Source organism: Dermacentor andersoni, chromosome 1 (genome assembly GCF_023375885.2).
Source record: "Dermacentor andersoni chromosome 1, qqDerAnde1_hic_scaffold, whole genome shotgun sequence".
Classification (NCBI taxonomy): domain Eukaryota; kingdom Metazoa; phylum Arthropoda; class Arachnida; order Ixodida; family Ixodidae; genus Dermacentor; species Dermacentor andersoni.
Window position 1 is genome coordinate 300,283,716 of NC_092814.1, and position 144,179 is coordinate 300,427,894.

Sequence of the window (144,179 nt, forward strand, 5' to 3'; positions counted from 1 at the left end):
GCTGCATGTCATCTGAGGTATTTGGGGGAACTGTCGCGTGTGTATGCCGTTTATATATGTTGTCTGCGTCAATACAAGTCTGATGTGTGTTTGTGCTTCTGCCTGCTGCTTCTCCCTTTTTCTGGAGTGATCCGGCCCCAATAACATCACAGTCATCCTTTTCTTTTGTTGGTGCGAGACAAATTCATGTCAATTCATGTCAATAATTAATTGCAATTTAAGGCTGTGATGTTCTTTCAATTTTTAGGCAACTCTAGTTCTTCGGTCGATTTGTCCAAAACTGCACAAAAGAAGAGATGATGCCCCCTCACCCCATCGATAATCTCTGGAGGGGGGTGGCGGTTAAGCCATCCAGACACACCCACCCACCCACAGTTGGCGCCTATGTCTATGCCTACCTATGTCGGCTCCTCTCGGAGACTAGGATATGTACGTACGAGCACCGTACTTATAGTCTTTTCAAGCCGTCAGTAAAATAATATTAGATGCTGGAAGTACGCTTGTAATCAGCATAATAAATTCCATGCAGATTTCACTTCCAAGTGTTGAAATAATGGAAACAGGAATGGCTACCACTCACGAATGTTAGGTTTTACACTTTTGATGAATATTGTGCTTTCTTAAACCATTTACCTGCTGATATATTTATATGTTTAAAACCAACTTTATATAACATCATCGATACTCTAGCAGGAGTCGATATGCGTACGTATATGCACAAGTATGGGGCATTTGCTTGTGCATTTTCAGCTATGAAAGCATGGTCAGATTAACTTATTTGTGTTATCCAATTTCAGGACATAGATGGCCTTATTAACGACGTGCATTCTCGTAGGACTTTTTTTGGTCCTTATGTTGGTTATCTACATCGAAAAAAGGTATGTGTATGAAGCGCGGCTCTTAAGCAGCACGTTGGGTCATTAAAATGCATTCCGTAGGCAGGTAATACTTCTAAGACATATCGACTTGCAGTGACTCCTGATTGTGAAACATTAACAAAAAGAAGTTAAGGTTCCTACTAAAACAGCTTTCTACAAGAAAAATCAACTTTTATCATTCACGAACGCTCGCTAAGCCTCTCCATATACAGGTCGCACGCTTAATTTAAAGATATCGCAGCTGGTCACTGCAATGGCAAACAATTTGATGACATCTGTTTGGAGGCGTTTAATTTTATTACGATTGCAGTTGTAAGGCTGTAAGTGCCTTTGCTTCTGCTTTTCATTTAACTTGGTGAGCTTGCCTCTTTGTTCATTGACTGTGCCAGCCGAGCGTTTCTTTTTTTGTACTTTCGCTTTGTCCGCGTTGTGGTGTCTTTTTTTGTTTGTTTGCTTTGTTTTTATTGCTTACGCCTATTTTACAGCATTGAGCCGATGCTTTTGTTCGTAAGAGGGGATAATGCCACATGTAGATTAGATTACCTTATGGGGTTTTAACGTGCCAAAACCACTTTCTGATTATGAGGCACGCCGTAGTGGGGGACTCCGGAAATTTGAACCACCTGGGGTTCTTTAACGTGCACCTAAATCTAAGTGCACGGGTGTTTTCGCATTTCGCCCCCATCGAAACGCGGGCGCCGTGGCCGGGATTCGATCCCGCGACCTCGTGCTTAGTGGTAATAAAATTGGCACGTCGGTGCCACTTTTACTGAACCTTATTTGTCGTAGACAAAACGGGGCGACGCGCTCCTGATCGACAGTGTTTTAAATCGTGCTACACTGTCGGCGTCGTCTAGCTAGGGGCTCCCCCGATTGGTCATGATGAGCCATTGCGCAAACGGCTACTGTTTACAGCATAGCGATTACTTCCCTGCGCAAAAAGGGACTTAACATGTGGCACCATCCAGGCGCTATCAGGCTGCAATGACCCCTGCTCATATTTTTTTTCCTACCTGCACAACGTCTCTACAATTGCCGCCATTTTTGTTGAATGCTTAGTAGCCTAAGTCTCGTATCTTGTCTTGATGTGTTCTTTTGACACTAATAATAAAACAATGGGCTGCTATTACAATATCAATATTTCGCAAACAAAAGCTCGGATTTTTATTCATAGCAAACAGCAGCATTACAGACGCAGGCGGAATATATAAACTATGGCGACGCCACAGTGGCCCCAGTTTCGTACAGCACATGGGGGCAACTGTCACGGCAAGCTATGGCGAGGCAGTGAGACTCTCGGGTGTGCGTGTTTGTTTGATCAACGAGTTTTTATGAGGAACCTGGATGATCTTGCGCATGGAATAATTTCTTTTTGACAGTTTCATCTCAGGACCGCGTTATGAGTACAGGCAAGCGGATGTCAACGGTTTTTATTGCTGTACTTTGTGGTGTTCTGGATTCACCAGTGCGGATCGAACAGCACCGTTTTCTCCAGCCCCGATTCTACCATTTGGGGGTAATTATTTGACTTCTTTATGTTTTGAGCATATGTTAATGTTTATTGTTATCTAGAATGTTGGCATGCTTGAGCATGGTATGTTAGGTCCGTGCTGTACGTGATGTTCGTATACAGAGTGATAATTCTTATGTTTTACAAAATTTGTGGAAATCGCCTGTGGCAGATAGCGTAATTCTTATCGCTGAGCTGGATTATTCAAAGAGGCGGACACTATTAGCACGCCAAATCGAAACACATCTTCAAGTAATAAGCAAAAATTGAATAATTAACCTAACTAATTACCTTACTGGACGTATTGTAATTCATTGTAGCCTGTGAATTTGCAAGGGCGCTATAACGTAAAACTATTCCAAATTTTTCTATTCCAATTTTGCAATTAAGCCTTGCGCGATTGGTCAAAAACTTTTTGGACCACCCCCCTCTCACCTGTCTGTCACGCGACGTCACGAAAACCGTGATAGCTCCCCATCTGATATAACGTGTACACACGGATTATGCATGATTTGACCGAACAAAAGAAAAAATTGTTATTTCTGATTCGACGCCTCTTCGCCATTAGCACTCGGCCATTGGTCAAAAGTTTTCGGGCTGCGCCCACTTCACCTGCCTCTCACGCGACGTCACAAAACCGCAAAAACTCACCGCGTCAAAGTTACGTGTACGCGATAAAGATGCAATAATATGCCGAACAAAACTGAATTTTCTTCTGAATAGCCGCAGGCTGCCCCGTTCCGAAAGGAATAAAAGATGGCTGCCGCCGATCGCTCAGGCACTGGCTACTCGCACCTGTCGAAGAGCATGGGTTTATTTGCGTGTAATAAATCTTTCTACGTGGCCGTACAACATTTTCGAGCACTTTCGGCCCGTTTACGACCTCGTTCTGCCAACTCTCCTTTTCTGAGGATCTGTTTTAGCGTTATTCTTATGCTTCCTTTGCATGCCACCGCGATTGTCGACGAGCCACCACAAGTTAAGGGAAAGCGGACCAATCGCAGATGCCGTCACCACCCTCTTAATCCGGTTATCGATTTTCAGTGGAGTGGCTCGGCCCTATCGAATCCCTCTCCACTTGAGCGTGCTCCTCTCCTCTTGTGAGCCAATTAGATAAGACAAGCCGCTCAGTGTAGGCAATGTTATTCGTTTTTCAAGCAAACAAAAGTGACCTCCTATGAATGAGGAGAGCGTTTGATTGGTCTGTTCAGAGAAACCGGCGGGTGACCGCCCGACGCTTGCGTCGGCGGTTACGCAAATTTGACGTCAGGAGATTGGAATAAAAACACATTGGAATAGTTTTACGTTATAGGGCCCCAAGATGCATCCACTTTAAATAAATTTCCAGAGTTACACCAGTTTCGAGATATTATTTCCCAAAGTGGTGAGACGAGATACGTGGGCGTTCCAGATAATTTTGTGCTTCAATGCATAAACGAGTGTTTTGTCAAAAAAGTAAGTATACCAACAGTGCACTTTTACGGCGAATTTGGTGGCGCATATCTCCAACTGCTGTCATTCTGGAAATTGAGTCCAAGTGGATACGCCTGACAATCTTATCGGCCACAATTCATAAATTGCGATATATGCCGTAGTGTAATAAATTAGCAAGTTATAATTATTGAATTTTCGAATTAGTTGAATATGTGCTTCAATTTTTCGTGCAAGTAATCTCCGCCTTTCTAAGAATCCAGCTCAAGGACTAGAATTATGGTATCTTCAACAGGCGTTTTTAAAAATTGCATAAAATGTAAAAAATTATCACCCTGCATGTGCGAAGTGCTTGCCAGTTCGCGCAAGTCCCATTTGTCTTCCATAGCGCGCTTGGAAATAGTGTCGTGCAGTGTTTGTGCCCAATGTTGCACATACACCTATGAAATACTAGTGTGCATGCGTCAATCTGCCCAACGCAATACAAGCACATTTATGGCGTGCTTGCACTGCAAGTGCATGTTCGCAAACTCGTTGCCTCGAATGGCAGGCATTTGAGTTGGTGCAAAACAACGATAACATAAAAAGACTGGCCCTCAAGCTCCTGCATTATTCAGGAGAAAAATGCTTCTTTGGAGGTTGTCGAGTTACATCACACGCCTATTTCAATATACAAGTGAGTTCATTAGAACTCTATTTACACTAAAGCCATAGTCAATGGCGCAAAACAATTTTACAATTATTGCATGGTTTCTGCGCCTCAGGTTGAGAGCCTCTTGAGAGCTCAGGTTGAGACCTTGCGCCACATAAAGTGTAGAAAGGGTTGTGATGAAGGTACATTGTGTTACTGTTCAAAGGCTGTTGATACAATCTACGTGATTTTGTAGAAGGTCACTGTTTACTCGAACTGAGTGGATTAAAGTCATGATTCTTCTAAATTTCACTCACTACGTCTAACTATTTCTTTCAGATGGTGTACAAGAAGATCGGCAAGTGCATTCTACATCTTGAGGGAGACGCAAGATATGCTTGCACAGTCCCTGCTGCAAGTGTTCAAATAAATGATTTCAAGTTTCAGCACCGTGCTGCTCTGGCTGTGTTTATTTTCACTGGACCAGCTGGTCCTCCGGCCAATCACATAAGGAACCAACCGTGACTTGCGACAGCAGCGAGCTGAGATCTGTGCGAGTTCTGGTCAGTTTATATCCCGCTTGATGTGAACTGACACCCTGGGATTTCACCTGGGAATGGCTCAACACCAAAGCGGGTGGTCTGTGGTTTAAAGCTGGAAAAGTAGCAGGAACATTTTCTAGCTCCACCTGGAACCACTGAACTTTCCAGCTGGGAAAAGCTTCCATTTCCAGCGGGAATGTCTACTGGGCCCAGCTGGGAATACAGCATATTCTAGCTGGAAATTAATGGTTCCTAGCTGGAATTCGCATGCTTTCCAGTTGGGAATAAAATTTCTTCCAGCTGGAAATTGCGTCACTTCCAGCTGGAATTTTCTCAGCTGCGAAAAACTTCCCGTTTCATAATCAGGCTGGGACTGTAAATTATTTTCAACTGGGTACATTGGCAAAGTGCAACCCAATCCAATGCTGGCTCAGATGTAAAAGCCAACGTTCGTCAAATATTATGCCAATGCAGCAGCCATTGTGTTTCTATCCTAGTACCAGCGCTAAGCCATATTGTTGCTATTATTAATAAAAGCGTTGAGCAAATGCCCTTTGCATGATAAATATTGTAAATATGGTGGCTCTACAGTACGCATTAAAGTTTGCATAACAGCGCAAGGACAGCAGAGGGGACAGAAGAGAGGGCAGAATGCTATGTTAGCGCTCAGTTCTCTCTTCTGTCCCCTCTGCTGTCCTTATGGCTTTATTCAAACTTTAAAGCTTGTTTCATCCAATCCTACACGCTTCTTAATTACAGTACGGAGCCATTATTACTGCAAGCTTTTTACTAGCAGCATGTTTGACAGCAATTGTCCCCATAATGTCTGCGTTGATTGTAGCTAGGAAAACTCGACAGAAATATATTATGTCAAGAAGCAGAAGTCCTCTATACATACAAATAATAATACACGAATACTGATATTAAGACACTTTATAACAGTTTATTTACGAATAAATTAGCGCAAGCAGGCATTTTTGGTGGACATAAATGGGTAACGCTGGGTTCAAACAGTTTATTTACAAGCAAGCGCCAAAGAGCCAGCTGTCGCGAAGCTAGGGTGATGGTGGTGGTTTAGGCAGGTTCCTGAGGATAGGAATTACGAAGTAGGAATGAAGTCCTCGAACTCTCGCCGCTGAGCTCTCCGCCGACAGTCGGCAGATTGTCGGCGCCGGTACAGTGTGACAGAGGCGCCGACACAAAGATAAAAAACGACACGAAGTTAAAAAGACCGAAATCGGTGTTGGGTCGGCCTAGTGTGAGCTAGAGTTTAGCGCCGTAACCGTTGTTTTTAAGTCGTCAACCAACTAGCTCAGCAACAAGTTTTGTTAAGCTGAATAAAAGTTTTCAGGCCTTCGCCTGACAGGCCCTCCACCTTTCAATACAAACAAAGCCACGATGGACGTGCCCAACGAAGAAACGTCCAGCCAGGAGAGTTCGACATGCTGGAGTTGAAGCGTCTGTGCAGAAGGATACGTGCGGAAGGATGAACACAGTAGTGATGGCTAAAAGTTACGAAACAGTCCAGCAGCCTAAGTGACTTAAATTGTTCCTCTGCTTAATCGCAACAGGTGCATCCAGTTACAGCTCTCAACTTTCACTGCGTTACGCAGGGACGCGGGTTTTCTTTTATTGAGTCACATACTATACATTTATCAGTTCCACTTGAGCATCTTCAGCATAACTGCGATTGCGAACATAACACTTCTATGAATTAAATTAAATTAAATGATGGTGTTTTACGTGCCAAAACCACTTTCTGATTATGAGGCACGCCATAGTGGAGGATTCCGGAAATTTCGACCACCTGGGGTTCTTTACCGTGCACATAAATCTAAGTACACGGGTGTTTTCGCATTTCGCGCCCATCGAAATGCAACTGCCGTGGCCGGGATTTGATCACGCGACCTCGTGCTCAGCAGCCCAACACCATAGCCACTGAGCAACCACGGTGGTTCACTTCTATGAACGGATTACACTCAAGTGTCTTACTATAATGACGATTATTAATCTTTAAATTTATTATTCTGAAAATGACGAGTGAGACAAGAAGTGTCTCAGAATGTATAGACGGAGCTTGTTATGACAGAGGGTTTACTCGCAAATTTGATTACTTCCGGTAACTGTCTACTCATCAACAACAGCTGCATTTACAAAATAGTACAAGTAAACTGCGCTTTTCTTTCACTGTGTTTTGCTTTTCGTGTTCTGACTACGAATCTAGACTGTTTTCGTAACGCTTGTTGCGAGTGGACGCTCGTATGACGCCGATTCAGCGCGATGTTTATTGCATAGCAGGTACACTGGAGTTAGGTGATACTCTGTTCTTTCACTATTTTTCCTTACTGTTTCTTTTAAGGCAATGCCTTTATTAGCGAGTTACCCTCACTTTCACGTGTCAGGTATGTGTTTCTAGTCTCTTTCGTGGGCCGCTCACGGAGATTGTGCACTATAAAAATGTAGGCGAGTCCCAAAGGAATAGCGCAATCTCAAAATGTGGCCCTTTCCCGTCGGTATGTGCTGTCTAAAAATGGACGCCAATCCCGCAGACAGTGAAGCAAAATATTTAAGCAATCCGACACTCCTGCTACTCTCATGGCGAGATAGACTTACTCGCGAAGAAGCAACGCTGTTGTACAACATCAGAGCAGAGCCCGCGTACACCCCCGCTTGGTTATTCAAGACTGGACGATGCGCTACCCCGCTCTGCGCCTTCTGTGGTGACATCGGCGACATCGAACATTTCATTTGGCTATGCCCGCAATTCGACACAGAAAGAAAAGCACTGGTTGACAGCCTGCAAAATAACGGTCCTTCGCACAGGACCTTTGAAGGCGTCGTTTTCCTCGGAGGGCCTTCGGCAATCAGGAAGAGCGTACAACGTCTGTTGATTGCCTTCATGCGATACACGGGGCTCGTCGACACCTGATGATACACTTAGTGACACACATAGGAGGCAGAGACGGAATAATTGCCGGCTATGTATGCCAGGCTAACCCCGCCTGCTGCACCACCACCACCACCACCACTACCACCACCGCTTCATTCTCACAACCAACTAGCTCAGGACGGCATTGTCTTTCGCCGACGTCAACTACAGGTTGAACCACGTTCCCACTGTTTTTTTGCTTTCGATTTATTTTTTAACACATTCTTTATTCACTGGAGTTTTTTTTTATTGTTGGGTTTGCCGGCTGGCTCTTCGGTAGCTCATTTTGCCACTTGTTCATCATTTTTTAAACATCGATAGCTGATGCATTTCAGTGTATATAGGTTTTCCCCCAAAATAAACAGTCTATCATTTTGTCAAAGTTGCCTAAAGTTTATTCATGTTTAGTAGCGCTTGTGGAACAACACAGGCAGTCCTCCTTTGGCTTTAAGGACAATATCGAACGTCATCTCCACCTCTTGTAGTGGGCGCGTGGATTCGACAGTAAACTGGGACAATATCTTGGCAAGCACAACCTTGATCTCCATCATAACGAACTTTTGACCTGCAAGAGGTAAAAGACGCCTTCAGAGCATTTAGAGATAGGGGATCAAACGCAATACCTCTCGTGTTCTTAAGTTTAGGTTCCCGTTGCAAAGCTTCAGGCTCTTGAAGTCCTCTATTAAAATATATCTCTATTTCTCTCTCTGGGGACACACACGGAGGCCAGGGGTGCGATCTTCTACGCGTTCCAAAATAGAACGGAGGTGGTCCGTTCCACCGAGCCACACATGATTGGTCAAGTTAAACCGTGACGAATGCCATGACGTAAATTGTGGCGTGATATCTGCTGTCAATCATTCCGTGTCGTCGGCTATCGGATGAATGCAATGGAACGGACCGCCTCTTTCGCGACGTAAAGAACGGACCGCCTCCGTTCTATTTTGGAATGCGTACAAGATCGCACCCCTGGCAGCCGTCACTACGGGACATTAGACACCATCAGTTGACGTCTTCCCCTCTCCTTCCGTCACCTTTCTCCTGCCTTGAATTTTAGTAACCCTACAACACAAGCCAAAATATGAACATCGCCGACAAGGAGTGATTGTGTAACTGTTTAATTGAAAAACTCAGCGCCTGTGAAGAAGGATGACTCTGTGAAGAAGGATGACCAGCGAAGCTACGTATGTGGGCCCCTTAATGGCGAACTGCACCTCCGCCGCAGGTCGGCTCGGTATTGCACTATCTTCGGGATCGGCTCACGTATGGGCAGTTCTTAACGCCTGCTTCACCTCACCCGCAGGTCGGCCCGGCATTTCACTATCTTCGGGTTCGGCCCACGTATGGGGTGTGCTTAACGCCTGCTTCACCTCCGCCGCCGGTCGGCGCGGCATTGCGCAATCTTCGGGATCGGCCCAGGTATGGGGAGTTTTTTGCTTACAACAACGACACGAAAATTTGCTTGGGCGGCAAAGGTATACAGCTTCGCTGTAATTATGTTTGATACGGCGACACAATACTGGTGCTGGAAACACCGGAAATATTCCTTTATTCACAGACTATTTGTATTAAGGCGAAGCTGGCTATGCCTCGCTGATTCGTCCGTGAGCCCCCAGAAAGCACCGCAGGATAGCCAACTTACACATCTGCGCAGAACACTGCCCACGCCATACTGCCCAGACGAACTGTATTCAACCGAAGCTTGTATTACCTCACTCATGTCGGCCTCTATGTTGCTGTACGAAAGAAAGCCGCGCGTAAGTAAAAGTCGCTTTGCGGGTTACGACACCACCACGCTGATTCAGCCGCTGTCTATTCGTCATCCGCGCCCCTTAAAGTTTTAAAGCAGGGTTTTTTATGCATAAAGAAGCAGACGCAGCGCATGGTGCTAACCAATCACAGGCGTCCCCTCTCTTCGGAGGAGGATGACGGAAAGGGTGTTCTCGCGTGTTCGCTTGCCTCGCGCCCGGCGTTTTTCGCCAGTTCAGGCCCGGCAGTCACTTGATGAGGCCGCGTTTGGTTCGTTCTGTCGAAGAGCAGACTGCCTTGAAGGAACGCCAGCAGGAGCGGACCACGCGTGGTGCGTTCGGCTGAAGAACAGGCGGCGTTTCTTGAATGCCGCAGGGAACTCGCTCGAGAAAGGGCTCGTCGTCGACGTGCCGACCTCGCCGTGAGGGAGCGCGAAGCTAAGGCGTTACGACAACGAAGAGCCGCGGATCCCTATCTTCGCTTGCGCCCCTGTTCCCGGTAGGGAAAGGGTTATCATTTAGTTAGTTACCTATATAGTCTAATTACGTGAATTGACATTACTCACGTAAGTGACACTATAGCAAATTTGAAATTATCGACTGTCAACTCTCAAGACAAATCCACTAAACAAGTTCCTTGATATGTTTCCGAAATTCGTCCCGAAATACATTGGTGTTCCAGGCAGCATTGTCCCACACTGTGTATAAAACGAAGGTTCCTATGAAATTAATGCCTGGAAGGCCAATGAATTGCGCCGTACACTTAAGGCACTGCTATTTCAGAACTCGTTCATTCGCTCCAGCGTAGGTATTAAGTGGACGCACCTTCTGCACTGAGCGCCTTCAGTATTAAAGCTGCAGTATTTTTGTAAATTAATTGCAAGTTACTTCATTCGAATTCGAAAGTTAATCGGTCATTACTGCATAACTTCTGCGTCCGTATTCAAAAAAGCTTTTCGTTGGTACATGTTGTTTGCCGATGTCCAACCGCCTTCGCTAGGCCCGACATTACGACTGACTGGAGCCTCTTACGCACAGTTTTCACATATCAACTTTCTGTGAATATAGGTCATGATGTCAACAAGCAGGAATTTTGTGTCACCGAAACAATATGTCCTTGATACCTAACGCACTATCTTAACTAAGCATTTAAAATATTCGCTCAAATGCCGTTTACAAGAAGGAAGAAGGAAGTTTTAAATCAGCTGCAAGAAGTTTAGCTACATCTATGCACTGCCTATTATACAAGCTAGATGACCGTCATGCTGCCGCTGCGCGTGGACATTAGCGCCAGGCTTAGCTTAACTAATCATCACTGCATACAATGTATGAAAAAACCGATATTTACAGCCCCGTGTGAGATGCGTAAGTTGTAGTTCCGGTCCAACTAGCTAGCGAGGATTGGCAACCGCGGTGTTGACTGCTGATCCCACATTCAAGTATACATTGAATATAAAATTATGCGCATCTTACGCACTGTGGGAAACAAACGCAAGTGAAGCTGTTAAGAGCCGAGAAGACAAAACGGCGCAGCAAAATATAAGGCCTGATTTACGCAACCATCATCCGTCCCACCCCGTTCCGTCAGGTTTCATACCCTGTTACGCGTTCCTGCTTTGGAATTTTACTCAGCAATTGCATTTGAACGTGCTTTGCACATTTTTTTTTCATAGCGATTACCGTAATCTTCACATTTATTAGTTAGAAGTCAAATTAGCTCCTGCATGTTGCATCGATTAGTGAAGCGCTGGAAAATTGTAACGCTGCGCTCGCGGTTAGCATGATATTATGGCATAAACAGCAAATCCGAAGATCATTGCCTTAATTAAAGACCCTTATACATTACTAGCGTGAGGACCCTGGAGTGGGTCAGCTTGCTTACCTAAGCAATTCTTTGGCCCTGCAGAGAAGGGAACGTAGCTGAAGGGGTGGCGGTGGCTGTTTTCTTCCGACATGAACCTCTCCGGTACGTACTCTTCTGGTCTATCAAATTCGTTTGGATTTCGGTGCAGACTGTAGAAGTTGATAAAGCACGAAAGACCTTTCGGCAAGATGCACCCATCTGAAGAGAACAAAGTTTTAATGCAGTTTCAACTTCCAAATTGTCAATTCCCATGTCCTTTTATGCGTTTCTTTTAATCACCCGATTCATGGCCAATACCCCACTGTGGCTATGCGCCGTGACAACTCAGTTCAAAAACAATAGCGCAGGACACTTTTAACCGGTAACACTGATACCTCAAATTGGGGACACGCTAAATGAACTATCCAGAGGATGATGTATGTATCGCATTCATCACAGCCTTTGACACTACGATGTCGCTTTTGGCAGACAACACTGTAAAGAGATTTTGTAAGGGTGCTCTAAATCATTTTCTCAGAAGAAAAATATATATGAGCTGCACAATGCATTGCAATTATACCACTCGTTCTTAAACAACTTTTTTTTTTGTTAAGGTCAGGGAGTGCGTGTGTCCCATCAAAGCCATCATAAAAAAAAAAAAGCTTGGGCGTCTTTACCGTTCCCAACTTTTAATATTTACGCAACGGATATTTCGTCTTGTTCTTTTCCAGTATTCCTAATGCGAGGTTTATATGATTGATTTATTTGTTTGAAAACGGGAGTACTGGCAACTATTAGGTTACTGGCTTCTCCACAAGACATAGGCTGTTTAATGATTAACAAATGAGAACATCAGGAGACATCGTAACCTTTCGACAATAAAGCACTTTTCGCTTAATTAGAGATATCTTTAATTACGCTAATACGACCGCACAATGTCTAAAACTAGAATAGGTAGTCCGCTGCTCGTGAGTCAATAAAAAATAAATAGTGCAGTCATATTTCCGCAGGCGAAGAGTAGGTAAGTAGCAGCCAAGTCAGTAGCATCTAATCGTCAGAAGGCTGTAGGTGTGCAGGCTACGCATGCCCGTGTTGTGTCTGATGTTCCCGGTATGCAAGTTAGAGGTGACCTAAATGACCAAGTACGGGAGTTATATTCATTTAGTGCAAAAGCTACTTAGTTTCCTATATTGTTCCAGAGGTCAACTTCACAAGGTTTTTCGTTCCTGGACACTCTGTAATTGACCGGCCGTCTTGACTGATCACAAGTTCGCTAACAATATTGCCCGGTACTCGTTCTTACGAACCCCTCCGGCGTTATAAATGCCTCGTACATAGAGCAGATGACACCATATTTGGAGCTGTGTCTTTCCCTAACTGATAATTAAGCTGTGATGAAAGATCAGGTAAGCCATGAGGCGAAATTAGGCATCAGCTTTAGAATGCCCTGCTCATTCTTCAAACATTTAGCACCCCTCAGGTACACTCTTCAGGTTAGTTGGAATCATTCACCCAGAAGAAACGGCTGCATACATCGATGTTTCAAAGTCAAGAAGCATTGTGATCAGCACGTTGCTCACCGAGTGTCAACTCTTGGTCAAGGATCTTTCCGATGTAGGGAAATGGAGGAAACAGGCGCAAGGTCTCCTGAAAATGAATACAAGCAAGCTTCATAATCGCCGTCTAAGAGATTCAGAGTACAAGACTGTCTTTTTAAAGCGCCCTAAACCCGCAAATTCGTGAACTGTAAGATTCAGAGCCCCCAAATAATTTCATAGCATTATTTTCCGACGTGTCATACTGCCGTTATTCAAAATGTTGCTCAGACACCTAAAACAACAGCACGAAGTACAAACTTCAAGTTCCGCGTAAATAGGGAGGATTTTTCGTGTAAGGCGTTGCGGAACGATGACGTAATTGCTTTAAATGTAACGGTGTAAATAATTACTGCACCCTCGTTTTTCCCCATTTTTGTTCGTCATATGCGAGACTCTCAGTTTGTTTCTTTGTTGTTTTCGGTGAACTAAACAAGGCACCTTGTTCGTATTGGAAAAAAATTAGGGGCACAGTATGGGTAATGTGTAGGCAGCGTTCCAAGTAGCTGGGTTAAGTGTGCCTTTTTACAAGAGATTACGTATGCAAGTGGTCCAGAGCGCTATTAGTGTGGTTTACGACCAGCTCAATGCTTACACCGCTGCCCTAGCATAATTACAATTACAGACGAGGTAAAATTTTGCGAACATTGGGGGAATATTATGCCAAGTTTGTGTGCGATGTTAAGTGCGTGTTGATTAAACGCAGCTTTTGCAAGTTTCTTTTTGTATATATATTTTTAATCTTAAGCGAGCATTCGGAATTGTCGAGCTGTCGTTATGAGCTAGGTTTCCAAAATTTTCAAAAGAACTCTGCATTTGACAAACTTTATACTTAAAAGAAATGGTCGCAGCTTAAGGGCAATGTTTTGCGATGTTTTAACATTTCTGGCTTATTTAGAAGCGTTACTAATAATGATTAACCGCCGTGTTTTGTGGGCTTTTTATGCGTAATACGCACATGTATGTTGGGTTCGCCTGGTGTACTCAGTGAGCTAAACGAGGCAGCTTCCTTATGTTTCGTAATAGTCAGGCCGAGGTAATTGGTGATGTGTAGGCAAAGTTCAACATGGGTGGGTAATTAGGGATGGGGTAATAAATTACGTATGCAAGCACTCTAGAGCGGCATGAGTGTGTCTAACGAACGGGGCAGAATTCAGCCCGTTGCATTGGTTGAACTACAAATGCCAGGGAGATGAAATTCAGCAAAAATTCGAGGAACGCTATAAGAAAAATCTCTGTGCGAAGGTAAATGTGTTGGTCCAAACGCATCTTTTGTAATGAAAATATCTTCATGAAGTTTTAGAATGTGTGACATGGTCGCTGTCAGCGGCTTTCCGTTGTCCCAACATAGCTGTAGGTTACAACATGTTTATATTTCGTGGAAATCGGAGGAGTGATCATGCTGAGTGTGATGTGTGAGAAATTCTTTACGTTCCTGATCTGGTCAGAAGTTTTGCTAATAATTACGGAGACCTCGATCGTCCACGTCTCCCCTACAATAAGTGTTCGAAGGCCTTACATCGCAGGTATTCAGGGAAAACACGGGGAACGCGGGAGATGGAAATTCAAGACGATGAGCAAAACGAAAACAAGGCAAAAGCGGGAGCCAACGTTTCGACAAGTGAACTTGTCTTTTTCAAGGTGACATATGCTCTCCTCGGCACAGTGTATATAGGTACGGTTCTTTAAAGGGGAGAGATGGTAAGGCGGGCGGGCGACGCAACTACCGAGGGTGTGCTAGCGGTGATCGATGGTGTAGAATTGAAAAGAACGACACACACCTTTCTTTTCAATTCTACACCCTCGCCGATAACGTTGCCTCGTCCGCTCGCATTACCCCCTCCCCCCTTTAGGAGAAGCCTACTTATACAGGGTGTTTCAGGGAACCCTTTCAAAAATTCCTAAAGGTTGCCTGTGGCAGATATATAGCGCAATTCTAGTTCATAAGGTGGTCTACTCGAAGCGGCGCACACTACTTGCACGAAAAATTTAAATACGTAACCGACGCATTAAGAAAAATTTAATAATTAATATTTTATCTAATTACATTATGGCCCACATTGCAATTTACAAATTCTAGCCATGGTGTTCGCAAGGTGGATTCACTTGGAGCGAATTCTCAGGATGACACCAGTTTCGAGATATAAATTCCCGAACTTTACGGAGAAATGCATTGGCGTTCCAGTTGCTTCCGTACTTTAATGCATAAAACGATGTTTTGTTAAGAAAGTAACTGGAACACCGCGTCGCCTGAAAGCGGACGGCGATACAGAGACAAAAAAAAAAAAGAACGACGCAAGACAAGCGTCCAACAAACAAGCGCTGCAGTCATATGAACTTTAACCTACTGGCCCCAAGTTTGCACTTGACTGCACTCCAGTGCTTGACTGTTTAACAGGCAACAGAAAGAACCAGTTTGACAGACTATCTAAAATACCTAATATGTTCTACAATTGTGACTGTGAATGAAAAGGGAAAGCGACATCCTACTTTTATGCAGCACTCCATGTACTGTAGACGTTTCAGATCTTCCTGTGTGCATTCCGTGTTTGCACGGTCTCCGAAAACGAAGTCCAATTCTTCGTGCACCTTCCTTTGTATGTCCGCATGCAGCCCCAGGATATAGAGGCTCCAGCTGATCGCACACGAGCTAGAATCACTGCCCTGCAATAATTGTTTAGTACAAGCGATATCAGGGTCGGTCTGCCAAAACTATGACTACATTTTTCAGAGCAGAACGCAACGACGCCTTTTACAGGGAATGGTGCCTCCCTCAAAAAACAGGAGAGAAAAAAAAACCTACTGGTCTCCATCCATAACTAGTTTACCCGACTATTTTACTACTGCTTACAACTAGCGATTATACAGCACGCTTCATATGAGATCGCATACCAACTGCTTTTAAACCGAGTCAATACATTTATAAAACAGTCTCGCCAGCGTACTCTGTTTGAGGATTTCCAGTAATTTTACGGAAATTTACGTTATCTAAGGCAAAATTTTATCACGAAAAATATTAAGAAGTCTGTATGCAAAGAAGTGTCTGTTATGCAACCTAACAAGTGGCTAACGAGTACCTAGTAACAAGAGCCTAATAACATAGCAAAGGACATCGTTACTCTGCCACAGAATAATAGTAGAAACAGTTTTATTATTTGCATAGCCAATATTATGAGCTTAAATGTGTGCTTAAGTTGAGACGCAAGACAGGCATGAACAGCTCTTCCATCTGTACAGTAAATACGGCTATGATATATGAAGGATACAACATTCTAAATTAAACAAGGCTCTGGTCAAACGCCGTTTTCATTTCTTCCTTATTCCGAACTAGGCAAAAAAAAAAAAAAAAGCATCACCGCCCCTTTCAGTCTGTGAAGATGGTCGAACAGCGAAGCTGTGTTAGTTACATCGAGTGTTACACCATGCAAGTCAAACTTCGCAAGCAGTCTATATTGCAAATCTTTTGTTTCAGCATTCTTTCACCTCCCGGCGCTGCCATGGGTTTCCGCTAAGGTGCCTCGATGTAGCGCGCCGGCGGCGCGCTACATCGAGGCATTTTAGTTTTGGGTATCGGCCTCCCAGCCCTGCCGTTTAAACTCGGCATCTCTGGCGCGCAGCTCAGGGTCGGCCCTACGACGACGAACCCGTTCACGAGCCAACTCTCGCTTACGCTCGCGGTAGGCAGCTTCTTCCTCAGGAGTACGCACTACTCGTGGTCTTTCCATATATAGTTGCAGCTGGGGTGGAATGTGCGTAGCCACTACCCAAAGCTCTGTATATTGGGCGCAAGGGCCACCACAGGAGGTGCGCGCGCTGCTATCGTTTTGACGATTGGTTGGATTGGTTTGACGACTGACGTGGCTGCTGGCATTTCCTGCCGGCGCAAGAAGTGCCGGCAGCCACGCGCTCCTAGTTTCGCGTTTCGATCGCTGGCCACTGTTCGTTGGCCGCAAACCGCCAGCATAAATTTGTTTCTTTCGCAACGTGGTGGAATCAGTCGTCGATAAATTCGATCCCAGTCTGGCTCGATCGTCGAAAATGCACCGTGTGACAACCGCATAAGATTCGCGTAAAAGATAGCATTCTCACAGGGGGAAAGGGGTCACACCAACCCCTTTCACCCTGTTGAGCTCTTCCTTTTCTCTCCTGCTAAGTCACGTGGCCCCTTTTTAGCGAAGTCCGACAACGACGGCACAGAGTCCATATAAACAACTTCGCTGTAAAATAAACCCCGTTTAGCACTCCATATAACGTGCATTTCGTAAAAAGATAGTGAGAACCCATGCTGCATTATTATATTTCGAAAATGATAGCAAAGCATAAGCGACCGCTACACTAGTGAGATTTAATAATCCTCGTCTCATTGAATATAGCCGATTCCGCCACATTTTTCGCAGCATCTCTGCAGTACTTTGCAGTACTTCAACTGCTTAAACATACAACGTTCGCGCGAGCGTATCGGTGGATTCTCGTATCGGCTGTGCTAGCACACGACCATTTCGGTCTGTTCGTGCGTGCGAGCGCGTGCCACTGGTACATATTTGACGTTGTATGTATACTTCAATCGCTTTGAGCAACGTAGCATCGTAGTGTGTCATCTAGAACGTAGGTCGTCATCTGATGCGCTTGTTTGCGTCTTCAATTATTTTTACGGCAATATCTTATTCGGGTATACCTACAAGTGGCCTTAAACAGCGAATACAACTTTAGATATCACTTATAGTGTCCTGCATGGTCAATGCGAGAGACTAAGAGACTACTAAACGCAATGGCGCAAGGCGAGGATGAGAAGTGGACTAGCTCACTGCAAACATCATGAAGTCCGCATCTTTTCTGACGTCTTCCAGCCTATACGAAGAAGGTTCCTTCATGTGTGCCAACAGGAGGCTGTCCATGAACAACGAGCCGCTGCCGTCTCGATTCTTCTGAAGAGCTTCGCCGTCGGCGGTATGATTTGAGAGCTTCTGCAGTTCGTCCTTCCGTCTGTTCATTACCTTGAAAACAAGAACGCACATGTTGTCAAAGTAGTGCTTGTTTTTCTTTTTTCTTTCCTAAATTAAGGTAGCATTCCTTGATATACGTTCACGTCAGTAACTGAGCAGCACAAAGGCTGACCAGGACCTATAAACGGAAGGACGACGCCCTGTTTTTGTCATAGTCAGGCTAATTATAGCGCATTAGCAACGAGGACAAACAAGTTGACACACATAATAGCAATACTTGTTTACAACGTAGGGCGTCATTCGATGCGCTTGTTTGCTTCAATTATTTTTACGGCAATATCTTATTCGAGTATACCTACAAAGGGTCTTAAACAGCGAAAGCAACTTTACATATCATTTATAGTGTCCTGCATGGTCAATGCGAGAGACTCCACTTGCTTGTGCTCGTTGTCTGAATACGCTTAAACAATCCCAAGTATGTCTTACCAACAAGGCCGAACATCGACGCTTGTAAATTCTGTTTTTCACCCGGCCGTGGCGGCCGCATAGCGATGGGGGCGCAATCCAAAAACGCCAGTGTCCCGTGCATGGGGGACACGTTTAGGATCCCCAGGCGATCAAAATTAATCCGAAGTGCCCCACTACGGCGTGCCTCACGATCAAATGCTGAAAGCTGACCAGTCGCTATTTCGATACGAGTGCTGAAATAAAGCGCAAATCGCAGAAAGTGCTCGGCCTGTAGGAAAGAAGACTTCTGGGACATATTCTACAAGTACCCCTTGTACATTCTATTGCATATTGCCTTGAACCTTTCTTTCAAATTTATTTCGGAATAGATTACTCAACATATTCATCCCGAATATGAAGTCATATGCTTGTGCAACTGTAGGGAAGTGGTCTACTCATATTCTTATCATTCATTTTCGAGAAATCCGTCACTGAATTGATCTAGACCTCTGTGCTGTCACAGACGGCGGGAAGCAACCTTGAAGTGTGTTTTGAATTCCTAGATTTTGCGTGACAATCTATGCTGCAGCAGCAGCAATGCAATTTACTACACCACGTTCCAATTTCATTTCTCCGTTAAGCCTATGAAATACAGTTTTTACCATGTCAAACATGAGCAGACGGTTACCTCTTCCATGTACATGGGGATGCAACGTTTGTCACCAAACCATGGTATATAAATAAAAAAAATTCCTTTCACGTTCGCAACTAACCAGTAGACAATAAAAATTAGCTTGAAAGCGATAATGCCCCATAGCTGTATTCGGGTCACAGGAGGATGTTCACAAGGCGGCAGGAAAACTGCAAGTGCTGTGTTCATGTACAATGGAACCATTTCCAAGGTGACAGTGTTTGCATGCACATAAATAAATCTCTCACCAGAGCAGGATTGGCCACCCTGGTGCAGTACTTGGCCACAACCTCCTATATGAACACAACAATCAAACCACGGCGGCGGTCAGACCTGCGACGCTGCAGAGGGTGCTAAGAATCCCTGGCTCCGGACAGGCCGCCATTGGAATATGAACCTGGCAACGTTTAACGCTAGAACGTTATCGAGTGAGGCGAGTCTAGCAGTGCTATTGGAGGAATTAGAGGGCAGTAAATGGGATATAATAGGGCTCAGTGAAGTTAGGAGGCCAAAAGAAGCATATACAGTGCTAAAAAGCGGGCACGTCCGGCGCTACCGGGGCTTAGCAAAGAGACGAGAACTAGGAGTCGGATTCCTGATTAATAAGAACATAGCTGGTAACATACAGAAATTCTATAGCATTAACGAGAGGGTGGCATGTCTTGTTGTGAAACTTAATAAGAGGTATAAAGTGAAGGTTGTACAGGTCTACGCCCCTACATCTAGTCATGATGACCAGGAAGTCGAAAGCTTCTATGAAGACGTGGAATCGGCGATGGGTAAAGTCAAAACAAAATACAGAATACTGATGGGCGATTTCAATGCCAAGGTAGGCAAGACGCAGGCCGGAGACAAGTCAGTGGGGGAATATGGCATAGGCTCTAGGAATAGCAGAGGAGAGTTATTAGTAGAGTTTGCAGAACAGAATAATATGCGGATAATGAATACCTTTTTCCGCAAGCGGGTTAGCCGAAAGTGGACGTGGAGGAGCCCGAATGGTGAGACTAGAAATGAAATCGACTTCATACTCTGCGCGAACCCTGGCATCATACAAGATGTAGACGTGCTCGGCAAGGTGCGCTGCAGTGACCATAGGATGGTAAGAACTCGAATTAGCCTTGACTTGAGGAGAGAACGGAAGAAACTGGTACATAAGAAGCCAATCAATGAGTTAGCGGTAAGAGGGAAACTAGAGGAATTCCGGATCAAGCTACAGAACAGGCATTCGGCTTTAACCCAGGAAGAGGACCATAGTGTTGAAGCAATGAACGACAATCTTATGGGCATCATTAAGCAGTGCGCAATAGAAGTCGGTGGTAACGCCGTTAAACAGGAAACCAGTAAGCTATCGCAGGAGACGAAAGATCTGATCAAGAAACGCCAATGTATGAAAGCCTCTAACCCTACAACTAGTATAGAACTAGCAGAACTTTCTAAGTTAATCAACAAGCGCAAGACAGCGGACATAAGGAACTATAACATGGATAGAATTGAACAGGCTCTCAGGAACGGAGGAAGCCTAAAAGCAGTAAAGAAGAAACTAGGAATAGGCAAGACTCAGATGTGTGCGTTAAGAGACAAAGCCGGCATTATCGTTACTAATATGGATGAGATAGTTCAAGTGGCTGAAGAGTTTTATAGAGATTTATACAGTACCAGTAACACCCACGACGATAAGGTGAGAGAGAATAGTCTAGAGGAACTTGAAATCCCACAAGTAACACCGGAAGAGGTAAAGAACGCCTTGGGAGCTATGCAAAGGGGGAAGGCAGCTGGGGAGGATCAGGTAACAGCAGATTTGCTGAAGGATGGTGGGAACACTGTCCTAGAAAGATTGGCCGCCCTATATACACAATGCCTCATGACCTCGAACGTACCGGAATCTTGGAAGAACGCTAACATAATCCTAATCCATAAGAAAGGGTACGCCAAAGACTTGAAAAATTATAGACCGATCAGCTTACTGTCCGTTGCCTACAAAGTATTTACTAAGGTAATCGCAAACAAAATCCGGAATACCTTAGACTTCTGTCAACCAAAGGACCAGGCAGGATTCCGTAAAGGCTACTCAACAATAGACCATATTCACACTATCAATCAGGTGATAGAGAAATGTGCGGAATATAACCAACCCTTATATATAGCCTTCATTGATTACGAAAAAGCATTTGATTCAGTCGAAACCTCAGCAGTCATGAAGGCACTACGGAATCAGGGTGTAGATGAGTCATATGTAAAGATACTGGAAGATATATCTAGCGGTTCCACAGCCACCGTAATCCTCCACAAAGAAAGCAACAAAATCCCAATAAAGAAAGGCGTCAGACAGGGAGATACGATATCTCCAATGCTATTCACAGCATGTTTACAGGAGGTATTCAGAGACCTGGAGTGGGAAGAATTCGGGATAAAAGTTGATGGAGAATACCTTAGCAACTTGCGATTCGCTGATGATATTGCCTTGCTTAGTAACTCAGGAGACCAATTGCAATGCATGCTCACTGACCTGGAGAGGCAAGGCCGAAGGGTGGGTCTGAAAATTAATCTACAGAAAACTAAAGTAATGTTTAACAGTCTCGGAAGAGAACAGCAGTTTACGATAGGTAGCGAGGCACTGGAAGTGGTAAGGGAATACATCTACTTAGGGCAGGTAGTGACCACGGATCCGGATCATGAGACTGAAATAACCAGAAGAATAAGAATGGGCTGGGGTGCGTTTGGCAGGCATTCTCAAATCATGAATAGCAGGTTGCCACTATCCCTCAAGAGGAAAGTGTATAACAGCTGTGTCTTACCAGTACTCACCTACGGGGCAGAAACCTGGAGGCTTACGAAAAGGGTTCTGCTGAAATTGAGGACGACGCAACGAGCTATGGAAAGAAGAATGATAAGTGTAACGTTAAGGGATAAGAAAAGAGCAGATTGGGTGAGGGAACAAACGCGGGTAAATGACATCTTAGTTGAAATCAAGAAAAAGAAATGGGCATGGGCCGGACATGTAATGAGGAGGGAAGATAACCGATGGTCATTAAGGGTTACGGACTGGATTCCAACGGAAGGGAAGCGTAGTAGGGGGCGGCAGAAAGTTAGGTGGGCGGATGACATTAAGACGTTTGCAGGGACAACATGGCCACAATTAGTACATGACCGGGGTAGTTGGAGAAGTATGGGAGAGGCCTTTGCCCTGCAGTGGGCGTAACTAGGCTGATGATGGTGATGATGATGAAATAATTTACTGCCTTCAATCGAGAGCCAGTCTCGAAACATTTTGATCGTCCCACCTTACTTGCAGTTGCGCGAATTGCGCATGCGCGCACCAGTCGCGCGTGTTGCAATAATGTTTGCGCCCTTGAGGGTGCTGCTTTGTCTCGTGGCTAACACACTTACCCTGAAAGGGTAGCATTGAATGCAGACAAATGAAGTTTCCTTTTTTGGCGAACTGTTGTGGCAAGCAAGCATGAGGATGCGAAAAGATCCAATACAAAAACGGGGGCCACAAAAGCTGCATGAATTATAGCTTCCACTGTGCAGCTTCGTAGCTTCCTACGATCAGACTTTCGCGTCGAATATTTCGGTGCGCACCAGGCGATCGAAACTAGCACAGTATTCAACTACGGCTTCTCTGATCGCACATGTAATTTGTGCTCGCTGTCACCTACAATAATATTTTTTACAGCCTTAACTGTAAGAGTGTTAGTCATGAGAATAACCAACACTCATGAATGTGCAAACGTGTTTACTGCGATATGTCTATGCAGCTTGCACTCCAGACACTTTGAATATTAATCGCATGGCATTCCTTTGAGGTGCTGTCCAGCCGGTGGTTGCTATTCCCAGCGTCACGTTATGCGTCGTCGGGGCTTTACGCCTGTTGGCGCAATAGTGACACTCGGTATGCGGACATAGGTTCACGTATCTTTAATTTATCCTTAATCACCGCACAAGTCCGCTTCTGCGAATTCAAAACAAGCGGGCTAAATTTCATATAATTTCATTCATGTCATGTGGTGTTATTGTCCTCTACATGCAAAGCGGCAAATATATATTCCACCGGCACTTCATAAATAGGCTCGAGAAATCTCCAGAATAAAAGTAAAAACTGGACGTGTTTGTGCATAGAACGTTCATGAAATAGCGCGTCATCGCAGCCTCGCTGACACTTCTCCTTTATTATCTTAAAAATGCAGCAGAAACCATTGTTGGATTAATGTCAAAATTAAGCGACAGCTTCCAGGTAGATTGTTTTAATGTGTGTATATATATATATATATATATATATATATATATATATATATATATATATATATATATATATATATATATTATAATACCGAGACCGATCAAGTTGTCCAGCGCTGTTTATTCCACCAAAGGCAACGCCCCCAGCTCACGCGCGAAGAAGTCGAAGAACAGTGAAGATGATGATGGCTATGTACAAATGAAAACGACGAAGTACGTTAATAGTGCTTACACTAACTTCCCCCCGTCATGGAAGCGGCCAGCCTGGCCGCAGATTAGAGATTATCTAAACGGGGAGTGAAGGGCTTCATCCGCGAGACGTGAACAATTTCAGCATTCCGGCGGCGCCGGTCAGTGACGGAGTGTACTGGGCGAACGAGATAGTTCACTGCAGATGTTTGCTGCACAACGGTGTATGGGCCAATGTAGCGTGGAAGGAACTTCTCACAGAGGCCTGGGGTGCGGACTGGAGTCCAAAGCAGGACTTGGTCTCCAGAGTGAAAACGTAGGTCACGGCGTTTGTTGTCGCAGTAACGCTTGCGCTCAGCTTGGGTAGCTTCTGTGCTTTGCCGGGCGATTTGACGGCAATGTGCAACTCGGGCAGCGAAATCTTCCGGAAGCGACGCGTTAGGCGAAGAAGGTGCGAAAAATAGTTCTCTGTCGAATATGGTGGAAGGAGATCGTCCATACACAAGGAAGAAAGGGCTGTAGCCGGTAGTTCGTTGAATAGCAGTGTTATATGCGAATGTCACAAAAGGAAGAATTTTATCCCAGTCAGTGTGGTCAGGACGGATGTACATGGAAATCATGTCAGACAGCGTACGGTGGAAGCGCTCAGTAAGGCCATTGGTTTGCGGATGATAAGTGGACGTAGATTTGTGGACGGTATTAGTGGCTCGAAGAACTTCCTCGAGGACTTGTGAAATGAACGCCTTGCCACGGTCACTGAGAAGAACGCGAGGAGCCCCATGGCGCAAGACGATGGCGCGCAAGAAAAAGTCGGCGACCTCAGAAGCGGTGCCGGATCGCAGAGGGGCAGTCTCGGCATATCTTGTTAAATGGTCGACCGAAGTGACAATCCAACGGTGACCGGAGGGTGTCAACGGCAAGGGACCATATAAATCAATGCCAACAAATTCAAAAGGTGCGTCCGGGCAAGGGAGAGGTTGTAGTAAACCGGCAGGAGGGGATGTCGAGCGTTTGCGGTGCTGACATGACGCACAAGAGGCAATGTATTTGGCCACCGTTGAGGATAGGCCAGGCCAGAAGCAGCGGGTCTTTATGCGGTCGTATGTCTTGTGGAAGCCTAAGTGGCCAGCCGATACATCGTCATGAAGTGCCTCTAATACCCGCAAGCGAAGGCAGCGAGGTAGAACTGGGACCCACCGGTGACCTGTTGGGTGGTAAATGTAGCGGTGTAGCACGCCACCTTGAAGGCGGAATTGTCGAAGTTGGCGTCGCAAGCGGCTGTTGGGCGGTTCGGCGAACCCACTAAGGCGATCCATGAGAGCTCGACAGTAGGAGTCGGCCCGCTGAAGCGAGACGAAATCAGAGCGTGATGAAAGCGTAACTTGGTCCAGGGATGTTATCGAGAGTTGGTGAGAGGCAGGCGTAGCATCGGAACGACGTGGTTGGGAAGACGACGGCGCGTTACCTGGAGAGAGTGAGAGTGGGCAGCGAGACAATGCGTCTGCATCATGATGGTGTTTTCCAGACTTGTACGTTATAGTGAAGTCATATTCCTGCAAGCGGAGTATCCAGCGTCCTAAGCGTCCTGACATGTTTTTCATTGATGACAGCCAACACAGAGCATGATGGTCGGTGACGATGGTGAAGTGGCGGCCGTAAAGGTATGGGCGAAATTTCTGAATCGACCAAACGATAGCCAGGCACTCTTGCTCTGTAATGGTGTAGTTCCGCTCAGCTGGAGAAAGTGTTCGGCTGGCATATGCTATGACTTGCTCTTTAGATGCTGTATTACGTTGCAGAAGTACTGCGCCAATACCTTGTGCGCTTGCGTCAGTATGGAGTATGGTGGGGGCACGATTATCGAAGTGGCGAAGCACTGGTCCGGAAGTAAGATGCCGCTTAAGAGCTTGAAAAGCCGACTCGCAGTCGCTAGTCCACGTGAAAGAGGCACCGGTAACCAGTAGCTTGTGTAGAGGAGCTGCTATTGCTGCGAAGTTGCGTATAAACCTACGAAAATATGACGCCAAGCCGAGGAAACTACGTAGATCTTTCTGTTGCTGGGGGCGAGGAAACTGAAGAACGGCACTAATCTTGTCGGGGTCAGGCTGGATGCCATCTTTTGAGACGACGTGACCCAATACTTTTATTGTTTTGGTTGCAAATTTGCATTTTTTTGTATTGATCTGGAGACCAGCATTCGCAAGGCACTTGAGAACTTCGTCTAATCGTTGAAGATGTTGGCTGAAGTCAGACGAAAAGATGACAATATCGTCCAGATAACAGAGGCATGTCTTCCATTTTAGACCACGAAGTACGTTGTCTATCATGCGCTCAAATGTGGCAGGAGCATTGCAAAGGCCAAAAGGCATCACGTTAAATTCATAAAGGCCATCCGGTGTAGCGAATGCGGTCTTTTCTTTGTCAGTCTCGTTCATCGGAATTTGCCAATATCCTGATCGAAGATCAATGCTGGAGAAATACTCCGCCCCTTGTAGTGTGTCCAAAGCGTCGTCAATTCGAGGTATTGGATATACGTCCTTGCGTGTGATCTTATTGAGCGCTCGATAATCCACACAAAAGCGAACTGAGCCATCTTTCTTCTTTACCAGGACCACGGGAGACGCCCATGGGCTAGATGAAGGTCGTATTATCTTCCGCGCAAGCATGTCAGCGACCTGTTGTTCAATGACCTTTCGTTCGGACGGCGATACACGATAGGGGCGTCGTCGTATTATAGCGGAACCTTCGGTTTCGATACGGTGTGTAGCCGCAGGAGTTTGGCTCAACACAGAGGAACAGCTATCGAAACAGGCTTTGTGTTTTGCCAAGACCACCATTAAGGCTTCGGACTGCGCGGCTGTTAGGTCAGAACCAAGAACGGCTGGAGGAGGGAAAGAATCATCCAAACCTGAGGTTGGTGCTGGCGATGAAGAAGGGCAAAGCGTGACTAGAGAGATTGGTTGAGTGTCGGCGAGGGTTGCCACAGTCATCCCTTTGGGCAGCATCACAGGATCTGGGGTCGTGTTGCAAGCAGACAGAAGGGCGCGGCCGCGTGAAAACCGGACGAGACAGGTGGCGATGAGAATTCCGCGAGAAGTACAGCGGGAAGAAGGGGCGACTAGGGCGTCTCCGTCGGCGATCTGACTGGACGTTACGGCTACAACGTCTTCGTGACCAGGACGCAGGACGTAGTCTGAAGCGAGGACCAAGTTCACGCATGAAAGTGAAGAGTCCGCAACAGGTGCAAGCTCTGTATCTGTGATGTGGACAACTTCTTCTCTACATGAAATGACGGCTGAAGCAGAATGTAGGAAGTCCCAACCAAGTATAAGTTCATGGATACACGTTGGAAGGATGATAAACTCGATGTGGTGGCGTATGCCGTCGATGAGAACACGAGCAGTACACTGTCCGTCAGGGTGAATGAATGCATTATTAGCGCCACGCAAAATAGGTCCAAGATAAGGCGTTTTTACTTTACGGAGCCGGGAACACAGATCACTCCGAAGAACAGAAACGGCGGCACCGGTATCGATGAGAGCTGATGCGGGAACACCTTCGATAGTCACAGAAAGCATGTTGGCCGGGCGAACAGGAGGAATTTTTGAAGACCGATAAGAAGCAGTTTCCCCTCCAAAAACTGCAACAGTTAGTTTTCCGAGTGCTGGTCGACAAAATGGGAAGTGGGACGAAGTGGTGATGTAGAGCGCCGGTAAGGGGATGGAGAACGACGTCTGGCCGAACGGGAACTATGAGGCAGATTGGGAGCAGCTGGTGGAGACGCAGAACGCTGTTGAGGGAATGAGTGCGGTCCGGGATAGTAGTCGTCTGATCGGCGAGTGCGGTCTCTTTCGTGCTCAGCATAGCCTCGCCTTTCATCCTGCTGGCGCCGGCGGCAGAAGCGAGATATATGGCCGCGTATGCCACAGTAAAAACAAACCGGACGAGGTGGACGCCACTGAGGGTACGATGGCGCAGCAAGTGCTCTGGTTCCCATCGAAGCCAAATGGTCATAGGAAACGCCAGTAGGCACGGAAGTCACGGTAGGGGTGGGTAGCGAAACAACATCCGCGTAGGTAGGGGTGGAGCGCGCTACCGGAGCAAGATGCGTCGTGGGTGTAGTCATCGCTGTCAACTCCTGCTTTACGACCTCGCGCAAGTCGAAGGTGGGGGTTGGTGCGCAGGCAGCAGGGGGACGCTTTAGGTCTTGTAGTTGAAGCTCCTCGCGGATGATGGTGCGGATAAGAGCACGTAGATCTGGAGAATGAGCAACCTGAGGATCGCTGCTGTCATGTGGAAGACGAATAGACTGCAGCTCGTCGAGGCGTTGACACGTTGAAGTGATGTCTTGGACAGAAGCCGGATTTTGCACGATTAAGGCGTTGAACGCGACAGGCCCAATGCCTTTTAAGATGTGGCGAACGCGTTCGGCTTCCGTCATGCTAGGATTCGCACGGCGGCACAGAGCCAAGACATCCTCTATGTATGAGGTGTAAGACTCTTGGGGAAGTTGGCGGCGCGTTCCCAGCTTCTGTTTGGCGACTTCTGCACGGCCAGACGAGGAAGCGAAGATTTGCCGCAGCTTCGAGGTAAACGTGGTCCAATCCGCGATGTCGGTTTCGTGGTTGAAATACCACGTCTTTGCAACACCGGTCAAGTAGAAGGCGACGTGCCTCAATTTCTGGGTGTCGTTCCACTTGTTACAAGAACTCACGCGGTCGTAGTGGTCGATCCAATCGTCTACGTCATCACCGCGGAGTCCCGCAAAGACAGGGGGATCGCGCTGAGGGCTCGTCACAGTCCAAGAGGGCGCCGCAGGTGGGGTCGTCTGCGTGGTAGGGTTTGAGGCGCCGGAAGGGCCGGGGTCGGAAGTGTCCATTGTTGTAGGGGTAGTTGGGTGCAGGCGGCGACCGGAACGGAGCTCCAGGGAGGACGGGAACGCGAGAGGACGTCGGGATCTTGACGTACCTCCACCACTTTATAATACCGAGACCGATCAAGTTGTCCAGCGCTGTTTATTCCACCAAAGGCAACGCCCCCAGCTCACGCGCGAAGAAGTCGAAGAACAGTGAAGATGATGATGGCTATGTACAAATGAAAACGACGAAGTACGTTAATAGTGCTTACAATATATATATATATATATGCCTCTCAGACACTCTGTTGGGTTATAGCTCTTCTGGCTGATGCTATGGGGCATGTGCGGGCCGTGATGTACGGACACGTCGGAGTGCCCTCAGCAGGTGTAGTATTCATTCTCACTCCATTCGACGAGACGAGAGACATGACGATGTATTCATATTACCTGCACCAGAGGTCATTACATCAGCCCGTGCCGTGGCCAGTGTCACGTGAAGTATTCCTCGTTATGTGAATTACTCCAGCAAAAAAAAATAAAAAATCATAGGGTTTTACGTGCCAAAACCACTTTCTGATTATGAGGCACACCGTAGTGGGGAACTCGGCAAACTTTGAACACCTGGGGTTCTTTAACGTGCACCTAAATCTAAGTACACGGGCGTTCTCGCCCCCTTCGAAATGCGGCCGCCGTGGCCGGGATTCGATCCCGCGACCTCGTGCTTAGCAGCCCAACACCATAGCCGCTAAGGAACCACGGCGTATCCATTACTCCAGCAAAGCGCGTCGTGTTCGACAGATGAACGCGACGTTTACAGTGTACGCGGTACCATAGTTCTGGAGCTCTGTTTCGCTGCCAGAAAAAACGACACATTGTTAGGTACAGTTTTTTTTTTAGGAGCCGAAGGCCTCGTAGTCCTTCAGATCATAAGCCTAAGTTATTCGGTTAAACCTCTCGAACTTTATAGCCGCTATATTTAGTCTTACAAAGAGTTGATATCTGGAGAATTGCGAGTATTCGGCGCCTAAAGCAACGTGTAACAGAGCGCCGCTTCTCAGGTAAGGTGTACTCGCGTCAATGGAACATGGCAACAATGTCAATCTATATTAAGGGAACTTACGCCGTAGACGATGTCTTCTATTTTTCGCAGGCTTTCCCGAAATAGGCGGCCGTTGTGCGTCAAGAAGTAAAGCTCATCCAGCCAAGTCCAAGGTTGAAAGATTCTCATGCTCACCAGCACTGTAAGCCTGCGAGGTACTCAAAGAGACGCGGTGAGATCGTACTCAATCCGGACACTCTGTCCAATGGCTCTTCACTAAAATGTCTTGCTGGGCGAGTTCATTGAACACTAAGCAATGCATGATAATGCAATGAACACAAGAGACACGAACTGCGTTAGCGACACTTCTGGTTGTAGTTTTTGCGAATGAGCTGCTGATGTTTGACGCGTTGCTGTTCATTTTTTTTAAGTGATCATAGCCCGCATATACGCGATTACAATTATTTGACATGAATCTCTGAATAAAGAGTTGAAGCTTAGCGCCTGCTCGGTTTATATCTAGTCCCTCCTTTTTAAGTGTTTCTTTACTTTTAGCGCTAATATGCCTTCCTTCGCTAAGACGAGGTATGGAAATGCGGCAGGAATGAACGCTATGAAGCTGACAACGAACATCGGCGTAAGGGAACTTAGCCCATCATATCCTCTACTTAAGCATTAGTCCAGTCCACTGCTGATAGGAAAGCAAACACAGTTGACATTACCATGAGGTATCCTTTCCTTATTTTTTTAAGGAACCAATATTACGTTTTGCAAGTCTATGTCAACTCTGTAGAGTATCAGAGGAGCGACTTATGTCAGCAACTCGCACACATAAGCAATTCAAGTAGTGTTATTAGCGTTATGCACTGTTTTCTTCATCATTTCAGACGTACGTTAAAAGGAAGTTCCGCATCGTTTGAGAATAAAAGCTAACTCGATGCCTACGGCAAACCCTTTCGCACATATTGATATGTACTTAATTAATGGACACTGTTTGGCACCAAATAGCGCACCTGTAATACGAGAAAGTACGGGAAAACTAGCGATTGGATGTATTCAACCTTTGCAAAGGAGACTTGCTGCTGTACTTCCTGGGAAAAAATGCCATATTACAATCTTTCCACTCCGCAAGAAAAGCTTTTAAAAATGCACGAAATTTTAAGTGCCTGCAGAGTAAGCTCAGCATTTGAGCTTGCCACGCTTGGTACTACATACTGTACTTGCTGCTATCGCAGTGTGCCCTAAAGGTGTAGGGCCTAAAATCGCACGTAAAAAAAAAAAAAAACGGTGACGTAATGCAGCATAGATTAACAGAGCTTTCTTCTCGCAAAAATGGTTCACTCCAAATATGTTTCTCAATCATGGAGGCGAGTGCTTATTAAGTTTTCATAGCATCCGTCTTTAGAAAAGAGCTATCCTCGAGCAAGATTCGATATAAAGAAAAAATGCTGTTTCTTTCTTTCTTTTTCTTTATTTTACGATCAGCTACCTTTCATTTATATTTCAGTGAGGGTTTTTATCGGGGAATTCGGAACGGCAGAGCTTAATTTTTGGGCGTGTCTCCATAGCGATCAAACTGTTTAATGTATGCACGTATATGCGTTGTCCATTACTATTCATAATGAAGCTATACACCAGGAGAGTGAACAAAATAATAGCTCACAAATGAAAGAAGGTGCCGTAGTTTCCATGCTTCTCTCCCTGAACACCCAAGTCTACCCCAAGGGTAACACCTGCGAAAAAACAAAAAAAAAAGAAGGAAATAGGGAGCTCGGTGAGCTCTTTTAGGGGGTTTTCTTCTCCGTCGGGGACCGCATGTGGCGCGGCTGAGCGCCGGCCCCATCTTGAAAGCGACCTGCATGCAATGGATACAGAGTCTAGATGCGTCGAGGGATGATAGCTTCGTTTTCACTGTGTTCTCGCCGCTTAGTTCGGGTTGAAGAAAGAGGCAGTACGAAGGTCAACTTGCTCGCTGCTGCTGCTGTTTTTCCTCACTTCAGCGTTTTGACAGCGAGTGTCCGCACTCATCGAGTGAGATATGTCTGTGTTTGCCTGTGCGCACATGACATCATGCTTGTTAATTTAGTTAGCAAGCGAATGTTTACAAGTTTCTATGGCCGATAAAGCTACTGTCCTTCGTATAGCTATGGTGGCTAGCCACCATAGTATAGTTGTCGAATAATTGCTATCGCAGTCGATACTTCGCCTTTCGGCGGAACTGCTACTTGTGATGCTAACGCCTCAAAGGGCCCATTGAGCGAAAAAGGCAGCGCTGTAGCAGCGAAACGGCACCCAAATTCCCATTGGCTGCGAGGCCACGTCAGGTGCGCGCCTCGACATAGCAGAGTGAGCGAAAGGGAACACCTGCTGGCCCGCCACGTGTTGCATGAGGGGAGGGGACATCGCCGCGACGCAACATCACCCCTGCTCTCGGAAGTCCTGCGTTATTCGCGCGTTCCTTGTCCGCGCAAGCTCTCGCCTGCGTTCTAACTTGACCCCGATAATCGCTATAAAGAAATTAATGCATAAAAGACAGAATAAATTCGAAAGGAAAAGTTCACTGACGATTACGATACTCCCTAACGCGAAATTTGAGGGCAGCTGTATGCGTGTTTTCATTTCGCGATATATTTATTGGCTGGCGCGGACAATCTGTGTCGTGCGGCACATTGCAGACTGAGCGAAATGTGGCGCGACTGCCTCGCGCCATAACAGAGAGATCGTGTGAGGCAGCGCGTGGGTGAGGAGCGGGCGCGATTCACAGCAGCCGCCTCAGACAGATCTCCGCTCATGCCGCGCTTTTTAACGCGAAAGCGTTAAGGAGCCCGTGTCCCAGAAAATCCGGTGTCGGCGTCGGACGTCGTCTCGGCAAAAAGATTTTCGAGCAACCCATACCCAAGCACTCAATGTGACAAAAGGAATTTATTGAACTAATTGAATTTCTCAAGCTAAAATGCGTGGAAAAATCGTAAACCATGACTTACACACAACCTACAGACATGATAGCTCTCGGATTGTAATTCGACTGTACACCAGAACAAAGTAAAAAATTGAGTGGCGCCATTTTCAGAGCCCGGTGGCGCCACCTGCTGCTCCAACGGCTCCGAGCTGCCAAGCGAGGCGACCGCACGTAGACGCAGCGCTTACGCTGCTTGTGCTTTGACATTTCTTTGAAGTTTTCACGAAGGACTGGATGGTGCATTTTAGCTAGCGAATTTAGTTAGTGAACTTCAGCTTCTCGGCAAGATTGTGCTGCAAATCGGAATGGTTGTGGCAAGCGCAACGTCCGCAGCGGAGCGAATCATTCGGGTAAATCTGTGTTGCCTTTGCATCGGAAACATTGGTTCTGCGGCTATTCCACTTTGATTTGCATGTCTGACTATACGTCATGAACTAGTAAAAGCCTTGCAGTATGCGATATACTTTACCTCCGCGTGGTAGTGCCTGGAAAAATCTCGCGGTCCGCACCTTAAAAACAGCGGCATGCCGTAGGTTCGACTAAGCGTAGCGCACGTGCGCGGATGCCCAGAGGTGTCCGTTTTTTTGTCTCGGGATGGCGGAAAAATGAATTAACTTTACTTCAGCCGTGTCGGATCTACTGTGCAATGTATGCATACTTTTCTTAACAAACATCGCCGCTCTTTCCCTCTGGCCAGTAGTTACAGCTTTCACACGTAAAGGTTTCGAATAGTTGCTGAAAGGTATTGCGAAATTTCGTGGCCACTAACGCCAGAGAACAAAATTCAATTTGTTACGCATGAGTTCGATTGTCATGAGCGTCAGAACTTTGTAGTGGTGCGAACACTTTCGCGGCATTTACTTGTCAATCAGTTGCTTAGTTCTATGGCGAGAGCCGCTGTACGAAGCCCACCTCAGGCCTTTGCGTAACTGCGAGCCGTAGACATACACATACACATAGACACGCAAAGATACACACAAACAGAGACAAAAGGACATGCATGGCTGAATATGCCACAGCGGCACAGCTCTCGACGTACATCGTGTTCGTCGCAAGCGGTGCTCTGCAACCTGCTTCGTTTTCGCTGGTTATTTGCACATCCATATATGACATGTTCTGTACTTGGACGTTGCGGGCACAGACATATTTACACATCTAACACCCCGTAACACACACACGCTACATGCACGCGAATGCGTCTTGGCAGCTCAGGGAAGATGGCGGCCGGTCGCTGGGTTCCGGAGTATGCGCTCAGCCTATCCATTCGAGACTATCGTGTTCTGGTCTATAAGAGAAAACATAATTCTGTTTCGCGAAAGCTGAAAGAAACCCCTTTTCCAGCGTTTCTACCATTCACAAACCAGCCACGGCGCGCGCCATTTGCACGAGCCGGCGCGTCGGTTTCTCGGGGGCCATGGAGCGGCAGGCCCGGTTCCTTGCAATACCTCCAGCTGGCACTCGCCTCCTTCGCATCGCGGCCCACGCAAGAGGCCGCGTTTCTACTAGAAAGCCCGCCCTCATGCATAGCGTTCGCGACCAGCGTTTCCCGGTAAACAATACGGTTACATACGCTCCAGTTCGGGGAAGCGTAAGAAGCAGTCAGAGATATTTGAATGTTATCGCGTTCCACACTTAAAGGCGAAGCTTAACGTCCCTCCAAACGTTTTTTCGTATATGGTATCGGTGGCGTCATCGATGATCAGACGACGCGCGCTACTCTGGCACAATCTCGTAGCCATCGTCACCGTAGAGCAAGTCTTGCGCGGCACTACGCTTTTCTTCTCACGCTTTCGCTATGCCCTCCTGCTCCGCTTTCTTCCTCGCGCTCTCTACACTATCGCCGTCTTTCAAACGCGTTCGCTCTTTCATCCTTCGCTTTGCTCGTTCGCTCGGTTACGAGAACGCCGAGCGACGACGCCGACGCTCGCCGCAGGAACAAGTTCCTAACAACTGCGCTCTAAAACGTTGGTGGAAGTGAGTTTCGAGCCTACTTACTACCCCACGCTCAGAGCGCCTCCTAGACGGTAGGACTATGCTCTCTGCACTCTGCTAGCACTGTGCTCTATGACATCATCCTACTTGGTCTCAAATTTCCATTACCAAGCCCGGCGAGACGAAAGAGCTGACGTCAAAATTACCGCAGCTTATTCGGGGGCGTCCTTATTAGACTATATGGCAGTCGGGCAAGGTAGCATGACATCACAGATCGAAGTGCACCGGCCTTGTGCTGTCTAAGAGGCGTTGGCTAAGCGCCTCAACGCACTCGCTTTGCGGCGAGTAATGCGAAATCATTTATGTACAATTGAATGCAGCTTAACGGTCCTTCGAGTTTTTCACTCCAATTCAAGTTTTGCGGCTACATTGGTGTGGGTTGTTGTTATTATTATTATTATTATTATTATTATTATTATTTTACAGTTTCTACGTTCGCACCGTGCTACGTGGCCGAGTACGTTAAGCGCATCGAATTCCAACACAGGGGCAGTGCGCATGCACACGTTCTTCTATCGCTGATTGCACGGCCCGCACATGCAAGCCTCGACGAAGCAGAGAGGGCGAAACGGAACGCCTGCTGCCACGATAACGCGCCAGGTGTGACGTGAGGGAAAAGGGCAGCGCCGCGACGTGCCTCTGCCTCTTCGCTCATTTTGCTGCGTTCTTCTGCGCCCTTATTTCGTCTACGGTGTACTGGAATTCACGGCCACGTTTCGCTACTGCCAAGGTTGCGGCGTCCGACGATGTAGATGCTTCAGAATCCATAGCGGTACGTGCTGCTCGATCCAGCAAGCAGCAGCAACCCGCGGTGCTATCGTTGCATGCCACCAACGTCCTGCGCGACGAGAGATCGAGGAAGCAGCAGCACCCGCCAGCGTATATACAATTGCTCGTAGGTAAAGCGGGGCGTGTCACTTGCGGAGACGACGGACGTTTGCGCGCACGCGCAAGTAAGAGCGGGTGCGAGAGAGGAAATGTGGGGACTTTTCCTCCTTTAATATACAACTCTGCCTAGGCACTACGGAGGGGCTTCTTAGTGCGCGCGTTGTATGCGCTTGTCCCTAGGCGTGCCGGCAGAAGTCGCGGGGCACGGTAGTGCTGAACGTAGCATCGCAAGTCGGCGGCTCGACACAATTACATTTATTGAAGCGTGTTTTTTACTAATTAAAACAACGTGTCATTATTTCGCATTATTAGCGGCGACTCCAGGACACCAAAACGGCAACGGGGACATCAAAGCTAGATCCCGGACGGGTCTGTGGTAAATTGATCGCGCACAGCCAATTTTTTATGCGAACATCCCCTGGCCCGCTTCGGCCACCGCGGCGCCAACCCACGGGCCGCCCTGCTTCCAGCTTTGATCCCCCGCTATCGCTTGGGTGCCCCGGAGATGCTGCGCCGCCTGCTTTAATATAACCTCAGGTGCTCTCCTGGAGCCTCCATTTGCCGGTTAGATGTGCCCTCCTGGAACAGTGCTTGTAAAAAATGCAGTCTATCGTCGCGACTAAAAAAGCGACCCGTGACTTATACAACACCAGCCAGAACCTTGCCCCTTCAGACGCAGCGCTCACCAAATGGGGCGTCCATGCCCACTGCCTCACCGCGCGGGCAACCAGCGGCGGATCGTAAACAAACTGGACCGCACTCCTCATGCCGGCATGCCTAGGGGCCAAACGCATACAACACGCGTTAAGAAACATCCTCTGTTGTGCCTAGGCAGACTCACATATTCAAGGAGCAAAGGCCCCCAGATTTTCTCTCTCGCGCTCGTTCTTACTCGCGCCTGCACAGAAACCTCGAGCGCCGTGAAAAGTGCCACGCCCCGCTGTACCTACGAGCAATTGTAAAAACGCCACCCGCCAAGGCCGGCATACGCACGCAGTAACTAAGCCAACAGGGGGTGAGGGAGAGCCACGTCGTGTTGGTGCCCGCTCCCCTCACGCAACACCTGCCCAGCTATCGTGGCAGACGTTACATTTCACCGGCTCTGCTCCGTCGAGGCGTGCTCGCGACGTGGGATTGCAGCCAATGGAAATTTAGGGGCCGTTTCTCTGCTACAGACGTGGGATTTCTCGCTCAATGGGCCATTTAGTGCTTTCGCATCAGAAAAAGAAAACGGAAGAAAAAAAAAGAATGCTCGCAAATCGCCGTAAAAACGTCTCACGGGACTGGTAGTGATGCAGTCTCAGAGCGCAAGGAATCGCTGCAGGTTGCGGTGTCAGAGTTCGTGCGGAGCACCATTTACACCCCGAAACGTCTGGTTTGATGTTTGTGTCGCAAAAGAAAAATAGTTTGTTAACTGTTTGAAAGAAACTTTGTTTGGTTATAATGGGAGGTAATAAAGACACGCGTTCCAGCAATGATTTGAACAGAAATGTTATTTCCTTTTTATGTCTATTACTTTGACGTATCCGCTCAGTAGCGGTCTCTGGAATATAGTAGTTCAGGCCAAGCTCTCAGCCTTTTCTATTATAATAAATTTCTCTGTCTGTTTTTGTTATATCTCGTTTGATTATAACTAGGTTCAACTACCGCCTCCTGTCCCTCCTACCATCACTTTCCTTTTTGTACATTTATCACTTGTTCCATTGTTGTTTTATTTATTTCTCTTTTTGTTTTGTTTTTACATTAATGCCCTCCGCGCTAATTGATAAGAGTTGTAATAATGCCTCCGGGCAAATGTGGTGATGTAAATTAAGAAGTAAATAAACTAATTCCTTTTTCTTTGAAGAGCTGTTCTATATCCTCACTCGGGGCCCCCAGGGCATGCTCTTGGATCGACCAGTGTCCCATGCTCCTGATCACTGATATCTATTGGTCCATCGCCACCATTACACTCACAATTGGGATGACACGCATGAAGTGTCATTTCAATTCAAACAGCGCAAAGGTTAGCACAAAAACATGTTTCTAAAATTGTGACAGTTGCAAAGCGAAACGCAATGACAGCCAACAGAATTGGCGGATAATAACGTAAACAGACCACCTGAATAAGGAATCCGCTTAGGCTGCACATGCGTGCTTAAATACGGAGAGTGACCGCATTACGTGCTCACGTCCAATAATGTCCAAGGTGCACATTTGCACGTTGTCGAGGCATCGTATGGGCTCGTCAGGCGCCTCCTTCAGCATCTTCTCTATGCGCGCCACCAGACAGTCGGCGTTTTTCCCGATGAAGTGGCAGTAGTTTTCCATGGCATTTGCTTGGAAAGCTTGCATAAACACCTTGCGTTTGGACTTCCATGGATCACCGCCACTGCGTTGAAAGGTGAAGGAGATGTATGGTTCAAGTCAAGCCACAACAGCAGTCCTCCCTCTGCTTCCCTTTCACAATGACTATCTACGTGCTTTTTTGTTACCGTCTCCTAGCCCACTGTTCTGTAGACGAATTTGCGATACTGTGTCGTGGTTATCTTGCTTATCACCACACTCACCGTGATATTTTTCAGCGTAGGTGACGTCAGGACGGTTCACCTAGAACTTTGTGTACTGTGATCGAAACGGCACCTTCAGACTGGACTAGCCCGGCATTCAGCTAGTTCAACGTGTATTTTTTTGAAGGCTTAAGTTTCAATAACAACAGATACGCCAGCTTGCGAAAGCTGTTTTCGAGCAATTCAGTGACCGCTCAACAACATGAGACTGAGACCAGCAATATGAAGCGCCTTACTTTCATTTCACTGTGGCATTTATTTGTTGCGGTTAATAGCGTACCATGTGACGTTGCGAATGGTAATCTGAGCGAATAGCATTGAATTACGAGCACAAGCCACTGGCGGTGAAAGGAGTTAGTGCGATTGGCACTGCAAGTAGCCGTAAGTATAAGGGGGAAAAAGTGTGCTCGAAATTGCCATGGTGGTCAACGCATCTTTCCAGGTGCACGTGTGGTGCTACGATTAAGGTAGACTGGAGACTGAAACTAGCACTACAGCAATTTCAGCTGGAGCTTTGCAAGACATCGGTCAAGTACAGTGGGTGATTTTGGTTAGTAAGCTAATGTGTAGTATTTTTAGTGCACCATCCCACGTTTTTATCACCTTCCATTGCTTGCAATGACAAAAGAAAATTATAATGATGATTGCAGGAAGTCACTTACATCATCAAGAGGCTCTTATGACCAAGCCACGGCTTTAGGAACTTGTACAGGAAAGGCTTGTCAGACTTCAATTTGCCCGTGAGAACAGTCTGGCATAAACAAGAAAGGACAGAGAAGAGAAAACCCCGTGTAGACATTTAGTAAATGTATACCAGCAGAAAAAAAACACTAAGACGTCGTATACGTAAAGTGCAACCTCAATTTATTTCAGTGTATTACCAACTGGCCTGAATTCCCACCCACTTCTTTTTAATTTCAACATCACTGAGCTCTATCAGGGCCGCACTCGAGATGTAAATCTAGGGCTATTTTTAAAGCGATAGGTTGCTTTGGCTCTTGCTGACAATTTGCTGCTGGCTGGCCTAGTCGACAACTTGAGTCCCTCGGTATGTGCCACTGGGTGTGTGCCCGAACAGGCAACTCTGACTCTGCGTATGGGATATCGGTATGTGCCCGTCATTGGGCCAGTGCCCGAGAATGGGTGTACCAAGGTGAGACTTTCACTCACTTTGGATGTGCGTCGGCCGATCTCGCCCAATGAAAACCGCGAGGAGAGCAGGGAGACGATAGAGAGGGCGCAGTTGGAGAGAGGGAGGGGAGCAAAGCACTTGATTCTTTGGCGCGCATGCGGTTGACGCCGCGCACTAGGAGAGGAGGAGGTGATCATTGGGACGAAGTTTCAGCCGGAATACTACAGGGATAGTGGGTGTTGCTGCAGTTTCATCTGGGGTGCTGTGATGACAAAGTGTACTGGCTCTTGCTATCACATAGGCATCGCAATCACCCTCATCGGAAAGCTACTGTCGGGAATCGAGCCCGTGACGTCGCTCTCTACAGCACAGCGCTATAAGCATTGAGCCATCTTCAGATGCGATTTGTTCTATAACTGCTGACTCAATATATTGTCTCATTTTGGGATCCCTGAGAAGGGCGTAGGATTCTTGAATTGAGTGCCTGTATATCAGCAGTGTAGACTGTATAATAGAGTCTTCATATGAGGAAAAACAAAAGTAGAAAAATATTCACCTGCACAGCATCAGGCGTGTGTATTCCCACGACAGGAATGATGCCCAGGTACGCCTTGAATGTCTTGCCTTCGTACAGTTTGGACAGTTCAGTAATGACGCTGAAGATAACTGGAAGCGATGAAGGACAGTTGACGTTGCACACAGTTAAGTTGTAGTACAAATATAGTAAAGCATCAGACCCTGAACCACGGTACAGCAATGCTAATCCCGAATACACACAGTTGTCCAGCGATGGACATCTCTTGTCACGACCTTTCCATCTGACGAACTTTCCATCGAGTTTCCGACCATTCTGCTCAGCCGCCATCTTGCTCGAGCAGCAACGTCGCCTGCATGATTTTTTACTTTGATACTCTCTTCGCGAAGCTATCTCTTATGCCGGCTTCGTCAGAATTGGAACGATACTTAAGATGGCCGCTGACTGCTTAGCTGTCCATCTAGCCGCCTGACAGAAGTATGCGTAGCTACTAGTCGGAATTGTAAAGTTTACCTGAATAAATTGCAATCGTCATAAGGAGTAGCTGAATCTTGAAAAATCGCCAAAGTACTGGTTGAGGAGCTCTAGAGTGTGTCCGAAACATATTGTATTCTAGAGGAGCCAGACACTGAACTTGGCAAGTTTCGAAAACTTTTACTGCCGTGGCGAGTGCCGAGATACGAGAAAATGCTTGAAATTCATGACGTCACACTGGTATGCTCGCGCTGGTGTCTCAGCGCGAAGTTCAAGACACAAAAGTTGAGCTTTCATTTCCTGTTCGGTTAATGAAACTCTTGCCACGATACTAACGAAAATAGAGTTTTGAAAGGTTTGTTTATCGATCCAATCTGAGTGTCTCATTTTCATTAGACTGGTCAGAACTGGCCCTTTCGCCAATAAAGCCTATTAACTATTAGTTCAAGTCTCTTTAGTGTCCCTTTGAAAGTCGTTCTTGTTAAGGAATTCTGGCGCGTTTTTTTACTCACCGACGAGTAGCCGCAATGCATATCTGCTACAAGCCAGTCAAGCACGTGCATGTGGCCATTCGTTCGTTCGCAGTAGCTTTTCCGAAAGTGTGTTCGTCCCGTGTCTCAATGTCACTGCGACTCACACGCAGCGACAAATAACGAAGTTATTCGCGTTCACACCGGGTCTAGAAGTGCAGGCAGTATAGGCGTTTCCCTGTCGCCTTCACTGATAATATCTTCGCTACAACGACTAACCGGAGCTTGTGCTTACGAATCGGTCTAGCGTAGCAAACAATATGTGGGTTGTTTCCTGCGCTATAGCGGTGCGTGAGCACGAGGGAGAGAGTATTTATAACTTTACCGGTCATAATTTTATGGTGTTCACAATTTACAAGCTTTTTCGTTCGTAATAGAGTCGTTGGTCATTAGTCCTTCGCTAACAGCCGCGAGTGGCCGGCGCTTGTTCTTGCGAACCACTCTGCTGAAACGAATTAGTTGCTTCGCGAATTTGGCTTCTGATGCTGATCGTGCTCGTTCACGCAGCTGCAAAGTACTTAGCACCTATCCGTATCATTTGAACGACGTTAGCTGCAAAGATTTCATGTTAGGGTGTTGTGTCAACACAGTGTGCGTTGTGGCAAGTTTGAGGTTGAGATGTGCGATGCTTAACCGTTACCAAGAGAGAACGAAACAAGAAATCAGCGTGGAAGCTGCTGTAGTTTGACAGAAGTATGCGTAGCTACTAGTCGGAATTGTAAAGTTTACCTGAATAAATTGCAATCGTCATAAGGAGTAGCTGAATCTTCAAAAATCGCAAAAGTACAGTTTGAGGAGCTCTAGAGTGTGTCCGAAATTTCCAGATCACTGTGAGATAACGGCAGTAACTATCGGCTTGACACTTGTCTCTAGGACAAATAAATAATATTATTCAGCGGTTTGAGTAGACTAAGGCAGCGCGTCGAAGCAAGCGCAGGTGGATTTGCATGCGTCATAGTCGGAAGCGCAATTGCTGAGATTTAGTGAGCCTGACGATACGCCGACACGTGGGGACGGTTTTGTAGTGGAATGAGAAATGGTGGGACGCACGGAGTTGAGGAGAAGGGAGGAGGGGGAGAGACTGCGTGGAATTTTTTTGATAAACGGGGTAGTGATTTTAAGTTTTACAGAATTTTTAAAAATTGTCTGTATCAAATAGCATAATTCTCTTTGAGCTGGATTATTTGAAGACGCGCACACTCCTAGCACGAGAAATGGAGACACATATGTGACGAATTAACAAAAATACCTAATTAACTTCTTAAATGATTACATTACGGCACATGCTGCAACTTACGAATAGCAGTTGGTGAGTTTGCAAGATATATCCACTTGAAATGAATTTTCAGGAGACACCAGTACAAAATGCGGACAAAGAAGACGAAAACACACAATACTTTGTCAGCATCAGCTCCTGTTTTTGGGAAGTTTCTTACGGGATTTTTTGCTTGTGGGTGCCTAACTTAATCACCGACGGATCCGTGAAGTTTTGAGCTACAACTGGATACCAGGATGTTGCCAGTGAGCGGACGTTTTCAAATCTTACGGCTCATTTTCATTTCGACCGCGCCGCCGGTGGACCACAAGAGTTCGGGGCGGGAAACCGCTGCCGGCCTATTGGCCGCTCGGTGAGACATCTTCCTATGGAATACACTGTGCAAGGGGAGGAACTTCCCCCGACAATTTTGTAGAGGATTCCGGCTGGCAATTAACCAGCCAAAGACACCATTTGACGAAATCGTCGAAAGACAGGCCCAGCAATGGAGCTAGGCCTAGCGCGGTACCCAGGCAGAACGATCGTGGCAGGACCGGAGCTGGTGTCAAGAGCCGCATTATTCGTCGTGGAAGAATGCCGCCGCTTCCCGGGGATGTCATCAAAATTGAGATCAGAATGAGGGGTAGCCTGAATATATCCAGGATAGGTCCAACTGCGGTGGCTGATGCAATCAACCCCGCTGCTTGCGTCGATGATTCGAAGCATGAAGCGGACACGATCTGTCCTAACTGTCAAAAGAATATTGTCGTGGTCAACACCCCCGAAGAGGAGAATGCAACCAAGTATGTCAAGATCAAGAATATTTTGGTGGCGGGTCGTCTGCACAAGGTAGCGGCATACCGCACGGCACCGTTTGCTACGCGCAAAGGTGTAATACGAGACGTTGCCCGTTGTGACGGGCCAGAGGTGTTGCAGCGCAAAATTGTTAATGCAAGAAACCCCCTGGCGTTGGCAGCCAAGAGGATCAAGGATACCGACACCGTCATAATTGCCTTTGACGGATACCGGGTACCCAACTACGTCAGGTATGGCAATGCATTGGTCAGATGTACTTTATATCGTAAGCAGATCGACATCTGCTACGTTTGCGGAAGGCTCGGCCATCGTGCGGCCGTATGTCCGACGCCCAGCGAAGCCATATACAGAAGATTTGGAGCCTCGAACCTAGACGAGCAGCATCAGTGCATGCCTAAATGAAAGTTGCGCGGCGAGAGTCATCTCACGGCAGGGAAAGAATGCAGAGAACGCTATAAAATCCCATACGTCGTTCCACGTCGTCGAAAAGAACGAGCCAGAGCCGAAAGTAGCCGGATGAGAAGCCCTACCCCGGATTACCGCGGTGCCGAGCTCCAGTTCCCGGAGCTCGACCAGCATCACCCCCCGCAATTAGCCCACGAGGGAGGTCGCCGCCACTCCAGATCGCATTCCAGGGGTCCCCACCATTCCAGGAATTTATGCCCGAGCCGTTCCTGTGTTCGCTCCAGGGGACGATCTGCTTCTGTGGGTCGCTTCGAGCCCAGAAGCCGATCCAGGTCCAGATCCAGAATCAAGGGACACCATCAGCAGCAGCAGGTCGTCCACAAGGAGGGCCGCCTCACTTGGGTAGATCGGGTCCGTGAAGCACCATGGGAGGCGATGTTGAGGTCGCTGCCAGAGCGAGATGATAGTTTGGAAAAAATCACGAGATTAGAGTGCGAGAACGCGGCCATGAGAGAGAACATTCATAGGCTAATGGCTGAGATAGCAGAAATTAAGGGCGCTAGCAACTCGTAACCCACCGCTGCCGTCAACGCGGAAATTCTGGAAGTCCCGATGTCCGAAGGTAGCGACGGGTCACGACCCCCGAAGAAGGGGGCAGTAGCTTGCGATCAGGAGAACGTGCCGCGTAAAGCTAAATCACAGGTGCACGAGATGTTAACCGCTCTCAGCGAAAATATGAAACAGTTAGGTGATAGATCACTGAGATGCAAAGCAAGACGACGACGTTAGAAGCAAACACTAACCAGCGGTTGGGCAAAATGGAATCCTTTCTCGACTTTGTTGTGGGCCCGGTAGCGCCATCGAACCCACCGATACGTCTTTCTGACCCAGCAGCTAGCAATGTAGCAACAATTTTAGCCCCACCTAGGATCGGTGTCCAGCTCGTAAGAGATGGCTCCGCCCCTTGAGACGTTCCAAATTTGGCAGTGGAACTGTAGAAGCTTCTCTAAGAAGAAAGCTCCCCTACAGCAATATCTACGCAGTTCTGAAAGGATGTCCCAGGTTATCTTATTACAGAAAACCCTCTCGCCTGGCATCTCGATGACTGGGTTTTGCTCGGTCGCCTTGCAGTCAGAGGGGAGGGGGCTATGTACTCTCGTTAGTAAGAAACTCACTCATGTAGCACATGATCTCAGAATGACTGGTAGTAATATTGAGTATGACATGGTAGAGATGATACCTGGTCGGGTCAACCGAGGCAGCATATATGTTAACATCTACAGTAGTCCTAACGATAGAAGGCAGCGGTTTAAGAGACTGCTCCGCAAGGCAGTAGACCTGGCAGACTCAAGCCCTCTTATTGTCGCAGGGGACTTTAATGCCCCGCTTCATGTCTGGGGTTGTAAATATAATACCAGTAAGGGTGGGCACCTCTGGCAGAATGCCATGGATCTGGACCTGACGCTGATCACTGACCCTAACTTTCCGACCCGAATAGGGATATCCACGTGTAGAGACGCTATCTCCTGATCTCATCTTTGTGAAGAACGTGAGTGAGGCCAAATGGAATAACTTAGTTGAGAACCTTGGTAGTGACCATTATATTTGTGAGGCCCAGCTTCCCATCGTGGGTAAAAAACAGCGCCAATTCTCGTACACGGACTTGGATAAATTCCGCAATCTTCGGGAGGAGAGGCCTCCCTCAGATTCCCGACCTACCATAGAGCAATGGATGGGTCATGTCCAAGAGGACGTTCGGCGTGCAACTTCTAAGGTCTGCACTGACCTTCCTCTTGAGAAAATGGACAGTAGGTTAGCCCATCTGTTAGAGGACAAACAGTCCTTTCTCAACAGATGGAAGTGTCGACGACTTAATCGTAGGCTACGCAAAAGGATATCTGAGATTAACAAACACAGTGAGGTGCATTGTATCACCCTCTCTTAACAGCAGTGGGACGAGGCTTGCAATTCCATAGACGGCCAAATCCGTAATGGCCAAACTTGGAACTTGCTTAAACATCTGCGTAACGAGACCAATAATCAGAGGCATGTCATTCGTAGAACCATACATGAGACCGCACGAATGACCTCTGAGGAGGAGTTAATTCGCACGCTTGCTGACAAATATCTCCCAGTCGGATCAGGGTGGTCTCCTGCACATCTCGATTACCAGGGCCAGGCCAATTCCTACCTGGATGCAGAGTTTGGCGTTGAGGAGATTCGTAGGACTCTACATGGACTCAATGGTAGATCTGCACAAGGGCCGGATAGCATCTCCAACAAGACGTTGTGAAATCTGGACGACCTATCAAACGCATACCTCACAGATGAAATTAATGAAATTTGGAGGAATAGAACCGTGCCATTGCCTTGGAAGACTGCTCTCGCAGTACTCATCCCCAAACCTGGCAAGACACCTAGCGTTGGCAACTTGAGGCCCATCTCGCTTACATCCTGTGTGGGTAAGGTAGCGGGACATGCGGTCCTCAATCGACTTTCCCTGTTCTTGTAAAATAACTACATTTGCCCCCATAGTAGTACGATTCAGAGCAGGCCTATCCACCCAGGATACTATGAAACTGATTAAGCATCAAATCATAGACAACGACACTAGCGACACTCGGGGCCATTTTAGGACTTGATCTTGAGAAGGCCTTCGACAACGTTCTACGTTCGCATATCCTAGCATCGATACGTCGGCTCAATCTGGGTGAGAGGTTCTACAAGTATGTTAGATCGTTCCTCTCGGATAGGAAGGCTACCCTCCGCGTGGCCGATCTCGAATCCCAACTGCTGGAACTTGGCGAGAGGGGCACGCCACAGGGGGCAGTCATTTCCCCCTCTTTATTTAATATAGCCATGGTCCGCATTAGCAGAAAGCTTCTCGAGCTTGAAGGCATCAAACACAATATGTATGCTGATGTTATAACCATATGGCGCACAGGGGGCAATGATCGTCAGGTTGAGGGAGCCTTACAGGAGGTCATGGACACTATCGCAACCTATCCCGAACCCACTGGTCTCAGATGCTAGCCCTTGAAGCCGGAACTCTTAGTGTGTATTCCCAAGAAACGCGGCCCAAGGCCCAAGGGGTGGACATCGTTAGTAGGCAGAGACATTAACCTATATACAAGAAACGGTTGCCGCATAGCCAGAGTCGATTCAATCAAGGTCTTGGGCATGATCGTTGAGTCAGGGGGTACAAATGGCAAGACTATAGGCAAGCTAACTGCTAAAACTGAAAGTGCCATTAGTTTAGTTCGGAGGGTATCAAATCGGCATCATGGGCTCAAGGAGGATAACCTCATTCGACTAATGCATGCCTTCGTTCTGTGCCACTTTACATACGTGGCAGCCATGCATCGATGCAAACGCGCAGAGCGAGATAAATTGAATGCACAGCTTAGGAAGATTACTAAGCGGCTTCTCAGGTTACCCGTATACACTTGTACAGAACGCTTAATGCAGCTTGGGATTCATAATACTCTGGAAGACATTGCAGAGGCCCAGGAGCGCGCACAGCTAACTCGCCTCACTACAACGAAGGCAGGGAGATCCATCTTGCAGGAACTCGGATATCACCCCGATAGAGTAGCGAAGGAGTTCTCTAACCTTCCTCCGTCGATTCGTGAGAACATTACGGTGGCGCCCATGCCTAGGAACATGCTCCCCGATCATAATCATGGTAGAAGGAAGGGAAGGACGACCGATGTCCTTAGGCAAATACACGATGATCAGTGACAGGTCAGCTTTGTGGATGCCGCTTCTTGTAAGGGACGTCGGGCGTTCACCATCGTCGCTGTCGATGGTCGGAAAGGAATTACCAATGCTGCCTCGGTTCGGACGAGGGACTCCTAAATTGCTGAACAAATGGCTATTGCACTAGCCCTGCTGGATAGCTCACGGAATGTCATCTATAGTGATTCAAGGTCTCCAGTTAGAGCATTTGAGAAAGGCACCGTTTCCAAACAGGCCCTCGGACGTTTGGAGGGGCAAGGCAATTACGCACCACTTCATTTATTGGTTTGCCGCACATCAGGGTCAGATAAAGGGTGCTCCTCCCAACCTCAACGAGCAGGCTCACAGGGACGCGCGCGAACTTGCCCGCCGCGCTACCCACGAACAATCGGAAGCCGACTCCCCAGAGAACAGGGACACGCCCTGCACCTACAACGAAATTACTAAACACTACTACCTCAGCCGTAGAACATACTTCGTTCCTCATCCGCGGCTCAATAGAGCTCAAGCACTAACGCTCCGTCTACTACTACAAACGAATACGTATCCCAATCCCCGTCGATCTTACATAAAATGCATCCGGATACTTCCACTAATGGTACTTGCCGCAATTGTGGAAAAATAGCTACGTTAGAACACATGCTCTGGCGGTGTGCCCGGTCAGGCTCTACCATCGATGACAGCTCGGGAAGACGGGAGGCGGTTCTCCGCAGCCCTCTTCTTGCTGACCAACTCTGGGCTGTCCAGCAGGCCCACGATGCGGCCGAGAGGCTCGGCCTTCCGGTTCCCACGTGGGAGCAGCCCGCTTCGTGAAGACTCACGATCTGCAGGTCTTCAATAAAGTTTGACCAGACTATACCGTACCAGTTTCAAGATACTGTTTCCCAAAGTGTGGGAAGAAATATATGAGTGTTCCAGTTACTTTTGCTTTAGAATGAATAAAGAGACAGTTTGTGAAAAAAAAGAAAGTAAATGGAACGAGACTGCATTTGGTGCGGCGAGTTTGAGGGCCAATATTTCTTAACTGGTGTCATTTTGGAAATTAATTCCAAGTAGATACGACTAGAAAACTCATCGGCTGCAATTCGTAAATTGCAATACGTGCCTTATAGTAATCATTTAAGTAGATAATCACAGCTTTTTTGTTAATTAATTGAGCACATGTTTCCACTTTTCTAGCAAGTAATGCCCGCTTCTCTGAATAACCTAGCTTAACGACTAGAATTATGTTATCTGCAACAGGCAACTTTTTTTAATAATTCCCTAAAAGACAAAAGTGATCATCACATATGCTTACCAATGGTTGCATCAATATGCGAGAGTCTCTTTCCTATGTCTAATCAGATTGCCCCGAGAAGCAGCGACAGCGTAACGGACACATCTTGACGAAAATTCCTGTCCTCTGTGCAGATATCGCAACGAATCAATCTACCCAATGTGTCGACACGTGGAAGGCAACCAGGCGCCGCCAGAAGGAGCTACCTGTGATCCCGCGGTGTTCGCTCACTCCCCCAAATGCCATTTACAAAGCTACCGACTTCGGCAGGGATCCATTAGCCGCAGCGACAGCGCAACGGACTCACCTTGACGAAAATTCCTGTCCTCTGTGCAGGTATTATCTTCTGGTATTATTTTCTCAGTTATCCCTACTATACAGTTCGCTGTCGCTGCTGCTATCCCAGTGCAATTTTATCGGAGTGCTTACATTTGTGTCTGAGAGGGACCTGCTAGGATATGCCTACGAATGCCGCGCTCGCGAGAAAAGAATTGAGGAAATCGAAGGGAAACTCAGCAAGGAGACTGATCGCTTGGCTAACGGTGTCTTCGGCAAGGTTTTGTTAAGGATGCAGTTTTCAGGGATTGATGTTAAGGAGCTCAAAAACGAGATTGATGATTTCAAACAGAGTATGGAAATCTTGAATGGCTTTGTCGACACATTACGCTCTGAAAAGGCTGTGCTCGCTCCCCGACAACAAAAAACTGAAGTGTGACAAGCGCGCTCTTGAAGAAGGTCGAATAACTCAAACAGTACTCGAGAATTAACAACGTAGAAATTAAGGGCATTCCCTGCACGCAGGGAGAAAACTGCATAGCTATGTTGCAGAAAGTAGGGGAAAAAATTGAATGCCCTCTTACTTTTTCCGAACTTGGCATTGTGCACCGTGTTCCCACGAAAGTGAAGGGTTAAAAAAACGTAACTGCTCGGTTCTGCTCGTTTAAAGACAAACGAATTCATCAGTAAGGAACGTAAAGCTAAGCTATGTCTCAGCGTTCTTGTCATCACAGCCGCAATCAATAGCGCAGTCTACGTAAATAATCACCTGATGCCGAAAAACAAGTCACTATTCACCAAGCTTCTGGCTCAAAAGAAAGCCAACAATTGGGAGTTCCAGTAGAGTGACAATTGTCTTATGAAGGCCACGGAAACTTCCGATAGCCAAGTCTGCCGCATTGCCAGCGAATCCGACCTCTCTTTTATCATCTAGACACACCTTTTTTTCTTTCGTTTATTACTGATTTTGAACCAGTATGTCATCGTACATATCACCAACTGATTCATAACAATTTCTATCCAACAGTTCATGCTCGCTTATTCATTTCAACGCGTGCAGTATGCGAAATCATTATGATGCTATTCAGATTCTTCTTTCTACGTTGACCAAATCATTTTCCATCATTTGTGTCGCAGAAACTGGGCTCTTGACGATGACAAAGATGTATTCTGCTTCCCCAATTACACATGAGAATACACACAAAGGTAATCAAGTAGCCATGGCGGAGCAGCCATCCATGTTTCGGCAAACTTAGCATTCAAACGACGGCATGATCTCGCACTAAATTTATATAACTGTGAGACTGTTTGGGTAGAATTCGATCATTCGTTCTTTAACATTGACAGCAGGAATTTTATTTTTAGTTGCATTTATCATTCACCTTCCACTTCCATCAGCAATTTCTGTAGTGCTTTAGATAATGTATCAAAATCATTATCATCTGAAAACAAGAACGCGATAATTATGGGTGACATGGACGTAAATTTGAATGACACAACGTCCATTAACTGCACAACATATTCCAGCTGGTATCATAGTTTCGGGTATTAATGACTAATAACTTAACCAATACGTTACTCTCACGATGGTGGAAGCCTACTGATTGATCACGCATTATCTAACCTTTTAGTCCCGCCCGAAGCAGGCATTCTTACCAGTGACATCAGAGACCATTATCCCATACTTCTGAAGAATAATTCTATTCATTTTGCTCGCACCGTATTCTACTACAAACTTGTTCTCGACAAACAAAAAAAAAGATTAGAATCCGTAACAGAGGTAGACTGGTTCACAGTAGAAGAAACGAATGACCCGCAACACGCTTCCTCGCGCTTTTTGTCCATACTTTTAAAAAACTTCCATTTCTATTCCCACAAGAAAAAAATGCAAGAAGGTACTAGCGTCCCCGCAAAACCCGCGCATGGCTTACTGATAGATTGCTCAAAGCAATGTGAAGACGCGAGAATCTTAAAAACAAAAAAAACAAACAAAAAACAGCTGTTTAATGTTACATTGATATCCCGGTACAAGAAATACTGTAACTGTATCAGCGCACAGCTGAAAAAAGCAAAAAGAGGCTACTTTGAACAAAAAATGTTTGAGTGTGGGAACAACCCTATAGAAATTCGAAAATAGTAAATTATTTCCTGAATAGAAACAGCAACCACGAAAACCGTAACTAGAATAAACCACAGTGACAGTGAATATTCCAACCCTCGTGACCTTTCAGAAGTCTTCAGTCACTTCTTTTTCTCGAACTCAGCTTTGGACAAGGTTTTTGATTACCAATTGACACAGCTCCCGCATTCCTTTTACATGTTTCCTACTACTCCCGATGAAGTGATCTCTGTAATTAATAACATAAAAATCACAAGTGCCAGTATCGACGATATTAGGCCATGCCATGTAAAATTAATTGCCTATCTGATATCTCATATCCTTGCCCGTGTTAATAATTTAATATTTAAAATGCGGACATTTCCTCGTGAACTCAAGCGCGCCAAAGTTACGCCAGTTTTTAAAAAGGGAGGTCGTCCATTATTAACAATCTACGGACGCATCTGCGTGCTGCCATTCTTCAGTAAAGTAATCGAGAAACTAACTGCGAAACGCCTAACAAATTATCTCAACAAATTTAATATTCTTACGCGTTATCAGTTCGGTTTTTGATCAGGGTATTCTACAGATCTCGCTCTAATATTTATCAGATTATCTAAAGGAAGCTATTGATGATGGTAGCTATGCCCGCTCTAATTTTGTTGAGTTAACTGAAGCCTGACACTATAGATCGCCAGATACGCTTTCTAAAACTAGAAGCAATGGAAACATCTGGTCCTGCCTTGCTACTAATCCGCAGTTACCTCCATAATAGAAACCATGTGGTCAGCGGTTCCGGTACCTACTTAAAGCAAAAAATGTCTAATATGGGGGTACTACAAGGGTGCACTTTGGGCCACTGTTGTTTTTAATTTATATTAATGACGTGCCTAATTTCATCACGCACTGTAACTGTTTGCTGTATGCTGAGGATACTTCAATATTTAACTCTGATGAAAGCATGAACTGCCTAGTAGATAAACAGTGCGGACCTTCGCAACATATTAGACTGGAGTAAATTAGATTACAATTTATTCCAGCTCAAACTAAATTCATTATCTTTACGTCGCATCAACGATCATTAGTTCCTGTTCCTTCCATTTGTATGCCACAGTACTCCATCGAGGCTAGTGATGACTGCATGTATTTGGGTGTCAGACTAGATAAAAACTTAAAATTTCATCACCACATCTCATACGCAAAGAGGAAGATGTCCTATGGTGTACGCATCCTCATTCGAGCTTGTCCCTTTTTTCACGTTCTATTCTCCTATCACTGTATTATGCATTCATTCATTCATATATCAACTACTGTATAATTAGATGGGGTAATACATACAGTACTCAGCTTGCGCCATTACAAATCGTCCAGAATAGAGCAATCAAAACAATAAGTTTTAGCTTATGCCACACCAACGCCAAACAATTATTACAAGCCAATAATATCCTCACTATGTCCGACATAATTAACTATAATCAATGTATCTGCTTATGTAAGCATATCAACAATCGATTCCCCTTTTCTTTCATCCCGTGTTCTTCTCTAGATAACAATAACAGTACAAGATTTGCTCTTAAGAACCTCATCTTACCCATATTCCAAAGTAACTACGGCAAGAAAACTGTTTATTTCAGTGCTTTTTTATAATGGGGGGGGGGGGGGGGGGAACTCACTACCATTTGTGTGAAAATTAAGGACGATACACTAATTTATTGCAGAATTCAAAAGTTTCCTTTGAATCAACCCAGTCTTACATAACATTTTTATGTACATGCCACATAATGCATGCATTTTTGTTTCCATTGGTAAATTCCATAGTTTATTACATAATGCTTATTGATTACGTATGAACTGTTCAAACATGCCCAATTCGTTCATATTTAATAAGTTGCTTAATTATTTTAATTCATGCACTACTCTTTTTATACTTACTGCTTTTCTAATTTGCCTTTCTATACTTACTGCCTTTCTAATAAGAACCACAAAATGTTAATTATTGAAATTAATGTACCCGAAATTTCATGGATTGCTAATAGTGTCTGCCAGAATTCGTTTTACATTTCTTAGAAGTGTCCCTCCTTGCTTGCCTTTATCTCTTTTAATTCCGCGAAGCAGCTAAACTTAAATGAGAACTGCTGTGGCAACGTTCTACATCTCTGTCCTTTGTCTTAGCAATGTGGAAACTGTTGCCGTCATCCGTAGCAACGTTCACAGACCACCATCCTTTATTTCTTTATCTCTGGTCGCACACAAACGCAGCATCCTTTCCGATAACATAGCGCAGCTTCAACTTTTCCATTGGAGACTACGTTGGCTAGTACCATTATCTTGAAAACGCTAGCTTGTCGTTCATTCATGGTCCGGTTAATGTTGATTGAGGGGATAATTTGTTTACGAAAATCACTGAAGCTTGCATGCTCATATTCATAACTGCGAATCTGCTCTAAAAACCAAAGTTCCCTCATTGGTTTTCGAAAGAACTAAAGAAATGACAACCATTCCACTGACCACAGTCAAAGCTCTCAAACAAAAAGCAAAGTGCTTTCGCTGCCATTCCAGTTTCACAGATGGAATGGTTATCATTTTCGTTCAGCATCGCGGGGACGTTCTTCGTCGGTGGTCGTTTCGCGCCGGCTCCATTTACATTCTCATTGCTGTGCCCGCCGGTGCTCCTCGTACGCATGTTGTTCTTCTGGAGTACGAACGATACGTGTCCGCCCCATCGATAACGCAGATGTTTTTAGCGGCGATACCTCTCCTGCTTATATACTGCGATAACCTTGAGGTCACGCTATTTTTCACGGCGAGCGTTCTAAGCTGTTCCGAATTTTGACATCTGCGCCGTCTCACTGCACCCGTACATGATCACACACAAAGCAAACGAAACCCATTGTGTATGGGCTTGTTAGAAATCGCTAAGTCTGTTTTTGTTGCCGGACGCCGAAAAACTACAGAAGGTTAGTCATATACGGCTTTCGTTGTAAAATGACAATAAAACTGCAGAACCGTGTACACGGGAAAGTGAGGGAAACAGGCCTTGATAAGTGGAAACGTAAATCTAGGCACTGTCGTAGTCTTTGCAAATTTTGTTATGACGATGATCACTGCAACCACACTTAAGGTGTTGAAGGCAGCATGACACCTAATTCGAACTTTTTTCGTGCTACGTGCGCTTTTCATTCTTCTAAAGAGAGCGCTGAAGATGTATGTCTTGTTGATGAAAATGGCGATTTGTCTCGAACACTGCTGATGTCTTTGCAGAAGATTTCTGTACTGTATTTAGTGTAAAAGATGCTCCTACCTCAAGTAACCTTTATTCTCAGTCTGGCACGGCGTGTGTACGCTACCACTCAACGGAGACCTTGTTTTCAAGTGTATAAAACGCCTCAAAACTTCCTTTTCTTGTGGCTCTGATGGTATCGCGCCAGCGCTGCTTAAGGCGTACAGAAAAATATATGCTTGTCCCTATTCTCACAAGCATATTGAACAGGTCCCTAAAGTCTAGTACATTTTCAAGAGCTTGGAAGGGGGCAGGGTAATGCCTGTACACAAATCGGGTGCTATAAGTGCAATTACTAACTACCGGCCTATAGCTACCCTCCGCGCTGCGTCAAAAGCGTTTGATTCTGTATTGCATTCCCTGCATGCTGTTAGCGCTAAGACCATTTTGATAGATGATTGTGCAGAAAGGTGAGGCGTGCAGATAGGACACAAGAGAAGGGAAGTGGACAACACGAATGCCTAGATAGATGAACAGCATGGTTTTTGTATCAGGGCGCTCTACAACAACGAACTTGGTCGCATTTATGATCCATGCTTCCATTGTGGTAGATAATAGGGGCCCATTACACGCTCTTTACTTTTACCTGAGTAAAGCATTTGATGTAGTTTGCCATGAGCTCCTTATTTCATGTATAGTCCACGCTACGCTTATTACGACATACCTTCTTCTATCACTACCCTGCTATCGAATTACCTAAGCAATAGATCGAGCTTAGCAAGCATTAGTGGACAGAGTTCTATTAGCTATGAGGACAATAGCGGAGCTGCTCAAGGATCGGTTCTTGACCCTCTCCTCTTCTTTCTGTTCATAAATGACAATTCATCAACTATTCAACACTCATCAGTACTTTTACATGCTGACGACTTAAGGCTATTTAAGACTTTCGACAGTGTTCACGACTGCATGGACCTCTAAAAATATTTTTTTTTTACTCTCGAACTGGCGCAGAGACAAAAAGCTACTTTTAAATGCTTCAGAAACTGTGGTAATAAGTCAAATCCGGAAAACAAACCATGTGCGATTTCCATACGCCCTTCGGGAAGCTCCACTGCCCAGGGTCGATGAAATTAAAATACTCATGTGTATTTTAAAAAAAAAAAACGCTAAGCTTCTCTTCACGCGCTAAATATGCGAAACATCGAGCCCTTCGCGCTCTTGGGTATTGTTTGTCTTATCTCGCATAGCCTCCGCTTTCCTGTTGCCTTTGTGAAACTGTATCTACTCTGACTTCCACTACTAGAGCATGCCTCTGTAGATTGAGGCGGAACGTGCAAATCCAATTCTGACGTCATTGAAGGCGTACCAAATAAATTGATTTCTATTTCCAAGCACTGATTTTGCCGTTCTGGCGACTATAGTTCAGTCCTCTCAAATGTGCCTCGACTCACACCTCTAAAATCAAGACGTATTAAATCAGACCTTTAGTTGCTTAAAAATCAAGGTGGTCCATGGCATTATACATTGCCGAAAGCTTCTTAATCATGTGAAATTTTTTCGTGCCGCGAAAGTATACCAGACAACATTCCACATCTTCTGCCCGGCCTTGCTGCATTAGACACTGTCCTATGGCTCGACTTCAAAGAACATGCAATAAGTATTCTGCCTGTATTGACATATTTCAGAGTTCATTGCCTGTGTTTCGTATAAATGCCGATAATCATGTCGTATAGTTAACCCCTTTTACGCCCGCCTCCTAGTTTTCTGTTTCCCCATTTGTATCTGTATCTCAGATCATGCTGTCTACCGCATTTGTCTTCTATGTACATTTTGTCTCACGTATTACTTTTTAAGTGAACCAGTACGGTAGCTGTTCCTGGGCACTGTAATAAACATTTGATTGATTGATTCGTTGATTCATTCATTCACTGTATTATTAAGAAGAAAGACGCTTTAGCACGAGCAAATACTATCCCACATAAAAAAGAAAAAATAATAATACAGAGCATGAAGAACACACGCGAGTCATTTTGTTTGTCTTGCTTTGTATGCTATAATTTGTGGCCTGGGACTAATAGTGTTTGGCAAGAAGCTGCGATGCGAATGAGGCTAGAGGCACAGCGACTGCATAGCTGAAACAAGGCTCGCGTCATGTATGATTGCTTCTTACTTGAAGAGACAAATAATACGAAGAGATGAATGTTGGGAGACATAACCGGAGCAATGCCTTTTGGCTACGTTCGCTCCTCCACCCTACACACAAAGGGTGAAGTCTGACTACATATCGATGAACACGGGTTTCTGGAACATGTGTGTTCAAAAGAGCAATGTCACGTTGTGAAAGACGATCGCACAGGCCAGTCGATCTTAAAAACCGCATAACGCCTTTGGAATCTTGCGCGCCGTTGAAATGCGAAGTCTTTATTCACGCACCTTGTCTTATAGACGAAGGACACCCACCGTTGTCGCTTAGTGGTTGTGGCGTTGCGCTGCTAATCACGTTGTCGTGGGGTCGATTCCCAGCCGCGACGGCCGCGTAAATAAAAAAAAAGCTCGTGTACGTAGATTCAGGCGCACAAACCCCTTGATGGTAAAAATTAATCCGGAGTGCGCCCCTACGGTGTGCCTCGTAATCATCGTTGTTTTGACACGTAAAATCCCAGAGCTTAATTTTTTTCTAGACAGAGGCTTGTCGTTCAGTCGTGCGAATACGATGGACAGCGATTGTCACTGTGGAGCAAACTCACTGTGGAGCAAACGCTGCCTGTGGTCTCGACGAGACCACAGGCAGCGCACACAGTGATGCCCGTCATTTCGATGCGAGCAAAGCGTAACTCTTGTAAACGCAACTCCAAGCTACAGCCTGCAGGGTAGATATGTATCGCGATGAGAAAGTCCGGGCTGGAGGTCAAAGCTGTAGATCGATGTAGATGTGTATTACTCTCATAATATCACTCCCGTGTATTTACTTGTATTACACATGAGTTCTCGCCTTATATCTTTCTGTTACTTCCTGCCATGGCATGTCGGGGGCCGCAGACCTCGTCAAGCCTGAACACGGCTATTTGTATGCGTCCACCACAGCGTCCATTTTATATTGAAATAAAAGTTAATTAATTGATCGATAAACACGGGGGCAGAGGGTGCCATGTGTGGGCAAAACTTGGGAAATTCCACTACTCTAATAATAACGAACATACCTATCATATCCATTGCAGCCGCTGAGCCCAGAACGTTTTATTTTTTTGTTGATTGGTTGACTTTATTTTTTTCTTTTGCAACATAAAATTTGCACACACTAGGTGGACGCTTAGCCCTAGGCTAGTTTGGGTCCAAAAAGAGCTTTTTTTGTTACAATGGCTATTTAGCCATGGTAAACAACATTGAACAAAATCAAATATACAATCAACAAATATCAAATCATCAGGTTCATCAGCGATAAAGCAAACAATTTTGATGAAACATGAAATCGAACATGAGACCAATCAATTTTTATCAAATTTAGCATAAACTCTAAACTATATTTAGTATTTCTTTATGTTAACAGTTAGTCTGTTATCTGATAACCAATGGGCAATATTTTTTATTTCGGCGTTTGCTTTCACCTCAATATCATCTGGATTATTAGCAGTAATTATAACACACGTATCGTCAGCATACATCAGCAGGTTAGAAGATTCCAATATGTGCGGCAAGTCATTCACATATAAGGTAAAAAGCAACGGTCCGAGCACCGACCTATGAGGAACACCGGTGCGCAAGTATCGCATAGAAGGCGTGATGGAATTCATTGCCACTGCTTGTTGACGATCCTGAAAGTAATTTGAAGGTAGCTCGAACACACCCCCACGAAAACCGCAGTTTGTTAATTTGTCTGGTAGTACACTGTGATCAACGGTATCGGAAGCTTTTTTTGAGATCTAAGAAAACTCCTGCTGACTTATTGTAATTTAGCGCTGTGTTTATTATTTGAGTAAGGGTCGTAACGACAGTGGAGGCAGAACAATTTGGTCTGAAACCGTGTTGCTGTGGAGACAACGCGTTATGCTTTGCAATATGTTTATGAAAACGGTTGGCAAGAAATTTTTCAAAGATATTGTAATTACACTCAAAACGCAGATTGGCCTTTAATTTGCCGGGTGAGAGCGATCGTCATTTTTGTATATGGGAACAACCTTTCCCGTTTTCAAACAGGATGGATACGCTGCTATTTCTGCTGAATGGTTGATGAGGCGGCATACAACTTATCCGAGAACATCGATATTCTCCTTAAAGGGACACTTAAAGCAAATATTAAGTCAAGTTAAAGTGATAGAGGAGTGCTCTAGAATCTCTAAGGCGTCGATATTATCGCGAACAGGGCCTTAATAATCAAGAAAATGGTGTAAATGCCGCACATAAGTAGACTCTCTCGGAACATTCAAGTATTTGCCCGATGACGAAAGCACTCCTCAGTTAAATTATGTTACTAGTACTCAACCAATCGCTGCAAAAAGCATCCTTGTATTGTATAATAAGACTAAATAAAATATGACTTGTCCACTTCTATTTTATTTTGTGAAAGAAGAACTAAATGAAATTACCCGCGACAACGGCGCGGGCAGTCGAAAGGTTTCGTTTTCGCTCGACTTTGCGCCGTCCACGCTTTCGCGTTTCAGTAGTTTCGTTATCGCGTAGTGCTGCGATAGTCTTGCTGGATCGCGAAACTCGCACCAACTGCAAGTCGCAGAGAATTCTACTTCCATGAGATGTCGCGGGACGCCCGAACGGTCTATGTCACTTGGGCAAAAAGCAGTTGCAGCGGCGAATCCACCGCTCTCTCTTGGCTCGGTATCGCCGTCTTTCGGGCGCTGTTTTGCTCACCGACGGCACCAAAGGGTGGCGATGGCGCATTCAACGTCACCACTCGCCCGGTTGGGTGGCGGGAGATTTGAATTTCGAAAAAGGTATTCGTACCCTTCAGATGCAAGTTTCTCGTTAACTAAGTCTTTTCTCGGCACGAAATTGGCGTTGCCGGGTTTCTGATTTTATAAGTTCGATGTCGTATATTACAGAAGAATCGGTATTACAATTTGGAATACTACGCTGCTTAGTAGGCTCCATAAATTTTTCAGCTAAACTTCGGCCAATTGAAGAAATATAGGCGTTAAATATTTCAACCATGTTGCTATCAATCACATCAGGAAGTACTCTTGGTGCGTGAGAATCGCCCACGACTTCCTTCACAATTTTCCACCTTTTGTTTTTCGAATTACTGTTTGCCTGTTCTATTTTACATGCATAGAATCCTTTTTACTCGCTCTCATCATCGCAACAGATTTGTTACATATTGATTTGAATTGACGTAAATAAAATTCGTTATCTTTATGACGTGTCTATTATCATTCCAGTAATCCTTGCTCTTTATGACTTCCAGAATTCGTTTATTCCTCCAGCGACATAGTGGCGTGTCAGGAGAATGAATCGACCCTTTTCTACTGCTTCTTTCGACTACATCTTTAAGAACCGAAATCAAGTTTAGAATTTCTGTAATAATATCGTCATGGTATATATCACCTAAATTAGTAGTGAGCATAATATTTGTTAAAACCGCATAGACTATTTTTGTTACAAACCTCGGCCCATCACATGTTTTCTTCCGTACATTATCGAAAGAGACAAATATTGGCAAGTGATCTGTAATAGGCTTATCATAAACACCAGCAATAATGTTGTCATCAGAGTTTGTTAATGCAGGATCGATCGAAGTAGCAGAGGTGGTCGTTATTCGTGTGGGTATACTGTGATGAGATTGTGAAAGTGATGCGACTTTAGTAAGCACATATAGTCATCATGGGCTGAACTGCTGATATCACTGTTCATAGGGCCAACAACAACCAATTGTTTCATATTTTTTTTGCACATTAAACATCGTTTCAAGTATATCAAGAAAGGGGACAAAGCAAGCATTTCGGCGGACGATAAACTACAACTATTGTAAGTGAGCATTCCAGCCAGATGAATAAGAATTCAGTGGCACGTGTGCAGTATGAAAGCGACGGAAGCATTGTAGGAAGCATCATGCGGCTGCAGTAACATTGTGTCATCAGGAATGACAGTATTTTCGATCTTCCTTAGCCACGTTTCAGTGACAGCGATGACGTCAAATCGTTGGGGCTGCTGAGTTAAAAACGTGAGAAGAAGATTCAAATTTTCCCTTATGCTGCGAATGTTGCTATGGAATACTGACATACTTCTGTGAGTATGTATGTTGTCATCTTGTAATTTTGTATGAGACATAGTAGCACTTGGTGCTAAGATAGCGACACGAGAAAATTAATTATGCCACATTGCCGAGGGAGTCCTCACATGTCACATGAAAAATGCGCGAATGTTCATTTTTTTTTCACCCGAGAATCTTCTCATCAGCCACCCACACAAACTTCTATTTTTCTCCCGCTTTGTCTGTATAGCCTTTCCAAGTAGCACCTTGTTTTCAGGGCAGAGGTGTTCGTTCACGAGCATCGGCTCGTTTCCCTCAAAGCCAAGGGTTGACCTAATCGGTCTGTCTTTTTTAGCACCCTCCAAGACGCTGTCCCGTGTCGACCTAGAATAAATTTCATAACCACGTTCGGTGGTCTAGTGCCTCGAGTTTGTACACGATGAAAAGCACCGACAGCGTTCTCGCCAAGCTTTATGACAAACGACGTTGCAATTTTGTTGACAATCTGGGCAAGGTCTTTATCAGGTGTTTGTGGGATTCTCTTAAGTTCAATATTTTCCCTTCTACTATACTGTTTCAGCTCATTTAACTGCTTCTTAGTTTCTTTCAGTTCTTTACTTAGCTTGAGGTTGTCTCTTAGGCATTCTATGCTGAGATCCCTTACTTCCGAACGTAAGGTCTTCATTTCGGTTCTGAAGTTTCAAAACTATAATTAATGTGTCCTATTGACTTTGTCACAGCGATCAACTCAGTCTTGATAGCATTCGTGGTTGGGTCCTGATTCTTCATCGTGCTAGTCAGATCAGACATAGCTTTAACAAACTGCGTAGTGAATTCCATCAAAACCTTTGTGATTTCCTTGATGCTGCCAGGTGGTGTATCGGCCAGGCACTTAACAGAGTCAGACAAAGCATCTGGCGCACGTGACATGATTTTGCAGTAAAGTAGGCAAACTAATTAAAAACAGGTTCTTCAGAGCGGTCCTGCAGCCACAAAACTAACAAACGAAGCAATAGCATACGTGTTGTGCCCACCTGTAGTGTCGTAAAACGGCGGTTAACGCTTTTCCCGCAGCCCTTACAGACAAAATAGCTTCACAGAAGCTTATCTGAATGGTGCTGCACACCGTGTAAAGTGCATTAATAACTATTAAATAGTAAAATTGGATGCAATACTAAAAAACTAAGATTATGCCGTAAATCAAGAACAAAATAACTCCGAAATAAGCGTGGTTTCGAACCATTCTATCCTGGGCTAAAGCAGTGTGCGGCTTCACTGCGTTATAAAACAAACAGAAAGACGGCTTTTGGCTATGTTGGCATTCATGATTGGTACCGAGCCGCTTCATGCCGCAGAGCGGCACTGTAGCCGTTAGCTGCACTGAATATTCGTTGATAACCACGCATCTGGGCAACCGTGCTGCCTTCAACCCACCTGCGGTGTAGTCATCCGTCCCCAGCCGGTTCCGATTGGCCCAAACCACACGGACCGAAAACCACAACGGTATCCAATCCCAAGGTCCCGGTAGTGACCGCAATGCCAGCCATATCCGTAACCATTGCGGAGCGTACAGACTCGTCATAAGCCATGCTACAGTCAGCAGTGCCGCGGTCCATACGAGCGCTTTCAGAGTACCAAGTTCAATTAGAGACGTACTGATAGAGTCAGGGTCGAATAGCGCAGCCATCCCTACGTGCGGGTCCTGAGCGGCGTTGAAAACAACTCTTCGCATTCCTTTAGTTGGCGGCCTCCAGCTTTATAACGTCGCGATCCGGGTGGCAGCAGACACATGCAAGACGCCTTTCCTCTTGCGCAATCTTGTTTGTATAGCCACAGATGCGAAAGAAAAAAAAGGCGGCGGGGTGGGGTGTGGTGGGGGAAAACGCGTCGCCCACAAAGCCGTCAAGTCGTGCTGCGGAGAAGCTGGCCCCCGCCGTGAGCGCGTGCGCTCGAACCTTCCCTCTGGCACGTGCCAGAGAATGCCTTATGAAACGAGCCCACACAAGGAAAAAAATAATAAACAAAAGAAAAAAGGTTGTTTATAGAAGAGCCGGGATAACCACTCTCTTGAAGCTGACTCTTCTGTTCTCTCGTAACTGTTATTTTTGGTGGACAGAAATATGAATTAAAGCTTGTTATATCATTTGAATGGCAGGTCCTTATTCAAGGGTGTCGTAAGCGCCAACTTTTAGCACTGTCTTTCCTATTTTTTTCCTGGAACAGTGTTCAACTGGTGCGCGAGAACTAAGAAATAAAATCTAAATAATCTAAATCTAAGTGCTACCTCAACTGCACTTCTTGAAGAGGTGAACATTACAGGCACGACAAATCGGTGTGTGGTGCCTCCCAATCAACACCATTTTATTAATTAATCTCATGATTATTCACTTTAGAACACATTTAGTAATAAGGGAATTGAAGCAGAGCACTGAAGAAGTCAAAATCATTTCGCAGAAATCATGTGTTCAGGACCAGTTTTGAAAGATAGGCCCTGAACATCTGTGAAGAAATGCAGTGATGTTCTGGTTACAACTAATCAGCAAGTTAGTTTTATCCGAGAATTCAGCAAATCAACTGTCTGTCTGTCTGTCTGTCTGTCTGTCTGTCTGTCTGTCTGTCTGTCTGTCTGTCTGTCTGTCTGTCTGTCTGTCTGTCTGTCTGTCTGTCTGTCTGTCTGTCTGTCTGTCTGTCTGTCTGTCTGTCTGTCTGTCTGTCTGTCTGTCTGTCTGTCTGTCTGTCTGTCTGTCTGTCTGTCTGTCTGTCTGTCTGTCTGTCTGTCTGTCTGTCTGTCTGTCTGTCTGTCTGTCTGTCTGTCTGTCTGTCTGTCTGTCTGTCTGTCTGTCTGTCTGTCTGTCTGTCTGTCTGTCTGTCTGTCTGTCTGTCTGTCTGTCTGTCTGTCTGTCTGTCTGTCTGTCTGTCTGTCTGTCTGTCTGTCTGTCTGTCTGTCTGTCTGTCTGTCTGTCTGTCTGTCTGTCTGTCTGTCTGTCTGTCTGTCTGTCTGTCTGTCTGTCTGTCTGTCTGTCTGTCTGTCTGTCTGTCTGTCTGTCTGTCTGTCTGTCTGTCTGTCTGTCTGTCTGTCTGTCTGTCTGTCTGTCTGTCTGTCTGTCTGTCTGTCTGTCTGTCTGTCTGTCTGTCTGTCTGTCTGTCTGTCTGTCTGTCTGTCTGTCTGTCTGTCTGTCTGTCTGTCTGTCTGTCTGTCTGTCTGTCTGTCTGTCTGTCTGTCTGTCTGTCTGTCTGTCTGTCTGTCTGTCTGTCTGTCTGTCTGTCTGTCTGTCTGTCTGTCTGTCTGTCTGTCTGTCTGTCTGTCTGTCTGTCTGTCTGTCTGTCTGTCTGTCTGTCTGTCTGTCTGTCTGTCTGTCTGTCTGTCTGTCTGTCTGTCTGTCTGTCTGTCTGTCTGTCTGTCTGTCTGTCTGTCTGTCTGTCTGTCTGTCTGTCTGTCTGTCTGTCTGTCTGTCTGTCTGTCTGTCTGTCTGTCTGTCTGTCTGTCTGTCTGTCTGTCTGTCTGTCTGTCTGTCTGTCTGTCTGTCTGTCTGTCTGTCTGTCTGTCTGTCTGTCTGTCTGTCTGTCTGTCTGTCTGTCTGTCTGTCTGTCTGTCTGTCTGTCTGTCTGTCTGTCTGTCTGTCTGTCTGTCTGTCTGTCTGTCTGTCTGTCTGTCTGTCTGTCTGTCTGTCTGTCTGTCTGTCTGTCTGTCTGTCTGTCTGTCTGTCTGTCTGTCTGTCTGTCTGTCTGTCTGTCTGTCTGTCTGTCTGTCTGTCTGTCTGTCTGTCTGTCTGTCTGTCTGTCTGTCTGTCTGTCTGTCTGTCTGTCTGTCTGTCTGTCTGTCTGTCTGTCTGTCTGTCTGTCTGTCTGTCTGTCTGTCTGTCTGTCTGTCTGTCTGTCTGTCTGTCTGTCTGTCTGTCTGTCTGTCTGTCTGTCTGTCTGTCTGTCTGTCTGTCTGTCTGTCTGTCTGTCTGTCTGTCTGTCTGTCTGTCTGTCTGTCTGTCTGTCTGTCTGTCTGTCTGTCTGTCTGTCTGTCTGTCTGTCTGTCTGTCTGTCTGTCTGTCTGTCTGTCTGTCTGTCTGTCTGTCTGTCTGTCTGTCTGTCTGTCTGTCTGTCTGTCTGTCTGTCTGTCTGTCTGTCTGTCTGTCTGTCTGTCTGTCTGTCTGTCTGTCTGTCTGTCTGTCTGTCTGTCTGTCTGTCTGTCTGTCTGTCTGTCTGTCTGTCTGTCTGTCTGTCTGTCTGTCTGTCTGTCTGTCTGTCTGTCTGTCTGTCTGTCTGTCTGTCTGTCTGTCTGTCTGTCTGTCTGTCTGTCTGTCTGTCTGTCTGTCTGTCTGTCTGTCTGTCTGTCTGTCTGTCTGTCTGTCTGTCTGTCTGTCTGTCTGTCTGTCTGTCTGTCTGTCTGTCTGTCTGTCTGTCTGTCTGTCTGTCTGTCTGTCTGTCTGTCTGTCTGTCTGTCTGTCTGTCTGTCTGTCTGTCTGTGGGTTGCGCGTGCAGTTTTGCACCTGCATGGAATGCCGTTCGCAGCTCAATGTCCAGACAACTAAAGAGCTTGTACATGAGAAACTTACTTTCAGTTATCTAAAGCACCATAACAATGATACAAATGAAACAAGCGAACAGCACGTCACCGGATGCGTTGTGTTGTTTGAAGGAGAGAAGTCTGATACGACAGCGCCTCACATTGTTTTTAAGGTATGGAAGCACGGTAAGACTGACTAAATAACAAATTGCTTTGTCTAGATCAAGGCAACTTCGCATATAGGCTGTTTAAAAGTGGGGCCATTCTTATTGATTGACAACAAATTACTCAGCAGAAGCGATCGGTCCCGTACGTTCGCTCAGGAACCTATGCCTCTGCAAAACTACCGCGACCACGCTGCAGCAGAATAATTCGGAACAGCCATCACTTGCATTGGATGTGTTGTAATTCGTACATTCGAACAGAAACGAATATTCCAGAGTTTCTAATAGTGAATTTTCGCACCGAAAGCGGATCAAAAAGCCGACTATTCGATTCGTCTTGAAAATTTCGATCCGCCGTAGTGGCTTAAGCCGCTTTATTCTTGCGCTACTAAGCGCTAAGTCGTGGCATGGGGTATGATCGTAGTATATAGGGACGAAATGCAAAAACGCCCGTGTCCCGTGCATTGGGAGCACGTTAAAGAGCCCCTGATGATCAAAATAATTCCGCAGTCCCCCACTATATGACGTGCCTCATAATCAAATCATGCTTTTGGCACGTAATAACCCCAGAATTCGTTCTAAATGTCGAATATTCTCACACCTCTAATATTCTCTATGTATGTATATGTATGCATGCATGTATGTGTGGGCAACCACGCTAAGCCGCAACCAAGTCAGTGTTGTGCACAGCATTATGCGCTGCAGCAGAATAGTATGTTAACCAGTTGTTGTTTTTTTTTCGTGATCGTACACCTACGCAAACGTTCATACGGACGCAAACACAGTTTTCCCAAACTTATTTTGCATATTGCAGCACTTCCCAAGAGGCAGTGTCACCTAGGGCATGCCGTATCTAGCCGCATGCAGGTACGGCTCTACTTGCCACAGAGCTCCTACAAAAGGAGCGAGTGCCTCCGCCGCGCGTATGACGTTTCGAAAGCAGCTTCTCGTGTAAATACGCGACGGTGAATCTCGACATATGCCACAGGTAGCCGCACGCGGGAAGGAAAACGAGAGAGAGAGAAACCAAGGTCGTTAGTCGGTGGCAATACGCAAAGCGTGTCGTAGTGCAAGTCCGTCTGGGGTAAACACCCAGACGCGCCTAACTCGCGAGAAGGTCTGGCACGGCTTCGTAAGGGATTTGTAGACGAGGGCCACACTTGCAATACGTGGCCACAATATTCGACCCGTCTGCAGCGCACGGAATTAAAAAAAAAAGAAAAGGAAGTGCGAGCCAGCTCCTTAACGGAACCCCGCAACGCAATTGTATATGCACTGCCTTTTCAGACCATCGTAAAATTTTCTGTGCACACTTTTACACCCGATGGCGCAGAACTTCAAAAATCAAATAAAGTTATGTGGTCCAACATCCAAAAGCAAAACATGGCTATGAAGACGCCGTGGTGGAGGGCTTCGGGTTAACTTCGGCCACATTGGGTTCTTTAGCGTGCAACTAAATATAGGTACAGCACGTTTTTTATCCGTTTTTTTTTTCAATTCGCCTTTATGTAAATTCGACCGCCGTAGCCGGAGATCGAACCATGTAACCTCGTGCTTAGCAGCAGAACGCCACAGCCTCTGAGCCCACCGCGGCGGGTACAGTGTTTTCGCTTCATCCTGCCCCGGCCAGAGGTGTATAAGATCGGCTGTCCGCTATCGCGGACAGCCAATTTTTTATACCAACACCCCCTGGCACGCTTCGGCCACCGCGGCCCCAACCCACGGGCCGCCCTGCTTCCAGCTTTCATCCCCCCCGCTAACCCTTGGGTGTCCTGGGGGAGTCGCCAATCAAGCGAAATAATGACACGTTGTTTCAATTAGTAAAAAACACGATTGAATAAATATAATTACGTCCAGCCGCCAACTCGCGACGATAAGTTCAGCACTGACGCGCTGCGTGACTTCTGCGGGCACGCCTAGGGACAAACGCATACAACACGCGCTAAGAAACTCCTGAGTAGTGCCTAGGCAGAGTCATATATTCAAGGAGCAAAAGTCCCCACATTTCCTCTCTCGCACCCGCTCTTAATCGCTCATGCGCGCAAACGTCAAGCGTCTGCGCAAGTGGCACGCCCTGCTGCACCTACTAGCAATTGTAAATACGTCGTCGTGTCCATTCCTGACCGTCGTTCGTAGGGTGAGCCTTGTGCAAACCCATCTCCACAAGTCACAAACATGTCAGCAACGTAAACCGGTTTTACTGTCGGTGGGTCGAGTTGCAGACAGATGACATAGCAGCACCCAAGGCACAGGCCAACCAAAACGCAAATTAGATGACGTCATCTATAGCTCCTGCATCCAACACTGCGGCAGGGATACACTCTACCATAGATCTGCTATCAAGATAAATTTAAGCACGAGGAAGTAAAAAATGACTGGAATGCGTCGTTGCGTTTCCAGGTTCGCCTTCATTCTTAACAGTGACCTAACTCAGACTCCAAAACGACATTCTTGACTACACCACGCTATAGTAACAGCCCACACAGTGCTTGTACGTCGCATTCCACGTACTCGTAATTATATTTCCCTACTCGCCTTTGAAGAATTTGTGCTGACGTCACGCCAACAAGAGTATTATTGTGTCAGGAAACGTTGACCATGGGTTGTAGGTCAATGATTTTCTCCCTTTTCGAGTGTCTCAACCTCGTTACGAACGTTCTTGCTCATACTGCACAGTTCCATCTCATCATACCTGTTTTTTTTTTTTTTTTTTTTGCGGGAGCAATCGGCCAAATAGATGCAAAACCTGAGCGAATTGGGTTATCTTGTTTCGTTCTCTCCCTATTTTGTCTTAAACCCCGAGCGCAATATAGCAACTGTAATTATAACAAATTGTAACGCGACCACATTGCAGAACCAAGTTCACGAAAATATCATTGACAAAAAGCTATTCCGTCTTCTCCCACTCCTCTTCCTTGTTCCCCTCTCTCAACGTTACTCACTACGGCTCTATGATGGCCATAAAACGAATGAAATGTAGCACACCTTTTCTTCAGACAACTCTATCAAAATTTTGTTATGCTTGAGTCGTGCATTTCTCTTAATTTCGATTGTTTCTTTGTCCGTTCACTTAGTTCTTCGCTCCGTGTTTATTTAACTAGCTACAGCGTGGTCGATCCCCCTCTTATGAGCATTGCGTCGAGGCAACAACAACAAAACCGTGCTATGATGTCGCTAGGCCTGGCCTCCCAAGCTTACCTGCTGTGAAGTTCTCTTTGTCTAGCCGTCTCCTATTTCGCCACAACACACAGGCCAGGAACCAGAACGGTATCCAATCCCAGGGTCCCGGAACTGGCCTCAGCGTCAGCCATGTTCGAAGCCAAATCAGGGACCGCTTCTTGAAAAGCCATACTACAAGTAACGCTGCCGTCCATGCGAGCGCGCGTGACGTGGCCAGCGTGCATAAAGGCGCGACGACAGGCGAAAGATCCAGCAACCCGACCATCACCACGTGTGTAGTTCCTACGCAAGCGTACACAAAAGAAACATTTCTACCGCGCAACGCGCAAGTCTCTTGCTTTATAACGTTAGGGCGGCGGTGGTACTTGGAATATCTCCAAAAAGGCAGATCTCTTGCACTTTAACGCCTTGCGTACGGACAAATCGCTGGGCTAATTCCTACACTGTAAACACAAATGAGCCCATATGGGCGTTTTAACAGTTGATATGCCATTTTCCCCCCCTAGCTTAAAATGAGTACTCCCACGAGAAGATGTAAAATAAGCTAGAACCATTATTGTACCCCCGACCCCATTTGATGGGGCATTGCGGTTGTAAAATGGGGGTTTTCAAGGAATAACGGTGGCGTAGGGGAAATTGAGACGAGCCAAACAGAGAAAAGAATAACTCAGCCATGACCAACAAGGCAGTCAGCCGCAGCGACAATTTCAGTAGGATTATTTCTGCAGTCAGATTCGAAATATCCCGCGCAATGTGTGTCGGCGCTGTTTTTCTGTTCGGAGTAGCCGCGCCTTGGTGCTGCAGAGGACGCCGAAGTCGGAACTACGCGCGGAGGAACACCAGCCTTCGGAGCGCGCGCGCGCGCGCTGAAAGCTGCGATTGAGCAGCCATTTGCCAGCGACGGCACATTCTTCTACCGTGGTTGATGTTTCTCACTGCTTTGAACCCCCAAGACTCCACGGTAAGTGACTTTGAACGATTATTACATGTTCTATGAGTGTGCATGTGTTCTAAGTGAGGAGACGCGCTGATATGACTTATTGAAGGTCTCGGTACAACATGGCGCGACAGTTGGCCGTCCAGAACCATTTTGCACGATCACTGTGTTTCTTCGAGCTTTGTCGTAATCGAATCGACTTGAGTGCTCAGAGTCAAGCGAGTGTACTTAAAAATTAGGATTTTATATAATGAGGGACTTTGCCGCGTCTTTAATTAGGCGGATGTGAGCATTCGACATGATCCCCGAAGCGCAAGCCACTACCATAATAGTTACGTGCAGTGCGAGGTGAGCTAAGCTTCGCCGCCTAACCGCGGCCTGAAAATGTGGCGGCTCGTTAAGGGTTTACTGCGGTGCGCGTGTGTGAGTGTTTGTACAGCGATCATTTGAGCGAGAACCGGCGGCGCTTCTTTGTGCGCAGTATCTGCTAGCTGGCGCGTACGTGGCGCCAATCCCCTAGCTCGTGCTATTGTGTGCAGTAGGTCGCCCACTTAGCGCGCATTGTGCAGATTTGCCAGTACGCTCCTTTCTATCGTCTGTGTCTCTTCGCGCCCACGTCGTTGATTGTGCAGGCAGTGCGCGACTGCGGCACGTAGCATGTAGAGCCTGCGCCCGTCGACTTTGATCTACGGGCGTGAAATGTCGGCGGCGCGTTTGTGGTATTAAAAGCGTGTGGTGAGCTTCCAACGGCACTACGGGTCAACGCCGCATGAGCTGCCGGTCAGAGTATAAGAACCTCTTTATCTTTAGCGTACTGCTTGGCGGTAACAGGTGTCCTGCTTGGGTTCAGTTTACTGGATACGCCGTCACTTGAACCTCGGCGGCCGGAGCAGGTGAGTACATACCAGTGGCGCCGTTACGTCGGCGGGCAGAAAACGGTGCCCGTGCCGTGACGAGATATATCAATTTACGCGATAGCATTGCCGGTGATAGGTCATACGGGCGCGTCGCTCCATGCCTGTGTTCTTTGCTGAGGCCGCCACTACGCCTGCGGTGCACATACTACGCTATATCTATATAGTCGATGCTTGTGCAATGTTGTTATTCAACAGCTGGCGCTGTGCTCTGGATACCTGGACTTGTTTAATGTTTAATTACTTTGCTGCTGTGCCATTGCGTATTGGGTACAGATATTTAGTTTTGAATTCTAGGTGCCAAATTCACACAAAGAAGCTGCGCTTTTCAACTCAGGATCATATCACACATCACAGCGTCATCCTCTATTGCACGAGTATTAATAACAAAATTTCTGTTGCTGGTGAAAAAAAAAAGGCAGACCGATCAACCTGTAACCTGTATCTGTGAGAAAAATGTGCTTCAAGTCCGCCATTGTCTATAAAAAAAGGTACTACCTTGGTATTCAATGTCAGTAACACTCATAAGTTATGCATCCTTTTGTGTGAAATAATTTGTCTTAGAAGCCATTCATTGTAAGGGATCAGTAAACATCTCATAGCTTAAGTTGTGCATATGTGCATGAGTTGGGCAAAGGTATTGGTTTGTAAAGAGCAAAGCCATTAAGATATAAAATATTGGCAAGCTTAGTTTAACAATAAGCTGACGAATATACAAAGCCTAATGTAGCAGCAGATGTTCTCCAAGATAAGCTTGTGACCAGCTTTTTTGTGTTCTGTGTGATCATTGTAGTCTCAAATTTTTCATTTTTATTTCAGGACTGCGGCTGCGGTCGTTTCATTGCCAACTGTGACGATGAAGCAGCTTCATGGCCGGAGATCGGGCGCCTCCCATCAATTTCCCTTTTCAGCAATAGAGGCCTTGGTATGCTCTTACCTAGAGTTTGCTTTTTTACTCTGTATGTTTTGAGCGCAATGGCTAGTTTAGCGGCATTACTTAGAGTGATTGGTGTGACACCTGTTCCATAGGAGGTATGCATGTTATCCCACGTAACTTTAGCAAACTTTTAAAAATATGAATATGCCACCTAGCTGCACAGAACCTATGTAATGTTGTTTCCTGTCTCTTGGAAATACTTGGATTTGCTGCATTTTGCCTAATTACCTAATTAGTCTTAATCAATTAATCAACTTCTCAAATGTAATTAGATAAAAAGTCTCAATTATAAAATTGTAGAGCAGCGTGAAAATTTCCCAGTACAGCTATCTGTGGCTCAATATGTGCTACATAATGTGTTTTTAGAGCATGAAAGAACCCTGAGAATCTCGCAAAGTGCCTTGAGTATGTTTCTGTGTGACAGCGCCTGTGTTGTGTTCTTCCTTCAGTCCTCGTCTTTTGCGCTGTACTAACAGTCGACCTCGAGTGGCCATTCCCGTGGCAGTCTTGCATGTATTGAGTGCTTGCCCTGTATAGGCATGTGTGTTTCCAGTAAGAAAAAAATACTGAAGGAGCCCAACGTGATGTATTTCTGGACAAGTGTATGGTGTAAATTACTATGTGACAATAAAATAAACTGAAACAAGACTTCACAGTAGAGGTATGCAGGTGTGTGCATCAGCATAATGACGGAAACCTCATGCAAGTTTAGAAAAATATTCATTAAGTTAGTTTCTGTCATTCTTCTCTGTCACATTATTATTGCAAAAATGTGCTCTCTAGTATTGCACGATTAAAACACAGTTCAAATACATCATTTGCTGGTACCTTGACATTCATAGCAACATAGAGAGGAATGGTTAAAAATTTGCTTTGCTTCTCTGACCTTCATTTTAGGTCCTTCTCATGTTTGCTAGGCTTCTTAAGCTATCATAGACCCCTTCCAGGGTTTACAGGCAGCTTGAGCAGATTGTGCCAGATTGTGGAGAAGCTGCAGAGGTCGCAGTGTATATAGTAGTGTCCAGTAAATGCAAGTTTATTGCAAGATGCATTATGCTCAGTACCAATTATATTAAGTTATAATTTTAGCAAAAATCTGTTTTCCAGATATATATCAATGTGTCTCCAAAGAACTGCACTTTTTAAAAGAGTTGCTCATTCTCTGTCTACTGTTCGGTGCTGTTAAATGCATGTATGTTGGACAGCATAGTGCCTGGCTTTCAGCTGAAGGTAGTAGTGTAGAAAGTGGTAGCAGTAGTAGCTTTATGCATGTGCATAAAGCTGCAGTAAGCCAAATGTGAAAAGATAAGGGCTAATACGATACAGCCATGTAGCAAAATTTACACAAGCAAACTGTTTGATGCAATCCCTAGGAAAGTAAGCAAAAACATAAGAATGTGCTTATATGATAAACAGTACCTATGTTTCAGGCGCATGGCCTTCTACCGCCATATTCCATAACAGTTCATTATTTAACACTTTAAAACTACTTGCCCTGTTTATGTCTAACTGCTCTAAATTCGAAAATTTTCGTTGATTGCACTATGAAGGTTTTGGCCATGGCTTAAGTTACTGCCAGAATTAAATTTATAGTTGTGGCCGTCCTATGTGTGATAACAAAAAGCCATTTTGGAACCAGGTGACTGTTATGCAGTATGCTAAGTGTGCGTATTAGAACAGCCACTTATATTTTCATTGTAACCATGTATAAAGTATGTATGTACACATCTCGAAGCCATAGACTGTGTACTCTTAATTGGAGGTGTTATTGTGTGGAGTAGGTTTTTTTGTAAGCATTGTCTAGAATTTGCACTACATTAAGGTGTAGTGAAGCCAAGCGAAAAATATTGACAAAATGGCTAAAGTACATTCTTAAGAGTATTAAGTGCACTTAGATGACTTTACAGCATGTATTAAAACAAGAATGGGAACTGAAGTGCTTAACTTCTGTTCATTATTACCATATGGCACCAACATGCAATGAAGACAAAAGAGGAAGAGAAGTGAAGTGCACTAAAGGGCAACTCACTCCTGATGGGAGCTGCATTCACATCTACATGATGCATGCAATCTTTGAGTTATAGCAGCAGCTAACCACCCTGTTCACTTTGTTGCACATTTGTATTGTTTATGTACTAAGTCTGGCCCTGGAAGTGTTAAGCAGTGCCACTTGTGGCATTGGTGCTGCATGCAAGACATCCTTCTAACCACAGGTGTTATGTATTATGTAAACCTAAGTTCTTTTAAATTCATGTAACCCACAAAAGTTCCATTTGAAAGGATGTGCCATATTTGCCACCATTGCCATGAGTAGCATTGGCTGACAGTCACAGGGCGAGACGTTAACCTTGCTCAGCTATTATGCAAAACTATTTTACATACAAATGTGGTAATTAGTATACATGCCAAAGCCTCACAGAATAAAATTTTTTATTCGCATTTTACAACGATTGTTATTTTGCTTTAACTCAGGAGGCCTTTCTACCTGCGTTGCATCCTGTGGCTGGACCACTCCAACGATCTCGGCAGAATCGTTACACAGGTGTGTTCGTTTGTGATTCTCAGTACTGATATTTTCTAGTTTACGTTCAATGTAAATGCACAGATCAAATGAAAAACAGGTTAAAAGATGAGCTCACAGGCACTGTATCCAAATGTTTGTTAGGAAGGAAAATCTTTTTTACAAGTTGTCGTTATAGCAACACAAGAGAGTGTGCACATCACACCACCAGTACCTAGCAAGCAACAGCATTATACCGTAGAAGAAGCCAAAACATCAGGCGAAAACCTGTACTAAACTAGGGACTGTATTAAGACCTTTTCGAGGCTTAAACTATTTCTTGGGTTACTCTGTCTTAATTGCTTGAACTGAACTGACGTGTCCTGCAAAACAGTTTGCATTCGCATTTGATACAATCTGCAGCAAAATATGAACAAAGGGCTGCAATACTCTAAGGGCCTACTATTGAAGTTGCAACCAGTCTTCCCAGTGTACTGCAGCCTCAGGAACATGAAATGTGGTACACTGTACCACATGCACACACAACAAATTTTAATCCATGGGCATCTGTACACTGTGCTTGTGCAGGACTGCGCAACTGGCTGTTCATTCGTGACTGAAACAGCTACGTACATCAAGACTGTATTGGGAAGCCACCATTTTTTTCAGTCAGTGTAACAGTCCATAAACATATGGATTTCCATGAGCATTTTGTCAGCCACACTTTTCTTTGTCGTTTTTTTTTTGCACTCCAGCTTTGATGGCTGCAAGACACTTCAGGCTGGCTGAAGAGACAGTGGTAGCCTAGTAGGTGGCCTCACAAAGTTGTTATTTTGATTTTTAAGAGCCGACTTGCTTTGAACAATGCTGAATAACACATCAAAAGGCACGGGATTATTGACAAGGTTAGAATGACTTTGAAAGAAGTTTAAGGCTTCTTTTTAACTCTGATCTGTCTGCTGAGACCAAATCATGTCAGCTTTTAATGAAGCAATGTTCAGGTTGGAAAGCTGCAAGGCTGTGTGGGTACTCAAACACCATCATTGCTTCATATAGCTGAGGTTGCTGTGACATAAAGGCAGAAGCAAATGACATGGCAAAGGAAAGGTTGGTCGACAAAGGACTCATTGGCAATTATGTAGGTTCAAGGGCTATTGCACTGAGTAAGAAAATGTGTTCCTGATACAGCGTGAACAGTGTTAATGCTGAAGAACAAACTGGCACCATCTCCCCAGTCCTACACAAGCACGTGCATAGAAAGGGATGCCTGTTGGCCTTGGGGGCCACCACTGGAGGGATCACCTGCTATCGCTATGACATAGAATGTGACATCAGATGACTATAGTTCACACCTTTGCTGCAGCTCGCTGGCTGGGCAATTGAAGCCTTGATTGTAAGCATGAAAAGTTTCAATCACAAGGTGGCAATTAAGTTGCCAACTCTTACAACATGGTTCACTACTCAGTGCTGCAGTGCTGGACGTATTTGACCAAGCCTGGTGCGAGTTCTCATGAGTACCCATGTTCAAGCTGCCGCTAGATACTTAGTTGATAAAGTCACTGAAAATGAAATTTGGTCATCGAAAGAGTCATGAAAACGATGCACACAAGGCTTTTAGCGTGCTTACTTGGTATGACCTCAGTCAAGACACCCTGTGTAGAGATGCTGGCAAAAGTGCAGCAGAAGTGTGGATTGAGGAGACAAAAATATAAGCTGTTCAAGTTCCACATATAACAAACTGATAATAAATCGCCATTCAGCAAGAACTCCGGCAAAAGGGGCAAGCCGCACTCCCCACAACGAATGCTATAAAAACAATACTGTTATTGCAGCAAAATTGCCTATAGCTCTTTTGATAGCTTGATAGCTGGTAGCTGGTAGCTACTTGATGGTAGCACTTGATAGCTGGTATCACAAAATGTTTTCTATGCCACGGAAATATTCCAGCACGTGGGGGCCACAATTCTCCTAGAGGCCAATACAGACACAGGTTGCCAGCAAGCATGGACTAAAGATTTTTCCATTTGCATTGATGTAGTCTACCACATTTTGTTTTCTTGGGTGCACAGTCACACTGGGGTAACAATTTTCTGCCTGAATATTCATCGCAGGGAGCACTGCAGCCAGCTAAAGCGAGTTTTTTGTTCACACCTTGCCACAGACGCGGCAAGATGTAGACTTGACCCATTTTTCTAGGCACATTTGTTGGGTTCAAGAAAGAACACAGAGTAGCTTAAGAACTTTATTCCTTCTAGATTTAAGGCGTGGGGCCAGGTATTAACCATTGTTTTAAGAATTTTACCAAACCGGGAAAGATTCTTTCTTGAAAGTCTTCTCATATCAGCTTGATACAGTCCCTGGCTTAGTATGGGTGCATGTGCTGTGGCTTTTTTTTAGACTGTTTAAAAGGTCGTTTTTCTTTTGAGTGTTCCAGTCGCAAGGAAATCACAAATATATTTTGATTTCAGGAACCCTTGTGCCATTACACAATTCCTTTACATGTTGCAACCAAGCTTATTTTTTAAACACATGCCTTTCTTTCAGCATGAAAAAAACATCTTAGATGAAACAAGGCAAAAATGGCTGCTTATGCATTTGTACGATATTCCAACTGAGAGGGGTGAAAAGTAATAAAATGTTCTACTTTCATAATTTTTCTACCATGTGTACAACATTTCTTAATAGGCATGAAGCAAATTCACTTTTATCACTAGCCTATTACAGAAACAAAAAATGACAAACAGCTTTTAAGGGGGCCCTCAGAAGGGCCCAGTCCGTGCGTCTTCTTTTCTAGCGCCATGGCTGTGAGCGCAGCTGAGCACATCTGCAGCCTCCACACCCTGTTCTAGAGGTGATCTGCTGCGTGTGGAAAGACTAGACGTGCTGATATGGCGTGGTATTATGTGCACAGTCTTCCCACGTGTTTAGTACACGGGGTTGCATAATCTCTAGTTTCAGAGATGCATTGAAGTTTGAGACAGACAAAGCATTCGCCTCCACTGCCAGCACTTTTCATGATAGTGTCGTTCCACTGTGTGTGGCAGTATCAAAGAGGACAGGGTGGATGCGAAAGCAAGGCTGGGTTTTGCTTCATGCTACCTATGTGAAGGTATCGTTAACACACCGTGAAACCGTATCTTTGGTCGCTGACTCTCAAATTCAAAATTTTTTTCTCATTCAGATTTGTGTTTTCTGACTGCGGCCCTTTCCATGGGAAAACAATCCATTTGCAAATGTACTTATTTGACTAAACGGTCGAATCTGAGTACAACAAACCAAATTGCTGATTTTAGTGCATTCATTATGTTGGGGTTCCTTTGTATATGACTCCAGAAAAAGCCGACCATTGTCTGCTCATACTCCGCCGCGCCCGCCCATATAGGAATAAACTTAATTTTGGTTGGCCACGATGCTTATCGGTGTAGTAGCTGTCGTGTGTCCACCCATACTCATTTTGTTGGCTTCCCGAAAACCTGAAAGAACAGCTGTATTTTGCTTATGTGCATTCACTAATCAAATAAGTACATGTTTGCTAGAATCCCCATAATATTGAGTCAGCTGGTCTGCTTGAAAATGTTCAAAATATGGCAGTTAGATTTGTAATAGGAAGTCATACTAAAAGGCTTTGTATTACTGAGAGTAAGGGTAAGCTGCAATGGCAGGATTTAAAAGAGTGGGAAATCTCTTCAGTTAAAATTATTTCAAGCATATACTGTTCCAAACATGTAGAGATAGAGAAATTCATATCAGGCTATCATCATACCTCACAAGAAAGAGATTACACTAAAAAGGTTTATTAATTTCCTTTTACTTATAGGTGATGCCTCACATTGTTTTTTCCTTGGACCAAAGGGACTGCAAGGTTTTTCAGCCTGCAATTGTTTGCATAGTTTTCAAAGATAATTCCCTCCCTGCTTTGTGTGCTTGATTTGAATGTAAGTTACATTACACAGAATGTATACCCCCCCTGCAATGCCAGTACAGGCGAAGCAGGTACTAAATGAATAACCACAAAAGGATTTTGGAGCGAGCAAAAATGGCATGTGCAATAGATATGCGTAGATGTCCCGTTGGTGTTGCTGTCAAACAAGAAATTGGGATATCGAGGAACTGAGCAAAGTAACTACATGTGTGCTTGCCAAACTATAGCTGTCATTTACACCTTGATTGTGACTTAGCTACCAAAAGAAGTTTTTTTGTCTTGTTCTTTTTCTGTTAAAATGTACTTTTTTCTTTGTCTACTTTCATTTGGGTTTTTGTAGCTATATCGTGCACATGTGACCAATAATGCCGTGTGGAAGTTAGTGGTTGTGGGTATTCCATCCTGCCTGTCGTTTGTTCAGTGTGTGTACTAAAGTCAATAGAGCACCAACCAGTATAAACCAGTGTGTTGAATTTGTTTTCTAGTTTTAGTACGAATGATCTGACTGGTGATGTGCCCAAATAAACAATTAGATTATGAAAACAAAGTTCATCAGAACATGTCATGCATTTTACTTATAATGACCCTATTTCAACTGCAGAACCCACATATTAAGGCATGTAGATTTAAGTAGAACAAGTCTTTTTGCAATCCTTAGTTCTGAATAGGTGAGAGCAGTGCTAAGGACACAAAGTGAGTCCACATAGATAAATGGCATGGTGCACTGTGCACTGACTAATAATTGATGTGTTTTTGCAACAGACAAGCAAATAAATATCCAGTAATGCCTTGTCAAAGGCACGAAACCACATAAAGAGGCAGGGGGTGGTCAGGTACAAATGTGCCGTGGTTTCAGGTTTGTTAACAAGCATACCACTTTTCTGTAACTTCAGAGAACAGGTGCTGCGCTGACACATTAATCTTTTTTTTTTTTCTTGTTGTTATTTTGTGGGATTTGATTAGTTTCTGGGTTAATGGTTGCTGCTTTCGCTAACATGTTGCACTTATGAAATTTGGGCTGTCATCTGCACTGTATACAGTGTATGTACTCTTATGGTCACATTATAGTGGTGCTTAATCGTGAAGGCTCTCATTCAAATATAAGCTTGTCTGGTCTACATATGCTTTCCTTCATGCCAAAGGAATAAGATATACTATGTTTGTGTCAGAAGGAAAGAAACTGAGACTGGTGTCTATTATTGCACATAAATCTATGCTTAGTTGCGTTAACATTTTTGCATAATTTCAACAACTTATTTAGTGCATTTCTGTAACATTCACACTCTTTCTTATCCACTTAGGTGTAAGGAATAAAGGCAAAAAAGTAAAGCATTGCAGTGGATTTAACTTAATTCTCTTGATTCTTGTTACCTTCTTGATAGCTTTTCTATTTGGAAGAGCATATGTACAAAAGCATGTTTTGACCAAATAGGCTGCTGTTTGGGAGGCTTTGCAAGCACCACTATAACGTGACAAAAGCAGTTTGTGGCCATTTGGTTATATAAATTCTGGTGTAATGACACCACAAAAAGTAAACAAAGATATGTACACACATGACACAAGCACCGGATCTCACTTCAAGCTTTAAAATAAGGAAACAGGCAATATTTAATAACAGGTGGAGACATGATGTGATGATATCTGTTAAAAGAAATTCTTTATGCAGTGCAACTATTGGATCACTGATACATTCGTCATTCTTTTTAAATGTTGCATGTTGTCAGGTCGTAATACCTGGCTACAACGCAAGTTTTGTGGAACACAGGACCGCAGTCACATTCTTTGCAGTATTTAACATTGTGTGATGGAGGATAGTTTCACACGGACGACTCATACTCACTCAATTACCCTGATTTCGCATTAATAGAGCATCTCATCTGTCCAATGTAGGCACGGCCTTATGATGGCAGCAGACTACACAACGCTTGCGGCCTAGCTCACTAGATGCATATTGTGCTTCAACCACAACCAACCTTTTCCTTTTTTTTGGCTTCTGCATTTTATTACAGCACAAAACTCTCCTAACAAGGGCCTGAGAAAACAATGATTTGCGCAACTAAATTAGGCATGAATATGGAATATAATGAATGAGATGAAGTAAAAAAGGGTTGCAGTTGTTTCGTATGCATTTGTAATTTTCATGGGTAATTGTGTAGCTGGTCTCTACGGGCAAAAATTTTTTTTCTGTATGAAACATGTGATGAGATTTGCTCTGATGAGAAAAAGAGACAAGCCAGGAAAACAAATTAATTTGTTGCGTGCAGCACAATTTGCAGGCAGTGCACTGTGCAACGGAGGTTATGTACAGTCAGCCATTCCCATCCAGTCATGCTTGCATTGCATACACACATTGTATTAATTTGAGATTGCGGCTAATGAAGTTTGTGTGGAATAACTCTCATTCGCACATAGTGATGCACTGCAAAATAGATTGGTTCGTTCCTGTGTTCATCAAAACTCGTAGCCAGAAATTATGAGCAGATGTACATAAGATAATTAAGCTTTGGTAGATTAGCACGAAAAGGACAAATGCGTCAGTCATTCTCAGTTACATTGCACAAAGAATTTGTTTTTGAATTAATGACATCACTTCCTGTCACTATGTGTTGTATATGATGTCTGTTTTCTTGTTAAAGCGAGAGTTCAGGTTAGGCACTTATGTCCTGTATGTCTTTGTCTTCGTTTGCTTCTGTGGTGCCATTACACCAGAATAAGTCCATGACAGGAGCTGCCAGTCTATGCAGTTATACTACATTGGGCTCAGTACGCCTGGGGGCCTGAATGTGACGAGTGCGAAGTAGCAGTAAGAAATTCAGAAGGGTAGAATTTTGTGTCGGTGGTGCATATTACAGTATGGTGAAGCGCTATAGATGGAACAGTGTGAGGCAAGACAGATGGGGAAAGTGCTACAGACAACTGTGAATGTTTACTGGAAAGTTTCGCTGCAGCGGGACAATGCATGTATTATCCTGGTGCAGCAAAATTTGCCAATGTTCATAGTTGTCAGCACTTGCCCATCTACATTACACTTCACCGTACACTAGTAGTGGTAACAACAGCAACCAACTGACCCGAGCAATAATGAAAGCCCACAGAATTGCCAAATTGTAGGAGAAATGTTTCAGTGTAACACATGTTTTGTTAACTGACAAGCAAATGTCATACATGTCTGTGAACCGATGATCAGATGCATTTTTCATGCACATACATTATTTTGTACAACTGCTTCCTGCTTTGGTTTTTCATGGCTTTTAGGAAGCATTCCAAAGTACTTAACTGTTTGTCTGTTCTAAAATTGAATCTGTTCTCAGCCAGCACTATGTGGCACTACTGCATAAGCCCTTACTTCGTCAGTGTCCTTCGTACTGTTCCCAACTAAATATGAATAACCAAATAACCATGTTTTTAAATTTTCAGATTATGAAGAAAATACTCTTAATATGTATTTCATTAGAAAAATTTTCTCAATTTTAGGAAGTCTGGCTGGCCCCAAGCCTGGTGCAAAATGAAGAAATGGCACTCCACATCAATTCATGTTTACTTGTCGTCATAACCAGTCTGTTAGCTTAATTTTTGGTTCTTCCTATTGAATTCTCAAGAAAGGTACCAACTCTGTCATTCATTGAAAACAAATTTTTGCACTTGGGGATGCAGCCATGCACAAAGCCTTTGAGCTCATTAATATCTTTATTTTTTAAGGAAAGTGCAGCTCCTGCGTGGAGCAATAGGTTGAATAAGACGAGGGTAAATGAAAAGATGGCGAAATTAGTCATCAACAGTTGTCCAGCAAAGGAAGTCTCAAGCTGGAGGCAACATCTTTGCAAGAGAACCAAATGGCTCCAGCCTGGGACATTCGTTGTTCAACCTGGCAAGTCTCCTTCTCGAAATATTTCCTCTAGCCTGAGACCTATATCCATTCCACCACCCTTGACCAACAATACACCTATACATTTGGCAACCCATGGAAAGGTAGCAAATTCACATTCAAGGAAAGGGAATGTAGTGTGCACCCTGGAAGGTAGCATGAACAGTATTTTATTTACTTAATGAAATGCAGATTTGCTATCCAATTACTTTATTTTGATCCCTTTTTTATAATTGGACAGCATGGTTCCTCAGAGAGAATAATAATTCGAAGCTCACACAATTTTGCTCCTTTATGTCCGTTAAATCTGTCCTGGTTGCTACACTATCAGCCCTGTCTGCAATTGCATAGCAGTGTTTTGAGCATGCATCCAAATTCAAAAGAATAGTTAGGCTTCTACCTCAGAATGTTTGCTACTGTGTTGCAGCTCGAATTCTATGTCTAGGTGGTCACTGTGATGCCATGTGCTTTTTAAATAAGACCAATATGCTATTTGAAGGGCAATTAAATGCAATCTCAAATGACCTCAGCTCGGGGAATGACACTATTGGAGGTCAATGTGATAAGGAGGATTTTATTTCTGAAAACAAGGCACTTAAACGGGAGAAAGCATGACTAATTTCGTCTAAACATGCTGCTATTGGATATGATCAAGGAGGGTACTTGTTCGTGGCTGCATTCGCAACATGTTACATTGCTGGCTTTATATATTGCACTGGGTACAGTGAAATGTTGCTGCTTGCACAATATTCAACTAAACATGGTAGCCATGCTAATGTGTCCATGCAGAACACAACTCATCCACTATTATGGCCTACAGTGGAATCTCGATAAACGAAAATCGCTTCAATGCTGCCGCTTAAATAGGACACCATCCTGATAATTGGTTGGCTCTCTGCAATGTCTCTCAGTAGATATAATGCCTGGTAAATGGAACCAATTTCCCTGGCACCTTGAGGCTCCATTTAAAGAGCACCCACTGTAAAAATATAGGGGGGATCGTGTTTGGAACTTTCGTAAATGTAGTCTTAAACAAAACCGCATTTCAGTGGGAGCGAAATGCAAAAGCACCCGTGTACTTAGGTGCATGTTAAAGAACCCCAGGTTGTCCAAATTAATTCGGGGTTACTCGCTATGGCATGTGTCATAATCAGAAGGTGGGTTCTGGTTCGTAAAATACAATAATTTTTAATAGCTTGCTCAGAAATCCAGCACTAAATTATGTAGCTCGTTTGTGTGATGAGTCCCAATTTCTTAATTTAGTACTTTGACATTTATCATATTTGTGTGCTAGTCCATGCAAAATACCACTGATCGGCCTCATTATACCAGCCACTGTTAATTAGGAATGGCTTAGTCAAGCAACTTAAACTTGCAGCACAAACACCTAAGACGAACCACAAAAGGAAGATACGACACACACTGGTGCTAACAACTTCTTTATTTCTTCGTCGTCGATGCAATATAAACCCTAGGCCACACTACCGCGCAGGCACTCGGATTACATTACAGAGATCTGCCAAATTATCACATACGCAAGCGTAGGAAGTCAAATTCAGATGGATGCAGGAACAAACATATCTTACTAATGCAATTATCGCCCTGCCTTTCTTGTGGTAGGCCTCTAAGGCAAGCCGCACATGCTCATTCTTGCTTTTGCCAAGAATCGACGTCCCATCAAGTTGTGCCTCACAATTGTTGCAAGAGTTTATATGCGCACCAAGGTGCGCTCCTCTATCTACATTTTTGCTTACTTGTTGCGCATGTTCCCTGAGTCGCTCATTGACGCAATGCCCTATCTAGCCAAGCTATGTCTTACCACATGAGAGTGAATGGCATAAACCCCGCCGACTGTGCACAACACGTATGAAGCATCATGCCGAATTTGGCATCCTCCTCTGCCCTCTCCGCAGGTGCGGGAGCATAGCTTTAAAAGCTTGTTCGGTGCAGAAAACGCCAAAGGAACACTATGCCTGCAAGCAATTTTCTTGAGTTGATAGATGACCTTATGTGTTTAAGGGACCGCGCAGGGAACATGCACAAAAAGTAAACAAAAATGTAGATAGAAGAGTGCACATTGTTGCGCATATAAACTCTTGCAAAAATTGTGAGGCACGACTTGATGGGACGTCGATTCTTGGCAAAAGCATGAATGAGCTTGCGCGGCTTGCCTTAGAGGCCTACCACATAAAAAGGCAAAATGATAATTGTATCAGTGACATAGCTTTGTCCCTGCACCCATCTGAATTTGAGTTCCTACGTTTGCATATGTGATAATTTGGGAGATCTCTGTAATGTAATGTGTGCGCCTGTGCAGTTGTGTGGCCTAGGGCATATACCGGGTGTCCCAGCTAACTTGAACCAAGGGTTTAAAAATGAAATATTGGAGTCAGGAGAGTGAAACTAACTGCATATTGGTGATAGGCATTTGGCGCACCACGGGAAATTTTTTGTATCGCAATTACTTAACTAGTAATTAAGATAATTTTTTTAAATTTTTTAATATTGACTTTAGACACTAAATGTGATTCGCAAAGTTGGAGAGCACTTTCAGAAACCCGCATTCCATTATTCGCCATAAAGAAAACCTTACGTGTACCTCTTTTTCCGAGCTCGAAAGAAAGCCCGCGAAATACAAAAAAAATCACGTGACGAGCACATTTGCGCGTCGCGATCGTGCTGCTCTCAACCGTGCTTTCAGTGAACGAAATCAGCTCCGGCCTTTATTCGACGGCCCCGTTGCAGCGGCAGGCCGATATCTTGGCGGGGGTTTTTCGTCCGCGTCAGCTAGTTGGCACCCGGCGACGACGACTTAGTCCCAATCTGATAAGATACTGAGATGGCGAGTCTGCTTTGTCACTCAGAAGCAAAAGAGAAATACAGGGAATAATGTTTCGCCGCGAGGTGTTGGCGGCTGTGTGTTGCAGTTTCCTAATGAGGATTTTGAAAGCTGGAAGCAGCGGTGAAGCACAGTTTGTCGTGTGCTCTTCTTATGCCACTCTCATGCGAGACTGAATCTTTGGTGTAGTGATTACTAGCACTGCAGACATGCCGTTTACAAATGAAGAGAAAGCAGACATGGTTCTGGCTCTAGGTGCATGTCATGGGAACAGAAGGCGCGCTGCAGACCTTATGCAACAATGGCACCCAGGCAGGCGGCCAAGTTCAGTAACGATCCTGCGTGCCTTCGAGACGCTGCGACGGATGGGCAGTTTTACGTCCACACGACACAGAGCACCTGTTTTTGACGAGGACTTCGAGACGCATATTTTATCGCTGTTCGCTCTGGAACCCCAAGCAAGCGTGCGCAGCGTGAGCGAGGATACCGGAGTCTCCAGGTCATCAGTTTGGCGAATACTGCGCAAACACCGCCTGCATCCGTACCACGTACAGCTTCATCAAAATCTGTTGCCACGGGACTTCCAAAACAGGACCGATTTTGCTAATTGGATTCTGATAAAGATGCAGGACGACCCGGATTTTTTGAACAAAGTGATATGGAGTGACGAAGCTAGTTTTTCGCGCAATTCACAGGTGAACCTGCACAATGCTCATTACTGGAGCGATTCAAATCCCTACTGGGTTTTACAGACGCAGCACCAGTACCAGTGGTCATTTAGTGTTTGGTGTGGACTTTTCGACGGTAGTTTGATCGGGCCTGTGTTTTTCGACCAGACGCTGACAGCAGATCGCTACACCAATGATATCCTCAGAGGACCCGTTGACGACTTCCTTTCGGATCTACCGCTCGCCAGGGCCACAAATGTGTGGTTTCAACACGATGGCGCCCCCGCGCACAGCAGCGCCAAGGCTCGGACCTGGCTCGACGCAGCGTTCCCGCAGAAATGGATAGGACGACTAGGTCCCGTGAACTGGCCAGCCAGGTCTCCTGATATGACACCTCTGGACTACTTTTTGTGGGGTCATATCAAGGACAAGGTGTACAGCACACCAACTTCCACACCGCAAGACCTTAAAGACAAAATAACGGAAGTCTGTTTAAACATGCCTGAGGCTGTCATACGAAATGCAACGGCTGATTTGGTTACAAGATGCCATAGCTGTATCGTCGCACAAGGTGACCTATTCGAGCACTTTTTATAATTGGTAAGAAACCGAAATGAAATGGAGTCAGGACAACCGCATGCCACGGCTGTCATCGCCGCACAGCCAAGCCATAAACCGCCACTTTTATTTTCTTTGCAACTGGCAAATAAAACTCCTCTCATTTGAAAACTTCGAGCTTGGCAGTCTTTATCGCGACTGCAAAGCGCAGCGCACTCGCTGCAATTTACACCGTCACGCGCGAACTGGCTGACACGGCCGAAGAAACCACCACCAAGATATCGGCCTGCCTCTGAAACGGGGCCGCCGAATGAATACCGGAGCTGATTTCGTTCACTGAAAGCACGGTTGAGAGCAGCACGATCGCGGCGCGCGAATGCGCTCGTCACGTGGTTTTTTTTGTATTTCGCGGGCTTTCTTTCGAGCTCGAAAAAAGAGGTACACGTAAGGTTTTCTTTATGGCGAATAATGGAATGGGGGTTTCTGAAAGTGCTCTCCAACTTTGCGAATCACACTTAGTGTCTAAAGTCAATATTAAAAATTTTAAAAAAATTATTTTAATTACTAGTTAAGTAATTGCAATACAAAAAATTTCCTGTGGTGCGCCAAATGCCTGTCACCAATATGCAGGTAGTTTCACTCTCCTGACCCCAATATTTCATTTTTAAACCCTTGGTTCAAGTTAGCTGGGACACCCGGTATATGCATCGACGACGAAGAAATAAAGAAGTTGTCAGTTAGTGCCAGCGTGTGTCGTATCTGCCTTTTGCGGTTCGTCTTAGGTGTTTGCGCTGTAAGTTTTAAGTTCAGAATTATGTACCAACTAGGCCAAATGAAGTTTTACTCTTAGTCAAGCGAGCTCAATATATAGTCTGTGCAAAAGTGTGGAGTGTCAGTACAAAGTAACAGTTCAAACACATGGCTCTGTAGTTACAGTTCAGTATGAAAGGAGATAAGATTTCTTAGCATTTCTTTCATTTACTAATTTCATTGTGTTAGGACATGTAGAATACTAGCAACTGGCATGCTTACAATGTACAGTGCTCTTTTTTAAAATCCAGACAATTGTTTTACTGGGGCAGAAATGTGCTTTCTTTTGGGCCCGGAAGTGAACATATTATATTTCTTACATTTGGTGTAAAATAAATTTTCTTCACTGTCAGTGTGTCTCGTGCATTTTTCCTTTCAGCAAGTTGCAACTGCTCTCGAAGGCGTTTGCTGGCCTCGGAGGCACTGCCGATAAGCTAGGACGACTGTATAAAAGCTTTGCAAAGAGGGGCTCTGTGATCAGCGAAAGGGGAAAAAAATGAAGACGTGCGGTGACTGGTTCATTCGCCATTGGACCACGTGTGCGCGTGACTTGGTAGATTCAGCGGTGGCCCTGTGCCGTCGATTGGACCACGTGTGGCGAGCCCGCGGCGAAATGCTTCGTGGCGGTACGCCGCGCCTATGCAGCAGCAGACGGAACACCGCAGGCCAAGGTGTCGGACGCCGGCGTTCGCTCCGAGCAGGTGCGACGCCTGCTCGGGTGGCAGCTCACGGACGGCCGAGTTCCCTTGAGCCTTGATCGCCGGCGTTCGACATTTCGGCCTGCGGTGTTCCGTCTGGTACTGCGTAAGCGCGTGACCCGCGCCACCATGCATTTCGCTACGAGCTTGCCGCACCTAAACTAAAATGCCTTTAATTCCTTCACAATACTCCCATTGTACCTCCCAGTCAAATAGGGGGGGGGGGGGGGGGTGAAGTGGGCGTATTACGGTACCCCCGTTGTGCGCCCAATTAATGCCACGTCAATGGGAGTTTTATCGTACGCCCTTTCAATGGGAGCAAAAAGATGTACAAAAGGGAATGCGCTAGAGGACAAGCAAAAAACGCCCATCTGGGTGTTTTCTTGTTTACAGTGTAGTTATGTCGCAGCAGTCAAAAAGCGCAAGATCGGACTGCAAGAAGGCTCGTGCGACGGCGTTCCTTTCTTTTCCAGACTCATGTTAACTACTAACAAAGTGGAGTTAAAAAAGAAACGCTTATATGAGTCGTCAGTGCCTGGAGACGGTTCTGCTCAGCTATTGCAAATGGTTCTGTCACGTATTGCTTCACAACTCTCTTTACTGGTGGTATGCAGCGCTAAAGAAATATATGTAAAACCCTGTGAGCTTTACATTTCCCTCTTGCGTAATTCTTTACTTCTCTTCCTTTTTTTTTCTGCGCATTGCAATTGACTAAGCAAAAGTAAAACCCAAACTAGGGTGATTTTCTTGTTTCCTCTCTCTCTCTCTCTTTATTTTGTCTTACCGTGTCCCCGTTGCAGCGACTGTGTACGTGAGCCAAGTCAGCAAAGTTGTTGGCAAAGAGCTCCCCCCTCTACTTATCCCTTCTACATTAAAATGTTTTAATGTAGAAGACGTCACTATCACTGACATCCTTCATTTTTTCTAATGCACGGCCTTTAGTTTTTCGCTCTTTGTGGCCAACAACTGCGCAGAGTGTCTTTTTCGCGTTAATCTTCAGGCTTGAAGCGAGGCAACACTGTCCGCCCTCTTGCAAGAGTGGTATGTAAGCGCTGTTGTAGCCCCTATGTCTCCAACCATAGCTACTTACGAACGCTATACTACAAAGAAACGTGTTGGCGACAGCTGGGCTAACGTGTTTTGTTAACTATTTTTCAGCGTCACATCCTGCCAAAGCAGGCGGCCGCACACATTGCCCGGGTATCCGAGGGTGTTTTGCGAGATTCGACGGTCAAGCTCGGTGCTTGCCTCAAGAAACGTTTAAATGAATGTTACAAGAGTAGCGCATCTCTTTTATAGTTACCTACGTCTTCGAATAAGCACGATCCGTATACGATGACTGCAGGCTCAATGAGCTTGCTGTAGTGTGCTTGCTGATCGTAGTCCGCAATGAACTCGGAGCAGCGCCTTCCAAGTGGTCGGGCCGGTCCTCTCAACTGCGCTGAATATGCATTGTCGTGGGTAACCTGCCTGCACTGCGGTTCATGAACGGCCGGAGCGCCACTAGCATCTGTACCCGACTGACCCGATCGCCGTGATATCATTTGCGACAGGAACGCTAATAAGTGACCGCTGCTTTGAAAGCAACGCTGCGAACGGGTGCTGCATCGAGCACCACCGATGCTGCGTGCGAGTATTGCGTGCTTTTGCCTCGACATTATGTGCACAGACGTTATAGATCACCGAGTGTGCGTCGCGGACGCTGCAAAAACTCTGTGCTAACTGTGAAGGGGCAGAATTTAGTTTACTCGATAGTGTGTGAAGCTCAAACCTGTACGCGGCATTATTGAAGTGAGTTCGATACCCGCTGGAGGAAAAGTCTTGCTTTCATTTGTCGCCATATGCTGAGGCTGAGTTGGTGTCCACCAGCTGGTACGCAATGTCCCTCCTATCCTAGCATGTTTCCACCACACCAGCGGGTCGCTGCACTCTGTGGCGTGTTGCAATGGAGATTATGCGCGCGTGCGCTTTCTTAAGGAAAGCAAATACAATTTTGGAATTTCTAGATTTCGGCCCAGCAGCCTATCTTCTCTTTTCTCAGTTCCTTTTCTTTTTCTGAAAAGGGGGCAGGACTGTAGTTTCTTATCGTCCAGATTCTACAAAGCTAGGGCGCTATAACGTTAAGATATTCCAATCTCCTGACGTCAAATTTATGTAACCGCTGATGCAAGCACAAGTGGTGACCCGCAACGCTGTTTGAACAGCCCAATCAAACGCCCTCCTCGTTGATGGGAAGTCACATTTGTTTGCTTTCTAAGCGAACAACATTACTTACGATGACAAGGTAACCTCATCTAATTGGCTGGCTAGAGGCGACGAATACGTAGAAGTGGAGAAGGTTCGGTGCAGTCGTGCTAGCGCAGTGAAAGTAGGTAACCGGGTGCGGAAGGTGGCGCCGGCTTTTCCGATTGGTCCGCTTCCCCTTGCTTATCTTGCGATGGATCGTCCACGATCGCAGCGGCGTGCAACGGGGCGTTAGAAATGCTGCCAAGGTGGATCCTCAGTGAACAAGAGCTGCCAGAGCGATGCTGTAAATGTGCCGAAAAGGCTCGACAACGTTATACTGCCGTGCAAAAATTCCTATACGCAAAAGAATTCGTTCTCACCGGTATCTCCGAGTAGCCAGTTCCAGGGCGATCAATGACCAGAGTTCGCCTACAACTTTCGTAACGGGGCAATCTCCTGCTATTCCGAAAAAAAAATTAGTTTTTTTACAGACTGTTATTCCATCTTTAGGGTGTGCGCTCACTTTGTCGTGTTTAGTTTTCGCGGTTTTGTGACGTCGTCATACAGGCAGACGAAGTGGACATGAGCCGAAATATTTTTAGGATTGGCGGAGGCCTAGTGGCAACAGTTAGAAGAACTTGATGTTGGGCTAATTGGTAACTCATGCTCGTGAAAAAATTAGAGCTCAAGAAACACATCTGCGTTTAGGCCCCCAAGCACAGACCTCCCAGTCACAGACGCTCCTGGGGGGGGGGGGGGGGCTTTTGGAGTGATTGCGTGTGTGGGTGTGTGCGTGTATGCGCGTCTGTTTTTTTGTGCTCTAATTTGTTTTAACATAATTGCAACAAATGCGTAGTATAGAAAACAAACGTTTGTCTTTTGTTCGGCCTGATCGTGCATAATCAGTGCGTACACGTCATTTCGAAATTTTCTAGGCGTGGCGTAACAAACGGACAAAGTGGTTGCGGCCCGAGAATTTGTGACCAGTCATGATAGCCTGATGACGGCATTCTTTTTTTTATTTACTTATTTATTTAGGTACCTAACGGGCTCCAACTAGATTATTATGTGGGGGGCGGGGGGGGGGGGGGTTACAAATGAGGATGCGAGCAGAAGCAGTTCGAACATTGTTATTTGAACATCGTTACGCAATAGTAAAAATAATTAAACTGGAGAATAGAACGAAACAGAAACACTTCAAAACAAAATGCTGCATATTTTTTCTTTAAAGATAACGGAGTCAGAGACGTGAACGATGTTGTCCGGAAGACCATTCCAATAGATGATTGCACGTGGCAAGGCTGATGAGTTAAATGCGGCGGTTTTCCCCGAAAGTCGTTTGACACTGAGGGGATCATGCAGTCCGTACGATGGGCGATTCGGCTCTTTAAGAGGTAAGGTAAATGGATGATGGCTATAAACAAGTTTATGGAAGAGGCAAATAAGTGTGATTGTTCTGGGAGATTCTCATGACCGAAGGGTCAACGATGCCTTAAATTCTTTATGCTGGAATTCCAGTTGCAGTCTCGCACAATAAAACGAGCGGCACCATTTTCTACGCATTCAAGGGAATGAATGAGGTATTCTTGAAGAGCTGACCAAATGGAAGATGCATATTCAAATTGAGGGCAAACAAATGTTTGATGGGCGAGTTGCCGAGTCGATCTGGGCACGCCTCTGAGCTTGCGCTATAAATAACCTAATGTGCGGTTAGCTTTAACAGCGACTTTTTCTCTGTGGCTTGTTCATGAGAGATTAGGTAAAAAATGAACACCGAGGTACTTATATGATGACGCGAAGGTGACTGGACTGTTATTGAGTGAATAGGTATATAGAAAAGTGGATCGTTTGCGGCTAAATGTCATTAATTTATATTTATCAGTGTTAAGGGACACGTGTCATGCACCAGGTAGTAATGCGGTCAAGATCTTTCTGGAGAGCTATATGGTCGTTAACAGAGAGTATTTTGCGATAAATAATGCAGTCGTCGGCGAACAATCTGATTGTCGAGGAGATTTTTAATGGTAAGTCATTAATAAAAACGAGAAACAATAATGGGCCGATTACACTGCCTTGGGGTACGCCAGATGATACATCATTTAGGGAAGATGAAAAATTATTAAGTGAACTGTTTAAGAAATGATAGGTAGTTTCTTATCCAAGAAATTGTTAAGGAATCAAGGGGCAAGGAATATAGTTTTGCTATTAGACGGCAATGTGGAACGCGATCGAAAGCTTTGGCAAAGTCGAGGAATAAACAGTCTATTTGAAAACGTTCGTCTATTTCCAGAAGTAATTCGTTAGTAAATCCAAGTAGTTTTGTCTCACATGATAGCCCCTTCCTAAACCTATGCTGTTTTGAGAAAAAGAAACCGTTGCTTTCTAAATGTAGTGCCATGTTAGATGCAATTATATGTTCGAGAAGTTTGCAAGGTATGCATGTCAGTGATATTGGGCGATAGTCAGCAACGTTCGTTCGGTCACCAGACTTGAAAATTAGAATGACTTTTCCAATTTTTCACTCGTATGGTATCTCACCTATAGAAAAAGATTGCAGAAAAATATGACACAGTATGGTGCAAGAATGAATCACAGTATGTTTCAGAATTATTGAGTTAATGCCATCGACACCACATGAAGTAGTTATTTTTAAATTATTAATGAATGATGCAATGCCTGTAACACTAACGTCTATGGAGCTCGTGTAGGCAAAGTCATAATCAGGTACCGATAGAATATTAGAATAGTCTTCCTTCCTGAACATATTCATGAAAAAGTTGTTGAAAGCCTGAGGGCGTTTATCTTGCGCGATAGGGTCACCAGCCTCATCAACCAGCAAAAAATATGCAGTCGGTTGAGCAGGTGAGTAGTAGTAGTAGTAGTTTTATTCAGCCAAAAATTACAGGCCGAGCATATCGACCGCCTGAGTGGCCAGTCGACGCCGTTCTTCTTCACCTTCAGCGCCAAGCCAGTCGAGCCAGGTGGTGATGGAAAGCGAAGGGGGAGGATAGGAACTTGATTGCTGAGCAGCCGGACAGTAGAATAGGCAATGGGATAGGTCTGCATAAGTAGAGGGGCAGTTGGGACAGGAGGCGTCGGAGCGATAGCGATAGAGAAAGAGGCGGTAAGGGGTAATCAGTGCATTCATTTGGATGTGCCGCAGAAGGCGAGCCTCTGGCACAGTGAGTGATGGATGAGGGGGAGGGTAGAGGCGCTTGTTGAGACGGAGCTGGAGGTAAACTTCCATGATAGTGCGGCGCAGGGAGAGTCCCCCAGAATCCTCCGAGGGCCTCGACCAGGGGATCAACGGTGCCCGGTTAAAAACGTCACGGGCGAGCTGATGGGCCAGCTCATTGCCGTCAATCCCCGAATGTCCAGGGACCCAGCGGAGGAAAACGGTGGAAGGTTGCAGTGCGGAGACCGCTCGTTCGACCTCTTGTTGGAGTGAATGGGATAGGGTGCGGTTCTGTATGTGGCGAATGGCGGCTTGGGAGTCTGTGTATATCGTGTACTCTGGGAGCGAGGGCAGGGAGGGAAATGATTGTAGGGCATGTACAATGGCAAGGACCTCGAGGGAGAGTGCATCCGGAGGGTGTAGGTACGGCCCACTCGTGTGAGTTTCAGGTGCTGGGAGGTGGGGATGGTAGATAGCGTAGCCGCAGGAACCTCGAGGAGCTATGAAAGAGGCATTCGTGTAGGCTACTCCCTGGGTAGTAAAGAGGGGGGAATGATGCTGCGCGGCCGCGTGACGACGGCCGGCATGCAGGACAGGGGACATATTGGACGGGAGGGGGAGAATGCGAAGATTGGGCGCCGGAGTGGATTTTGGAGAGGTAAAGGAGGAAACGGGAATGGGAGAGATACCCACCTGGGCCAGTAACCACTGACCCTGACGGGTAAGAGAAAGCCGGGCAAGCTGGGAGTCACGGTGGAGAGAGAGAAGAGAACGAAGAGGATGGAAGAGGCCTGTGGCAAAGAGCTTAGCAGTGGAGGTGGTGATAGGGAGGTTGAGAGCTGCCTTGTAGAGGCCCACAAGGGCGGTCTCGAGGGTGTTAAGCTGAGTGTGGGTGAAGGAAACGTAAGGCACAAAGTACAGGAACTTGTTGAGGGCGAGCGCATGGGCAACTCGGCACGCATGAGCCTCGTGGAGGCCCGAGCGCCGAGTGACCACGCGCCGCAGGAGGTGAGTTACCGAGTGACAAGTCCTGACAGCGTGGTGTAGGGCTTGCACATTCTTGGCTGCATGCAACGGGAAGCCAAGAACTTTGCATTGGGGGACAATAGGAATGGGAGAGCCGGAAAGGTGGAGGGAGATTAGGGCGTTGTGGGAGCGCTGGTATGAGGAGTAGTTAAGGAGAAGCTCGGATTTCTCCGGAGCAGGTGACAAGCCAGCCGTGGAGAGAAAGGAGTTGATGAGATCGAGGCCACGTTGCAGGGTGTCCTGTACGTGACCGGGAGAACCAGACGAACACCAGAGGGTGATGTCGTTGGCATAAAAGATGTGGTGGAGGTCAGGAATCTGGGCTAGTTGGGAGGCGAGAGGGGTCATAGCTAGATTAAAAAGGGTAGGAGAGAGAACAGCACCTTGAGGAGTGCCACGGGTGAGCGGGTGGGGATCGGACAGATGTGTGTCCACTCGGAAACGAGCCACTCGGTTAGAGAGAAAGGAGCGGAGATAAGAGTACATGCGGTTTCCGCAGTCCAGGGAGGAGAGTTGAGACAGGATATGGTCGTGGCACACACCGTCGAAGGCCTTGCGGACATCAACAGTCACAAGAGCGTGGATCTGGCTGGGATTGGGTGAGAGAAAGGTGTGCTGGAGGATCAGGAACATGTCCTGTGCACAGACACGCCGTCGAAAGCCGATAAGAGAAGGGGGGAAGAACTCTCTCGCTTCAATAAAATCAGAGAGGCGAGTCAAAGCCATTCGCTCAAGGGTCTTGCCAACACACGACGTCAAGGAGATAGGGCGAAGGTTAGAAAGGGAGGGAGGTTTGCCCGGCTTCGGAATCATAGAAATAAGGGAGGATGTCCAAGTGCTCGGCAAGCAGCCGCTGTCCCAGGCATTGTTGAAAGTCTGAAGGAGGAATTCCTTGGAGTGGTCGGGGAGGTTGCGGAGTGTAGTGTATGTGATGGCGTCCTCACCGGGAGCCGAGCGAGAAGCATTAGCAGCCAGGGCAGCTTCGAGCTCCCGGAGAGTGAAAGGGCGGTCGAGGTCTGGGTTAGGATCGCCAGAGTAGGCTGGGTAGGAAGGTGTGAGAGGGGGTGGGAGATACAAAGAAGTGAGCTTGTCAAAGACATCGGAGGGAGTCCCCTGAAAGAGGGCTTTTGCTAGAGTGGGAGCAAGGGCAGGCTTCGTACCTAAGAAAGATTTAAAAAGGGACCACGTGGATCGCGAGTGTAATGCAGAATCGAGGCCGTCACAAAGCGCACTCCAACGAGAATGCTCGAGGGACGCGCCGTGGGCGACTATCTCGGCCCGCAGAGCAGCAATCCGGGAGGAAAGTTGGGTATTGTGGGGTTGGGAGCGCAAAGAACGTTGGAGACGTTTCAGCTGACGCCATAAACGGAGAAAGTGAGGATCCGGGTCTGGGATAGGGTGACGTGAGCGAACGCGACGGCTACTGGTCGAAAGCGCTGCGGAGATGCGCGACGTCCAGTCGTCGTAAGAATCAAAGGAGGCGGAAAGGAGATTAGTGCGAAATGCGTGCCAGTCAGTGTGAGTGGTTGAGTGCGATCGAGGGATGTGGGAAAGAGAGGCGCTAATATGAATGAGGAAATGGTCGCTGAGGAGCGCTTCAGCTGTGACCTGCCAGTGAAAGGAAAGGGAGCCCCGAGAGAAAGAGAGGTCGGGTGTCGTGGAGCGCTGTGAGACAGTGCCCGCTCGAGTAGGGGAGCCAGGGGTATTAAGAAGGGTGAGGTGGCGTTCCTGGGCAAGACAGTGGAGAAGGCGGCCGGGCTTGAGGGTCTGGGGGTAGCCCCAGAGCGTGTGAGGGGCGTTAAAATCGCCCCCAAGGAGGAGATGGGTGGTGGCGGGAACAGAATGAAGGAACTTGCCCAAGGCAGTGAACAAAGAGGATGTGGCAGGGGGATTATATAAAGACATAAAGGCGAGTGAGATGCGCGAAGAAGGTTGGTAATACACCACACCAACTAAATATTTTTGGAGGCTGGAGGGGATATCAAGTGGCTCGACGAGGACGTCGCTGCGTACATAAATGGACGCAAGCGGCGTGCCCGTCGTGGCATGGTAGGCGCGGTAACCTGGGACGGTGCGGGCCGTCCGCGTCTCCTGGAGAAGGAGAAAATGGGGCAGGGAAGGGCGGGTGAGGAGATACTGGTGGAGGGGGGGTCTTATTGTGGCGAAGGTTTCGACAGTTCCACTGCACAATCTCGAGGTCCTCTCCACGCGCCATGTTTACGATAGATTAGAGGTAGAAGAGTTTGCGGGGACACGTTCCTTCTTTTTGGCCGGGGGGAGTGACTCCTGGAGGGAGCCCAGCATAGAAGCGAATGATTCCAATTGCTTGGATTGGGTTTGGAGGGTGGTGAGGATCTGGACAATCGAAGTTTCGAGCTGAAGCAAGCGAGTGTGGTGTGCGTTGGTGGTGGTTTCTACCAGGTCAGCCAATGGGGCGACCTGGGCGTTAGGGGACGGGGTGATCAACGTGGCAAGGTGCTCATTTAGCTTGGTAAGCTGGGATGTAAGAGAGGAGGTGGTTGTCTTTAGGGTTTGTGTCAATGCGTGGATTTGCTGTTGTAAATCTTGGGAGATGCGCTGTTGTTCGCGCTGGTGACGCTCAAGCATTGTGAGCCGGAGATTGAAGGAGCGGTTCTCGTCAATCAGGGATGGGGAGGGTATAGTAGTGGAAGAAAGGGATGCTTGCACCGAGGGCCCTTTCACTGTAGCGGCGTAGGAGCCTGGAGGTGATGGAGCCTGAGTTGAAGGAGATGCATGATTAGCGAAAGAGGCGGGAGTAGGGATGGGCTGCGTGGCCCTGCGCAAAGCTGTGCGACGAAGAAACGCGGCTTTGGCACACTCGCGTTGTTTAGCGAGGAGGAAGGGGCAGGTGGGGTCGAGATAGGGATGTGTGTTTACTTGGCAATGAATGCACCATGGTTGGGCACACGCGTGAGCGGTAGGATCTGCGGGTAGGGGAGCAGCACAGCGGCGGCACTTGGCCGGTACGTTGTGCTGAGGGCATTGGTGAGCACGGTGTCCCAGAGCAAGACAACGGGTGCATGTGGGGGGCTTAGGCTTATGAGGGCGGCATCGGAAAGCGACGCGTTTAAAATATACGAAGTGGGGTATGACGGTACCAGCGAAGGTTATGAGCACTGATTCTGTGCTGCCCATCATACGAGCAGCGAGAATATCAGTCGTGTATGATTCAAGGTCATGCATGAGCTGAGCAGGAGTAAAGTGACCACCGACGTTATGAATAACGCCAAGGCAGGAAATGGGAGGATTGGGGGCATATGTTTTGACGGTGATTGGCTTACCGTGGAGCTGAAGATGCGTGAGAGAGAGTAGGAGTTGGGCGGTGAGAGGGGAGTGTGTTTTCAGAAATACAAGGCTCTCAGCTGGCTTGGCCTGAAGGGTGATCTCTGCGCTGGTTTTGGAGGAGAGATGTGCGGCGGAGATGATGGCGGCAAGCAAGTCGTAAAGAGGCAGCTTGGGAGTGAGGGTACCGGGCGGAAGTTGGATCCCAACTGAGATGAGCTCGGTGCGAGGGCGGGCGGCGGAGGCAGGTTTACGGCTGGTAGTGACGGTGCTCCAGTCGCTTTCTAATGATGGCGTGTTATGGTCGTTGTCTGGGGACGACGTGAAATCCATCTCCGCCGACGAGTCGTCAGTCGGATACACGGTGGTCAAGGAGGTAGGGGCGACAGAAACACGGTTTGAAACATTGGGAATGACATCGGCGGGCATAGAGTTTGCACTGTCCAGCACGGCAGAGGTGGGGGATCCGGTGGAAGTGGCTGCAACAAGCGCGGTCAGCTGCGATTCTTATGTCTGATTGCAGCTCTTTACATCAGGCGCCAATGTGGCCGGAATAGACGCGGCGGCATCCGCGGCGGCGACGGTGAACGCTGCTGGCTGCGACACGTTTAGCGGTCCGAGACTCTTGGCATCGCTGACAGCGTGGAGCTTGGTCGTAGGAGACATTGAGGCGACGAACGCCGACTGCGACGCGGCGGTCGAGTCTGAGCTCTCAGCGTTGCTGACAGCGTTGAACGTGGCCGGAATATGCACGGTGGCGTGTGCGGAGTGCAGGAACGCAGCCGGTTGAGGCAGGGCTGCCGGCTTAGAATTGGTCACGTCGCTGGTAGCATTCAGCGTTGACAGAGTAGGCACCGTGGCACCGGCGGCGGTAGAACAGGAGGCCAGCGGGGCATTGGTGGCTGTCGGCTGCCGGGTCTTCGTGAGACGCTGCATATCAGAGGTGCAGGCGCGGCGAGTTAGGGTTAGCGCGGCGCCGCGCCGCTTCGTAGATTTGGAGGGGCCTGGAGGGCTAGCCTGGCGTCGGACCGGGATTCGTATGGCGTCCACTTGTGGCGGAAGTCTTCGTGAAAAGATGAAGAGTAGACCCAGGGGCGGGCAAGGCCCTGGACCGGGCCAAGGACAGGTGAAAACGGAGCACGATATGCAGCCAGATAAACAGAGTGGCGCCACCTAGCGTTCCTCGAGCAGTGAAATTGTTTGTAAAATTTGGGGGGATTGTGTTTACGGAGGGACTGAAGATCTTGTGTCATGAACATACACCTTGCTTTTTGGAAGGCCGCACCATATTCTTCTTCGGCTTTTCTGTGTTTTTTCTACGATGCTGGTGTTCCGAGCCATTTAGCTGTTTAGAAAAGTGGCTTTTTTTGTTCATTAAAGTACGAAGGTTCCTGTGGTACCACGGTTTAGATGAGCTAGCACGAAAACATATACGAGGTATATAAGTGTTCATCAACTGAGTTAATTCCTCTTTAAACTGACACCAGTTTTCATTACCAGATCGCTGGGAAAAGGATTGCAGAAAGGAATTGGAGCAGTTCTGCAACCCAAGGTTAATGCATCGTAGTTTGCCCTGTTATAATTGAAGATGTGTTTGGACGTTACACTGGGTTGGCGCGAGGGCATTTTTATGGTGAACTGAAGTAGTTTGTGATCACTGAAACCGTCTGTGAGGGTGATCGGGCTTACTTTGTCGGGAGCCGATGTTAGAACAAGAACTAATTGTTAAGACCACGCGTAGGTTCCTGAACTAGTTGAGTTAAGGAAAAGTCTAAGGTTAGTTCAACAGAATTAATCGAGTCATGAGCCGGTGCAGTTAAGGTACTCCAGTTGATATTCGGGTCATTGAAATCACCGAATAAAAAGATTTCGGCTTTTAGGAAGTTTATCGTGATACCTCCGAGGTTGGCATGCAGATAGGTCACGAAAGTGTCTCAACTATAGGGCGGTCGGTAACTGATTCCAAGAAGGGATTTAAATGATCAACACGTGATGCAAACCCATAAAATTTCTAAGTGTGATTAAATATTAACACCAAAAGAGGAAATATACTTTTTTATGGATATCATTACCACGCTATACATTTGTTAGTTCTGTCATTCCGATAAACAACAAAATCGCTGTAATCAGGTAAGATTTCGTCGTTTACTATACCTGCGTGCAGCCACGTTTCAGTCAACGTTAGCATGTCCGAGTTACTATCTTGTAGATATGAGCACAGTTCGGTACGCTTTCGAAAAACGCTACGGTGAATGATATGGAAAGCCCAGGTTGCGTAGTACCACCACAGTAAGGCTGGGGATGATTGTCTGACTTGTGTGAAACCGCTCTACGTTTTTGCTATCGGCTACATTCTGTGATTGTGTCAGAAACAGGGTCGTACGTGTATATAGTATCGTTCATGCGCAGTTTATCAACGCGAAGCTTGAAAGACCCGTCCTTAGTCTTTGCAAAGCCTCGTAGCTTTTTTTTAAATAGAATGGAATAGAAACAGATTGGAATATAGCTTTCTGTTATAGCACCCCTAAATGCGTACAGGTTGTTTGTTTCAAGTGCTCAGTCATTCATTTACCATAACAAGAGGAACGTTGACCTGCATCGGTTCGCAAAAGCTCAAATGATAAAAAAACATAGTTTTGGCGAAAGAACTGAAGGAAAATACGGTAGTCAAATGGACGCTGCTCTCTGTCGCCGCACGCCCTATGCGTCTGCAATCGTTTCCTTAGCCAGTTTAATTTTCCGATGCACCGTTTTCCATTCTTTATGCATGCATGCGCGGACCGACCCCCTTAAACGCTCATTGCGCGCGAGTTTATTGTATCCCAAGAGCTCTTTTCATGACCAGCGCGCAAGCCTATCGTTCATGTACACCGTTCCGCAGCAGACCTGTTTCTCCAAATAATTGTGAGGCACAAGAACAGGCAACAGGACAAGTTTCTAGAACTGCATAATTCACTGAACGGAGCGAGAAAAAGAAAACGAAAGCACGTGACATGTGTCCCGTGGTATGCGAGATTGAGTAATTCATTGAAAACATCTTTATTTGCAGCATATTCGTAGAACTCGTGGGTGGGCCGCCTAGTCCGGTAGTCCACTGGTTATTGCTGCTGCGCTGGCCCTGCCCACCAGCCAGTGCTGACGGTCAGGATCATCGCTGAGCAGAATAGCCTCCCACTGCTCTTCTGGGGGTTTTGTAATGGGGTCAACTATGGGATTAAATTGACAAGCCCATACCATGCGGTAGAGGTTAGCTACCTCTCCACAGTGTGGGCATTGCGGGGAGTATAGTGTAGGGCACCACTGGTGTAACTTAGCTGGCATTGGGTATGTATTAGTTTGTAGTCTCCTACGGTGTTCTCTTCCAACTTATTGAGAGATTTATGTGGTGTTGGGTACTCCTTCTTGGCTGCTCTGTATGGTGCGAGATTGTCAGCATACACTGCTAAAGCAGTTAGGTCGCAGCACCCTTCAAGGTCATCAGGGGGAGACGCCCGGTATAGAAGAGCTCGGGCATGCCTGTGAGTGGCTTCGTTTCCTCCTGGTAGTTCCAGGTGACCGGGAAACCAGATGACTGAGGCTTGGCTGGGTGGATGCTTAATCAGCAATGACAACCCTGACCTGTGAATTATACCATTATTGAAGTTGCGACAGGCGTTCTGGGAGTCAGTGAGCATATCGCCGTTGGGGTTAAATGCTATAGCTAAATCAATAGCTGCTTCGTCTGCGTGAGTGGAGTTGGATGTTTTCATTGAGGCGCAGTTCACCACCGATCCTGATGGCGTTCAGACCACAACAGTATATCACTCCATTCTTTGGCCCTGCTGAGTCCACGTAAAGGGTGTTAGGTTGCTCGTCCCATTTCTTCTGCAGGGCTTCCTCTCTTGCTTTTCTCCTTTCGATGTTATATGCGGGATGCATGTTCTGCGGAATGGGGTACGCGTTGATGCGTCTCCTCACACCGCGTGGTACCTCTTCCCTTTGGTCTATCGTATAGGGCAGATTAATATGGATCTTTTCGAGCAGATCTCTACCTGGTTTTGTGACTGCGAGCCTATTGAGTTGGGAGAGGCATTGTGCTTTCCACATCTCTTTGAGGTTATTATGTACTCCTAGAGCCATGAGCTTTGCCGTTGGCGTGGAGTTTGGTAGCCCCAGTGCCGTCTTGTAGGCTTTTTTGATCAGTCTCTAACTTTTCAATTTCGGACCTGGAGAGGTTAAGGAATGCCGTCCCGGACACACCTAGCTTCCCCTGAATACCATCGCAGAGCGTATTCCAGTTCTGTCTGTCCAAAGATATGGCGTAGGATTATGCCTTTTAGTTTATCTCCTCTATTTATTTTTCTGGAGTTTGCGGTTAACCGTTGTCTTCGCCATGTCTTTGTCAATGAGTGTCTTGCTTCCCATAAATGTAGAAGGTGCAGATCGACCGCTGGGCAATCTTCTGTCGTGCAGACCTCTTTCGTAAAGGCTTTCAAAGTTTGCACCTCACCCTTAACCCCATTCCTCTAGGTCTGCAATAGGGTTTGCAGTAGATGCCTGGGCCTGTCTCCACCTGTCCCAGTTCGTCATCCTTACGATACCTATTTTGCGTTTGCACGCGCTTGTGCTTATCTCGAGAGAGAGGGTGAAGTGATCGCTTCCCAGGTGCTGTTCAGTATTTTTCCAAATGGCGCTGTTTATGTTCTTGGTGAACGTCAGGTCCGGACACGTATCTCTACTAACACTGTTTCCCAGCCTTGTAGGGTGATATTCACCAGCCTGAGAGCAAATAAATAGGCGTCGCAAAAGTTGTAATGTTAGCGCTATCAGTTTCTTTATTTGCGTCCCGTTCCGTATACTGTGTCAGCTACTATTTCAGTGCTCACGCGAGGCAATAGTGCTGCACGCGTGTGCTATTTGATTGTTTAAACGAGGTGCGTGGGCGCCATCACTCCAGGAAAGAGGAGGAAGAACGAATTGGGCTCGCGCTGTGAATTTAACCGGTCAGCGCTGCAACCGCTGTTGTAAGTATAACATGTAAATAGTTGCTCGTCTTACCGACTCGTCCTTCGCGTAACAATAAGCGAAGCAATCACCCCCCCCCCCCCCCCCTGAGTTTTCTTAGGTTGGTCGTCGTCCGGTAGTCTCCGCTTCTTCACGAGCCTCCACGCCATCCACACAGGTGTGCGAGAGTGGTGTCAAGCGTTCTCTCTTGTACACCACTGATGTAGCTATAGGGCCCCGGGGCTTTAATGAGGTGTCTGGTTTAGCGCCACGCGTGTGCGTGCTTGCTAGTTCTCTCAACCCTGATGTGTTGTGCGTTGTATTAGAGACGGTTGCAGTCATTATGCTGCACTATAGGGATCCTACATTACATGGATATTCTCCCATTGCTACAGATATATCAGGCGCTCCGAGGTTATATATGCATTAGTGTGCTTCCGATAGCCCTTAAGCAAGCACAAACAGCAAGAAAAGTTGACTCACGTAAGCTGCTGCTGCTAAATGTCGTTGCATCGCCACTAAGAGCTAATAGCAAAAACGGAAGTTAACAGCAAGACCCGAACGGCCGAGTAACCAGAGGGGTAATACACAAGTGAAGCGCACAAAAACTGAAAACGTTAGCATATTTAACCGCATATGTTTTGCAGCCGAATGCTTAGCACTAACACAGATTAGCCCATTGCATGGGATATGCGTTTTTTTTTTTTCGTGACCCTCATTCACGAAGTATTCGTGCGCAATTTGCAGCGTCTGCCAAAATTTCACTTACACAGACCGCTCGGTGACTTCCGGCACAGGAAGTCACCGACGATTTTTCAAAGTGATGTTCAGATTTAAGAAACACACGTTATACCTAGCAGCGGTAAAAATAAATAATTGCGACGACGGCAACTCAATAAATCTAACACAATGGAAAAAATACGGAAGCTTCCTTAACTTACTTACCTTTATTCCCATGACCCCTCTAGGAGGTGTTTGGGTGTTTCATTATATACGAGTCTTATTAATTATTATTACAGTTCTAAAACACCAAGGAAAATTTTTGAATAATTTCGTGCTTCTATTTAATTCTGTGTTGCTATAATAGTGCTACGGGATAGTATTTCCAATGACAAAGAGCCGAGCAGTAACAAGACGACGACGACGATTGGAAGCTAGCGCGGGCTGTTGCCTCTTGGCCAACTGCGCCGTATTGCCTTGTAAATATACTTGTAAATAGCTTTTCGTCGGTGTCTTCCTACGTAACATATCTGGTGGAGGTGGACGTTCCCTGTACCTCGTCTCGGAGCTTCGCAGTGGACGGTACGTCGAGCCTTCCTTCATGGCTCCCGGCGACGATAACTCGACTCCGCCGGCTCCGACACCTGCTGCCACTTCGACGACCTACATCACTCTCCCCGCTCCCCGTGATCCGGGCGTATTCACGGCAAAAGATGGGGAAGACGTCGAGGACTGGATCAGCCTGTACGAACACGTACGCCGCAATAACCGGTGGGACCCTACTATCATGCTCGCCAACGTAGTCTTTTACCTCGGTGGCACACCTCGAGTTTGGTAGCGGACGCACGAAGATGAGCTGACCAGTTGGGATTCGCTTAAACAAAAGCTTCGAGACTTGTTCGGCAACCCCTACGGTCACCAACTTGCCGCGCAGAAGGCGCTTTCCGGTCGTGTGCAGACGTCAACGGAGCCCTACGTCACGTACAGTCAGGACGTCTTGGCTCTGTGCCGCAAAGTTGACGCACACATGACTGAGTCTGACAAGGTCTCCCACATCCTCAAAGGCATTGCCGATGACGCCTGCAACTTGCTCGTATTTAACAACGTGGCGACGGTGGATGCAGTTATAAAAGAGTGCCGCCTTCTGGAAGTCGCTAAAAGCCGACGTATCGACCAACAGTTTGCCCGTCTACCCAACACCCCAGCGACATCTTCCTGTGCCGACGCTCCTCGTCCCAACAACACTGGCGATGTTACCACGATTGTCCGGCGTGAGATCGAGGCCGCCTATCCGGCTGCCTTCGACTCCAGCCCCTCCAGTGCACCTGCAGTCACTGTTTCCCTGATCCAGGCAGTTGTCCGCCAGGAGTTCGCCAACATGGGTATTCACACATCTGCTCGGCCCATCGCCCTGATACCCACCCGGCTTCTTCGATTCCACCCGTCCCGCACCTTCTTACCCACCACGTTTCCGCAACCCCTCTGAATGGCGCACTGCAGACGACAAGCCAATTTGTTTTCACTGCCATCGAATTGGGCACATTTCTCGGCACTGTCGCAGTCGCTGGAGTTCCCTGAACCAGTCTACATATACTGCCTACTCTCGCCCCCCAGGTGGCCTTTCTCGTCCCTATGCTGACCGCTCAGATAATGCCGCCACCGATTCTCCTGCGCCGAACCGCCCCTATTCTCGTTCGCCTTCGCCCCAACGACGACAATCTCGCTCCCCCCAGCCCCGTCGCTCCAATTCGCCGACGGCCTTCGGACGCCGCTCCCAGCCGGAAAACTAAACGATGCAGCGCCTCGAGGTGATGCTGCATTGCTCCCTACGCCGCCAAATCCTCTCCTGACGTTGCCTACTCATCTGAACCTTCTTGACGTGCAAGTCGACGGTGTTCCTGTATCTGCTCTCACAGACACTGGGGCGCATTTGTCGGTAATGAGCGCTGACCTGCGTAACCGGCTGAGGAAAATAATCACGCCCGCCACGACGCCTGTTGTCCGTGTCACCGATGGCGGAACAGCCCCTGTAATTGGTATGTGTGCCGCCCGCGTCTCCTTCGACGATCGCTCCACTACCGTGCTATTCACAGTCATCGCTCACTGTCCCCACGACATCATCCTCAGCTTAGACTTCCTCTCCGCACATTCTGCTCTCATCGATTGCTCCGCGAGTACTCCCGCCTCGACCTGCCTGTTCTGGATCCCGCTGAACAACACCCTAGTCGCCTCAGTTCCGTCGACTTCGTTCGCTTGCCACCTTCTGCACTGACCTACGTTGACCTAGTGTCATCCCCACCAGTCCCCGACGGTCACTACATCGCGGCTCCTATGCAAGGCGTCCTCCTTACACACGGGATCACAGTACCTCATAGTTTTATCTATGGGCAGGTTGCGCACGTAGTTCCCGCGCCTACTAGGGCGCCCCTCGCGGCGGCGAGCGCGGAACCGGCAGGATACGACCGGCTCGCTTGCGTTCGGAAAGCCTGTATGTGCACTGTTTCGCGCGTAGCTGTTGCCTTTTCTGAGCAATGCCGAAGTGCAATCCGAGCTGTTGAGTAGTGGGCTGCAACAGCACGTACACCAACTCACGAGGAACAAAGTTTTACAGGTTTCCAAGCCGACCATATGAACCAGAACGGCGTCAACACTGGATAGCGCTCGTCCGACGGCATAAGCTGTTTTATGTTCCGGCGTTATGCCAAGTGCGTTATAACGCTGAATTCTTTGCTTTTACAGCAATGATGGCAGCAACGGGACACCTGCAGTGAGTGACGTAGCTAGGTCGTCTGGCACCCGGGGCACATAGGTCTTCTGTCCCCCCTCCCCTCCCCCGGGTTTACTTGAGGAAGGCGAGGATATCAACAATTTCCGCGTGTCTCCAGACGTATATGACACCCCCCCCCCCCACTGGCCCCTTGCACCCGGAGCCCACGCCCCCCCCCCCCCCCCCTTTGCTACGTCACTGCCTGCAGTGCCTACCAGGATATGCAGAAAACAAAGTAGTTTGTTCCCACACGATACCGCAGTAAAGCTGTGGAACTCTTTCCCAATCCTCTCCCATTCAAACAGCGCTAGGGCTTGCTGAGAGATTTAAGGAGGGGTTGCAGCCGGCTGAGCTGGCATACACCCTTCTGCGCCCAGCATATCAACGAAGGGGCAGGTGAGATCACCAAAATTTTTGACAACGTGGTTTATTGGAACCTCCTTTGCACGCACAGAAAAATCGCAACATAGAAGTATCGCACTTCCAGTAACTTGGGAGAAAATATTTTCCCAGCGTAGTCTAACAACTGGTAAGTTCATCCCCTTTTTTGTGTTTGGGGAGAGCAACGTTAGAATACCTCTGGTAGGTCTTACGAGTCGTTCGTACGCCCCACGTTCTTGGATGAGATGTTTTGGATTCGTATTTGCCGTCCTGTATGTACAGGGAAACTACCGCGGCGTCCTTGCACTTCCCTGCGATGCCAGCACGGCAATCGCAGCTCCCCGCTAGGATCTGTCTGCTGTCGCCGATCTTCAAGAATCAATGTCGCCTATAATTTCATGTGTCCACACCATAGATAACGAAATAACTTAAGCTGAGCTTCATGCATCTCGCTGGTGCATTATTTTTCGTTTGCGGAATAAACCTAGCAGTCACTTCCGATCAGTGCGAGTTCAGCACTTCGCTCACGCCGTAGACGTGCCCCACTTCAAATAGACGACTTCCTTTCTCTAAATTCTTTTCCCTAAAAAAGCTATGAAGATCTTGGAATTTCCGAAACCCGGTTAAAATTAATATCGGCACGCTGTTTCGCGCCATCGCTACCGTTTGACAGGACGCCAAACACGCAGCGCGGGCAGCTGACGCCGTGAGTAATCCTACCACATTCGCGCAACTATTCGTCAGATGGCGCTAGGGGTCGGAAAGACAGGACGCCGCCTAGCACTTGCAACGTGCCCATAACGGCGAATTGCGTCTGCCTGCCAGTGGTCAACTTTGGCTTGACGACACAAGTGCTGCCACGCGGGATGTCTCTGGCCCAGCTTTGCTCATTCGAGGATAACTCAGTAGTATCCATTGCAGTAGACGACACTTCATCCGCGACTCCTCTACCATCGCAGTCGGCAAATTGTACCATCCCTGACTTACAAAAAATGATTGCGCCCGACTTGCCGTCGGAGCACGCTCGTGAACTCTACCGCGTTCTGTTTACCTACAACGATATTTTTGACTTTAACGATCGTCCTTTGGCCCAAACAACAGCTGTTAAACATCGCATTAATACCGGCGATGCCCCTTCTATTCATCGCCGCCCGTATCGAGTATCACCGGCTGAGCGTCAAGTTATTCACACCGAAGTTCGCAAAATGCTTGCCAAGAACATTATTGAACCATCATGTAGTCCATGGGCGTCACCTGTTGTGCTGGTAAAAAAGAAGGATGGCTGATGGCGCTTTTGCGTGGATTATCGGCACCTTAACAGGGTTACCAAAAAGGACGTGTATCCCCTACCTCGGATTGATGACGCCCTTGACTGCCTCCACGGTGCTCGCTATTTCTCCTCTATTGACCTTCGCTCCGGCTATTGGCAGATTGCCGTGGACGATCTCGACCGCGAGAAGACTGCCTTTGTAACACCCGACGGTCTTTATCAATTCAAAGTGATGCCGTTCGGTCTATGTAACGCTCCTGCCACTTTTGAACGCATGATGGACTCCCTTCTTCACGGTTTCAAATGGTCCACGTGCCTGTGCTACTTGGACGACGTTATAGTATACTCCCCAACATTCGCTACGCACCTCGAACGCCTCTCAGCAGTCCTGGACGTTTTTCGGCGAGCCGGTCTCCAACTCAACGCATCGAAGTGCCAATTCGGCCGTCGCCAGAGTACCGTCCTTGGACATCTCGTTGACGTGAACGGAGTGCAACCGGGCCCAGGCAAGATCCATGCTGTTACGCACTTCCCTGTTCCAAAGTGTGTCAAGGATGTGCGCAGCTTCATCGGCCTTTGCTCGTACTTCCGCCGTTTCGTGGAAAATTTCGCGGCCATAGCACAACCACTAACCGAGCTTTTGAAAAAAGGCGCCCCTTTCCAGTGGGACGATAACGAGGCCTCTGCATTCTCGCTTCTAATCGACCTTCTCACAACGCCTCCCGTTCTGGCCCATTTCGATCCTTCTGCGCCTACCGAAGTCCATACTGATGCCAGCGGTCACGGAATTGGCGCAGTACTGGCACAACGCCAGCGTGGCCACGACCGTGTTATCGCTTACGCCAGCAGGCTCCTCTCGCCCGCGGAGCGCAACTATTCCATCACTGAGCGTGAGTCTCTGGCCCTAGTTTGGGCGGTTGCGAAGTTCCGCCCATACTTATATGGCCGACCCTTTTCCGTTATCACAGACCATCACGCGCTTTGCTGGTTATGCTCATTGAAAGACCCTACAGGAAGACTTGGTCGCTGGGCCTTACGCCTCCAAGAATATTCGTTCTCTGTCATCTACAAATCTTGCCGACTACACAAGGACGCTGACTGCCTGTCTCGCTACCCGGTAGACGAACCTGACGACGCCGACAGTAGTACCGCCGACGGCATTTTCTCTGTGTCTGCCTTCGCTAACATCGCCGATGAGCAGTACCGAGACCTATCGCTGCGAGTACTCATCGAGCGTCTGCGCTCTACACCTATCGACGCATCCGTTCGCCGATATGTCCTCCAGGGCGGCATTCTGTACCGAAGGAGCTTCCTCCCTGATGGCCCTGATCTTCTTCTTGTAGTGCCAAAACATCTACGACAGACTGTGCTCTTTCAGATCCATGACGCACCCACTGCAGGACATCTTGGGGTAACCCGCACGCACGACCGCGTCCGCCGCCGCTTCTATTGGCCTGGTCTCGCCCGCTCCGTCCGACGCTATGTTGCTGCCTGTGATCGCTGCCAGCGTCGGAAAACACCTCAGGTGCTACCTTCCGGTCATCTCCAACCGATCACCGTCCCTGTGGAACCGTTCTTTCGTGTTGGATTAGACCTCCTCGGTCCCTTTCCCACGTCATCCTCTGGGAACAAATGGGTAGCCGTCGCAACTGATTACGCCACCCGATACGCCATCACGCGGGCTCTCCCTACCAGTTGCACCACTGACGTCGCGGACTTTCTCTTGCGTGACATTATCTTAGTGCATGGCGCCCCGCGACAGCTGCTTACTGACCGTGGTCGTAACTTCCTCTCGAAAGTTATCGCCGACATTGTGCGTTCCTGCTCTATTCAGCACAAGCTGACTACCTCATACCATCCTCAAACCAATGGCCTGACAGAGCGGTTAAACCGTACTCTTACCGACATGCTGTCCAAGTACGTTTCGAAGGACCACCACGATTGGGACGTTGCCCTTCCTTACGTCACATTTGCTTATAATTCTTCCCGGCACGACACCGCTGGATTTTCTCCATTTTATCTACTCTACGGTCGCGAACCGACCTTGCCCCTTGACACGGTACTTCCTCCTGCTGCGACCTCAACAACCGAGTATGCGCGCGACGCCATCGCCCTCGCCGACCATGCACGCCAGCTTGCCCGTGCTTGACTGACGGACTCGCAAACCACGCAGCAGCGTCAGTACAACGCCCGCCACCGTGACGTACAGTTTTCGCCTGGTGCACTCGTGCTTCTGTGGTCGCCCTCTCGTCACGTCGGACTTTCAGAAAAGCTCCTTTCGCGTTACACAGGGCCCTACCGCGTGCTGCGCCAGGTGACGCCTGTGACGTACGAAATTGCTCCTGTCAGCTCAACCTCGTCATCTACTCTGGCATCTAGTGATGTCGTGCACGTCAGTAGGCTCAAGACCTACTACACTGCTTCAGAGTCCGGCCTTTAGTCGCTCCGGGACGGCGCTTTTGCCGCCGGGGGTAGGGCTACGGGATAGTATTTCCAATGACGAAGAGCCGAGCAGTAAGAAGACGACGACGACGATTGGAAGCTAGCGCGAGCTGTTGCCTCTTGGCCAACTGCGCCGTATTGCCTTCTAAATATACTTGTAAATAGCTTTTCGTCGGTGTCTTCCTACGTAACAATATCATGACAACGATGAACAAGCAGCGGGTATGAATCCTGAATCCTTTTATTTGCAAGTATACAGAAACAGACTTAACGGCAGATATCTGTGCGACATTACGCCATGCGTGCTGAACACGAGCTCTCGACCATTGTTAGGTGCATTGTTCGCTGTCGTACAGCTTGTACTTCTCTGACCCGCACTGTTGGTCATAGTATTGCAGGCATTCGTCGGACACGGAATCCTTGGGGTCTACCTTTACCCACAAGATGCATTCTGCAGAAGAAAAAGAAATAAGGAATTGTGGGAGGGGCTGAAACTATATCGAAGCCCGTTAAAGGCTAACTGAAGCGAAATTTCGGACAGCTTGAAAAGCCCAGTTTTTAGATAGTGCACGCTCGACCAAATAGTAATCACTTTGACGCATGTTTCAAATTCAGGTAATTCCTCTTAATGTAGTTCTGCTCACTGACCGCCTTACTTTGTTTCTGCCAGGAAACAAAAAAACGTGCGACGACATCGATAAAAAATTTCATTCTGAGGCTTCACGAGCCAAAACCACGATCTCATTATGAGGCACGCCGTAGTGGGGGACTCTGGAAATTTGGACCACCGTGCACCTAAATCTAAGTACACGGATATTTTTACATTTCGCCCCCATCGAAATGCGGCCGCCGTGGCCGGGACTTGACCCCGCGACTTTGTGCTTTAGAAACCCAACACGATCAGCACTAGATGACACCGATATGAATGATGAAGAGCGTGAACAGACAGAGCGATAAGTGGAGTGGAACGCTTGCTCACATCTGCGCGAAAGAAACACAAAGAGTCGCAAAATAAATATATGTGTCAGTTCTGAAGCTGCTACAACTAGAGCGATATGTTAACGCACAGGAAACCGCCATATCTCAATATGTGTGTAATGTCGACATCTGACACGAGGGCCTCGAGGCGATAGTTCTTGGATGCCCTGGTCGTTCACTATGCTGCGCATGGATGCATCCTATGGAATGAATCTTTATGGTGATTGTTATTGCAGCTGACAAGCTACATTCCCAGAAATACAATAGTTCCAAGCGGTTTCGCGCTACAGATGAGCAAATGTGCTCTACTTACGTTCACCGATGGGGGCGGAACGCGAAAACACCCGTGTGCTTAGATTTAGGTGCACGTCAAAGAACCCCAGGTGGCCTAAATTTCCGGAGTCCTCCACTGCGGCGTGCCTCATAATCAGAAAGTGGTTTTGGCATGTAAAACCCCATTATTATTATTACTTACGTTCAGTGCCGGAAAGCGGAAATCGACCGCCAAAGCAGCTGTGGCCGTCAAAGAAAAGCATCTGAGCCGTTCCAGGCGTCTCGCTCTCTGAAAGGGAGACGAACGTTTCAGTGTACAGGAGCTGAATGAAACCACGCCATGAAATCCGCTATAGTGCACAGGTCTCATTAAGGCACACAGTGCCTTCCAATTAAAAACAGGCGCTAGACTCGCGCTGGCACCAATCTATTCTACGTATAAAGTGTTGGACATAAAAAGTCAACAAGTGGCAGCTCGTGGGTCGGATGTGGCTCACGAGCAACGCCTGGCGCCCGGCATGGACCCATATAGGCTACACCTGCAGCCCATGTCACGTTTTCCGAGATGCAGACTCGAAGTCCACCCGGCGGTTTTTATTTCAAGACGGATCAGAAACACTGCGTATAAATCTTCCACGCTTCACCTTCAGATAAGAGGTACCTTCGTCGTAACGAAAGTCGTCATGAACTTGCAAGTACACAACGGTATACCCAATGCTGCTGGGCAGCGCTCGAAGTAACCCCGTAAATTTGTGTCAGATACTGAAACATGTCGAAACATGTGCGACGATAATTTTTGCTCAGAACAGACACGGCTTCATTATGTTATCGAGCTAATTTGGAGAAAAAATACTCGATGGAAGTGACTGAAGCTTAACTATAGCTACTCGTGGCTGTTGTATCATGGGGAAGAAAATTGGGGAAAACATAATCGCTGGGGATAAAAAAGAGGCAATGGAACACACACGCGAACAAAAGTTGGCATCAGAAAAAAAAAATAAATAAATAAAATCTAGCATTGTGGTGAAACGTGGAAAATTTTTGATGCATTGCATTGGTTCATACGCCCACTTTGGCAGTATACCACTTGATTTTATCTGGCATGCCCAGGCTGCCAAAAAGAAAGGATCGTTGCACCATTGGTCTCCAAACTTGCTCGAAACTGTATATTTTACTATGGGGAAATACGGAAATGAGATTACGAGATAATAAGCGATTTAAAAAAGAATGTGCGTGTATTGTTGCATAGCCTTACCTTCGCAAGGGCCGAAGGGGAACTTTCCAGAATCGGATGCAGTAATATTGACGCAGTAGGCACGTGTATACCCGCTGGTTGGCGAGAAAAAAACGGAGATAGAATTGAAGAGTCACAAGCCCACCAAACAGCCTTTTAGCGTACACGTTAAGTAAAGCTTAACTAAATAAAGTGTTAACGATGCTCATGTACGGAGAGAGCCTAGGTTTGAAAGGAAACTTTGAGCCTAGGTTTTTTTTTTCGGGGGGGGGGGGGGGGGAGGGGGTTGATTCGCCGCAAGGAGAGAGAAGGGTAAGAGGGAAAACATTAGCGTCCAGTGTCCGACCGTGAGCGCCGGTCTGCAGCCGCAACTGCGGCAGTGACCTGCCGAGTTAGACAAAGACAATTTGTGTTTCCCGAGTCTGTATTTTTGATGCACCTGCCGCTCTGGCCAACGAACGGCTTGCTGCAGGTCAAGGGCACACACCACAGAGATCTTCCACGAAGCGCAATGCTTCCTGTGCTTTATTAGATAGCCGCTTTCGCTATGCTAAAAGGGGGCTCCAATTCTCTTCCTCACACGCAAGCACAACTGTGAAAGCGTATTTGGCGTGGTGAAGGCTGTCTTGGCACCGTAGCTATATACTAGATAAAGCTTGAAAAAGGTTTAATATAAATCACATCGAAATTTGTAGCCACCATAGCAGTTCAAGAATGAATAATCGAGTATACAATGCAAGGTCACGGTTAACTCAAAAACCACTTTCTTTTTCTTTTCTTTTTTCTTGGGGAATGGGCGAGTTTTAATGTCGTGAACAGCTTTGTGTCATTTGCAGTAAAAACGGCTGACACTTCGCCACTTCGCTCCCAAACGCGGAAGGCGTGTATAGCTCTGGCATAGTGGTAGCAATGCCGTCTTGTCTTGGTTAGGGATGATTATGTTACTTTTCTAATATCGCGTGAAATAGCAAGTGTATATTGTGCTGCCTGATTTACCCATCTACACCGCCACTAATTCTAAATGACACCTCTTTCCCCATATAACAGCGCGAACTTGAAAGTGAAGCTCGCTGCGGTGACGTGCGTCCGCTCCGAGACTGGTGTATATTAGTCAGGAACACTAATTCCGTCATATATTCCGTCAGGAATGCTAACGATGGACGTTCTCAATATCGTCATAACAAAGGAAAAAAGTGGACCAACGCACTTGGACTGGTCATCTTTGCCCTGGTAATGGAAAACGAACACGGCTCGGTCTTCCTCGGGGATGAACACTGGACGCTCAGCTGTCATGCACCTCTCACTCGGATCATCGACCGAGCTGAAGTAGGCGACGGTGTCTTGCATTGTTGCCACTGCTAGTAGCAAACTTGCCGTGTCATCCTGAAATAAATATTTACAGGAAGTACGGATATGTACGAATATGTACAGGAATGGAATTCCTGTTTTAAATGTGATAGCATTCATTCCGCCCACCGTGCGCGTCTCGTGTACCACAAAAATATCTGCGAAGTTTAGCGATAAAGTCCTCTGATCAGCACTGCTCATTCGTGAAGGCGGGAGCACGCTGACTAATAAGGTTTATTCATTTATTATGGCATTATAAATGTTGGCAACAAATAGATAACCGGCTTCTCCCCAACGTCGCAATGTTGTGGGAGTGAAGGGATGATGCGAGGTGAAGTGCATCCTTACAGATATTAGGCAGTTTACCGCGCGCTGGGCAGTCATGGGCATCTAATGAAATGGCCTTCAAGACGTGAGAGCGCGCGCCGCCCGATCACGGAGGCCTTGCAAAGAGCATCACGGCGCTGGAATTTCTGATTTCGCCGGCTACTTGCCTCAAGCGGTGAGTGAATATATTAGAAGTGTAGCATCGGTATCGACGCACGACAAATATAGTTGTTTAATTATGACGGGTCAAACGTGGTACGAACGAGAAAAATACAAAGAGGAAAAATACGACGTGCATTATGAACCGAACCCGTTTCATCTGCGAGAGTTCAAGTGGGAACGAAGAGGGAACGAAGTGGTGTAACGCAGTTTATACATTGCGGCCTCTCGGCAACATGACGGGAATGTAGCAGAAGCGGATGCCACGTAACGTCAGGCACATCGTACGATATGTACTGCAGCCTAATTAGCGCCCCAGTCAACAGAGCTGTTCAGCGTCTAGTGATCGCCAGGTTTGACGACCTTGGCGACATCAGTGCAAGCGTCTTATATTTTAATCTGGCACCCCTAGAACAGTAAATGTTACTACCAGAGCGCCACTCGCCCTTGTGTGCTTGTACCGGGTGTTTCAGCGAACACTTTCAAAAATTTCTAAAAGTTGACTGTTGCAGACAGCACAATTGTTGTTCATTAGCTTGTCTACTCGAAGAGGCGGACATTACTTGCACAAAAAAAATTGAAATGCATAAGCTACTAATTACACCCGCCGGGGTTGCTCAGTGGCTATGGTGCTGGGCTGCTGAGCACGAGGTCGCGGGATCGAATCCCGGCCACGGCGGCCGCATTTCGATGGGGGCGAAATGCGATAACACCCGTGTACTTAGATTTAGGTGCACGTTAAAGAACCCCAGGTGGTCGAAATTCCCTGAGTCCTCCACTACGGCGTGCCTCATAATCAGAAAGTGGTTTTGGCACGTTAAACCTCATAATTTAATTTTAAGCTACTAATGAACAAAAATCCCCTAATTAAGTTCTTAACTAATTATCTTATGGCCCATATTGCAAAATACAAATTCTAGCCATGTAGTTGACAAGGCGGATCCGCTGGAAAGAAATTCTCAGGATGACGCCAGTTCAGAGATATTACTCGTAATTCTCGAACTTTGTGGAGAAATGCATTGGCGTTCCAGTTACATTCTCAACAAAGCGTAGTTTTATGCATTTAAGGAAAAACAAACACATGCCCCATCTTCTTGCGAATATTTGCTCTGGCATGATTATATCCTATACTAATCCAGGTACAAACAAATTAGGAAGACCCACTAAGCTTCAACAAGACACTCCCTCACCAGAACAGGAATTGGCCTCCCTAGTGCAGTATTCGGCCACTCACTCCCAAATGACTTCCTCAATTACCCAATGGCCCTCAGTCCCCAGCAGCTGCGGAGCACTTGACCAAAGCGGCGGTCAGACCTGTAACGCAGCAGAGGGTGCTAGGAATCTCTGGACCCGGCCAGGCCGCGAATGGAAACGGACCGTTGCAACGTTTAACACCCGAACCCTCTCGGGTGAAGCTAGCCTAGCAGGACTCTATGAGGAACTATCAAGCATTGTTTGCGATAGCATTGCCCTTAGTGAGGCTAGAAGAACTGGTGAAGCTTATACAGTGCTGACAAATGACCACGTCCTCTGCTATAGAGGACAACCAGATAATAAGCAGTTCGGGGTAGGATTCCTAATCCATAATGACATAGCGGGCAACATTGACGAATTCTACAGCATTAATGAGAGGGTAGCTGTCGTCGTAATAAAGCTAAATAGGAGGTATAGAATAAAGGTAGTACACACCTACGCTCCAACCTCCAGTCACGATGTTGAAGAAGTAGAACAGTTTTATGAAGGTGTTGAATTAGCGATGCGAAAAGTGCAAACTCAGTATACTGTAGTCATGGGCTACTTCAATGCAAAAGTGGGGATAAAGCAGGCTGGTGAACAATCAATTGGCAACTACGGCGTGGATTATAGGAACATTGAGGAGAGATGTTGGTAGAATTCGCAGAAGTGAATAAGCTGCGAATAATGAAAGCTTTCTTCAGGAAGCGTTGGAACAAAAAGTGGACCTGGAAAAGCCCTAATGAGCAAACAAGAAATGAAATTGGTTTCATACTTTCTGCTGATTCCACAATAGTGCAGGATGTAGAAGTTTTAAGTAGGGTAAAGGTGCAGTGATTATAGGTTAGTGAGGGCTAGGATTAACCTCAATTTGAAGAAAGGATAAAATTAGTCAAGAAGAAATAGGCCAACCTAGACGCAGTAAGGGTAAAAGCAGACCAATTCGGGTTGGCACTTTCAAACGAATTTGCAGCCTTAACACAGAGAGATGAGGATGACATAGACGCAATGAATGAAACCTTAACTAAGCTGGCTTCAGAAGCAGTATTTGAAGAGGGTGGTAAGGCCCCAAGGCAACCAGTAGGTAAGCTCTCCCAATTACAAAGGACCTAATAAAGAAACAACAAAGAATGAAAATGTCGAACTCAAGAGATCAAATAGAATTCGCGGAACTGTACAAACTAATCAATAAGGAGAAAATAAGGGATACTCTAAATTATAACGTGAGAAAGACAGAGGAAACAGTATATAAATGGACGCAGCCTGAAAACAGTGAGAAGGAAACTAAGCATCGCACAAAACAAGATGTAGGCACTTAAAGATAGACAGAGTAATATCATCAGCAATCTCAAAGATATAGTAAAGCAGCGGAAGAATTCTATACTGACCTGTACAATACCCGAAGCAGAAACGATACCTCCGTTCAAAGTTCACGGTTTATAACGGTTCCACGCGGTTGAATAAGACGCTAAAGGGCGATAACGGCTAATAGTGATTGCAACGTCATCAGCACACCTGTTTGCCTACGTAGCGTCGCCGCTTCGTAACGTACGGCGATACATTCAAAAGGTGCTGGTCGCGAATCTAACAGAGAAATCTAACGGCCATAGACATGACCTAGAAATGTCTGACTTGGACTATCTTCTAGTAGAACTAATTCTATAAAGGGTAGGCATACCCGCCACATTCGTACTTAATGTATACAGCAACCCAAAGGGAGGACATCCTACCATTATTGAAGCAAAAATTTCTAAACATAATCCACTAGTCCTAGTCGGCGAATTTAATGCACAACACATGGCCTGGGTAAACAGAGCCAATAAGAAGAAAGGCACGCACCTCTGGAATTACGTCCAAGATGCGCGCCTTACGCTACACACAGACCCAGTCACCCCTACTAGATTTGGCAGGAGCATACAAGTTAACACATCTCCGGACCTGACGCTCACAAAGTATATAGTGGAAGTGAAATGACAGAACACCATGAATAACCTAAGTAGTGACCACTACATAGTGGCAACTACTATAACTGCCAAAAACCTCAGAGGTACAGGCAGGAAACTGGTCCAAATTACGGACTGGGGCAAATGCAGACAACGCAGAGATGAAAACGCACGGAATTAGAGAAGCAAACTAGAGGGGTAGATCAAAGACTTCATCGATGATGTTAAAACAGTAATCAAATCAATTGCATCCTCGGAGGCACCACATCTATGGACAGTCGGCTGCTACATATGTAGGAAGCATACGACAGTCTGCAGGGAAGGTGGCAAACGCAGATACTAAATCGGCCACTGCGCATTAAAATTGCGAAGCTGTCCAAAGAGATAGAAGATTATGCACAACAGCTTTCCAGGCAACAATGAAGCCAAGTCTGCGGCGACCAAATGAGTGGCAAACTTGGACTCAAGGATACTCGGCACTTCCTCAGACACCTGCTGGATCTAGAGAACAGCAAAATAGCGCAGAGTAAAGAGATTATTAGTCTAGTGCATGATCAAGCACTCACGGATAAAGAACTCGTCGAGGAACTCAGACACCGATACGCAGACACATCAAAGTCTCTTTGCCGAGCTACTAGGAAACCCCGAACCACAAACCGGACGAGGACATCGAAGAGTCTGAAATGTGGGCTGTGCTTCAGACTCCGGACCTCCTCAGCTCCAGGCACGCACGGGATTACGAACAAATCACCCCGAAACTTAGATGATGCCTCGATTGAAGCAAGTACTAAATACTTTAACGAATGTTGGGAAAGAGGGGAACTCCCCTCATCTTGGAGGCATGCAAAGATAGTATTCATCCCGAAACCGGCAAAGAAGCTTGACTTGCAGAACCGCGATGTTCTGCAAGTCAAGTCTGTATCTCTCACTTTCTGCTTAGGCAAAGTGCTAGAGCACGTAATTCTAAGAAGGCTGCAGAGCCACATGGATGACAGGAATTAGTTCCCGCACGCCATGACTGGCTTTACAGCAAATGTATAAACACAAAGCATCATACTGCGACTCTCAGAAGAGGTTTTACATCACAGAGAAAGAACTACAGCTGTCCTAGCCCTAGATCTAACAAAAGCCTTTGACAACATTACGCATGAAGCACTCATGCTTGCGTTGCAAAAACTCAATGTCGGACACAACACTTGCAATTATACCAAAGCCTTCCTCTCCGACGGGGCTGCCGAACTCCAACTAGGCTCCGTCGCATCTTCCACATTGAAACTTGCCAGCAAGGCAACCCCACTGGGATCAGTACTATCCCCTTTCCTATTTAACATCTCGCTTAAACCGCGCTTAGCACAATTGCTGGTTTTAGGCACTGACGATATCACATTCTGGGCTAATACCGGAAGCGACAGTGAGATAGAGGAAACACTACAAGCACGAGCAGAGTGGTATATCATGTGAATTAAATAGGTATCTCATGCTGCCCCCCAAAAGTCTGAACTGGTGATTATAAGGGCTCAACCACAAGCTCAAGAACACCTCACCCGGACATCATGCGACGGTAGGTGGCACATACGCACAAGTGCAGACCCTTAAAATCCTGGGGATGCACGTACAAAACAACGGAAAGAAGGTAGTCACACTCAGCAAAATCATAGGGTTCGTTAGCCAAACAAACAGGCTATTTAGGCGAGCAGCAAACAAACATAAAGGCATGAAAGATGCGAATCTCTGGCAACTTTTCCAAGCCTTCGTCCTGGGCCGGATAGTATATTCCCTTCCTTACCTGCACCCCTACCCGGCTGAAAAGCAGGAAATCGATTGCCTAATTACACAATCAAATCAGACCTTCACCGCCCTAGATATTCGGCTTATGAGAAGCTCCTAGAATTGAGAATCCACAATACCCTAGAGGAGCTCGCCGAGGCACACTAACTGGCATGGCTGGAGATCCTATCCAAAACTGAAGTATTAAGACACTTACTGGAGGATCCGATATGGATCCACACATACTTCAATGTGCAAACTCCCGCTAATATACCACATAAACGTAAGGATAGACCCAATACCAAAAAATACGCATCCTGAACATCACAAGGACAGAAGGACAGCAAAATCTAAAGCTCTACATAAACACTGCTCGGGCCCACAGGATATACGGCATGCGGAAAACGCCGCCAACGCCCCCTGTCGCCAAGGCTGCGAAGCGTAGGCGTGCTCGGGCGAGCACTGTACCCATCAGCGCCTATGCGCGTGCTGTCATGTTTGCGTTCTTGATCGTGATTTAACGCTTCTGTCAGCCTTCTGATGTCTTAAAACAACTGTTGTGTAATTGGGTGCTTTAAAACGTACAAAAACTCGTCAGGCACACTCTTAGTTCCCGGTGCTGCTTCACTAGCAAGAGCGACGGCGGCGTTGGATCGTGGCGGTTCGACAGAGAAGGTAAGCAATCGCGCTTTGTTTACTGCAGTTTTAGAGTGATTACTATGTTTTTATTTTTTGCTTGATGTCGCTGCACCTTTAGTGAACGCTTCTACGTTTAAACTTACATTAGATTATGGGGTTTTGAGTGCCAAGACCACGATATTATTATGAGGCACGCCGTAGTCGGGGGCTCCGGAAATTTTGGCCACCTGGGGTGCTATGCAGGATGCGCCGAGTTTGGCGAAACTCGGGATCTTCACGAGCTCTGGCGACACCCTAAGATGAAAGCACGAATGGTACCGAGACACAGTTTATCTTTCGACAAGCCTCCAGTGTCATTGGTTTATCTAGATTCACTCTGGCTGGCTATCATTCCTTGGGCGTTGCCTCCTGGGCGGTCGACAAACTGGGGCTCACGTGATCATATCGTCGGTGCATGGTCGTGCCTTCTTTCACTTGTTTGTCGTTCCACCGAGTGCATTACATGCACAAGCAAGTTATAAAACAAATGCATTTAGTACAATATTATTAGTTACTTTAACGTGGTATAGAAGCATTTTAAAGCTTACAAGATGTACACTGAAAGTGTATTCGACTAATTTGTAATTTAGTACGCTTCGCATTATACCACGAGGGAACGCTGTGGTGGCGTCATCACTAGGGTGCCTCGATGTCCTCCTCGCCCGCCGCTCCGTTCAGGGTGGAGACATTCTTTGACGGCGCCGGTGCCGCCAGAACCGGTTCGTTCTAGCCACCGCCGCCATGTTCATGCCCGCCGCGCGCGCTGCACGGTGCAGGTGGTAGGACGTTGCTGCGACGAGCTCGCTGGGTGTCGTCGGCACAAAATGCCCGGCTGCTACGTGCCGTTGTGCAGTAATCACTCAAGGTGTTTGTGTCAGCCAATTCTTCCACACACCGTCATCGACTAGCTACGATGTCGATAACGCACAGTACCTGATCGACCTGCTGTCGGCAGGTATGCAAGAAGCGGCAGCCGAGATTGAAGCAATCGACGACGCGGAGATCCCGTTTGTCGAAGAGCTAACATCAGCTGAGTGCGAGGTTTTGTTTCATATCGGTGGGTTTCTTATAAAAGGGATCCTCAAATCTATTGGCCACTGCGAGCAGTGCAAGCCTGCATTGTTAGGCTCAAGCAGCAGTGAGCATGCATACTTGACGTCCCTCAAGGAATACGTCTCTGAAGGCAGCAACCTTCATTACCCAAGCGATGCAGTCATGCGAGTTCTCAAATCTTGCGAGGAACATTTTAATGGTATCACCACCTGGACAGAAATCGTTTTCACCATGAAATCTCCTTTGAAGGCTGTAACCGCATACTTGACAAAGATGTTGCGATGCGGCGTAACGGGCGCCTGTCAGGAACACAAAGAAACAGTGGAAAAGCTCCTTGTGTCAAACTACGCGAGACTGAGGCTGCGTGTGCACCTGCGTCAAGCCGCGGCAACGGGACTTGACGGGTATGCAAGCAAGACGTGTGCAGGAGTGCGCCTATAGTGAACACTGAAATTAAATTTTAATGCATATCGGCAGAATTCAAAAACTTTCGTTTCATGTGCATGTCTTACTCATTTAATATAGTTTTCATTTATGTGTTTATTCTTACTTTGCTGTGCGTGCTGATTTTTCACCTTGTGTCTGTACAAGTTATCCGCTTTTTTTTCGAACTTATCGAGCTGAGCTGCAAGCTGACATTCTAATTTATTTTGTTCAAGTTAATTCAAGGCTTCTTTGTAGTTTCTGGTCGTTGGTCTGAGATCTACGAAAGACCTGTGGCAATTCACACCTCCTGACAGCTGACATAATAAAAACCTGCATGGCGACGCATACGTCGTGACCGAAACCACGTATCTACTCGTCACTTATTGACCTCTTTCTTTACCACCGGTATCTTCTTATGCAATAGGAATTTCCAGGGCTGCATACCAACATGCTCACAAGCAACACAGGTTCACGGCGTAACTCTTCGCGAAGAACAGAACTGCTGGCAGCGTAGCAATTTTTGCATTCCTCTGTGAACGCTTGTGTTAAACGCATCATTTCCCACTGTGAAACAAAGTGATTGCCGCGCAACTTAATTTCTGTATTTACAGTTCGTAAACCAAACACGCCAGGCCGCTGATCAGTGGTTGCAACGCGTTTTACGAGGGTACTTCCAGACGACAGCATTAAAACGACACTAAGTAGAAACACGAAGGCATAAAAGAGGGGCCTTATGGAATGCGCGCATATTTTTTCGGTGCAAAAATATTTCTTAATAGTAGAGCAATTCGTCATCGAAGTAATCGAAGTAATCAAAAAAGCGCATTGCTTCCGTCAAAAAGCTCGTCCACACGCGCGCCAACAACGCGCCGCTCGCAGCGGGCAAGAACATGGCGGACGCCGTAGCAGACGACGCACTTGTCTCCACCCTGAACGGAGCGGCGGGCGAGGAGGACATCGAGGCACCCTAGTCATCACATCCATTCACCGGGCGAGCATGGCGGCTAAACATCGAAGAGGCCCAGTGTAAACAAACTCGTACAACGAGCTTGCAGTGCGCGACGTAGTGATCAGGCTCGACAATGACCACTATTTCTTGGATAGTTCTGTTCCTCCGTCAGCAATCTTTCCGGGCACACCGTAAGACTGCCAATGGCTTCGGCGATTTTACATATCGAAGCGCGCACCTACTGTTCACGGCGCCGTGCTGAAGAAACAACTTGTCCGGTGCTGCTTCTGCGAGTTCATCCACTCTGCGTGACTGCGAGCGTCACGAACATTACATAGTGTGTAAAAAAGGAAGACAGCCTATATAGCTACGATGCGACAAGGAGGTGGTACCGACGATGGATCTCGCTACCAACACAGTGAAGGAGACATCGACAAACTGCAGATAAGTATATTTCTACTGTTTCATATTTAGCATAATAAGAGTGCACGGATTAAGTCACTTTCGTAGTAACGAACTGAATGTCCAGCAGCTTAAAGAAGGCAGTGAGAACCAATGAGTGTTCGTGCTTTTACATGCAAGCGGGCCAGCGAAAATATGGAAAAGATGAAGGTAACCTTCACTAACTTCGCGAGATAACAGAAATTCATGAGTGACACCAAGCCCGCAAAATTTATGGAAGAGTATCTTTATCCAGGTGAAATATCAATAGCAGGTACTGATATAAAGCAGGAAACTTATACAAAAATTTCACGGGTTGAACAGCACATGGAAGGCATTACCGAATCGTGATCGCCACGTTACCGATATCCTTGAAAAAAGTTTAGAATCATTGCATTTTACCGGCTATGCAATATGGGACATAAACCTGGAGGTTAACAAGGAAACTTGAGATGTCAAGGACTGTGCAGAAAGCGATGTAACAAAAATTGTTGGAGATAGCATTAAGGCAGGAAGACAGTGGCGTAGTAAACCGTGGCAACAGATATGCTAGTTGAGATTAAGAAAAAAAAATGGAATCGGCAGGCAGGCCATGCACGTATTCGATCACTTGTTGCCAATTCATAACAGGTGATTACACAAGCGTGACAGAATAGACGTCAAGGAGAGAGAACTACAGCCGAGTATGGTAGAACATTGCGTAATGGGATAAAAATATGTTTGTAGGCATAGGATGCAATCAGCTCGTATAAGACGGGATTGTAGGGTGAAGCATTTGTTTTGCAGCGAACAAAAATAGGTTTGTGGTGCTGACAGTAGAGACTCGTGAAGGTGGGGGGCACCTCAGCTGCTGGCACACTAATCAACACGACAGTTGGCTCTGAAAAAGAAAACCCCAGTTATGAAAAATAAAGCAACGTTGTCCCAACACATTGTTTTATTATGCATACTACACTAAAGGCTTCCACAGTTAATGGCACTTGGTACTAATAGTGCAACGAGCATTTTTCTTTGTAAATAATGGTTTGTATGCGGCTGATTCATTACAGTACACTTTTTTGCAGCAAAACATTCTGCTGCAGGAGGCACTCAACCGCCTGGTGGCAGTAGGCGAGCGCCAGGCACGTGCTCTTGAGTGTGTGGCAAAGGTCCAGAGGGCTGCTCTGCAACAGTAGTATCGGTGCCCTCACTGCTCTCCTGTCGAGCCCACAGAAGGCACCTTATAAAGGAGCTTTCAGTTTAATATTTTGTTTATTATTCAAGAAGATTAATAAAATTATTGCAGTAAACATTGCGCTGTGCATATTAGGAGACTTGTAACATGCACTTGGTGTCCCTTCAAAATAGGCAAAAACGTAAGACAACCTGTGCCACTCTTTGACCATGTAAATAAAAAATACACTAATGCAGCATACACGTCATTGTGCTGTTTGTTCTTTCTATGTGCAAGAATACAGTGCGTGTTGATTAGCCACAAGATGAACGGTGTGCATAATTCACAATGAAGACAGGAAACAGCAGGAGTTTAATCATGCTATCACCTATAGACTGTGCATATGACTGCAACACTCCCCGATTCAAATGTGCCGTTACATACATGTTCGATACCACATATTCTTTAACATTGTCTTATAATTGCATGCACTAATTTTCACACATCTTAAGCCCTTGCATAGCACACTTCTCGTGTATCTATTTCATAGGCCAAATAATTGTACACTTTGTCCTTTCGTGTAGTATGAAAAGCAGCATCCTTTAGAGTCGGATAAAACTTCAGAAGACAGGAGAGGCCCCGCCCAGATGACCAAAGCGCAGCAGTCGATTACCTCCATGTCTAAAGAAATAGTCCCTTTCCAACGAGCAGGTATATTAGTCTGTCTGGCGGCACGATGTCAGTCTAGAGTGCGTGCCCATTGGTGCAGGCTTGTGTTCACCTGCCTTAAAGTGCAGATTCCGCAGCCTCCTAAAGTTGTATCCGACTAGAGAAACATGTAATGCCTTGCACCAGTTGCATAGACTTCTGCATCTTGATAGCACACAATGATCAGGAGCAGAAATCTATAAAGGCATCCAAGCAAAGCTGGCTGGCCACACTTCCATTATGAGGGGCTGTAAAAAGGTCTCGCCAAATATTCCCATGACATCCTTGAAAAAGAGGTGGTGTTTGGCACTTCTTTAGAATCAAAAACAGATTACAGTGAATGTTCTGTAGCACGTCAAAACAAACTGAACTTGGTTATCTGCACAGCATGTAATGGAAGGTTGTGCTTCACATAGGAAACAAACTGCTCTGTCCAGTACAACCTTGAGGCCGGTATGGCACCTATTGTGTCAGCAGTGTAAATATACAAATTACACTTTTCACAGGCCATTGATTTTACCATTATTTTTGTATGATGGTTCTTTCAATCAGTGCTTGTATTACATGAGCAGGTGGATGTGAAAGCAAAGCTTTGTTTGCAAACCTTCCGACTTCCATAATTGTGTGGCAAGGCACTGGCATATTGTCGAATAGCTCACACTTCCTCGGTCCTGCACCAAAGAAGCCCAATGCTCTATTTGAACTTGGATCGCACAACAATTCAACGGCACACGAAGAAGAGTAACACATACAGCAGAGCATTCTGCTGTCTGTATTTCTCTTTGTGTCCCGTCGAATTGTTGTGCAATTCAATTTCAAGCTTCTATACCAATACACCCAGTCTTCAACCTCACCAATGCTCTAGTTATTAGGCCACAATGGCGCACATCTTTGAAATACCCCAACACAAATTAGCTCTCCAAAAAATCACAAGTGTTAAATTTTGTAGCACAGGTGTATGTATGCACGTGCCATATTTTTTACCACTAAACTCACACGAATCAAAGGGGGCAAGCATTAACCAGCCTTGCTGCTGCCGTTACCATTACCATCATGACACCAACGGAAAGACAGTGCCACGTTTCAGTAAAGGGAGTGCCGGAGGGAAAGGTGTGACAGAGAGGGCTTACAATAAAAACGGTTACAAGACATGTTCAATGCCAATATATGCTGCATGTCGCTCATCCTACTTTGGCATTGTGGCAAGTGTTTACTCATTTGAGCATATCACATTTTGTGTAATCATTGCTCTAAAGCTGTACAAACGGTCTATATGCTCTGCAATATTTATTTTTATCATGGTGGGTTAAAGACCCACTTTTCATTGGCATCTGCACCACATTTCTCCCGATATGTAATTTTGCCTTGGTGCTTCATGACATCTTCACGTACAGAGAGTTCTGCAGAGCATTGGAAGTGCATTGTTCTACTGCTTAAGAATTAGAGCCCCATTATGAGACGAAAATATATGATTTATCAATCCAGAATAACGCCGCCCACCCCCCCCCCCCCCCCCCTCCAAAAAAAAGAAGATGCATTGACCCGCTGGCACATGCATCGACAGTGAACAGAGCAAACACTCTGAAGTATTTTCTTCATGCAAGCCAACACACCAAGATTCTTAATGCATTTTCATTTCGCCACAAATGCACAGGCACAACCGGCTTAGCGCAACATCCACATCTCGCGCTGCAACAAAATGTGCAATGCCTCGCTGTTTCATAGTGCGGCCGATAGATTACGCATGACCAAATTTCAGCATTGTGCATACTAAGTTACTTCACCAATGAAGAACCCCAAGTTCCTTATGAAATTAGCATTCATAGGTTACTTCACACAATTTGTGATATCCATTTATCTATTTATACTTAATTAACCTCTTTCCCAAGAAAGTGAGCCATTTGGAAGGCACCCTGACAGACAAGTAGAACAACCGGACAAAAGTCATCAACCAGCGAAAAAGTCAGTATCATAAGCAGCCGCATGTGAGATGTCGCTAACACAAAATTTCAGTCGGCTACACAGAAGTGACAAATTTGGCAGTATGGCGCGTCTAAATATTGCTTCAATGTTAATCACAGTAACGCTGACATTGAAGGCGAATTCATTTCTACGTACGTTCCGTCGACACACCCGACTACGTTCGTAATGTTCCCACGAAGTAGGAAGCATTCTTTTATATATGCCCGCTCAGCCGCAGTATTCGGGAAAGCTAGTCACCGCTTACGCACTGCCGCATCGATAAGCGCGTCAGACACATCTCTGACACAGTGGCTAACAGTAGTTTGATGGTGTCCAATGTAACGCTCGGCGCCGACGCTTCCCTGAAAAGTCCCAGTGCCGTAGAAACAGAGGGCACAGAGGACTTGCTCTACGACGGTGAGCGAATGAAGCCCGCCACGCTGTCTCCGCAGACGAGAGCCTTCACTTCGCCTAGCACGTCACACAGCAAGCGCACTGATGTCTTCGACAGGCGAAAATGACGCTGAAACTTTCCGTCGGTCATGTAGGTGAACGGGTCCGGACGGTCATACTGACGCTTGCTGCCGCTGGATGCATTGACACAGGCTGCTGCTGCCGCCGCCATGTTCCCGAGTTGAACTCGGAGGGGGTTTCGCGATGTACGAGTTTAGCACGAGTTCGCCTGTCAATCAAAACCAGAGGTCACGCCCCACGCGAGACATGTAACTTTTGTGCGCGCGCCCACTACAGTTGGGCCACGCCCAACTTATCTTACGGCAACAGCGACGCGGTGTCGAGCTGAGAGGCATCAACAATCTTGACCGCCGACATAAAGCACGCACAACGCACTGTCATCGGTGATGTACTGAGCACCACTATCAAAAACAAAGCGTTGACTGTCGCTGGCTTATGCATACATCTTCTCGGGCTTAGATGGCCCCACAACACGGTTTCATTGCCTGCATTGTGGCGCGTAGCGCACAGTAAATTGTCGGCACGTCACTGTAGCTGCTTGCAAGGCGTCGATGCGCCGAGGGGGACGACGATGCTGAGGAGTGCGTATCGCAGCAGTCGTTTGAGATGGCTGCTCCGTCATCGGTGATGAAACGGAGCCACAGCGTCGTAAACACGATCAGCGTCCGAGAATCGCTCGTTTTCTAGACCCAGTGCAATGGCATTTCTTCATCACAAGCACTGCGCACTCAACAGTTCCAACACCTCTCGCCGTTCGAAGTCTGATTTCATAACTGCACACAAGAGCCCTCACCTGCCAAATGCGATTGCTGCGGTGTCGTTACGATATCCATCTGCGATCGCTGCTGGCTCCAGCAGAGGTAATCCGCAAGCACCTTCGACTGCACAACACACTCATATACTGCGTACATGCGCTCAGAGGCACCTTCACTGGGCAAGCGACGACAAGCGATGAATTGTGTCGCTGGGAAGCACGCACTTTTCGCAATGTATCGCAGAGGCTTCGCGCACAAAGATAAACTGATACATTTTCACTGAACTGCGTCACTACGGACTCTAAAATAAAATACCGCCATTTTGCAACGACAGCCGTTGTGTCGTTTTTAGTTTCTAAAGCGGGGGGCCTTAATAGCCTAGTGAAGCGCCTGCGATGAACAGCCGTACCGCGGCGCTGCGTTTCTATTCCCCTAATAGAGAAAGAGTGGCTATGACCCTCCATGGTTCATGACAACTGACTTTATTGAGAATGGTACTGCAGCGCCCCTAGGCAACTTATCACTGTATGAACGCCCTCATGTGTGTGACCCTCTTCAATGTATCTGCTTCCAAGCTTTCGCCTCACTGTCGCCACTCGCGGCAAGAAGTGCAGAAGTTAATAATTTGCTCGATCTTCGTTTGTCATCACAAATTTCTAGCACCGAAAACAAAAAAACAGATACTTAAAGCAATAAAAATGTTCGTTATTTTATTTGTTGTACTTTAACGTATTCGTTTGAGTGAAAGTGTAGGTGCAAGAATGCGCTGCATGTACCCTGTTCGCATTCTAAGGAGGAAAGAATGATAGTGCACGAAAGAGGAGGCACGCCCTAGACGCGCCCGGGAAAGGCGTGGCAAGCGGTTCACGGCAAGTGTGCAGACAGACAGCGGGACAGTCACGGTATTGCTAAGTTGCGATAATCCGCTGATAACGATACGCGGCGCTGGCGCGTTTCGTTGTGCAGCCTTCTGCGCTTGAAACGTGGAAGCAGCGTGCCGCGCAGGGTGCGCTCACGTTGTCATACGCGGCTTTTTGTCTACATATTTTTTTGCCTCTAGCTTTTGCGCGTTCTGCTATCTCCGTTCACTGACTGCCGTCGGGCAAACTCGGGTAAAACTCGGGTGAACGAGAAACTCGGCGCATCCTGCATAGCACCCCTGGGGTTCTTTACCGTGCACCTAAATCTAAGTAAACAGGTGTTTGCCCATTGCGCCCCCATCGAAATGCGACCGCCATGGCCGGGACACGATCCCGCGACCTCGTTCTTAGCAGCTCAACACCATAGCCACTAAGCAAGTAGGCGGTTATGGTTAACTTCCTAGGTATACTTTGTGGCGCAAAATACATTTCTGGAAAAGGGACAGAAGAAAGGGAGACAGTGAAGCGCCAATAGAGAAAGAGTGGCTATGACCCTCCATGGTTCATGACAACTGACTTTATTGAGAATGGTGCTGCAGCGCTTCACTGGCGCTTCACTGTCTCCCTTTCTTCTGTCCCTTTTCCAGAAATGTATTTTGCGCCACAAAGTATACCTAGGAAATCTAAGCACCAACTTGCCCAAGAAGAAGTCCTTATGGTTAACTTGTTCGCCTCGTTTACAGTCCAGCGGATACAATAAACATTATGTTGCTGTTACTGATGAGATGTAATGCCCCCTTTGAAGAAAAGAAAGAAAGATGCGAAAAGGTAAGCCAGAGAATGCGGAGCGAAGCTGTGGAGAGAGAGAGAGAGAGAGGGGGGGGGAGTCAAGGAGGTTAACCAGAGGCGAGTTTCCGGTTTGCTACCCTGCATTGGAGGGGGGGATATGGGGTTTGTAATGACGACAAAGAGCGAGAGAAGAAAAAAAGTAAAAAGAAGAAGAAGAAAAAGAAAACAGGTGAGAGAAAAGGCGTTCCAATCACAGGCGATCACACAGGTCGGTCGATATCAAGAAGCGCAGTAGCGCTTGCACGGCCTTCTGATGCGATGTTAAGTCGCGTCGATGCAAAATTATTTCTTCCGACAGAGTCTGGTCGTCCAACTGGTTCAGCACGACGGAAAGCTGTTGTCCCTGCACGCTGTACTGCGGGCACTCGCAATGAACATGACGAATGGCGAACATGGCGAAGCTGTGAAGCGCTCATTGTGTTTGGACGCTTTGAACAAAGGGCTCTTTCTTAGAAAGCAGGTGACGGCGTCACAAAAAAGCGTCACGCAATCTCGCATGCCTTGCACGGAATCGGCTGTTGCTCTACCTATCGATGGACCTGAAATGCCACCTGCAGCGTAGAACGTTTGGTGTACGCTCGCCTCAGCTATCTGCAGTTGACTGTACAAATTGGCGACTGTGGGCATTAAGGGCTTTTGACGGAGCATTCTACCGCGTTTTGAGTGACTCTTAATATAAATTCTCGCTAATTGGAAATACCTGAACTTCGAAGCCCTGATGTCTGCAACTAATGGAAATTCACTTTAGGCCAGCTGTGTCACGCGCTGTGGTCAATTCTGAAACCTTCACGTTTCCTTTTTTTTTCTCTTTTTGCTAGTGGTGCTAGCGAGTGCTTGTTCACTTTTTATTCTTTGCATGAAATGGGTCAATATATGTTGATGTTGCTTCACTGTAGTTGTCTCTGCTTTGAAAATGATTGCAATGTAGCAAGTGGTTTACAAGAATTATTTAATGCCGTGCTTTGTATTTGCTTTCAAATTGTTAATGTTGTGTCAACGTATTCTTTTAACTAATTAAAAAGTGCTGCATTGGCTGTTCAGACTCGGGGCACTACAAGAAGCGATACAACATGTGGTTTAATTATATATTTGGGTGCGAGGGTGATAGTAGTAAAAATAGTGGTGGCACTAAAAAATAACATAAAATATAAAAGCAATATGCTCTTGACTGACCAGGGAGGCAAATTTTCAAGTATGGCGTCTTGTGATATCTCATTCGCCTGCTCCCATGAAATCATCGAAACGCTCTGCCTGTTTAACCATAGAACATGTGAAATCCATGCTGTGCAGACAGTGGTAAGACGCAAGCATAAAAACAATCAATCTTTAATTATTGCCGGAATCCTATATGTGCTATATTTCTCAAGCTCATCCCGCTGGTTTGCAAGCGTTACCGTCGCTGGCTTCTTACGTAGCCGCGCCTGTACGAGCCATGCATTCGCAGGCGCGATGGCGCTCCCTCAACCTGCTATAAAAAATACACGGCATGTAAACGAAGCAAGTGTGTGCATAAAGAACGTTAGTTCACGGGCCAACAAGTGAAGCCATTAGCGGCCGGGGCGTTATATGAAAGCAGCATATTGCCGATGAGCTCCACTTCGTAGGCCAGCTTGTTGATGCTCATCTGCGGCAAACACTTGGCCCGTAAGGAGACAATGTCGTCCCAGACAGCCGTGAAGTCGGACACATGTCCACTATTGTACAGTGCGATTTCCTTGCGCACACTGAGACCGCAGAAGTAACTATCTGGGGCGTGCACAAGCAGCTAATCGCACGCACACACTTCAGTCATGCCTGCAGTGCAAGCAGGCCTCTCCGGCACGAGGCCCGCCTGCGGTTCCAACGGCCGCCGCTACGCGGCTTTCAGTTAGTCCACGTCGACGTCGCAGTCAAGGCCAGGCCCACTCTGCAGCAGTAGTTTGCTGCACGCATGCAGAGGAAGCAGAAGCAGCTATAGCTCTGGCTATAAATGGCACCACCGCGAAAAACATTTTTAGCGAACCTAAAACTGCAGTTATAAACTTTACGCGTGGCAAAATTCACAAACCGGCCCTGCAAACTCTAAACAAATATCCAGCACCTGATCGTCGGATTCAAATGATCTGGGTCCCGGCACATTCCTCGCACATGAAATGAGGCCAAACAATTATGCCCGAGATTTCGTCAGCCGGGATGTGGGAAGCCTCGATCTGGGTTCAGCGAGGGATCTCATGGGGACGTTCCACGAAATTACTATGCACTACCGCGAAGGTAGACAAAAATACCCCCACCACATAAATCACTTGATAAACTGAAACAGGTTATACCTGCACACAGCAGACTGGCTCGTTTGCCAGCCCTTACAAGTATTCACCGATACATCCTGGCTGCTTCACATCTAAGAGCAAAAACTGCGACGTCCATAAGGCGGACCTGACATATGTAATGAACGACTGCCCCGGGCTAAAGCCCATGGCGGAACTCGAACTTAATAACACTTCGGTCTGGGAGGTAGCGGTGTCCAGCTCGGATCCCGCAGTCCAGCTGCGGACCGTTAACTGTGCTTTGGATATCGCCGAAAGTCAAGGGCTTACGGCCACCTCACGGCGCCTGGCAGAAGAAAGCACCCAGTAATTTAGAGAACTCTAACATCTCACGAAAATAAAGCTTTTCCTCCTCCTCCTGCATCTCATAGTCGTCATGTCATCGTCGTTTACGCCTTCGTCGTTCCATCGATATTATTCCTTCTTCGTCAATTCATCGTCACTGCGTGAGCGTCATAGAGTCGTCGTCATGCCTTCATGTTCATGGGCGACCTTGGCAAGCAAGTGCCATAGCAAATTGGGACGATATAGAGTTTTAGAATAGGGGCCCCGAAGGTTTGGGGCCAAAAAAAAAAAGATAGCGTCAAAGCCGCTGCGCATGCGCATGGCGCAAGGCGCAAACTGCGTTTGGGTTTTGCGTCGGGCACGCTATTTCACAGATTTAGCGAGAGCCCCAAAAGCTTTGCGTCAACAAACATGGCAGCACCCATCGAAGCGACGGCTCTAACCTACCATTAAACTAGCTTCGATTCGTGGTAACGCGTGAAGTTCGCAAGTTAGAAGAAGTGACTATGGTTATCGCTTTCTCGCAACTAGCGTGTGTTATGAATATTGATTCATTAAACGACGCTGATTCCGAATTCGATTATCGATTCAGGGCTCGTGGGCCTAACACGGCTTAGCTTGGCTGGTGAAGGCGCGTAAAGTTGGTTACTAAAAACTAAGTGCAACAAATTGCTTGCTGCTAATAGAATAACCTCTCAATTGTAATTTAACGCGGAAACTCCAATGTGAAAATTACTCTTCTTATCATAAAATGGTATACTTTATTTATTTATTTATTATAGCTTTTCTTTGACGCCGTAGTGGCGCTGCAGGCGCAAGTTTGCAGATGATTGTGTAATCTACCGCAAAGTTACTAACACATCTGACCACACACTCATCCAGAACGATCTCAATAATGTACAAGAATGGTGTAATCGCTGGCTAATGAACCTAAATCCTAACAAACCCAAACTCGTGTCTTTCACTCGCAGCCGTAACCCCCTCACATTTACCTATTTCATTGCTGATCTTCCACTAGAATCAGTCCAATCATTCAAATACCTCGGTGTCATCCTATCTTGTGATCTGTCCTGGCGCTTGCACGCTACTAACACCATCTCAGCTGCTAATAGATCACTGGGATTTCTTAGGCGACATCTGCGTCATACCCCACAACAAGTAAAAGCGTTGGCCTATAAATCATTTGTAAGCTCGAAACTTGAATATGCATCTCCAATCTGGAATCCGCATCAGATTTATATCACAAATTCACTTGAGGCTGTGCAAAATCGTGCTACTAGGTTTATTCAATCTTCATATTCATACGATATCAGCATTACATCGATGAAAGCGGAATCTGGCTTGGAAACGCTTTCTTTCCGTCGACAGGTTGCCACCCTCTCTCTCTTCCGTTCATTTTTTTTCAGCTCCCTAAATCACCCACCGTACATCACGCCCCCTTCATACATATCTCATCGCACCGGTCATCCGCTTCAAGTTGCACGCGCACGTGCCCGGACCACCACTTCTCAAGCATCATTTTTTTATTCGAGCATCAAGGGACTGGAACGGCCTTCCACACGCCATCGCAGCCATCACAAGCCCATCTGCCTTTACTGAAGCTGTTGTCACCCATTTCTCAAAATGAACGCCTGTTTCTAATGTTTATTTTATTAACCACCCTTTATGTAATACCCCTCCAATGGGGTTTTTGAGGTAATAAAGTGAAGTGAAGACGCTAGCCGCAAACGCAACGCTCTATTCTAAAGCTCTTCACTCCTGCCTGCCCCAACGCTAAGACCCGCAAAGCTCTTTGGTTTGGGGCCCCTATTCTAATACTCTCTGATATCGGAGTATGGAACATAAAGCCGAAGCAACGAAAGTCTCACAATTACCAATACACGTGTAAAATAAACGTGACTTCAGGAATGTGGTCTGTCGCTACATTCTTCGACTGCTATTCCCATTACCGCCGACAGTCATCGTAAGATGAGTTATGCTGTAATTCTTTAGAGCGCAGCTCTTCGGCGCCCGTTCCTGCGCGGCGAGCGTCGGCGTTCCCATCGTAACCGAGCGAACGAGCATAGCGAAAGATGGAAGCGAACGCGGCGCGCAGCGAGGAATGAAAAAAGCAGTAGGCGCGAGTAAGAAGGGTGCAGCAGAACAATGAAGCGGAAAGGGGAGGGGGTATGGCGAAAGCGTGAGAAGAGCGTAGTGTCGCGCACGAGGGGCTTTTCGGCGATGGCTACGAGACGGCGCCTGAGTAGCGCGCGTTGTATGAGTAACTAATTAAGAGCAAAAACCAAATCAGGAAAGAAACAATTTATGATAACTCAAAGGGAAGCTCATTACTTTTCGAAGCGATATGGGGATGTGCTTGCTACGGTAAAGCTAGGGAGCATGTTTTATTAGAATGTGAAGACTTCTGCCCAGCGGTCGATTTAGGTATTACTGGCCTCCTTGAAGCCCTTGGGTTCAGCGAGAGCAGTGGACAAGTAAACATGTCCGCAATAGGAATTAGTAAGAGGCGATTGGAGCATTGGTGGAATAAAAGTAGGGAAACGACAAAAAATGGAGACGTACAAAAGCACAGTTCGAAACAGGGGATCCGAAAATTTGGGTGTGGTAGTTCATAGTGTTTTTTTGTGTTTTCTTCTCTTTTTTATTGTTTAACCTATCTAGGACATTAGGCAGTGTAATAGCAAGAGCTTGGTGGCGCAACCCACCGCCCCTTTCCAAAGGGGACACTCTTAATATTCATCTATCAAGTCATTGCATTGCCCCTCAGCCTCCGAAAGTAGCGCTAACCACTTCCCTCCTCCTCCGCTTCGCGCGGCCTCGATGGTGGCGCCGGCCATGCTTGCCATGCCACAGCAGACGACGGCTAACACGCTACCTGAGGAAATCCGTGGAAAAGTTCGTTCGAGCCCTGCGGAGCAGTTTTTTCAATCGATATCTTGCTTCGTACGTCGGTAATTGGCCTTAAGAATGTCGTGTTGGAATTGCCAAAAAAAAAACAGAGAAAAGGACCATTATATAAGGCGTAACACACGCATGTTGAGAGTTCGTGTTGCTGAAACACGACGCATGCACGCGGTGTGCACAAACACGCGCGTAACTACCAGAGTTTAAAGTTTTAACAGTCTGAAATTATGTGTACGTGGTTTCGTAGGTTCACATACAGTGCATATGACGCATGCGATACCCATTCACTTAAACGGACGCATAAAAATCTTAACGTTAAGCAGTAAAAATTTTAATCCTTCTCAGCGGGCCTGCGGCCCTTTGCGACCTTTCTCGGCCATTATAATCCTGCACACACAACGTGCGAGTAGCCGCTGCTCATGCCACGAATAATAGATATTTTAGCGTGTCCGCTATTCCGCCCAAACCGCCCCCGTTTGCCGGATTACCAGATGGTCGAGGGCGTAAACGTGAGCGGCCGGGGCGGTGCAGCCGCCTGGTGTTGTATAGCTCAACCAGACAAACACAAAGCTAAAATTGCAGTAACCTACTTTATTTGGTCCGCTGCTGGTGCAAACTTTCGGCAGCGGCGTAATTGTGTTCACAATTACGCCGCTGTCGAAAACTTACACCACAGCTAAGAAGAATATAGCAATTGGATCTGTGTTCAGGTGGTTGAGCTTTGCACCACCAGCTGGCGCCACCAATCTGTCTGCTCACGTATACGCCCCCGCACATCCGGCAAACCGCCCGCGCTTGCCGGAGTACCGGACGCACTAAAATTCTCTATTGAGGACGCGTCCAGCAGCAGCCGGGATATAGGCGAAATGCAAGACGCCCGTGGAGAGATTCCTCGTTGGTGTTCTGTGATTCTTCTCGCACGGGCGTGGTATGTTGCAGCAGTAGCAGGGCGCTTTTTTCGTTGCGGGGTGCTTTGGTAATCGCGACGATAGATTGTTTTTTTTTTGTACAAGTACTGCTACAGGAGGGCTCATGTAGCGGCTAACAAAGGCCTCTGGAGAGCACGTGACATTACAAGTGTTCCCGTGGCCGCTTTGGTGCCCTGGAGGCGCCGCCAATAATACGAAATAATGACACGTTGCTACAACCAGTAAATAAAATCTAATAAAGAAATACAATCACGCCGAGGCGCCAACTTCAGGCGCAGCGCTACCGCGCCCGCGCGAGAATTACGAAACGCCAACGAGGAATTTACCGGCCCACGTACAACTACGATCAAAGTGCACGTTAAACGTCCCCAAGCGACCTAAATAATGTTATCCGGAGCCATCCACTACGATCTACCTCATAGCTTTAGTCGCTTCGGGACGTTAAAAACGTTAATCACCACAAAGGAAATCAATACATGGGTGCGTACATTCGAAGCTAAATTACTGCATCCGTAAGTCATGTGAGCCTTGTAAAAGCGTCGAGAATGTGCTAAGTTTTGGTGGAGCTCAAAACGTAGCATGAATAAAGCCGCTTTTACATCGCAGGCAAGCTACAGATGCGTACACTTTCGCCGCAAGACGAAACTACATGAAACAAAGAGAGCACATTCGAAAAAAAAGTCTAATTAAACGCGCTAAAAGCACGCACAGCACGAACACATACACTTTTTCGAAGCGGGAGGTGTGAACTAGGCTCAAAAGAAGAGGTTGTGGGGAAACGTGGCACTTCACAAAGCCAGCCCGCCCGATCGTATGTATCCACACTTTTCTTCTTCGTGCGTTGCGCTCACCGGATGGTAAAGAAAGAAGCCTTTTGCCGTCCCTGTGTCGGTTGCAGCAACCGAAGGCGCAGCAGTACGGCATCACAATTCAGTTGTCGTCCCTAACACACTTGATTTGTTCCGCTAACGCACTCAATCAGTCCGTTTGCGCTTACTTTCGTCGCGCAGGGCCAACAATGGCCGTTCGGAGCGTGCTGGAAAGAAAAATTATACAAAAGCGCTGCGCCTGCTTCCATGTGACACATATTGACTAATGGGGGAGCGGAGGAGGCTAGGGTGACAGGAGGCGTGGAGGACGAAACGTGGGGGAGAGCGGGGGGGGGCGAAAAAATCTAAGAATGGCGCCACTTTTGCAAAATTGGGGGTTTTTTGCGCGTTGTCTGGGTCTGTCGGAGGCGGCTTCTGTGAATCGCGCCCACGCCTCTCCCGCGCGCTGGCTCTTGCGATCTCGAGATTAGCAAGGCAGTCGCGCCACACTTCGCTTCGTTTGCAACGTGCCGCACGAGACCGATTGGTACGCACTAGCCAATATATGGCGAATTAATACACGCATAAAGCTGCGCTCAACTTTCGCATTAGAGAGTAATGTAATCGTCGGCGGTTTGTTTGCTTGTCATACTTGTAAACCATCATGGCCTTTTATGGACTCGTCTAGCATAGCAATAACGGCACTATATGATTGACACCATGCGCTAAATTGTTGCAGCGTTAAGAGGGAGCTTTAGCCCCCTCTACAAACAGGTACGACTCGGAGTAGAGTCGTCATGCAATAAAGTGTTCTTGCTGTTTTGGCCCTGGAGGTCCTATTAAATACATGGAAATTGAAAAATCGGTTTTCTCAGCAACCACTTCACCTAATTTGATCAGGTTTGTTACATTGAAATAAAAAAAGTTAAAATCTAGCTATTGTTTGTAGGAAGGAGATCTTTTTATTTAGGCCGTCATTTTGTTTATAGAAATTGTTGAGAATAGCAAAACTTCAGAAAACGAAACTATAAACCTTACAGCTCTGCAGCTTAGCAATGAGAACGCTATCATAATTTTGTAAACTGCACCTAATAGTACATCTGAACCGAACAAAGCTGGTGTATTACAAATGGCACTCAAGTACACTATAAGGATGCGAGTCCTACATTTGCAATATCCTTGCAAACAACGTAATACATTCACGTAAGGTATAAGCTTATACATCAAATTTGTCCGCTTTCGATTCCCTAACAGATGCAATTGACACGATTGCGATATCTGTTTTCGGTGCAGAGTTACGAAGCATCTTGCTATATATATATATATATATATATATATATATTTCTTTTTTACTGTCATATGTTCAGCAATTTTTGTAAAAATGTCGAGGGCATACATCAAAATCCTGGTTCATACAGTCACTAGAATTTAACTTCCTCTCCTCAATGCAACACATTTCTTTCAAATCCGCCCAGAGGTTACCTCATAAAATCATTTCTGCGTTTTGCAAGTATCCGAATAGGCGGAATGGACCCCAAGCTAAAGCTTCCTCGTAGGACACGTACGATCGCGGCCCATGCCGTCCAGGTTCCGCCTCAAAACGCAGATCTGAAGCGCAATTTCAAGAAAATTGACGGCTCGCGCGATCACATTAATTGCCCCTGTGCAACATCGACTTCAGCATGGTGAGGCAAACGACGCGCGAGGAAGAAAGCGTCAGGAAACGAAACATGATCCCGCGACCTTCAGCAGAGTTTATGTACGCACACAGTATAGTACACTCATACTTACCGGCGACTCGCTTCCGTGAACAGCGGAGGCGCTGAAGACCAGAAGCAGTGCAGAAACGAGCATGAGAGCCATCGCGATGAAATGGGAAACTACTACCGTGCGCGACACATGCGATCAACTGCGCTATTTATACATGCGTGCGGCCAGGCCGCGTAGCCGCACCGCGGCTCAATAATAACACGCAGCTGTTACGACTGCCTTTCGGAGTGAACGACAAACACTATCAGAGAAGGCAATTTTTGAAGACGGGAAAAATAAAATGAATTTTGGTTCTTTTAATCTGCCCTCGATGATTGGGAATCCGTAAGGTGCACACCATGTGACCTGTCATATGACATGCGGCTTCAGATGTAAAAATGGGATAAACACTATCCCGTACACTTGGCACACAAAAATACTGCACCGCATGTCTGGCTTTTTTCGCAGCTGGATGTGCACGTGTGCACGCGCGTAGACGAAATACCCGGGACGGGCGAACAACCTATATGGCCCTCAAACAAGCGTGGCTGTCTAGCGACCGCAGAGAGCTATTGTACTGCACTTGCCTCGCTTGCACACGCCCTGTCTAATTAAAACTGCTGGCAGAAATACTTGTGCTGCTCACGGTTTATGCAATCCCTCTCTCCATCAAATTGCGGATGGGGATGTTTGCATTCTTGCGCATGGGCTCGCTGAAGCAGTGGAAGGTCATTGATGTTTGAGAGCTTTTGTTATCCGCACGTGACAGACAATCAAGCGAAAATAAAAACAGTATTCACGTTCATTTTACTGCACGGAATTTATTTTCTTGGGCCTCGATGACGTGTTAAGGTCGCTACCTCGCTTTATGCGAGGTAACAACTTGAGAGGCAGCTACCTCGATTACTTGGAATTTGCGGCATGTCCTGCCGCATAGCATTGGCTGTTTTTCAAAAAGCTTTGAATCTTGAAACTTCGGAAGCAACATTCAATAGGCAGTATAAATGGCAGCAAGTATTCGATTACTGACTAAACAAGCGTGAGGACACGCACCCAATGACGCACGAGAAGAAAGCTCAGTCGATGACCCTGAGAACTCGGGGTCATCAGCGAGCAACACAGGCGTGATGAGGAGCGCCGGAAGCGGGAAGCGCACGTGCTTGTCCCAGAGCGAGCGTTCCCTGTTGCCGCTCCACCGTTTCAACTATGTCATGTCTACAAAACTCAGTGGATTACGTGACCTCCAATACTGGTGCGCATCGTGCCATCAGCCATCTCAGCTTGCCTGTGCATGCTCACCCTTCGCCCTGGCAGTAGCAACCCCACCTAGTTTTCATCCTTTTTCAACTGCGCTTCACTTCTTTTGGCACCCATTCTGTAACCCCAATGGTCCATTGGTTATCTATCCTACGTATTACATGGCCTGCGCAGCTTCATTTCTTTTCTCGTAATGTCAATTAGAATGCCGGCTATCCCCCTTTCCTCTCTCATCCACACCGCTCTCTTCCTTTGTCCTGAACGTTACGCTTAACATTCTTCGTCCTATCGCTCTTTTCACGGTCCTGAACTTGTTCTCGAGTTTCTTTGTCAGCCTCCAAGTTTCTGCCCCATATGTTAGCACCGGTAGAATGCATTGATTGTACAGCTTTCTTTTCAATGATAACGGTAAGCTTCCAGTCAGGTTCTGGCAATGTCTGCCGTATGCCCTCAGACCCATTTTTATTCTCCTGCAAATTTCCTTCCCATTATCAGGCTCACCTGTGAGTAATTGAGCTAGGTAAACGTACTCCTTCACAGACTATAGAGGCTGGTAGGCGATCCTGAACTCTTGTTCCCTTGCCCGGTCACTAATAATTATCTTTGTCTTCTGCATATTAATCTTCAAGCCCACTCTTACACTTTCTCTGTTAAGGTTTTCAATAATTTGTTGAAATTCGTCCCCAATGTTACTGAACAGGAGAATGTCATCTGCAAACCAAAGGTTTCGGTGTATTCGCCGTTGATCCTGACTCCTAAGCCTGCCCAGTTTAAGAGCTTCAATACTTCTTCTAAGCAGGCAGTCATTAGCACTGGAGAGATTTAGTCTCCTTGTCTGACCCCTTTGTTTATAGCTGTCTTTCTACTTTTCTTTGGAGAATCAAGGTAGCTGTGGAATCTTTGTAGATATTTTCTAAGATATTCACGTATGCCTCCTGTGCTCCTTGATTACCTGATGCCTCTATGACTGCTGGTATCTCTGCTGAATCAAATTCATTTTTTGTAATCTATAAAAGCCATATAGAGAAGTTGATTGTACTCTGCAGATTTCTAGATTATCTGATTGATGACATGGATGTGATCCGTTGTAGAGTATACGTTCCTGAAGCCAGCCTGTTCTCTTAGTTGACTGAAGCGTTACTAAAGTTGACTGAAGCGTTATTATATTGGTGAATATTTTATACAATACTGAAAGTAAGCTAATGGGCCTATAATTTTTCAATTCTTTAACGTCTCCCTTTCTTTGACGTAGTATAATGTTGGCATTCTTAACTGTTCTCGGGAACCCTTCAAGTCGTGAGGCATTTAGAATAAAGGGCCGCAAGGTTTTCAAGCATGCTGTCTCATCCATCTTTGATTAAATCGACTGTTATATCATCTTCTCCTACCACTTTTCCCCGGTTCGTGTCTTACAAGGCCTTTCTGACTTCGTCAGTAGTTATAGAGGGAGCCTCTGTAACCTGTTCACTACTGCTTCGAATGGAGGTAGCGTGATTGCTCGGGGTACTGTACAGGTTAGTTTAGAATTCTTCTGTGTCTTTTATTGTACCTTCGAAATTGCTGATGATATTACGCTGCTTATATTTCAATACATACGTCTTGGTTTGTCCTATGCCAAGTTTCCTTCTCACTGATTTCAGGCCGTGTCCACTTCTCACGGCTTCTTCAGTCTTTCGCACGCTATAATTTCGAATATCCCTCATTTTCTCCTTGTTGATCAGTTTTGACAGTTCCGCGAATTCAATCTTATCTCTTCAGTAGGACACTTTCATTCTTTGACGTTTTTTTATCAGGCCCTTCGTTTCTTGGGAGAGCTTAGCTATTGGTTGTCTTGGTACGCTACCTCCCACTTCAATTGCTGCTTTTAAGGCCAGCCTAGTTATGGTTTTATTCATTACCTCTATGTCATCTTAATCTCTCTGTTCTCAGGCTACATATGTGTTAGCAAGCACTAGCCTGAATTGGTCTGACTTTACGCTTACTGTGTCTAGGTTGGCCTGTTTCTTCTCGACTAATTTTACTCTTTCTCTCTTCATGTTGTCGCGAACAGAAGATGTTGTAGTGGGCAGGCACGTACCCAGGGGGGGGGGGGCTACCGCCCCCCCCCCCTCTCCCCGCCCACGCCACCACTCCTCACACATTCCTAAAGCGCCGCCAAATCAATATTGAGACTTCACAGCTATTTCGCGGTGAACATATTGCTGCCTTTTTCCCTCCTTTCGGCATCGGCATCTCCTGGGGTGTGAAGGCCAGTTTTCTCATAGATTTGGTGCCCGCGCGATTTACTCGAGATGCGTTCAATTGTCACCACCTATTCAACGGTCAGGCGCATTGCTGTTGCTTCGTTAGTTCAAGCTTCTTTATTTAGACTGATCCAGGGACCAGGAAAGGGATTCGGTTCGTAGCCAGCTGGTGTGTATGCACGAGAAACGAGTTGTGGCCGGAGAAAACGCCAGTTGCGTTTAACAACTTGTCCTTTTGCTTCATTATTTCCTCGAGTGACGGCTTGCCGCGACGGTGGCAGAGTCTAGGAACCATATACCCGCGATATGGGTTAGATAAGGGCGAAAATAAAATAATGCGAAACAGCGTCCATGATCAAACCCTGCAATACACTTAAGAGGAAGTTTAGCTCGGGCCCAACTCTGACGCGGCCTATTTAAATACATGTAAAACGCAAAAACGCTTTTTTTGAGATAACCCCTGGAGCAATTTTAATGAGTTTTTTTTTTTTGCATTTGAGAGAGAAAGATAAATTCTAGTAACTGTTGGAAGCGGAATTTCGATTTATGGCCTGAATTTTGTGAAAAAGATGTTAAAAAATTCCAAAGTTAAAAGAATACACTCGAAGTATATAAACTAATTGCTCTGCATGAAAAACAGATGACCGCAGTCGTGGTACAGTGGTATGGGCGTCTGCCCCGGCTACGGTAGGTCGGTTGTTCGAATCCGGCGGCCCTGTACCTACAGGCTGTAATAAGAAGGGTAAGGCGTACCCCGACCAGACGCCCGGTACTGTGTGGCGTGTGTGTAACGCCTGCGGAGTGTATTCAACCCCGCCATGCCCTCTCCGCAGGGCGCCTTAATTCGAACGGCATCCCGTAAGGGAGGTGGCTATGAAGGCCCTGCTGCGCACACAGCTGCAGACTGTCTGCACAAGGGTGCTTTAAAAAGAAAAATAGATAACACAGTTCTGTAAACGGCAACCATTAGATCATTCAAAGAGGACGAATTTGATACGTCAATTTATTTCTTACGTGAATTTGTTGCGTTGTGTACAAGGGTTCAGCAAAAGCTGTATTTCCATATTACTGATTTCCTTAGATTCATGTGTAACATATAAGTGTTGTCCCCTTTAGATGTAACATCAGATATAATTCACAGAATTGTGATATTATTTTTCCTTGCGGAGCTAGAAAGTTGTTTCGTGCTTCGTGTTCTGAAAATTTGATTTTCTCCCATTTTTTAAATAAAACATTGACAATCTAAATAAAAAATTAGACGCCAGTAGTTACTAGATTTTAAGTGTGTCTTTTAAATGCAACAAACGTCATCAAATATGGTGCAGTGGTTGCCGAGAAAAACAAATTCTCCTTTTACATGTGTTTAGATAGGAGCAATGCCCGGGCTAAAGCTCCCTCTTAAACCCATAAGCAATATGACTGTCACCCGTTACCTCGTCTGGGTTTTCCCTAATTGTACAGCACTTTTCGGGCAAAATGGGCAATTGGAAACAAGAGTCGCCAGGAGCTGAGAAATTAAGTGACCTACTAAGGGAGACAGCCAAGGCAACAGCCAAACAGGAAGAAAAAGCGAATATTAACAATTTTAACCGTTGTTTGTGAAAATCTATGGATCAACACCTCTTTGTTTAAAAAGGAAGTAGAGAAAACGCCGCCGGAAGTGGAGAACAATTCCGTGTGTTCTGAGTGACGCTTCTACAGTTATCAGTCGAGCTGCCTGACATAGCCACTTCTCTGCTGTGCTTATGTATAGGTGTTTTTCTAACCTTCCGCGGTGGGTGCAGTACGTCTATAACCGCAGCGTCCTGCGCTCTACCCGGTTGTACGGGACTGGCGTCCACGCATCGTTACGCAACTTCCCAAATAACAATACGAGTCGGTTGTGGCACTTGACTTGGTAGAGCAGTAAACGAGGGATCGAATAGAGCTGTGATTGTTCCGCAAATATATATTCCTCTATAATTCTTCCAGAGCTAATTAAAAAATGCTGCTATGGTCGGATACACCTCAAGTCTACAGTGAATCCCCGCACACGCCCTCATAACCGCCAGCCACTGTTCCTCCGTGAGGCTGAAAATAATTCGTACTTCAAACTTTTCCTGTTACCCAAATCAGGTGGTAACCACAAAAATGAAATTATTAGCGCTTAAATTTATACGTTCTCCCTCGCCTATAATAGTGGAATGGCGAATACATAATTCTTTATTGAACTGAAATAAAATGCTTGCTTCGCTGCAACTATGCAGTATATTGTCAAGTTGCACTTCAGTTGGCAGTCAAGTTTCATGAGTAACATGGGCTCAGCAGTGAAATGAACTGTAGCGCAGACTTTTGAAGATTTAATTAATTATGGAGTTTTACGAGCCGAAACCATGATGCATGCCATATTGTGGGGACTCCGGATCACCTGGGGTTCTTTAACGTACTCCTAAATCTAAGTACATGGGGTGTTTTCGCATTTCGCCCAATTGAAAATGCGGCCGCCGTGGCCGGGATCGGGATTCGATCCCGCGACCTTGTGCTTCGCAGCCCAACATCATAGCCACTAAGCAACCATGGCAGGCAGGCTTTTGGAGAGTGAAATGCTCAGACTCCATGCACTTTGTCCATGTCCATATATATTGTACCACTCCCCTCAGTAATGTCTGTTGACCCTGAGGGTATCATGAATAAATAAATAAATAAATAAATAAATAAATAAATAAATAAATAAATACGTTTGGTAAAAGGCAGTTGGGCGTCTCGTGTAGCGAAATTCGTTGTGGTCTGTGTTTTGTTTATTTAGAGCCTCCTGCAAATTTTGACATGCCGCCGTTGCGGCGACAGCCTGCCGGTGTGCTCTGCGGCCAGCTGCTTTAGCACGTCGGCCGTGAAATGCATCCGTGCATGCGTCCCCGCCGGCGCAGCCATGTTCTCCGTCTGTGTGGCGGGATGGGCGGCTTGTCTCGGCTGGTCTCGCTTCTAGTACGTTCTCGTACACCGCGAGAGTCTCGTGGGTAACGTGACCTCTTAGGGGCAGCGACGTTTTCGGCCGCCCCAACAACGCAAGGACGCAAGTTGATGTAGCGGTCTGCGCATGCGCAGTACCGTCGCCCCTAGTTGTTGCGTACGCAAGCCGCTTGCGTCCCCTAAACTAAAACTCTCTAATGGATGTGTGTGCGCTTGCGTGCTTGCGGTGCATGCATGGTGGCGTGTAAATGTGCACGTGTGCGACCATGTGTGTTCGTATTTCAGCATGCATGCCTGCGGACAAAAGTGTGCTTGTTTGTGTGCGCAGGGATATATGTGCGTGCGATGGAGAGAGAGTGTGTGCGTTCGTTCGAGGGAGAGAGAGTGCGTGTGTGTGTGCGTGTGAGGGTGTGAGGGCGTTTGCGGGCGTGAGCGAACGTTTTCCAGCTTACACGTAGTCTTGGAAACAAACGCGATGAGGAGATCATTAAAATGCCTATTGAAATCCACGAGACAAGAACGAATGACACTGCAATTTTAG

At 46.5% G+C, this 144,179-nt stretch overlaps 2 protein-coding genes and 1 long non-coding RNA gene across 6 annotated transcripts; 1 reads left to right on the forward strand and 2 right to left on the reverse strand.

The window, feature by feature from the left end:
* Positions 1–6,975: 6,975 nt before the first annotated feature.
* LOC126547616 (cytochrome P450 4V2-like) lies at positions 6,976–61,907 on the reverse strand. Of its 3 annotated transcripts, none has more exons than XM_055063330.1 (11): positions 61,515–61,907; positions 39,590–39,699; positions 38,564–38,652; positions 37,524–37,723; positions 31,177–31,246; positions 29,595–29,721; positions 17,913–18,101; positions 15,598–15,771; positions 13,093–13,159; positions 11,552–11,731; positions 6,976–8,486 (listed from the first exon to the last, which is right to left on the reverse strand). In XM_055063330.1, exons 1-11 carry the CDS (start codon positions 61,588–61,590, stop codon positions 8,326–8,328), a joined length of 1,443 nt encoding a protein of 480 aa, XP_054919305.1. In that variant the 5' UTR covers positions 61,591–61,907; the 3' UTR covers positions 6,976–8,325. The 3 variants fall into 3 exon arrangements, with proteins under 3 accessions (XP_054919305.1, XP_054919303.1, XP_054919304.1); XM_055063328.1 differs by having other exon boundaries at positions 61,293–61,907; XM_055063329.1 differs by having other exon boundaries at positions 8,397–8,486; positions 11,552–11,682; positions 61,293–61,907.
* Positions 61,908–68,249: 6,342 nt separating this feature from the next.
* LOC129380979 (uncharacterized) lies at positions 68,250–77,297 on the forward strand. Of its 2 annotated transcripts, none has more exons than XR_008609208.2 (4): positions 68,250–68,661; positions 70,371–70,476; positions 72,961–73,030; positions 75,533–77,297. It is a non-coding gene; the product is annotated as an uncharacterized lncRNA (long non-coding RNA). The 2 variants fall into 2 exon arrangements; XR_008609209.2 differs by having other exon boundaries at positions 76,806–77,297.
* A 31,567-nt stretch (positions 77,298–108,864) lies between these two features.
* Positions 108,865–112,891, reverse strand: LOC126547621 (uncharacterized). Its single transcript, XM_050195517.2, has 4 exons — positions 112,334–112,891; positions 111,148–111,221; positions 110,095–110,181; positions 108,865–109,092 (listed from the first exon to the last, which is right to left on the reverse strand). Exons 1-4 carry the CDS (start codon positions 112,672–112,674, stop codon positions 108,971–108,973), a joined length of 624 nt encoding a protein of 207 aa, XP_050051474.2. The 5' UTR covers positions 112,675–112,891; the 3' UTR covers positions 108,865–108,970.
* Between the last annotated feature and the right edge of the window lie 31,288 nt (positions 112,892–144,179).

Excerpts from the sequence above, each read along its gene's own strand:
- LOC126547616 (XM_055063328.1), bottom strand. The coding sequence starts at position 61,590 with ATGCGAAGAGTTGTTTTCAACGCCGCTCAGGACCCGCACGTAGGGATG. Across the intron at positions 18,102-29,594 it reads TAGAAGACATCGTCTACGGC|GTAATGAACAGACGGAAGGA; the intron begins GTAAGTTCCCTT and ends CTTGTTTTCAAG. Across the intron at positions 13,160-15,597 it reads ACATGGAGTGCTGCATAAAA|GAGACCTTGCGCCTGTTTCC; the intron begins GTAGGATGTCGC and ends ATTCATTTTCAG.
- LOC126547621 (XM_050195517.2), bottom strand. The coding sequence starts at position 112,674 with ATGAGCAGTGCTGATCAGAGGACTTTATCGCTAAACTTCGCAGATATT. Across the intron at positions 110,182-111,147 it reads CCCCTTCGGCCCTTGCGAAG|AGAGCGAGACGCCTGGAACG; the intron begins GTAAGGCTATGC and ends TCTCCCTTTCAG. Across the intron at positions 109,093-110,094 it reads TCCGCTTTCCGGCACTGAAC|AATGCATCTTGTGGGTAAAG; the intron begins GTAAGTAATAAT and ends TTTCTTCTGCAG.